Source organism: Tubulanus polymorphus, chromosome 6, assembly GCF_964204645.1.
Source record: "Tubulanus polymorphus chromosome 6, tnTubPoly1.2, whole genome shotgun sequence".
NCBI classification, from domain to species: Eukaryota; Metazoa; Nemertea; class Palaeonemertea; order Tubulaniformes; family Tubulanidae; genus Tubulanus; species Tubulanus polymorphus.
The window spans coordinates 14721896-14866074 of NC_134030.1; the positions used below are offsets into that span (position 1 = coordinate 14721896).

General features: G+C 35.3%; 2 protein-coding genes and 1 pseudogene across 6 annotated transcripts; 2 read left to right on the plus strand and 1 right to left on the minus strand.

Moving 5' to 3' along the window:
• The first annotated feature begins 9126 nt into the window (after positions 1–9126).
• Positions 9127–86491, plus strand: LOC141907588 (peptidyl-prolyl cis-trans isomerase G-like). 5 transcript variants are annotated; one of them, XM_074797273.1, is made up of 14 exons: positions 9127–9395; positions 11384–11501; positions 22448–22522; positions 22614–22721; positions 52322–52366; positions 52452–52539; positions 54461–54490; positions 59347–59492; positions 59571–59706; positions 66048–66267; positions 69648–69850; positions 80831–81011; positions 81091–81165; positions 83449–86491. In XM_074797273.1, exons 2-14 carry the CDS (start codon positions 11441–11443, stop codon positions 83482–83484), a joined length of 1404 nt encoding a protein of 467 aa, XP_074653374.1. In that variant the 5' UTR covers positions 9127–9395; positions 11384–11440; the 3' UTR covers positions 83485–86491. The 5 variants fall into 5 exon arrangements, with proteins under 5 accessions (XP_074653374.1, XP_074653372.1, XP_074653375.1 ...); XM_074797271.1 differs by having other exon boundaries at positions 9127–9320; XM_074797274.1 differs by lacking the exon at positions 11384–11501 and adding an exon at positions 9760–9904 and having other exon boundaries at positions 9139–9270.
• On the plus strand, positions 16512–18114 carry LOC141907090 (uncharacterized; annotated as a pseudogene).
• A 51222-nt stretch (positions 86492–137713) lies between the features above and the next one.
• LOC141907767 (uncharacterized) lies at positions 137714–138366 on the minus strand. Its single transcript, XM_074797509.1, has 2 exons — positions 138092–138366; positions 137714–138008 (listed from the first exon to the last, which is right to left on the minus strand). The coding sequence occupies exons 1-2, from the start codon at positions 138364–138366 to the stop codon at positions 137714–137716; spliced, it is 570 nt and encodes a 189-aa protein (XP_074653610.1).
• Between the last annotated feature and the right edge of the window lie 5813 nt (positions 138367–144179).

A 144179-nucleotide genomic window follows, 5' to 3' on the forward strand; every position in this document is an offset into this window, starting at 1 on the left:
GAGCATTACTATCAGTTGGAACTGTTGGTTATTCAATGGTATTAAAAAAAGTATTTAAAATGGGAAGTGTTAATGTTGATAGATTTGATATAAATGATATCTTAAAATTAACATTAGCAGTTACTTTATCTAATTTAACTATTGATTATTTGGAAAAACAAAAATATATTCCTCCTATATAAATACATAATTATTTTACTAAATAAATGGCTTCTGCAGTTATAACTATTATAGGATCGGCAATTGTTAACGCTTTAGCATTTACTGGTGGCACTTATTTATTTAAACATATAAACCTAAATTATCAGATTATTATACTCCAAGTAAAGAACAACAGAAATATGAAATAATATGGATTCTAGGTGGAACAGTTATTGTTATATTTGTAGCATACAAATTTACTTATTAATTATTTATTATTTTTTTCTAAATAAATGGAAGATAAAGTTGATAATATTGATATTATTCCTCATGATATAAATAAAACTAAATTAAAAACATATTTAGAAAAACAAATATTAGAATTTGAAAGTGACTTAAAATTAAAAAGAAAAAATATTTAAAAAGTAAAATTATATATTATCTTATTATTAGTGGTTCGGTTACAATTAGTTCTGTAATAACATTTTCAGCAATATTCAGCCCATTAACACCTTTAGCTATATCAATTGGTGTGTTAGGATTATCATCAAGTGTTTTAACTGGTATAAGTTCAAAATATAAAAAGTAATAAAGAAAAGATTAAAACTAATATAAAAGAAATTAATAAATTGAAGAATACACTAGATAATATAATAAGTTTAAATGGTCATTTAACAGTTGAAGAACAAGATAAATTATTAAAAGAATTAATAAATTATTAATTTTTTTATTATATAAATGGTAGATAGTTTTCCAAAAAGCTTTCCAATATAATAAATCAATTAAATATAATATTCCAGCAATAGATTTTAATAATATTCCAGTAATAGATATTACATATAGAAATGAAGTTTTAATTTCATAAATTGATTTATATATTTATGTTACTGAAAGTAATAATTTTCATGTAAAGATGAAAAATATATTTCATGTGTATACAATTCAAATGAGGCAAAACAATGGTTATTAAAATCTAATATGAAGTATAGGCAGAACCAATTAAATTTTGCTGTTTATTGCGCAACAACAGGATGTGGAATAAGTTGGAATGATCATTTAAACAAACCAAGTTTACCATTGATGTTATCACTCTTTAGATTTCATACTTATTCTCAAATAAAATTAATATTAGATGAATTAGAATGTCATTTACCAGGTTCAAAATATTTTAAAGAATTGAATAATAATATTAATTTGTCTAAGTTTTATGAAATATGTAATGAATTAAATATTAATTCAAATAAAGATTTTAGAGCAAAAATTGGAACAATGGGTGGATTAGGAATATTATATACTAAAGAATTTGGAAAAATAATGACAAATTCAGATATAACAACACTAAATTGGAATGAATTACCAAAATATTATAATAATATACAACAACAAAACAATAATGGTTGGGTTAATTTCTTTTTTGAAAATAGTGAAGGTTTTACAAAATCAGGTATACAAAGAATAAATCAATCTATTAGAACTTATTTGATATGTATTTTAGGTGCGCAAGTTAAAACAAGATCACCAATAGTTGGAAATGATAAAACTTCATTCGATGCGCAGAAACAATTCAAAGTATTATTTGAAGATTCAATTCATAATGATAAAAATAGATCGATTCCAGAAAACATCGTAATATATCAAAATTATTTAGATAAATCACATATTAGATTAAATTATTGTATAGGCCCTAATCTATTAATTATTTCTAATGATTTAGTATTAAAGATGGGAAATATAATTGGTTATAATAATCTAATTAAAACTGCAACAATAAATAATTCATTTGGATTAAATGATATTAATAAAAAGATTATTACTGCTCCAAAATTAATGGAAGGTGAAAAAAATAAAAAACATATTCAATCAACAGAAACTAAAACTAAGAATATCAAATTAAATAATGATTCTAAACCGGATTATAATACATCAGAAAATATTAAAACTGATAATATTCAACATGATATACTTAAACTAAATGATGATAATAAATCCCATGAAAATACTTAATTAGCTATAACTTGTATAGGAATTGTAATAGGAGGAATATTATATTTTAAATTCTAATTTTTTTATTATGTAAATGGCAGAAGGAGGTGGAGAAGATTATGAAATGGAAAACAAGGGAAATAATGATGATGCCAATACTACCGATGATGATTATGTGTCTGCTGATACTAATATTGATAATGATGATGAATCAGCATATAATTCTAATTCTAATTTAGCAGATAGTGGTTCTAAAGCCCCATCAACAGAGGAACATGATAGAAGAACTAGATCGAGAATAGCTCCTGAAAATTTAAATCCAGATTTAGAAAAAGAAAATATAGAAAATAATGAATTTATATATAATTTCCAACCTGTATTTGAAGATTCTGGATATAATATAAATGCCAGAGGCGCCAGACTTTTAGTACAAGATTTGAAATATTTAGATGGTGAATATCATTATCATTTGAAAGATGATTATTATATCAATATCACTTATAAAAATCAAAATATAATATTAGCAGAATCAACTTTGAGAAAATTAGAAACATTTAGAATTAAAAGAATAAGTAATAGTAATGAACTAGAAGATGTAACAAAAGAAGAAATAAATCAAAATAAAAGAGTATTTAAACAAAGAATTAATAAATTATTTGAAACAATCGATAATAATTTAGAACCAGAATCAACTTCTGAACAGAATAAAACTTCCAAAACTAGTAAAATTAAATCAAACGGAGTTCAAACTGAAAAACTTTTACCGAATGGACTACTTGATGCAACAGATCAAGAAATAGAAGCTTTTAGTATGTTTTCTAAAAAAGCAATTAGAGAAATAATAAGTATACGAAATGAAGCTGATAAAATTGCGCGCGAAAAAAATATTAGATATAATAAAATTAAACCTTTAGAAAATAAATTATTTGACACCAGAAAAGAATTAGAACAATTAAAATTAGATAGAGAATTTAAAGTTATTGAAGAAATTGAATTTAAAAAAAGAAATTCATATTTAGAAAAAGAAATTGATGATTTAGAATATAACATAGAATTTCAGAAAGAAAAAATGAAATTATTATTAAAATCATATGATTATTGTATTAATAGATTAAAAGTTGTTGTTAAAGAGTAAATACTAAAACCAAATTCTGACATATCACTAAAAGATAGAATAAAATTATTATTTAAGTTTGAAGGGATAACAATTCTTTCAAATCTAACAGCCGTAACTATGTTATTTACAACAATTGGTTTAGCTGTATCAAATGCTTTAAAATCTACTCCTACTCCCAATAAACCAAATAAACCCCCGAATGATAATAATTCTATACAAGATAAAGTTAAAGATGGTTTAAAGAAATTAGCAAAATATTTATGGGAACTATCTAAAAAATCTGCTGCAGCATTACCAGGAATTATTGCATCAATTGTTGGTTTTATATTGAAATCTGCAGGAAACATTATCAACTTTGCTGCTGAACATATTATTTTATTTTTAATTACAGTTGTAAGTGCTATTATTTTTGGGTAAGTAAACATAATCAAAAATAAATAATTAATTTTTTTGTTAAATAAATGAGTGGGAGTTATATAAGTCCTTCTAAGATTTCTAGAATATCTAATGCTATTAAAGCAGAAAGATCACGCCATCTAATAATTACTCATAACCCTTCAAATATTAATCCCGATGAAACTTTATATGTTAGAATTCCTCGATTAACACAAAATACTTTTTACGTTCCAAATAGTATTTATGGAGGGAAAAAAGTATTCTTTGGTGAAATATAAAGGATATGATGATAAATTTAATGAATGGATTTTATCTAGTAAAATTAAAAGTATAAATGAATAAAGATTTATTTATATTTGAACCGCATAATATGTTAGTTACTGGGGTAACAAACTGTGGTAAAACACAATTCATAGTAGATTTGTTAGAAACTGTATATAAGAATTATTTTGATAATATAATATTATTCTGCCCCACTTATGAAATGAATAAAACATATAATAGAGATATAGCTAAGATAAAAAAGTTTATTACAATAGATCCTAAAGCAGTAAAAGAAAATTTAGATAATTGTATAAAAATAGCAATTGATACTTATAAAGGATCAAATACATTATTCATTATAGATGATTGCGCTAATTTACACAATTCAAAAGTCAGAGAAACTGAGTTATGTTACCTAGCTTTCTCTGGGAGACATTTTGGGATAACAACATGGGTTTTAAATCAAAAATATAATTCAATTGTTAAAGACTTTAGGGAAAATATAAGATTTCTAGTTTTATTTTATAACAAAGATAGAAAATCTATGCAACAATCATTGGAAGAAAATCAAATTATACCTACTGAGTTACATGATGAATATATGAATAAATTAAAGAATAATAAAGGTTCAAAATTATTACTGAGACTACAATTTCCATATGAATATAAATTTATAAAATAACTATTTATATACCTATGTATTAGATACCCTAATACCTGATACCCTATTGTATACCCTAATACCTACCTATGTATTAGATACCCTATTAGATACCTTAATACTTAAAACCCCATTTTTTATTTACTATTATTTTATACAATTTTCAACCAATATTATTATTTGAGTTAAATATAATTAATATCTTAATCACTTTCACTATCAGACCCTAACAATTTATTCAAACTCTCTACCGTATCATCATCAATAGTTGTTTTATTGAACTTATTCATCCTTTCTACCGCATCATCAATAGTTTCTTCTTTATCTTTCACCAAAAGTGTGTCCACATAATCTTTAATATCAATATGCTTATCTGTAACTATATTTTCATTATCATCTTTCTTAGTGTTTGCTCCTAATATTTCATTTACAATGTTTGATCCTAATATTTTATTAGCATCGGTTAAATCTAATTCATCTTTATTAGGTGTTGCTAATAATCTTCATATAATTCTTTACCATTTACTTTTTTATTTGAAACAAACTTTGTAACATATTTAAATGGGTAATGGGTCTCATGCCCTGCGCCTCTAAACTTCCCATTCAAATGATCATGGTCTCTTACTTTTTTATCTTTATAATAAAATATCTTTTCACAATAATAACATTTATCTGCAAACTCTAATGCTTCTTTATCTTCTTCTGTCATTATGATTTCTTTATTTGTATTCAATAATTTACTAAATCTTATTTCATATTCAATTAATAAGTCACAAAAATGATTGATAACATTTTCATTTCTATAATGATAATATTCACTTACAATTAGTTCTGGATAATCAGATTTAATATATAATCCGAAAGCAGCAGCTGATTGATGAATCTTTTTAATAGTATTTGTTTTTGGTGGTTCATCTGAAAAATCATTTTCATTAGAATTTAATTTCTTTCTTTTATAATATATTTCTTTTCTATCTTGATCAGTTAATTCTTTATTTAATGATTCAAAATATCCATATATAACAAATGGTACTTTATTTTTGTAATCACATTTTTTGAATTCTTATATTTTATCCTTTTCATTTGGTAAAACTAATTTACAATAATCATGATTATCACATAATTGTTTATGATTTAATAATGTACTTTCATTACTGAATCTATGTAAACATTTTCTACATAGATATATTTGATGGTGATCATTTTCTGATTTAAAAAATAAATCGATTTGTTTAATCCACATATAATGATTTTCATAATATAGTATATCTATAACATCATTTGAATCATAATCTTTTGATAGGTATAAAGGTCCTAATGTATAATGTTTTATATTGTTACCTTTTGTATTTGGCAATTTGATTAAATCAAATACATTTATTCTTAAATTATTATCTCTTTCTATTTTTGGGATATTTTTTAATTCTAACAGGATAATTATATATCTTATAATTATTTTCAAATGGTTTATAATGTGTTAATCTAAAACTATGTTGTTTATAATCTTCAACTGGGTGTAAGCAACTTATCATAGCCCATAGAAAACATTTATCATCAAAATTTTGTACATTTATTACAGCATTAGTTTTAAATGGTAGTTTAATATAACTCGATGCTTCAATATCTGGTTCTTTATAATATGATACATTATTTTAATCAATTGGTTTTGATTTAGTTAACTTATTATATTTTGTGTTATAAACATGTTAAGTCATAAATATTATTTCATCAAATATTAAACCAGATCCTTCAAAATATTTCTCTTCTATTTTAGTTTTTACTTCATTATAACATTTATTTAATTTATCATCTATATGTTGTTTTGAAATAATATGTTGCGAATGAGAATTTATATTATATATTGGTTTATCTTCAGATTTTATAAATTTAACTTTTGATGAAATACTTATTTTAGGATATTCAACATCAGTAATTATTCTTATAATATTTTTCATATTTTCTAAATGTTTTTTATTTTCTTCTAATGTTTTTCCTTTATGAAATTTAAACTCGATAGCAGCTGGACCAATATCACTTTTAAATGCTTCGGTTATCTCTATATCTTTTTTATTATCTAATGAATTAATATAATTTCTTACATCTTCCATGTATGGTCTTTTATTGTTTAATTTATTTCTTATTCTTTTAATTGTCTTATGTTTCTTATCATTGTCATTATCAAAATAATCTTCACCTTAAATATCATTATTCATATTTCTAATATGACTTTTAGATTTTAAATGTTCATTATAATATCTTTTATCACTGAATGATTGATTACATGTATCACATTTGTATGTTTCTTTTTCATTCTTTAATTCATCTAATTTAGTTTCTAATAAATCATCTTCATATTCTAATTTCAATTTATTCTCTAAATGTGTTTTAGTTTTATTGTGTCTTGCTTTTTGGGATTTATCTATATTGATTCTACATGTTGAACAGTAGTACTTATTTGCTTCCATTTTAATACTAATTTTTTTTTTTAATTGATTTTAAAAGTTCAATGATTTAAATATGAATTATTTCAATCACACTTTACTAACACTTTTAATGTTTAAAAATCTAACTCATACAAATATAAATATTGAAATAATGTTTAAAATATATCTATATATCTATTCTATAAGAGCTTGTACTCTCGTACTCTGGCTTGAAAGCCTACTTTTCTAATTACTTATATATGTTATTCATTTATATTTTATTCACGTATATGATTATTTTAAGAGTAATAGGGGTAATGGGCTTTCAGGTTAAAGGTTGAGGGGTTGGGAAATTTTACAAATATGAAAATAATAATAATTTCTAGTTGAATTAGGAGTGTGCGCGACTAATTCAATTAGAAATTATTGTTATTTTTACATTTAAAAAATTTCTCGACCTCTCGACCTTTGGCTTGAAAGCCCATTACCCCTATTACTGCCATGAGGCAGAGTAGATCACCTCAGAATAAAAGAAAAACTTTCGTAAACCAGACCAAGGTAAACGAAACAACCAAATCGGAAGAGATGCAAATGATCCTTAACAAACTTCGGAAGATGGAAGGAGAAATGAACAAAATGAGACTGGAACTAGAGCAACGGACCTGGAGACCATCGAGGTGGAGGAATAGTGGTCCACAGAACCGACCTCCCACGGTTCCGGTGGAAGAGAGAACATGTTATAGGTGTGGAGTAACATGAAAGCTCAGTGTCCGGAAAACGCAGAGGAACCTGGTCAGGGAGGCGGGGCCAGGCGGAAAATGGAGACAGCCTCCCAGAAACCCAAGACGCAACTAGTAGGTCCACGCCGCGAAATGCTCGTGTACATACAGAACCAACCAAGAATAATATTTTGAAGGATCTGGTTTAATATTGTTGAAATAATATTTATGACTTTACATGTTTATAACACAAAATATAATAAGTTAACTAAATCAAAACCAATTGATGAAAATAATTTATCATATTATAAAGATGATAATATAAATGAATCAAGTTATATTAAACTACCATTTAAAACTAATGCTGTTAAAATTTACAAAATTTTGATGATAAATGTTTTTTTATGGACAATTATTAGTTGCTTACATCCAACAGAAGATACTATACATAGTTTTAGATTTATAAATTATAAAAAATTTGAAAATAATTATAAGATAGATAATTATCCAGTTAGAATGAAAGATATTCCAAAAATAGAAAGAGATAATAATCTAAAAAAAATGTATTTGATTTAATCAAATTACCAAATACAAAAGGTAACAATATAAAACATTATACATTTGAACCTTTGTATTTATCAAAAGATTATGATTCAAATGGTGTTATAGATATATGATATTATGAAAATCATTATATGTGGATAAAACAAATCGATTTATTTTTAGAACAGAAAATGATCACCATAAAATATATCTATGTAGAAAATGTATAACTAAATTCAGTAATGAAAGTACATTATTAAATCATAATCAATTATGTGAAAATTATGATTATTGTAAAATGATTTTACCAAGTGAAAAGGATAAGATATTAGAATCTAAAAAATATGATTACAAAATAAAGTACCATTTGTAATATATGGAGATTTTGAATCACTCAATAAAGAACTAACTAATCAAGATAGAAAAGAAATATATTGTAAAAGAAAGAAATTAAATTCTAATGAAAATGATTTTTCAGAAGAACCACCAAAAACAAATACTATTAAAAAGATTCATCAATCAGCTGCAGCTTTTGGATTATATATAAAATCAGACTATCCAGAACTAATTGAAAGTGAATATTATAATTATAGAAATGAAAATGTTATCAATCATTGAATGAAATAAAATTGAAATATCGATGTGCGGTCTTCTCTGGTTCCGATCTTCATTGCATTTAATGTTTCGCTTTGATGATATCATTGACCTGAAATAATCAAATTACGAAAAAATCTAGCTGTTCTAACATTATTTTGCGTGTATGTAGTAAACAATCGAGTTCAGTTACTTTCGGCATTTCGTTTAAGAAAGGCCAAGTTTTCATTTTCAATCGGGACCCGTGACGAGACAAGGATGTCTCGTCACAGGCCCGAGGTTCTCTCACGGGACACGCTGCATTGCTGCAGTTTAGCCTGTATCGACACCGGCTGAAAACCCACATTCTGCTTTCAAAAAACGTTTTTTTATGTGAAATTTATTTCCAGTCCTATTTTAGTCGTTATTATACCCTTGAAAATCATTGCCGTAAGTCCGTAAGCTTCTGTTATTTGAGACAACCCTTGAAAATCATTGCCGTAAGTCCGTAAGCTTCTGTTATTTGAGACAACACAGCTCAAAGAAGTCGGTAGAGTTAAATTCAAACTGAATCGGTGAATAAAATTTAAACAAAATTTAAATTTAAAACTAAATTCACTCAGTCAAATCCATGCCTTGTGGAAGAACAGGAGTTGTTGGATTTATTTTCTTCCCTGAGTTTTGTTGCTTTGACCCTTTTAGGCCTATTTTTACAAAAAGTCAAGAAAAGAAAAAGCATAGGCACAGGTTGAATAAAGCCTATAAAAAGCCTAAGTTGATAAAATAATAGACAAACGCTACCTACAAGCAGTTAGTAGGAACACTTTCCAAAAACAGCTTATTCTGCCAATTTCGGCGTTTTCCGCCAATTACGGCAGAATTAGCCGTTTATGGATCACTCAGTTTTAAAACTTTCACAGTCGTTTATGGCTTAATCAGCCAGTTTCAGCTCACTAAGTTTCGAGTTTTGCTTTAAAGTGTTTTGCGCACTTCTGGTCCAATTAGCGCATGTTGCCGTTTACGTCATAATCTCGAGCAGACGATAAGCTTTCATGTGACGTTAGGATGGAAATTTTTGAGCTAGGTAAAGTGGTCAAATTTATGTTTTTCTAAATGATTACGTCATATGAAGTCCAAAAACTCCGGGAAAACTCTCAAAACTACTACAGCATGAAAAAAGTTTATTAATCATGATTTTTGTTACAAATAAATGTGGGAACTAGTTTTAAAAACTATTATAAAGTTTTCAAGTAAACGTTGCCATGGGTACACATAAAAAGATTCGCCATTTCTGGCGTATTCCGCCGTTTTTGGCGTAGTTAGTTTTATAACCATAAACTAATAAGCCATTATTGGCAGTCCACTTGTTATATATGAGGATTCCCCCACCCACTTAGACGTTTTCCCTAGTGTCTACGCGGTACTTTTTTTAAAGGAATTTTTGAAATAATTAATTTGCTGAGGTGAACGTGTGTAAATATTATATGTTAAATATAAAAATAAAATTATTATCATTATTATCATTCTCATAAGACAAATCAATCATGGACGTATAAACTAGTGTATCAAAAATCTAGTTTATAGGCCTAAGTGTTGCCCAAGGTCTTATCTTGCCTTATAAAGCATAGAATGGTTGAGGGATATATATATATATATATCTTTATTAACGTGTCATCTCAATAAACAAGCCAGCCTATAATAAGGCTTACAAGACACATTGACATTCACAAGTAGGCCTACAACAAACATGTGACATTGGATTAAGAATTAAGAATTTCGAAGTTTCATTGCGGCTGATATGAATCCGCAAACACTACTTACGATACGACTATTACTTAGTAGAATTTTAGTTTTTACGGCATTAGACAAAAGATTGATATCTATACTGGACTGCATATGATGTTGGTTAATTGAAGGTAATTAAGATCTTCGATGCCTCCCAGCTAATTGGACTTGTGATGGATAGTGATTGAATGAATTGGTTGCCCATGACGTTACAACACTCAAAATCAATATACAGCTGTAGGCCTAGACTCATTTCAAAATACAACAAACATTTTCGAAACAATTTGGGATACAAGTATATATAAATTTATTACATAGAATACAGGTATACAGAAAGAACAGAATTTTAATACAGTTGCCATCGAAAATTCTGTACATTTGTATTTAATTCTTTCTTGAAGCCTGGAATGGATCAATGAGATTAATTTTTCGGCGCAAATATACAAATTTATGCCAGCAGAAAAGCGATGATGTCATAATAGGGACTCCAATTGATCTAAGCACTATAAATAGCACCTGTATAACTATCTAAGCTAAAAACGCTGTTTCTAGCGATGTAGTTTTTAAAACTGTATCAGCAGAAAACGGCGGAAATGGCGTTTTTTAAGAACAAGCCAAAAATGGCAGAAAACGCCGATTTCGCCTAAATTGGCAGAGGCAGTTTAAAACTGAGTAATCCATAAACGGCTGATTCTGCCGTTATTGGCGGAAAACGCCGAAATTGGCAGAATAAGTCATTTTTGGAAAGTGTTCCTGACTGACAAGTCAACGTCAATAGGTTAATTGAACGGATTCCAAGAATAAGATTGCCGGATCATAAGTAAAGAATTCAAGTATGTCTCATGTGAAGGATCGTCCAAGGTGCTTTTTCGACATTGAAATAGACAGCCAACCTAGTAAGTTACCTCGTTTACCTACCTGTTCAGACTGTGACACTAAGATTGATTAGAGGGGGCTAAGTAGCCTGAATACCTATCATTTGTTGTTAGCCCACTTGGGACTTTAGTCCCAGCGGGCTATTGCGTTCACTTTTCGTCCGTCGTCCGTCCGTCCGTCCGTCAGTAGACGGAATCCAGTTGTTTAGGGAAGTTTTGAAGACGCTTCAAGGTAATGTCTTGATATTTGGTTTTTACATGTATCTACCCTAGACACATCTTCAGCCCAAAAACTGGCCCTGTCAGATTCAAGATGGCCGGCTGGCAGCCATTGTTGTTCGCCAAAATCAGCACTTTTTACACATTTTTGAAGTTTTTGAGGGAAATTTTGAAGACGCTTTGATCAATTACCTTGGTCTTTCGGATATATGTGAATCTCCCCAGGGCCCATCAACATAACAAAAATTGGGTCGGTCGGACTCAAGATGGCCGTCCTATGACCTTTTTAGTGCCCAAAAATGTTAATTTTGGCCCGAATTCTGAGTCCTGTAGCTTCCTACTGGTTTGCCATTTCTCATTGCAATTTGTGATGGGTATTCTATGGAAAGGGATGTTTTATACCTGAGACAGGTATTTTTCATCAGCCAATTATGACGCGATTGGCGGCCATCTTTGTGTCACCAGTACTCATTCGTAAGTGGGAAAAAGTTTTTCCACATTAAATTTATACCTAAGCGTATTTTGCTACCACAATCAATTAGAAAGTTGTAGCTAATAACGTGTTCTATGATTGTGGTGAGTTTCAAGGTAATTGGAATTCGTATATGGCCACCAGGGGGCGTTGAATAATACAATATCTTAGCATTTCTTTATTATATTCGTACCTATGCATATTTTGTAACCACAATCAATTGGAAAGTTGTAGCTCATGACATCACCTATGATTGTTGCGAGTTTTAAGGACATTAGTTTTTCTATATGGTCACCAGGGGGCGTTGAATAGTAGAATAACTTAGTATTTCCTTATTATATTGGTACCTAGGCATATTTTGTTACCATGATCAATTGCAAAGTTGTAGTTCATGACATGTTCTATGATTGTGGTGAGTTTCGAGGTCATTGGGTTTTGAATATGGTCACCAGGGGGCGTTGAATAGTAGAATGACTTAGTATTTCCTTATTAAATTGGCATATTTTGTTATCACAATCAATTACAAAATCGTAGCTGCTGACATGTTCTATGATTGTGGTGAGTTTCAAGGTCGTTGGTTTTTGTAAATGGTCACCAGGGGGCGTTGAATATTGAAATTGTTAGATTGTTGAGCATTTGAAACCACTTCCCAAGTGGGCATGGTGTCCCTGGACCCCTAGTTACAGTTCCATACAACGTCTGACACCAACCTGACAAATAGAGGTTAACTCCTGTTTATCTCAATGCAACAACTGATATTAGTGCCAAATCAAACCTTTGTACTCAAATAAATAAATTAGTTACCATGTTGGCTTTGAAAACGTGTTTTATGATAATATTATTATGACGATGCCTGGAAATCGGTTGTGTATGTTGCTTGTCATGCGAAGCACACGGAGGTGTATGCATGCGCGCTGAACAAATTGTTCCATAATTTTATGGCTAATAGCCTATACATTTTGGTAGGCCTACTTATGATTCCGGAGTGATTACGATGTATTATGAATAGCCTAAATGAATTGTCATGATTAAACTATTTTTAGCCCACTTGGGACTTAAGTCCCAGCGGGCTATTGCGTTCAGTTTTCGCCGTCCGTCCGTAGACGGAATCCAGTTATTTGGGAAGTTTTGATGACACTTCAAGGAAATGTCTTGATATTTGGTTTATACATGTATCTACCCTAGACACATCTTCAGCCCCCCAGGGCCCATCAGCATAACAAAAATTGGGTCGATTGGACTCAAGATGGCCGTGATATGACCTTTTTAGTGCCCAAAAATGTTAATTTTGGCCCGAATTCTGAGTCCTGTAGCTTCCTACTGGTTTGCCATTTCCCATTGCATGTGATGGGTATTCTTTGGAAAGGGATGTTTTATACCTGAGACAGGTATTTTTCATCACCCAATTATGACGCAATTGGCGGCCATCTTGGTGTCACCAGTACTATTCGTAAGTGGGAAAATTTTTCCACATTATATTGATACCTAAGCGTATTTTACTACCACAATCAATTAGAAAGTTGTAGCTCATGAGGTGTTCTATGATTGTGGTGAGTTTCAAGGTCATTGGATTTTGTATTTGGCCACCAGGGGGCGTCGAATAATACAATATCTTAGCATTTCTTTATTATATTCGTACATATGCTATTGCATATTTTGTAACCACAATCAATTGGAAAGTTGTAGCTTATGACACCATCTATGATTGTTGCGAGTTTTAAATCAATAAGCCGCAGAGCGGTGTACTAGCAAAATCCATCACTGATTCGTACACCGCACTGCGGTGTAGACGCACTGAAAGGGTTAAGGCCATTAGTTATTCTATATGGTCACCAGGGGGGGTTGAATAGTAGAATAACTTAGTATTTCCTTATTATATTGGTACCTAGGCATATTTTGTTACCATGATCAATTACAAAGTTATAGTTCGTGACATGTTCTATGATTGTGGTGAGTTTCAAGGTCATTGGTGTTTGCATATGGTCACCAGGGGGCGTTGAATATTGAAATTGTTTGATTGTTGAGCATTTGGAACCACTTCCCAAGTGGGCATGGTGTCCCTGGACCCCTAATTCGATTAGTGAGTTGTAAATGCATTCATCTCTGTGCGGATGAATAAAACGACAATGTAGTGAGCCGTCAGCATTGCGCTTTTTTTACTGTGTGGATGATACCGCACATGTCGCCAGTAAGTGATTGTTTTTAGCTCTACTTAGAGGCACAAAAACAGCAAAATCGTTTCCCGAGAAAAAACATTGTAAATACTTGATTGAGTCCTTATACTGACTTATATAGCTAAATACCATAAGCGCGAGGCTAATTTGACAGAAATTTAGTCCTCGTGGAAAAAATAAGTGTAAAGAGCCAATCAGAGCCAAGCAGCAGCTGTATAATAAGCATTTCAAGATTTTTGTAAAATCTTGAATTGTTTAAGGAAGGACTTTGCAAAAAAAACAACAGAAAATTTATCGTTGACAATTGTGTAAGGGTTGGGTAAAATAGCGTTTTATCAAGTCGCTGCCGTAGGCGTGAATGTTGTGATATGCTAATTAGCCATGTGTTTACGAACAAATCCAATTTGATTTTATTCAGCAAAAAAATATCAATCTAATTTAAGCTTTGTTCAGTATAAATCAATCTTTGAGAGGAAAAATAATTAAATTAAAGCATATGCTACTTCCTGGGTTACTTAAAAAATCAAAATTGTACTGTGTTAATAAAACAGGAGCTCGAGAGCACTGGACCTTTGGTCCTCTAGTTGATGATTATAATCAGGAACCGGAGAATTTATTGATTTGATTTGAATTGAATTGTTTGCCAGAATCGAGATTTCCAATAGGCCTACGGACTAAATTAATAAAATGTGAAAATTCAATATGTCTCTCTAAAATTAGACTGTTTGAGGTAAGTTGATGGTGTTTTAATTGGTGAAATAGACGCTCAAAGCCTCGTCCCCCAAAATTAGGGACGAAAATTAACCTTATATGTGCACTTTGGCCCTAGACATTGTTTGGGGAACAATGGCTAGGTACTAGACTAGGGGCTAAGTAGCCTAAAAGAAGGCTATTTCAACAAAGGGGCTTGTAAACTGGCTTGGATTTTATTTCCGGGTTGTTGATTATTTAAAAAGAAAAATCGTGGCTCCTATCTATTTTGGTATTCTCTTCTCTTCACCTGAAGTCACTCAAGTTAGTCAGGTTTTTGCATTCACTTTTCGTCCGTACGTTCGTCCGTCCATAGACGGAATCCAGTTATTCTGGGAAGTTTTTAAGACGATTCAATGTAATGCCCTTGATATTTGGTTTATACATGTATCTAGCCTAGACACTTCTTCAGCCCAAAATCTGGCCCTGTCATAATCAAGTCGGCCGACTGGCAGCCATTGGTGTTCGCCAAAATCAGCACTTTTTACACATTTTGAAGTTTTTGAGGGAAATTTTGAAGACGCTTCAATCAATTACTTTGATCTTATATATAATTTTGAATCTACCAAGGGTTCATCAATGTAACAAAAATTGGGTCGATCGGACTCAAGATAGCCGTCCTATGACCTTTTTAGTTCCCAAAAATGTCAATTTTGGACGGAATTCTGGGTCCTGTAGCTCCCTACTGGTTTGCCAGTTCTCATTGCAATTTGTGATGGGTATTCTTTGGTAAAGGATGTTTTATACCTGTGACAGGTATTTTTGATCAGCCAATTATGACACAATTGGCGACCATCTTGGTGTCATCAGTTCTTATTCGTCGGTGGGAAAAAGTTTTTCCACATTAGATTGTGTTGAGAAGCGAACAAGTGTAATGCGTAAAACTTTCATTGATTAAGCTAATGACATTTTAATGCCTGCGCTACACTTAAGACTTTCTGACGAATTCACATGATGATGAATGTTTAATATAATTAGTGATAATAGGTTTTTGAAGATAAAATGATAAGAATTTAGTATATTAGAGCAGTTCAAGTAGTCGAAATTTATACACATCCGCAGCAGTAATAAAGCAGTACAGCAGATTTTAAGCAGAAAACAGAAATCTTGTTGTGGTTAGTTTGTCGCATAGCCATAAGAAACTGGTAGCAGAGCGTAGTTGAACCGAAGTACAGAAGACAAAGAAGAAAATGATGTCAAGTCAATACAGAAAATACAGTAGCAAAAACAAGTGAAGTGAACGAAACTTTACTACTAGAGATCGAACTTCTGAAGCAGAAGAAATCAAGAGGAAAGGCTGCCGTAACACGGATTCGGCACAACATTGAAGAGGCTGTCCATAACAACAGAAAGCGGACCAGAATACGAGAATTCCTCCACAAATATGACGAGAAGCGGGAAGATGTTCTAGGAGTTATGATAGAGTTAAGTGAAAAATATTTGGTCAGCAGAGATCAACAAAGTGTGATGAAAATGTCGAAAGAAATAGAAGTCTACGCAGAAGAAATGTTAGATATGGAAACACGTCATCTACATCAGAGAGAAAATGAGCCATCGAGTATGATAGCCCTGAGCCGAGAAGAGGTTATGGATGGGGATGATGATGAAGTTTTAAGCCAGCATACCACGGCGAGCGAGATTCAATCCGTTGCCGCAGAGCAAGTAGTTACTTTGGCTCATGATATGTGGAAGCAACTCGAGCGAGTTTCTATCCTGATATTCAATGGCGATAGAAAAACATATGCTAATTGGAAAGCGGCATTTATGGCGTGTATTGACAGCGCACCTGCCACAGCTGAGTATAAGTTACTACAGCTGCGTCAGTACTTATCAGGAGATGCATTGAAATGCATAGAAAGTTTAGGACATTCAGCAGCAGCTTACCAGACAGCGAAAGAACGTCTGAAAGAAAGTTTGGAGGAAAAAGGCGGCAGGTAGCAATATACATCGAAGAACTCAATAACTTCTGTCCAATCAGGTACGGAAATGCCCGGGATCTAGAGAAGCTCGCGGACTTACTAGATGTTGCCGTGGTAAACCTAAAAGAAGCCGGAAAAGAATCAGATTTGGGCAAAGGTTCTCTGTACCACAGTCTCCAAAGAAAATTACCAAAACAAATGGTATCGAGATACCATAGATGGGTGGTCGAGAAGTCTAAACCAGAGTCAGTAGAAACGCTGCGAACATGGATCAACCAAGAAGCGGACTTTCAAACAATAGCACATGAAACTGTCAAAGGTGTGACTGCGGAAAATCAGTACAACTCAAATGTCAGCAGAAAGCCGCGCACGATGCTTATTGGTAACAGTGGTCCAGGAAGAGGATGCAGTGTTTGTGGGACGAATCATCCCATATGGCAATGTGAAGATTTCAAAAAGATGAATATTGATGATAGATGGAACCATGCGAAGAAAAGCAGATTATTTTTCAGATGTCTTGTAGAAGGTCACCGGGGAACAAGTTGTAAAGCGACCCAGATTTGCAGAGTAAACAAATGTAAAGAAACACACAATCGATTGTTGCATAGAGAAAAGCTAATAAACGTCGACGCACCTAGAGCGAGCTACTACCAGAGCGCTGCCACGGAAGGGGAGCATTGCAACACAGATAGAGTAACAGGCCAGATGAAAGCAGTTGACTGGAACGGCTATAGAGATAAGTGGAATCATCTAAAAGGCATACAGTTCCCACGTTTAGGAAAACGACCTATTGTAGACATGTTAATAGGTATAGACAACATTGAACTACATTATTCGTATAGAGATATACGCGGAAGACCGAAAGAGCCAGTGGCAAGATTAACACCACTTGGGTGGACTTTGCTCAATAGTACTTCAATCCGCCACTCGCACCACATTTTGGAGGAGTCCACGAGACGATGATCAAGTCAGCGAAACGTGCTATATACGCTATACTGGGGAATGCAGACGTGAACGATGTAGAGTTATTGTTGGCATTTACTGGAGCTGAAGCAATGATTAACTCCAGGCCGTTAACATACCAATCGGCTAACCCAGATGATGACGTTCCGTTGACACCAAATCATTTCTTGTTCGGTCAAATGGGAGGTCAGTTCGCACCAGATACCGTAGATGAAACGGATTTCAGTCCATGAAGAAGATGGCGACGTGTCCAAGAACTCATGAAACATTTTTGGCAAAGATGGATGAGAGAATGGTTACCACAGTTGAATTCGCGCAAAAAATGGACAGATACTTAACAAGATTTTTAAGTCGGGGATGTCGTTTTAGTAATATCGTCAGATACACCAAGGGGTAAATGGCCTTAAAGGCGCGTTTCCAGGGAAAGACGGGCACGTTCGAGTAGTTAAGTTACAAGTGGGTAAAACAACATTACTTAGACCAATTGCAAAATTATGTCCGATGGAAACTACCGATTAGCAATTGTACATTATTATTGATTCATTTAAAAGGATTTAAATTACATGTATATTAATAACTAGAATTTAAAATTTGTATAACATGTGTAGAATTTATTTCATAGATATGTATATAATTGTATTTTAGCTTAATTGATTGTTGAAATTGTAGAATTAAAACCATGATAATCCTTAAGATTATCAGGAATAGAAGGGGAGAATGTTGAGAAGCGAACAAGTGTAATATGTAAAACTTTCATTGATTAAACTAATGACATTTTAATGCCTGCGCTACACTTCATCTAGACTTTCTGACGAATTCACATGATGATGAATGTTTAATATAATTATTGGTAGTAGGTTTTGAAGATAAAATGATAAGAATTTAGTATATTAGAGCAGTTCAAGAAGTCGAAATTTATACACATCCGCAGCAGTAATAAAGCAGTACAGCAGATTTTAAGCAGAAAAAAGAAATCTTCTTGTGGTTAGTTTGTCGCATAGCCAAATTGATACCTAAGCATATTGTGTTACTATAAAAATTGGAAAGTTGTAGCCCATAACGTGTTCTATGATTTTCGTGAGTTTCAAGGTCATTGGTTTTTGTATATGGCCACCAGGGGCGTTGAATGATACAATAACTTAGTATTTCTATAATTATATTTGTACCTATGCATATTTTGTTACCACAATCAATTGCAAAGTTGTAGCTCATGACATCATCCTATGATATTGGTGAGTTTTAAGGACATTAGTTATTTCATGTCACCAGGGTGCGTTGAATAGTAGAATAAATTAGTATTTCCTCATTAGATTGATACCTGTTTTGTGACCATGATCAATTGCAAAGTTGTAGTTCATGACATGTACTATGATTGTGGTGAGTTTCAAGGTCATTGGGTTTTGCATATGGTTACCAGGGGGCATCGGATAGTAGGGTTACTTTTCCATATTAAATTGGCATATTTTGTTATCACAATCAATTACAAAATTGTAGCTGCTGCCGTGTTTTATGATTGTGGTGAGTTTCAAGGTCATTAGATTTTTTCAAGGTCATTGGATGGGGCATTGAATATTAAAATTGTAAATTGTTGTGCATCTGAAACCACTAACCATTCGGGCATGGTGTCCCTGGACCCCTAGTTTGAATTTCTTGAGGGAAATTTTAAAGACGCTTTGATCAATTACCTTGATCTTTCATATAAATTTGAATCCCCCAAGGGCCCATCAGCATGAGAAAAATTGGGTCAATCGGACTCAAGATGGCTGTCGTCCTATGACCTTTTTTGTGCCAAAAAATGTCAATTTTGTTCCGAATCTTGAGTCCTGTAGCTTCCTACTGGTTTGCCAGTTTTCATTACAATTTGTGATGGCTATTTGGAAAAGGATCTTTTATACCTGAGAAAGGTATTTTTGATCAGCCAAAAATCATGCAATTGGCGGCCATCTTGGTGTCATTAGTGGTGTCATTTGTAGGTGGAAAAATTTTCCACATTGTATGGATACCTAAGTATATTTTGTTACCACAGTTAATTGGAAACTTGTAGGTCATGAAGTGTTCTATGATTGTGGTGAGTTTCAAGGTCATCAATTTTAGCCCACTTGGGACTTTAGTCTCAGCGGGCTATTGCGTTCACTTTTCGTCCTGGATCCGTCTGCAGACGGAATCCAGTTATTATGGGAATGTATCTACCCTAGACACACCTTCAGCTCAAAAACTGGCCCTGTCAGATTCAAATGGCTGACTGGCAGCCATTGTTGTTCGCCAAATTCAGCACTTTTTCACATTTTTGAAATTTCCGAGGGAAATTTTGAAGAACGCTTCTATCAATTACCTTGATCTTTCAGATATATTTGTATCGCACTCAAGATGGCTGTCCTGTGACCTTTTGGTGCCCAAAAATGGCCTGAATTCGGAGTCTTGTAATTTCCTAATGGTTTGCTATTTTTCATTGCAATTCGTGATGGGTATTCTTTGAAGAGAGATCTTTTATTCCTGAGACAGGTATTTTTGATCAGCCAATTATGACGCAATTGGCAGCCATCTTGGTGTCATCAGTACTCATTCGTAGGTGGAAAAAAGTTTTCCAAATTACATTGATACCTGAGCATATTTTGTCACCACAATCAATTGGAAAGTTGTAGCTCATAACTTGTTCTATGATTGTGGTGAGTTTTTCAAGGTCATTAGTTTTTGTATATGGCCAGCAGGGGGCATTGAACAATGCAATAACTTAGTATTTCCATATTATAATTGTATCTATGCATATTTTGTAACCACAGTCAATTGAAAAAGTTGTAGCTTATGACATGTTCAATAATTGTGGTGAGTTTCAAGGTCATTAGTTATTCTATGTAGTCACCAGGGGGCGTCGAAAAGTAGAATAGCTTAGTATTTCTTCATTATATTGGTACCTAGACATATTTTGTTACCATGATCAAATGATAATTTATCATTGATAATCATTTAAACTATTATAGCTGAAGATGAGCACTGTATTTTTTGTTTGGTAGAACTTGTAATGAAACAGCGTCAATTCTTATAACCCGAAAATGCTAATGAGCAACCTATTTTCGCTTAAGTATAAGTCTAGGTCAATATTTTAGTTGAAATGTGGGGTTTAAAATGATCACTTAGGCCTATAGGTAGGCCTATAGGCTACACCGATTTTTTACGGTACCGGTATGTAAGCTTCCGTGGCCCTACCAGTGCTTCATCTAGCCAAAAATAGAGGGGCGGTTCGTCCCGCCCCAGAAAATAGCCGCCCTTGTGCCCTTCAGATGTGTCCCATGCTCGCTCTTGTGCCCTCATCACTTGCCTTAGGTTCGCCCTCCTGCCCTCGTCAGTCACGAGTAATGAGTCAGGGCTTTCAAAATAGGCTGTCGGCCATCGCATCCGAGTGTTAGTTAGAATCCTGCAACGGCTATGAAATAACTCGTATGATATCAATGATAGTAGCTCATGTGATTAATGATTATATTTAAATATACTGCAGTCAGTCTGCATCTTGTGAAAACGTGTCTCAGACCTAGTTTTAGTTTCCAGGAAACTGGCTGCCTTCCAAACTGCCAATCATTCTAGCGACTGCCGTTGAAAGCTGGTAGTGTATATTCGATGGATTGTTTCGTTTAGAACACATCGTGATGCTCTGGATCTTGTTATCTAGACTATTAGACAAATTTTATATACACAAGGTGAAAAACTTTGTTTGACGGACTCACAGAGAGACTCGCAGAGACAATTAGTTTGAGTAGTCTAATAGCAATAATGTGTTCTTAAGCTGGCTGCTTACCAATTTTCAACAGTTACTTGCCAATCACTAGCACTTTCAATTTAAATCAATTAATTTGATATTTCTAAGATTAAAAATATGCAATTTCATGTATACACTATTGCTGGCATTTTTCGCTGTATCATTTGCTTTTTGAGATTTCAAATCATTTTGAAAGCCATGAGTCTATCATATTATTGAGTAACTTTTGTTCATTGACAGACATAGGTGTAAGGATGTACTGTGGTCAAGTGTTTCATGGCAAAATTAGAGTTAAACATAATTCCCAGTCCTCAATCGTAGTAGGGGGGCTACCTCGATTCTATGCCATAGGGAACATTGCAGGTTGCCCCTAAAACAGATGTGAGTGCGTTTTATGTGCCCTTGGTCCAATGGAATCACGAAAAAAATGCCCTTATTTGAAATCAGCACCCTGCCCTTTTCACTGCCCTACAAAGGAAGACGTTGTCAAGACTTATGAAAGTATTCACATGTAAGTTTTATGGTGCAAATTTAGAGTTTGTCTACTTGGTAATCACATGTTACTTTGCATGGTAAATTCTTCTGTTACTTAGCTTTACTAGGCCTATAGGCCTACGTGACACCTTGACTGACCCTGGGGCCCTCTTTCATTTTCCCCAACTGTCCTATTTTTCTCGATGTGTTAAGGTCCATGGACCTCTTGGTATTTTATTCTGCAGTTGGTCGAATCATATTTGAACTATTCTCTGAAGCTTGTCCACGAACATGTGATAATTTTCGAGCTCTCTGCACTGGTAAGTCGTACAATCTTATTATTGCAACAAATCAACAAAATGACAGCAGTTAGAGGCAGGGTGACTTTTAAATGTTTGTATTGTTATATAGGTGAACGCGGTTGCAGTACTTTAAGTGGTAAACCTCTGCATTATAAAGATGCACCATTTCACAGGATTGTGAAGAATTTTATGATACAAGGAGGTGACTTCACAAATGGTAAGAGTTCTGTCAGTGCTATTTCTTAGCCAACTTTGTGCAAAATCTCTGCAGGCTCTTGCATTCAATTTTCATCTGTCTCTCCGTCTGTTTGTAGACAACATCTAGTTTCATTGGGAAGTTTTCAACATGCTTGGTTGTTTGGTCTTGCTAATTGGTTCATGTATATACCTTGATGGTTGGAATCAAGATGGCCGATTCATTTCTGTTTTCCTAGTTAGATTATTTGAACCCTACAATAGGCCTATAACACCATGCAACTTCAGAGTGAATAGTGCTGTTTGCTGATGCTTCTGTGAACCTGACTCGGTTGTCCAGCCTCATATGCTATTATTCCAATTATTCCATTAATATTGGTAGGCCTATATAATTATAAATTCATTGATCCAGATATAGAGTCTTGTGTAAATTTTGCTATCAGCCTTTTTGCTCAATTGCTGAACATGATTACGTCATTTTGGTTACTCTAACCCTTTATGACAAAATTTTTTAAATTTCCAAGGAAAATATTTCCAACCAAATTTCCATCACTGAAGCCACCCAGCTAACAGTCCAACTTACAATTTTTCTTTGCCTGAAATTATTAGAAATATTAATTTGATGATAGAAATTGGCATCATTGGGTTCATAATTCAGCTGATGTTATCGTTAAATTGATTTTGTTATTTATTTGATTTTGGAACTACATTTCGTTTCGGAAGAATGCATATGCGCCGTCATTTATATTCATGCTTCACACACGTGTGCGTCACACAGACTCGCTGCTATGAGGTTTATCGCTCTGTGCGTGTATATGAAAAATGCGCCTCGCGCTTGGCCTAGTTAAAGTTTTCCATGAAATTGCTTATGATTCAACTGCCAGGGTTCGTGGCGGCCAGCCGTGTAAAGCAGTGAATTTTATAGAATGGCAGGGCAATTGAGGAATGTGGAAGTGAATCTTGGAAATTTTTTCAATATATGAAAACAAATTGTCTAACAAACTACATACACAGTGTATGTAATGAATAAAACCGATCAGCATCCAGGCTCGTGGGTGGGTCTGGGTGCACTCCCCCAGAAAAATTTTGAACTCTAGGGGCTTGGAAACGCTATTTCCAAGGATTTTTCATCTTTGAATGCTGGATACTTATACTTACTTTCTATTTTACAAGTTATTGGGAAATCAATAAACTTTCTACAATTTTGCGAGTGCTATTGAATAAGACTTAGGTGCGCTGTGAGTAGCGCTTCTACGAGATATTTTACGTGCGCGTAGTCGCGCCTCAAAATCTAACCCCTGCATGCGGCGCTGTTGTCATCACATTCCATTGTTGTTACGGTTTCTGCATTTAGCTGCCAAAACATCTGCATTCGATCCGATGAAAATAGATAATATATTATGTCTGAATTCGCATCATTTCATCAACGACGTTGAAGGAACTGCAAGATGAGCTTCGATTATTTGGAGCGAAGGTATCTGGTGGAAAGCAAGAGCTTTGTGAGAGGTAAAACTCGAAAAATCTCAATCGCATATTACTTCCGGGTTTGTCCTGGCCGATTTCATCCTAATAGCCTGAATCAAATTAACGTGCATCTGATATTCTATACCCATCTATGGTTCATGTGTCATAGTATGACCATCTATAGTCAACTCTTGATTTTTTAAGAGTGGCCTCTGTATGAAATAGCTTATTAGAGGGTAAAACCAAGGTTGTACAACTATTAACCACACTCACAGTCTACTCTTAATACATAATCATGAATGGTAGGCCTATAGGCCTACAGGCTGTGTGATAGAATCAATGATGGTGCAGAAGTAAAAGTCATTGTAATCACTTGCGGCCACATCGGAAAGATATTTGAAGATATTTAGGCTAATTCATTCTTTAAGTCTCATATTATTCTGAAATGACTGATCTGGTACCGATGATCAAAATGGAACGGATTAGAGAGTAACTAGGGCAGTTCAACAAGGAATTTGATGAAAAAATAAAGGATTTATATTTTCAAAGGTAAAAATAATCTTCCTAGTTTTTCTGTAGGTGGTTTTCAAAATTTTCGATTGAGAGTATGATGGAATGTGTATGAATTATTATGTGTATGATGTTTTAAAATATCAATTTCTATACGGAAAAGAACTTCGATGTATTTTTTGTCGGTAATGTGGACTGAAATGAAAAAGGTTTCCTACAAAATAGATGTTCTGGTAGATGACTGCGGTGTGGTAGATGAAGCGCAATGTGAATGTGGAGCTGGCAAGGGCCCGAATGCCCATTGCAAGCATGTGACTACTGTACTTTATGCGGTATACAAATTGAAACAAGACAAGAAAATAGTAACTGAAATGACACGCACTCAGGTAAAGTTGCAAAAAATATTTGATTTGGTTCTAACTAGACCAGTACATTTGAGTTTTCATCATGTAGAAAAAATTTCTAACAAAATTGTTAAAATTAAAATAAACCATGGGAAACCTATAAATGGCAAACGTTTGATTGGACTAGGTGCCATAAACGTGCAAATTCCAAATGCTCATTGCTGGTGAGAATATAATTATTTCACATATACGCCATAGGTATTGTTTCATTTTTGGCGAACCGTAGGTTGGCCTATGCAAACGGTCTGATGAAGCAGTTTTCATTGAAAATGAATAGATTAGCGGTGTGTCAACAAGGCACAAACATTGGCCATTGAACAAATAGTGTTGATTTTTGGCTTAATGAGTTCTCAAGCCCAAAAAAATTTCATAGTGATCGAGTTATTTTTAGGGGACTTATTCTTGAAAAACATGCAAAAACCCTACTTTTTAGCACGAAGTAATGGCACGTCTTTACATATGACAATTTGCATGCTTGGAATTGAAATATATAAAAGTTCAATCCTTCCTGGAAGTGTTGCCGTTTTAGCCCACTTGGGACTTTAGTCCCAGCGGGCTATTGCGTTCACTTTTCGTTCGTCCGTCCGTCTGTGTTTAGACAGAATCCAGTTATTTTGGGAAGTTCTAAAGACGCTTTAAGGTAATGTCTTGATATTTGGTTTATACATGTATCTACCCTAGACACATCTTCAGCCCAAATAGTGGCCCTGTCAGAATCAAGATGGCTGACTGGCAGCCATTGTTGTTCGTCAAAATCAGCACTTCTTACACTTTTTGAACTTTTTGAGGGAAATTTTGAAGACGCCTAAATCAATTACCTTGATCTTTCGTATATATTTGAATCCCCCAAGGGACCATCACCATAAGAAAAATTGGGTCGATTGGACTCAATGTGGCCGTCCTATGACCTTTTTAGTGCCCAAAAATGTCAATTTTGGCCCAAATTCTGAGTCCTGTAGCTTCCTACTGGATTGCCATTTCTCATTGCAATTTGTGAAGGGTATTCTTTGGATAGGGATGTTTTATACCTGAGCCAGGTATTTTTGATCGGCCAATTATGACGCAATTGGCGGCCATCTTGGTATCATCAGTACTCATTTGTAGGTGGGAAAAAGTTTTTCCACATTATATTGATACCTAAGCATATTTTGTTACCACCATCGATTGCAAAGTTGTAGCTCATGACATTGTCTATGATTGTGGTGAGTTTTAAGGACATTAGTTATTTTATATGGTCACCAGGGGGCGTTGAATAGTAGAATAACTTAGTATTTCCATATCAAATTGGTAACGAGGCATATTTTGTTATCACGATCAATTACTAAATTGTAGCTGCTGACATGTTCTATGATTGAAGTGAGTTTGAAGGTCATTAGTTTTTGTATATGGTCACCAGGGGGCATTGAATATTGAAATTGTTAGATTCAACTAGGTATCGTACCTTTGCTTATAATTTGTTCGTTGTCACGATTATAAGGGAGTAGGCTATTTAATTCAGTATATGAACTAGCAAGTATGACGATACCAATGGCAGGGTTCCTAGCGGATCTTATTTGTATATTTAGGAAAAAGATCATAGCCGGTATTTGTTTGATTTCTAGAAAAAAAGTCTGTATATGTTTGTATTTTTTGACATTTTGTTGATGGAAGTATTCTGGCTTGTGAAATTGCGGTCAATCTAATACTGCGTCGCTAGTACATTTATATATACGCGCATCAGCAGTCAGCCGCATGTGTGGGAATATAGGTTACAGTATATGGATGTGTGTGTTAGTAATCACCTGAGCGAGTCTATATATAGCACAGTGACTCGGCAATGATAGTATACACAGCACTCTCACACATCCGCAGGCGCATATTGTCAGCCTCATACATCTTCAATCGAAATTTTAATTTATATTTAGTATAATATTTTTGACAATATATACACTCAATGATTTAATTGTGAGCCACAGGGCCATTGGACCGTTATAATCCCTGGGGATTGTTTTGATTGTCATTGAAGTGTAAGAGAACATTCACTTACAGATAAGGCCTCCATGTGCACTCAGAGTGCTCGCACACTTGTACAGTATACACTACTAGTGATACTGTAACGCTGCTTGCTGGCGCGTGCACGTTTGACATGAAAATACGCTTTAGGCCATCCCAAACTAATTGTCTGTTTGCCTTAACACCGACTCAAGTTTTCAGGATGAGTCGGTAGGTAGGTAGAAATTTTTTTTTGCAAAACTTTTGAGCAAAAAAAACAAATTTATCACCTTTTCTTACATGGAAACAATATCACAAACTTGCGTTTTGCACGGGAAATTTGTGTTTAGCCTAGATTTCAAGAAAAATTCTAAAATTATAACTTCGTCCAGAGCGTCATCTCTGTGTTCAATGAAATAGTACATTGAAATAGTACATTGAATATATGCGCGCTGTTACGTTACCAGCTTAAATGTAGTCATCAAGAATGAGTGGCAGCTTATTGGAACACTGCCAGTTTCCTGAAAAACTTTAACTAGGCCACACGTCAAGGCATGTTTTCACACTTCAAACATACATAGCTCAAACATTGGCAGTGGGTCGACCGTTTTTATTTGAAAAAAATTGATTTCAATGATACCCAGAAAAAAGTTTTTGAAGTCGAGTCAGTCGGGTTACGGCAAACAGACCATTATTTTGGGATGGCCTTATGAATAATCATTTAAACTTTTATAGCAGAAGATGAGCGCTGTGTTTCCTGTTTTATAGAATTTGTAATAAATTGTAATTTCTTGTGACCTGAAAATACTAAGCAGCAAACTAGGTCTAGGTCTGAATATTAAAATCCAGGATTTATAACGATCTACTTACATACGCCAATTTTTTAAGGTACCGGTATTTTAGCTTCCGCAGCCATACATTGGAAGAGATTTCCAAGACTCAATATTCAGTCACCCTCTGATTGGTTACCCCTGCCGCGCCTATATGTACCCTATGAAATGTTGTATGTGGACCGTAAACAATGTATATCTTTGGTCTTATTTGACGACAAAATAATTCTTTGAGAAAGATAAAATACAATATAAACTTATAGAACTTTGAAGCACGAACGAGATTTTTCATAAGTAATGCCCTTGCTGTAAACAACCTCTAGCTTTTTCAAGGTAAACCACACTTTGCCCATGGGCAATTTGTTTATTTTGTATTTTAGATTCTTCAGACATTTCACCTTGCAAAACCCCACTTAGAAAGTCATGTTACACTTAGAAGTCTACATCTACTGCTAAAACCAAAATCGCCAGCTGCTATAGATTATGACCTGCGGAAAGAGAGAGACAGAAATTTGGAAGGATACTATACTCATTTGAGGAATATATGCGTTAAGCATCAGGATGACAAAGGAGCAAACCGTATATTGCCTAGGTGGGCTTTATTATTAATTAAGTCAGGAGGTTTACGTAAGTAGGGTCTAGAATTCATTTTCTTAAGAAAAACTTGGCCAATTACAATTTGTATCATTTCATTTTTAACAGGCTTCTTATGGAGGTAATATACCAATCATGCATCTCAACCTGAAAATCCTCATGCTATACTACTCGACCACGACTACTTGAAATTAAGTCCCATTGACAAGTTCTTTGCAGATCAAAAGGTAACTGTATTTTCATGGGCTTGCATGCTTGCGAGCCCATATTGCTATCACACAGATTGATAACTTGCTTGGGGAGTCGATTTCGTTCGTTAGAACCTTTCTTGGGCTCAGATATTTACACACATTTAATGCAGTAACAAAATCTAGGTTCCTTTCGTGTATTGGCTATAACGGTTGTCGTTTTCATTGTTTTATGATTTTGTTTAATTAGGGTTTTCTGTTACATCACAGATGTGAGATTCGCGGGTTTCTTATTAGGGTTTCTGCTGCCTCGGCAGAAACCCTATTGGATTCCTGCTGATTATTATTAGGGTTTTCTGTTACATCACAGAAAACCCTATTGAGATTCGCGTGTTTCTTATTATTATTATTATTAGGGTTTTCTGTTACATCACAGAAAACCCTATTGAGATTCGCGTGTTTCTTCTTATTATTATTTTATGTCACACTATTTTCACTAAAAGAACTAAGGCTTTGTTACCTTGCCGCTGTTGTCGATACAATCCGCATGATATCGTTCAGCTCACTGAGATCTACAAATACTCATGATGTCTGAAAAACATGACTAGCAACTCCGCTTTCAGGTTTAAAGTTTTTTACATCTAATTTATGCTCTTTTATGCGTTAACTTTAAATACAATAATAAACTTAGTAACACATTGATTAATAACAAACCGAAAACCGAATCCCTAAACTGTGGAATTTATAAAATACCTTGTAAAGTTTGCGACAAAGTATATATAGGAGAAACAGGTCGGAACCTTAATCAACGCATAAAAGAGCATAAATTAGATGCTAGTCATGTTTTTCAGACTTCACACAATTTTGATTTTGCTAATGCTGAATTAATTTACCCTTGCAGCGATAAAACTAGAAGACATATTTTGGAATCTGCATTAATTATTGAAAATTCGAACAACGTTGTAAACCTTAACAATGGTTTTTCACCCCATAATAAACTTATATCAAAATTCCTCTGTAAACTGGTTAAACTCAACACTTGATTTCCCCTTTGATTATTTGTTATTTGTTCTCTCATCAATTTCGTCTCTGACTTAACTTGTATTCACCTTTGTTTTAATTTAAGTGCCCCCTAGTTTGTCTTTCTTTTTACTACTGACTTTAAGTTTCATTTATATTTATACTCACTATTGTTGTTTATAATTACCCCTTAGTTTGCTTCCCTTTAATCTATTTTAGCGTGTTACTGTTTCTACGTTAATTTTCCTTTAGTTTGTATCATCTCTGATTACTTGAATTAGTTTCTTTGTCTCTGGATTGTATATATATATCTCATAATTTCTGTAGTATCTCATTATTCCTGAAGATGACTATTAGGATATAGTCGAAACGTTGAAATAAACTACTATCTCGAAGTTAACCATTTTCAGACTTTTTATTATCATTGTGGGATTCTCTCCTCATCGCGTCAACACGGATATAGTGTTCTACCAATCGTGATCAGTCCGGATGTTAGGCCTACGCATATACATAGGCCTACATAGGCTAGTAGCCACTACTAGGTTAAAGCTAAGTTCACTGTATAGGAGGAACCAGATTTATTAAAATGCATGTTAATTAGTGATTTACTGGTTCTGACTTGCGACGATCAATCACAATTATCTATTTTATTGGCAAAAATGAAGATTTTTTTGAAAATTTCGTCTGAGCAGACAGCTTTATAAGCCAGACTTTTCATTTGAGTTTTTTCATCATAAATGAAACTGGTATTTCTTTAATTCCTATGACTTACGCCGGGGGTGGGTCGGCCTTGCAGCGGCTTGTGACTCACTGCGAGGCCATTCACTGCGACCGCCAGCGACGATTGTGTCGCAACGACTCATCGCCCAAAGCTCCCTTGCGACTACTTTCTGTGATGCGACGCGACACGACTGTCACAACCGACCTACGTGCTCTTGCAACTGGCAGAAACTAGTCGCACACAGTCGCTGACAATTGTATCGCAACCGAAACTTGCGATGCAACGCAAGGATCGCATCTCGTCGCAAGGCCGACCTACGTCCGACTTTAAGTTACTGCGGAGCCCCAGAAATATCTTTTTTTTCGTTCAAAAGACCTTTCGCTTGAAAATTCTTTCGTCGGAACAAAATTTATTTCGTTCGAACCAATAATATTCTGTTCGATTGAACTAATTTGAAAAAAATCGTCAGAACAAAGTTGAAGAAACTTTTTTTGTCCAAACGAAAGGTTTTTCGTTCCAACAATTGTTCGATCGAACAGAATCTTTTTAATTTGGACTGAATATTCTTGTCAGAACATTAAGTTTTTCGTTCGAACAAGTATATTGTAAAAAGTTTTTTCTCCGAACCAAAAGTATTAGGTATTTCGTTCAATCGAACAGAATTGTTTTCATTCAAACAATCGTTCGAAAAAATTGTTTTCGCTCAACCCAACTTTTTTGCCGGGACGAAAAGTTTTTCATTTCAACAGTAACATAGGTTTTTATTCGAACACATCTTTAGGCCACTTGGGACTTTAGTCCTAGCGGGCTATTGCGTTCACTTTTCGTCCGTCCTCCGTCCGTCCGTAGTCTGAATCCAGTTATTTTTGGAAGTTTTGAAGACGCTTCAATGTAATGTCTTGATATTTAGGTTACACATGTATCTACCCTAGACACATCTTCAGCCCACAAACTGGCCCTGTCAGAATCAAGATGGCTGACTGGCAGCCATTGATGTTTGCCAAAATCAGAACTTTTTATACGTTTTTGAACTTTTTTGAGGGAAATTTTGAAGAAGCTTTGATCACTTAACTTGATCTTTTGTATATATTTGAATCCCCCAGGGCCCATGAGCATAACAAAAATTGGGTCGATCGAACTTAAGATGGCCGTCCTGTGACCTTTTTAGTGCCCGAAAATGTCAATTTTGGCCCGAATTCTGAGTCCTGTAGCTTCCTACTGGTCTGCCATTTCTCATTGCAATTGCTGATGGGTATTTTTGGAAAGAGATGTTTTATAGCTGAGATAGGCATTTTTGATCAACCAATTATGACGCAATTGGCGGCCATCTTGGTGTTATCGGTACTCATTCGTAGGTGGGAATAAGTTTGTCGACATTATATTGATACCTAAGCATATTTTGTTACCGCAATGAATGAGAAAGTTGTAGCTTATAAGGTGTTCTATGATTGTAGTGAGTTTCAAGGTCATTAGTTTTTGTATATGGCCACAAGGGGGCGTTGAATAAGATAATATATTAGTATTTCTATATTATATTTGTACCAATGCATATTTTGTTACTACAATCAATTGCAAAGTTGTAGCTCATGACATCGCCTATGATTGTTGTCCGTTTTAAGGACATTAGTTATTCTATATGGTCACCAGGGGCATTGAATAGTAGAATAACTTAGTATTTCCTTATTATATTGGTGCCTAGGCATATTTTGTTAACGTGATCAATTGCAAAGTTGTAGTTCATGACATGTTCTATGATTGTGGCGAGTTTCAAGGTCAATGGGTCTGAATATGGTCACTAGGGGGTGTTGAATTGTAGAATAACTTAGTATTTCCATATTAAATTGGTAACGAGGCATATTTTGTTGTCACAATCAATTACAAAATCGTAGCAAATGACGTGTTCTATGATTGCGGTGAGTTTCAAGGTCATTGGATTTTGTATATGGTCACCAGGGGACGTTGAATATTGAAATTGTTGAGCATTCGCAACCACTTCCCAAGTGGGCATGGTGTCTCTGGACCCCTAGTTTTATCAGAATGAAGAAAGGTTTTGGTTCAAACAAAAAGCTTATTGTTCCATCAAACATAATAGTTTTCATTCCATAAGATTTTCTTGTGGGAACATTAAAGTTTTTGGTCAAACGGCGTGTTAAGGTCGTTTCGGAAATTTACTCGGTGTGGTATATCTTGGATTACTGTGTATGTCATTTGTCAGGACATTAAACAGAAGACGACTTAGGATACTACCTTGCGTGACTCCACTGCGTGACCGACTTATTCCAAGGCGTTCCGTTGATTTCGGCTACAAGTTTTCGTTCAGAGATAACTTCTGAGCCATTTGAGCGACCTATCATTGATACTGTTTCCTAATAGCCTGTTTAGTAATGGCTGATGTTGTGCCTTATCAAATGCTTTGTCGAAATCCACCGTTGAACAGGGTTTTAAGACACTAGTTAGACCAACTTATTCCAAGATGAGGCGTTCCGTTGATTTCGGCTACAAGATTTCGTTCAGAGATAACTTCTGAGCCATTTGAGCGACCTATCATTGATACTGTTTCCTAATAGCCTGTTTAGTAATGGCTGATGTTGTGCCTTATCAAATGCTTTGTCGAAATCCACCGTTGAACAGGATTCTAAGACTGTGCAGAAAACCCGTTATCGCTGCCTTGCAGCTATATTCGTGTTTGTTATTTCAGCAGCGCATACCAACCTTAATTACTTGTTGTTATAGAAAAATATGTGATGAAATAGACTATAGGAGATATTTAATAAATAACTAATAAACAACATGAAGGATGTGATATTAACTGAAACAAATTACTAATATCGTAAGCTAAAAATATAATCACAGGGTTACAATACCATACCGGTTGTAATTTACTCCTCCGACTTATTTCAGCTGACACAAATATCTGACGATGAGATTGCATTGATTGAATCTGCTACCAGAGGACAAGCTACTAACACAACTTTCGAGACAGGAGAGGAAGATGCGGCTGACTGCTTCAAAATTTGGCAAAACTGTGAAAGCTACAGACCGCCGAAATAAACCCAAATTGGCGCAAGACTGATGGCAACATCAAACGTGAAATCAAACGCTATACTGCACAGACTTAAGTATGAGAGGATTGCAGTTGAAAAATATGAAAATCTCACAGGAATGAAAACATATGAATGCAAAACCTTTATTAGCAAAACCTCCCCGTGTTAGCTGCCTCACCAGATAGAATTGTCGATAATACCCTCATTGGTTCGAAGAATGAGAACCTAAGCTATAGTGAAGTTGCAGTCATGAAGTCACATGACAGGATCCGAAGATTTTTTTTTTCAGATTGCGTGATACGCCTCAATAAAATAGGTCCACAGACGTAATTCGCTTGTCTTAAGAATATTATACTTATCATGATTAAGATATCTAAATAAATATTAAATAATATCATTTTTTGAAAGCATGCGTAATGAACGCTGATTTAGCGGTTAAACAATTCATAACTTCTACTCGCGCATGAATACAATATCAATGCTGCGCCTGTTGTAAGTGCCAGTACCCGGCACGTACAGCCTACACACGACACCGACACCGGCCTCCACTTCAAAAGTTATTAAGAAAATATTTGAAACATTTTTCATCCGAATTACACCAAATAAACCTTTAAAGTAAGGTATTTAGCATCGGATATTGTGCCGAAAATTCCAGATTGATACACAACATAGTTTTTCAAGTAAGCGCATCTTAAACCAATAATGTTGATTGACAGGCAGGATCAGCTGCGTGCCTCATTTTATCGATGACGTCAGATGTAAACAATAACATTACCACGTGCGTAATGCAAACGGCAAACAAATTGAATTTTTTAGGCAAATTTCTCTAATGGAATGTTAATTTCTTTTTCATAATTTGCCTTTCTTTTAAGGTTCGTGAAGTTCAATTGAGGAGTGACGAATTGACGAGTGACGAAATTCGTCAATATTAAGGAGAAGTTAGTTTGACGAATTGACGAAATTGACGAAATCGTATTCTGGGGTTTTTAAGGCACTACAGGGTCCCAGGGGCCTATAACAATATAAGATATGTGATTTAAACGGGTGACCGGGCACGGGCCCGATGGTGATATGACTAGCAATAACAAAGCTTACGGCAAAGTCGATAGAATCAAAACATATAAAGGCGTCGGCTGACTTCAAATTCATGTATAGGGCCCGGTCCTACTGGTGCTATGACCTATTTTTACCAATCAGTTCGCCGAATATTGTTGGTCAGTCATTCACAACGCTCTTGCGAGTGATCTTATTTCGTCACAACGTATAAACAAATTTCGTCAATTTTTTCGTCAATTCGTCAATGCTGCTTGATGAATTGACGAAATCATATTGCGGCATTTTTTGGGCACTACAGGATCCCCAGGGGCCTTATAGGATATAGAATACGTGATTTAAACAGGTGACCGGGTGTGGGCCCAATGGTGATATGGAAATCAATAACAAAGGTTACAGCAAAATCTATAGAATCAGATGATATAAAGGCGTCCGTTGACTTCAAATTCGTTGAAAAATCAATCCAAGTCATATAGGGCCCGGTCCTACTGGTGCTATGACCTATTTAAAAGAATCATGACGTGGAGAATTGTTGGTCAGCCATTCACAACGCTCTTGCGAGTGATCGTATTTCGTCACAACGTATAAACAAATTTCGCCAATTTTTTCGTCAATTCGTCAATGCTGCTTGCAAATTGACGAAATCGACGAAATTGACGAAATCGTAATGTGGCATTTTTGGGCTCTACAGGGTCCCCAGGGGCTGTTTAGGTCAAAATATACGCGAGCTAAACAGGTGACCGGGCACGGGCCCAATGGTGATATGGCAATCAATAACAATGGTTGGCAAAATCTATAGAATCAGAATATATAAAGGTGTCCGTTGACTTCAAATTCGTTGCAAAATCAATCCATGTCATATAGGGTCCTATTGGTGCTATGACCTTTCATCGAATCAGTTCGCCGAAAATTGTTTGGCAGTCATCCACAACGCTCTTACGAGTGATTTTATTTGGTCGAACCGTTGAAAAGAAAATTCGCCAATTCGTCAAGCTGAATTGACGAATTTGACGATCGATGAAACCGTTAAAAAATATTTGCGCGATTTGGCTCATGATAAACCCTCCGAAACATATCACCACATTTGCTGCAATGACATAACATTATACAGTATTAGTCGCGGTAATTTAGGGAATATATTTTTCTCACACTGATCGTCATATTTTTGCTAAAGTTTGGTCAGATGTGGCCTTCACGGGTGCAGGACATCTTCGGTAGGTGAAGTACCGGTTTTCAAACACCAGTGAAGGACCTGGCCTCCATGGGCACATGTTATCCAAGATCTGCACGGGAGATCAGATACCGTATAATATTTTAACACAATACCAAAGAACCGAAAAGTTTTTCCTATCATTTATCAAACAAACATGATATAAGTAAATTCAACCGACCAGCCAAATCCAAGTCAAGTTAAATAAGAGGCTACAATGTTGGTTTTCACACGAGCAGCAAAATAATCAACTCAAATTCAGTCACGATAAATCCCGTCCTTTGACGGGTTCTTTGCTAGTTTATCATACATATTTTACTTTATACTTTTACATTGAATCAAGTTATTCTCTTTTCGTTGCATCTCCATTTGATACTGCAGTATCAACAGCACGAATGTCGTAAAATGGAAATGGTTAAAATAGACAGTGTAGTGTTTATGTGCCTGTTTATGCATATCACCAATACAATACAATACAATACAATAAACTTTATAATCAAAAATACAGAGAAATTATGGCATTATTTCGGTAGTATACCAAACAATTTCAAGTTCCTAGTAAAAAAGCAGTCAGAAATAAACTGTTGAACATAACACCGATATGGACTGATATTACATGCGTGTATCAATTCATTCAATTACTTCATATAAACCCATATATATATCTGCGGTTAACTTTTCTTGTTTTTACCCCGGAATGATAAAATGAAGCATTTTCGAAGTCAGAATTCTATTTAAATATATAAATCATATATAAATGTGTTCGTTATCTTGGTGGCGAGGATTTCGAGGACGACGCACTAGCTCATCAACACTCGCTGACATGTATCGCTACTATTTTATGGGCTTTTTTGGCATAGCGTTACATCTTCCCCTGACCTAGCGACCTTTTAACATGGATCATCTATGCAGTGTCCTCTGATCTTCCTCTGCGGCACATGCGTGATTATCTCATTTTGTATCACATGGGAAGATATATTTTACTCTAGATTTTTACATTGAACAAATAGTTCTCTTTTCTTTCGAAAGATAATTATGACCGATAGTAATTTTTAACTTTTTCACTCGAAATATGCTCTTATAAAGTTATATGCGTCTAACCGTATGATCGATAAGTTTAGTCGTCACAAGCATTGTTTTGGTTCTTGGGACAACTCCAAGGCGAAGAGTGTTTGGGTGCAAGTTGCATTTAATACAGGTAAGTAAAATCATGCATTTTCAATATCAATGTCCATTTATTGATTGTAACCTTTTTAAACATTAGGTAAATTAACAGGAAATTAAACATTTGAAATACCGATATGCATACCTGGCTATGGATGTCAAATAGGAAGTTTCTTTTAAAAAACCAATGTCTTCTTGATTTCGTAAAAAATGTATCGATTATTCTGATTTCGTAACCCTTTCAAGTCAGAGAAAATTTGCAGTCCCACCTTTTCTATGAATAACTGATAACAATCCTCTAATCAGTTCTTGATTTTTACTGCAATTCATAGAAAAATTTTTGAAGTAAGAATAAATCATTAAATTTTGTATGTTCGTTTCTCCAGGTCGCTAATTACCCGCCAACTATGATTTTCGTGAAACTATCAGCGCATTCATGTTCACAAACCGTATGAAAAATATCGAGAATTGCATGGAGAAAATAGTTCCGGAAAAAGTAAGGTTTGAAGCAAATAATATAATATCTTCTTAATATAATCTCTTGATCTATAATATCTAATACTAGCTGAATACCCATCCAGTGGACGGCTTTCTCGTTGCGCACATGGGTGCATTTTCCGCTCATCTCCTCCGCATAATCCAGAGTTCTGCTATTTTTGTATACAAAATACATTCACTTTAATTGGCTGGGAACCGTAGTGCATGCTTCAAATGTTCAGAATTTTTGAACCAATCGACCAATAGACCTGTCTGTGGTCTAACCTGTGGTGTAAATTCAACACGGGACATCCGAGAAGATGTATACCAGTGAATGAATGTCTTAACCAAAAAACCCGCAAATCACAACTGAAGTACAAATCAGTGTGACAGAACTGTGACATGTACTGTTTTGTTGTGTATCCTAAATCGGTCAGTAAATTACTATAGTATTACTTCATCAGTATAGTACGGTACTTAACTGTTAGATGGCGAACACATCTTTTTAACCAAATTTTAGCCTGTATTCGGGCTTTAAATGGATATTGTGACTCCCTCGGACCACCAATCTGTTTAAAACATGAAACATCAAATTTGGACACAACACTGAAGATAAATAGTTCATCAAGTGAATAAGAGTTCAGATTGATCCATTGATCAGGGAAAAAGTTTTAAGTTTTAAGTTTTGGTACTATGAATTAGCGCATATTTTTTTAATGTGCACTGATGACTTAGGGTATCGTGTTACTGTTACTGTGCCTTGCAAGCTACATTGATTCACTTGAAAACTCCTCCCTTTATGTCATTCAAAGATTCAGCGTTTGAAGTTAATAGCAATCAAATAGCTGCATTAATCAAAGAGGAGAGCCTTAAACTCATTTTTGACCACAGAAATGAATATATTAGACTGTCTGACAAAAAGGTTGATCCAAATCGGTAGAAAATACGGAAATCCAGAGTTGGCGCTCCTCACTGCTCTAGACTGCTCCATGGGTTCAGAGATTACTGCCATATCTGATAGATGATAGTCTAGTTTTCAGTTATGTAAAATTCATTTCTCACATTTGCAACAATGAATGCGACACGAGAATGATACATAAAAAGGCTACATATGTAGAAACTGGCCAATTTTCGCCTCGCATTAAAATTCCTCCTGATAAACAGCCACCGTCACAGTCACAGTTTACTGCCAGTATTGCATGCGAAACAAATCATTTGTATCCGAAAATGTAATATCCTCAAAATTTTGAAATTTTCTCCTTTAAAAACTCTTTAAAAACTCATATCTGGAATGACCGATTTTCTGTCATAGGTTAGAAACACCCAGAACATCAGATTTGATGTTCCGAAGAGTAGGCCTAGTAGAACATCCACAATCAAACACGGAGAACAGATTTGTACATAGACCAATTAAGGGTTTGTGTTGGCAGCGGGCAGCAATCAAACTCTGTCGAAACCGGACAACCAGTGAATGTGTTTCCATTCCTATACATACCACAATTTGAAAAACATCAGTTATAAGATAAATGAAGAAATCCCACACTTCGAACTAAATTATACTGATAGAATTCATGATTATGAAACCACAACGTTTCGGCTGTTGACTAGCAGCCATCATCATTCCACCTGATGATGGCTGGTAGTCAACAGCCGAAACAGTGTGGTCATAATAATAAATTCTATCAGTATAATTAATTTCGAAGTGTAAGTATAAACCACTGCAGACTAAAATCAGCATAAATAGAATGCGTCCATTTGTAATGTCCTCGTCCAACGAATAACGCAACACATGAAAATCGACGTAACTGAATTCATGGTGTATGATATCTCTTTAATGAGGTCTCAAAGACGATAACGACGATTCACTACAAAAATACAACAAGTCAAACTTATTTCAAAACATGACAAAATTTGAATACAATAGTTATTAATTCTTCGTGAAATAACGACTTAGAATAACATTATATTAATGTAAGGATTTTCTTACCGAATTTATGCCCACATGAAATGTGTCTATATCATGACCACACACAAGCTAAACTAGCTCAGAACCTCACCTACACAGATATATAAGCTAACCTATACAAAAACTGACCAAGTGTATCCTTATCCTAACAAAATCAGTGAAGCTTACGTAAATACCATACACACAAAACAGGTAGAATCACCAGTCCTTAATAAAAGAAACTACACAACCTAACATACCCGGCCCCTATATCGGGCACCGAAATAATACTAAACTAATAATAATACTATACTAATGAGATATACAATTACAGTAGCATATTAAAGATTATGAATCAAGAAAACTGTTTTACTTGTATTACATCTAACAACCTTACATATTATCTCATGTATCAATATCCATCTCCAAAATGGAAGATAACTTGTGTATCGGTCTTCTCAACACATTACTTTTAGTTTTCACATCCAAGAATCGAACATGCCCATGCGCATCAGGAAACGTTTTTACCACTCTGCCAAGTAACCAAGACCCTCGAATGTTGCTTTCAATTAATATAACTATGTCTCCGACGGCTACATTAGTACGCTGTTTACACCATTTTGCACGACGTTGCACGACGTTTTCAGAGGTGAGCACTGGTGGCAAAGAATCAGCAGAAGGGAACAACAAAACGTCATTAGGTGTAAGAGGACGTAACTCACATGGATCATTTGAAGTTCGAGTCAGTGGTAGTGAATTCAAAATGTTCTCCACTTCGCACAATAACGTGCACAAACCTTCGTCATCTAAGTGGAACACTTGCTCCTTTAGTAAAGAATACATCACTTTTCGCACGGATCTAATGAGCCTTTCCCAAGAACTACCAAATTGAGACGAGGAGGGAGGGTTGAAACGCCAATCAATTCCTTCTTGAGCCAATCTTTCAATCAAGATGCTGCGATTCCACTTATCTAACTCATTACGAAGTTCTTTCTCGGCCGCAACGAGATTGGTTCCATTATCTGATCGCATTGTTTTGACCTTACCACGCCTAGCCCTAAACCGACGAATGGCATTGATGCATGAATCCATATCAAGCGACGACGCGACCTCTAGATGGATAGCTCTACTAGACAGACATGTAAAGATTACACCATAACGTTTAACTCTTGATCTGCCACGCCTGACTTCAAAGGGACCAAAATAGTCAACCCCTGTATGTGAAAAAGGGGGATCAGTAGAAACGCGATCTGCAGGGAGGTTCACCATCTTTTGGCTATCCAACAGACCACTATATTTGCGACAATTCACACATGAAATGAGCATCTTCACTATCCGATTTGCGCTGATTACCCAATAATCTTCATTCAGTTTAGAAAGTATTGAATTCTTTCCAAGATGTCCAATCAAATTCACGTGAACATGTCTGATAATCTTTTCAGCGATACAAGACTTCTTAGGTATGATAACGGGATGCTTCATATTGAACGAGACACGAGCGTTGCGAAGTCTGCCGCCAACTCTCAATAGACCACTTCCCGAGTCGATGAACGGATCAATTTTGTACAGGGCGCTGGACTTTTTTTCTGGTTTACCGGCCTTCACCAATACCAACTCATCGTGGAAGAATTTGCTTTGTTCAGAATTGATAATGATGCTTTCTGCTTCATCCAACGTTGACTTGTCAAGCGTAATGAAGTCCTTATTCTTCAGAGACTTCCGCAAAACCCTACCTATCTCGATTTTCCGCTTAGCAGTACTTCCAGCATACTTAAGAGTTGTTGATAATCCAGTTTCTATTATCCTTTACGCTCCATAACCTTGAACCGTAAGTAATCTCGAACTTTAAGCAACCGACCAGTGAGACGTTTGGTTTTACTCCAATCCGAACAATGGTTTAGCAAGTTATCGACTACCTTGCTGGTCGAACTGCAACCCTCCCCCACGCACGAAGACGACACCGCTTTGTTCACCTCTGGTCCATCTTCACACTGTATAGGTGTATCATGAGGCTCTCATGTTTCAAGAAACCCAGGCCATAAAACCACGTTTCACCATCACATGAGGGATCCATGCTCCTGGAGGCTATATCCACCGGATTGAGGTTTGTACTGACGAACCTCCAAACATGCGGATTTGAGATCGCGTGAATGACCGACACGCGATTAGCGACATACGTTTTGAACTGGGTTGAATCGTTCCTTATGTAGCGCAAAACCGCCATGCTATCGGTCCAAAAAAACACGATCGTGGCTTCCAAGTTGAGCTCTCTCTTAAGCATCGCATGAGTTCGAACACTCATAGTGGCAGCAGCTAGCTCCAGACGCGGAATCGTTAATTTTTTCAATGGGGCTACTCGAGACTATCCGTATAACAACTGACAATGAGTCTCTCCTTTGTCGTTCGTTAAACGCATATAAACTGCAACCCCGAATCCGGACTCAAGCATCACTGAAATAATGTACCTGTTCGTCTACAATTTCACCAAAATTAGCGGGCTTAATGCATCGGGATACGGACATTGATTCAAATCTCGGTATTCCAGCTTTCCATTGCAACCATCTTAGGTAATCGCCAGTTAGCTCAATGTCCCAGTCCATGCCATTTCTACAAACATCCTGAAGTAGAATTTTTTCAGGTAAGACGTAAGGAGATATGAGGCCAAGCGGATCAAACACTGAACTGATAACAGACAGAACGCCGCGGCGCGTAGGCGGCTTATCCTTTATCGATACAGTAAAGCCAAAACTATCGGAATCCAACTGCCACAACACCCCTAACGCACGTTCCTGTGCTGTAGCTGTATTTGCAACTTTCAGGAATGGCATGAATTACTGACTGATTGTTGCTGACCCATCCAGTAATCCGGAAACCGCCACGCGCGCAAATAGATATTACTTGACGAACGATACGAACCCCATCGTTTACTGAGTCAATACTCTTTAAGCAATCGTCCACGTAGAAGTTCCTTTTCCAGCATCCAGAACATCCTCATCGAAACTACTTGCGAAATCTTCTGCAGTCTGGCGTAAAGCTGTGTTTGCACAACTACCTGAACTTACGGCGCCAAGCAGGTGTACAGTCATACGGTACATCTTGGGTTCGATACTAGTATCACCACCAGGCCACCATATAAAACGTAGATAATCTCTGTCTTTTTCAGGAACGCGAACCTGATAATACATCTCAATATCTCCCATCACGGCTATGCTACCCATACGAAACCGTAACAACATGCCAAGTAAGTTGCTGGTAAGATCGGGACCCTTAAGCAATAGATCGTTTAATGACACACCCTTCCATTAAGCTCCACAGTCAAAGACTACTCGCAACTTGGACATCCTGGGATGATACACGCCATGATGGGGAATGTACCACACATGGCCGTCATCACGATTAAGTAAATTCTCCGGTACCAATTCTGCGTAGCCGCGTCCTATTATGGTTGCCATGAAATTATTATAATCTGTTCTAAATTTGTCATCTTTGACGAACCTAGCTTGAAGATTTTTTCAATCTTGATGTAGCCAATTGCTTATTATCAGGCAGTTGAACATCTTGATCACGAAATGGCAAGTCGACCACGTAATGCCCTTCTTCTAGCAACATGGAGCTTTTAACCTTCTTTGTGAACAACATATCGTCTTGCGAATATTCCTTTTTTTCATCAACGAAGCCAGACGAGAGACGGCAACCAATTTAGAAGTCATCGAAGATTCATAACTCTTAATTCCCCAAGGAATCCAACCTAGGGAAGTACGCGTGACGTGAGGGCTCCCAACAGGCCCTGTAATACTCTCCAAAGGTGTGTATGCTTCTGTCACATCATTACCAATTAACAATTCCACCTCCGAATCAATGGAAGGCAAGACAATTTCTTGGAGATGCGACCAGCAATTCAAATCGTCTTGGGTAGGAATGTGCTCACGTAACACAGGAATCTTATCTTTAGTATATATAACGGGGAAGTCAATGAACGATTTGGCTTCAATGTCCCCTACTTGAATTCCTTTCAAGCAGAAAGTCTCCAATGATACGACATCACCCATGGTGTTGAGTCTAAACGATTTTTTTCTACCAGTATGACGCAATTTACGCATAAGTGAATCGGAGCAAAAGGTCCATAAAAGCATATGTATTTACTACGTTCGAGCATCCCATAACACGCACAGAAACCGGTATCATCGAACACTGCATCCGTTGCTGTATCTTTGCTTTCAGCCTTAACATCTGCAACATCTGTTTTGAACCTTTGAATATGCAACACTGTAGGATGTGCCTTATGACATTTGTTGCACACCGCTCGATTCGAACACACGACTTATATGACCAGGTTGCAAGCACCCAAAACATAGCAACTGCTTACGGATGAAATCCTTTCGCTCTCTAAATGGCTTACTTTCAAAGCTACGACAAGATCGCAAACGATGGTTAACCTTTTTACAAAATATACAAATTTCAACTGATTTCGCGTTATCAACGTTGCCTGAAACTGGTGTAGTATCCGAATTTTCCACGATAGAAACGCTCGCGTGACTTAACCAGCTTTTACGCGCGGGAGACGAAATACTCTGAGCAGATGACTTTTTTCGATTGTTGAATAGTGTTTCTCTTCCGTAGATCACATCATTAGCTTTTCTAGCTTCTCTACGCACGAAATTTACCAAGTCCTTGAAACATACTAACAACTTCTGATCTCTCTTTTGTACGACTATATTACGCCACTTATCATGCATTGAAAACGGAAGCTTCCCCACCAAATGCTTAATATTTTCTGGATACTCTAAAACCTTCAACGCATCGCTGTAATTCACTGCATTCTCACATTCTGAGAGTAGAATCGCAAATTCATCCAACGATTTCGGTTTATCCAATCGTATTTCGTGCCAACTAAACGCCTTTTGTATGAAAGCATGCGCTACAGTGTGCGGGTCACCATAACGTTCCTTTAATTCACGCATGGCCGCTTCATATCCTTTCCATATATCGCTTTCGAGATAACTGTAACCAGTAACAATACGGTACGCTTTACCTTGGGTAAACTGCTCCAAGTAACTCATCCGTTCATCGTAATCCGCGCAAACTTGTTCAACTTTCATACGAAACTGCCTCATAAAACGATTGTACTCAAGGGGGTCGCCTGCGAACCTTTTAATGTCAACGACTGCTTTCTTGAGCTGATTTATCATCATAGCAACAGGATCAATGCCGACAGTTCCCCCTTGAAATGAACGACCGACATCATTATTTTCTTGACTCTTTTCGCATGAACGAATAACATTACTATTTCTGTGATAATCGACATTTGGTACGAACGGTGGTGAAAACGGATTAAGTTTTGGAGTATCATCTTCGGGATATGCGATAGAATCAATAGCTTTAGAACATGCACCGGCCACACGTAATTCGGTTTCTAATTTTAAGGCTTCTTCTTGCTTCAGACGAAACATGCTTTCCTCTATTTGTTGTTCTTTTTTGAGCGCCTCTTGGCGTTCCTGTATCTCCGCTACCCTCTGCGCTTCTTTAATTCTCGCTGATATAATCGAACTAGACCGACTCGACACTGAACTTCTGCAAGAACGACTTTCTCCTTTTGCACTCAGCTTACTGACTTCCATAGCACCTCTCTCCTTAAACCATAGTTCAATTAACAACTTAAACGCACGCATATACTTATCACGTTCATCGTATGACGACTGAAAATATTTTTCCTTTTCTCTGTCATCGAAAATACCACATAACTCGTCATGCTAGACAAAGAACGATTCATACAACGTCAACCACTCTTTGTAATCCTCGCACACATTTGCAACTGCCACATTTTCGTCCTGGATTTTGATACGCAGAAAATCACTTTTTGACGCAGTTCATCATAAACCGAAGTATTACGTTTTTTCAGCGAACTTATTTGAAATTCTCGTCCCTTTTCGGTAAATGTCTTCTTACTAGCACCACGACCCATTTGGATACCATCAGACAATCTTTCTTCACTCTCATCCATGGCATTCGTGAATGATATAAACCACTGCAGACTAAAATCAGCATTAATAGAATGCGTCCATTTGTAATGTCCTCATCCAACGAATAACGCAACACATGAAAATCGACGTAACTGAATTCATGGTGTATGATATCTCTTTAATGAGGACTCAAAGACGACGATAACGACGATTCACTACAAAAATACAACAAGTCAAACTTATTTCAAAACATGACAAAATTTGAATACAGTAATTAATAATTCTTCGTGAAATAACAACTTAGAATAACATTATATTAATGTAAGGATTTTCTTACCGAATTTATGCCCACATGAAATGTGTCTATATCATGACCACACACAAGCTAAACTAGCACAGAACCTCACCTACACAGATATATAAGCTAACCTATACAAAAACTGACCAAGTGTATCCTTATCCTAACAAAATCAGTGAAGCTTACGTAAATACCATACACACAAAACAGGTAGAATCACCAGTCCTTAATAAAAGAAACTACACAACCTAACAGTAAGATTTCTTCATTTATCTACAGTTTACACGGATTATAGTGTTTATTCGACTACTATCAGTTAACAGGCATGGAAACACATTGTTAAATCTTATTTATTCAAGAAAAATGGTGTCTATTTTCTCTGAGACAACCCTTTCGTTGAAGACTTTAAGGCAATCTTTCAATAAAGTGTAAAATGTATCAAAAATCAATGTTTTAGATCAACTGCCAGTCCAGGGGTCCCATTAAGACTTATATCAGGTATGTGCCAACATAACTGACTGCGCTAGGCCACCTGATGTCCTCCCAAGTCAAGTAGAACCAAACTTTAGCAATAATTCCATATTTCTTGTCATGACGTGACATCTCATCCGGACTGATAATCCAATCTGCAGCTTTTTTGGACCAAATTTGATAATGTTTTTTTGAACTAGTAAAATCTAATAATGAAAATGATATCTTCTTGATTTCAGCTTGTAACAGTTGAAGATGAGTAAATGTCAAATAAAACGTCCAGCAAGATACAACAGTAATGAATTTCTGATCCCAAAAAAAGTATACAAAGTTAAAAGTTAAAAAGGAAGAAAATGAATGGGATAAAAAAAAGGCAAAAGCTTGAGGAAATTGTTCAAAATATAAGGTTTGCTTTTGAAAATCAATGCAACCGGAATCCTGTAAAAAGCATTAATGAAGTAGTGGATAATGATGACTGCTCGAGTGAAAATCGTGTTGATGATGGACTGAATTCAGAAAGCGACCATGAATATTTTGTTCAAAGTGAAAAAAATGGTTCTAATGATTGGGAACAGTATTTTTATGATGGTGATGATGGTGATAGCGACGATGGCAGAGATAATTACAGTGGGGATGATGGTGACAATGGCGGTGATGATGAAAGTGGTGATGATGATAATGAAGATGATGACGATGAGGATAACGACGGCGACGGCAACAACAATGACGATTATGGTGACAATGGCAGAGATCATGGCGGTGATGATGAAAGTGATGATGATGATGATGATGACGACGATGACAACAACGATGACGATGGCAGAGATCATGGCGGTGATGATGAAAGTGGTGATGATGATCATGGAGATGGGGGTGATGATAATTATGGTGACGATGGCAGAGATCATGGCGATGATGATGAAAGTGATGATGATGATTATGAAGATGGTGATGATGATAATGATAATGGTGATGACGATGACGGTGACGACGATGATGATGGTGACGATGACAGAGATCATGGCGGTGATGATGAAAGTTGGTGATCATGATCATGGAGATAGTGGTGATGATAATTATGGTGACGATGGCAGAGATCATGGCGATGATGATTATGAAGATGGTGATGATGATAATGATAATGATGATGACAGTGACGATGATGGTGACGATGACAGAGATCATGGCGGTGATGATGAAAGTGGTGATCATGATCATGGAGATAGTTGTGATGATGAGCAAGAAAACGCCGAGGATAATGATGACGAAGATGATTCGAAATGAAATACAAATATTTGTGCCATGGGAAGAGTACAAGAATATCCGCCCAGTAACTAGCGGCAACAACCATCGACTCTTGAATAATTGGTCTGATACCATCTACAACAATTTTCGCAAACACTTTCATGGTTGTGTTCTCCGTTTCACCTATAACCGGGTTATAAAGACTAACAGCAGTCGGCAGGAATCAGAGAACTTCTTTTCTGGGAGAGCATATTGTAAAGGAGACAAATACTCAGCTCAATTTCAATTCAAAATAAAAAACGAACCTCCACCCAATAAACCGGTTTGTTTCAAGTGACGAGGACTGGAATCATCGAGCATACCTCTAATGAACATAACAAGAGACAAATTCGTGGTAAAAGAAGAGAAGAGATAGCTAAGAGAGTTTCAGTTGAAGGCGCATTGAATGTTTTCAACAAAGAACTAGTGAAGACGCCTACGACCGAACTCGAAAGTGGCAATTGGACACAGCCACAAACCTTAAAAGTGTTGAGAAAAGTTGCCTCTGAAGCACTGGAGAAAGAGATGTATCACAGGGTCTATATTCGTGATTTGATGCTTCTCTGGGAAGCTTTCACTGCGAATGGGGATAGCTATTTTATAAATCTAGGAGTCTGTCCGTTTAACATCATATGCATGGCTGACGAGCAGATACGTCTGATCAACGAAAGTAACTTCTGTTTGCACTTCAACTCCCCCGGTTCAACCATCAATGCAATCAAAGGACAAAAACGACCTTATCTTTACTCGCTTGTTCTCAATAAACCCAACATTTGCAAAATATGACTTCAATTACGCATTAATACAAAGCATACTGATTGCTTTCAACCGTATGAGTGTGAAAGGGTAAATAAACCTTACCTGGAAAAATCATCCGAGGAACGTCAAGTCAAAGTGCAATGCAACATATAACAATCGTTCACCTGTGTTGTGCTCATATGCTTAAGCTTTATTCAGTCAACATGGTCGAAATATTAGGGAAGAAAAAGCTGAAGAAATTTTGTATGTTTGTCTTTGCCTTGTTCCAGAATGTGACCTCCCTGAAGGCAGCGGCAAATATTTTCAAAAAATTTGTTATCGTCTGTATGACTGAATTCAAGTCGGCTCCTGTTGAGAAAAGTATAGCCGATATTGCCAAATTTGTCGAAAAAAATAATGTCAAGATCCCTAAAAAAGAACAGGCAGCCAAAGTTGAGATGGATTTCTTCATTGAAGATAGGACGACGATAAAAAATGCCTCTCCATATTTCAGATATTTCACAGATATGAAATCTGAAGTAAATATCTCAAATGGCGGATGTGAACTAAACAAACTATATTGGCAACGGACACCAATAACAATAATGAAGAACTAGAAACTGTCCATCCTCGAGGTCACATATATCCAAATAATTTGCCTTATTTGTAATCCCAATGGTTATCAACACCATGGTATACAATGTATCAGTGTCAAATACATAGGTAACAATTTTCTGAGGCCTGAAATTATACCCCAATGAAACCCCTTACATCCGGCCTTCCGACATATCGGTGGAGAAGTTGGTAAATGAGTGGAAAAATGAATTTTTTTGTTCTATTGCTTTGTAATTTTTACTACATTAAGTAAGGATATATGGCGTACAATTTCAGTTGGAATTGAATAGATCAGTGCATTTAGCTTGGAGACAGAGCAGTTTATCTGAAACTTTTTTATGAATTTTTTTCATGGCGGCCATCTTGGAGTATGTGACCTTGACCTCAAGTTCACTTATTTCCAAATTATTTATGTCTACATTGTTGGCCCAAAAGTTATCAACAACATGCTATATAAATTTTCTGTGTCAGATACCTTGGTAACTATTCTATGAAGTTTCAAATATACCCCTATAAACCCCTAAATTCCCTCCGGTACAGCAGCGGAGACACTATGTGGTATTGAAAGGGTTAAATGACGTATTATCGATGCGATTGAAGACATGGCGAATGTCCGTCGATGTAATGGTCAACTGAATTAAAATTCTATGAAAAATTGTTTTTGGCGGGAAAATTCTTAGCTCTCGCGTATAAAATTGCAATGACCTCGATTGGGGGGCGTCGTCTCTACGAGTGAATGGGATTGGCTGATTTTGGGATATACGGGGAATTCCGGCGCAACTAAAATAATTATGGGAAAGCCATAGAATGGCGTATGTTTCATTGGACTATGTGCCGCATATGTGCGAATTTCAAATGCTCATTGCTGGTGAGGATGTAATTATTTCACACATCCGCCATAGGTATTGTTTAATTTTAATACCCGGTGATTGATTTGATTGACATTGAGGTGTAAGTGAATATTCACTTACACAAGGCCTCCATGTGCGCGCGGAGTGCTACACGACACACAAGCTCGTACACTACACTACTTATAAAGGTGATGCTGTAACGCGTGCACGTTTGACATGAAAATAGGCTGAATAATCGTAGCAGAAGATGAGCGCTGTGTTTTCTGTTTGATAGAATTTGTAATAAATTGTAATTTCTTGTGACTGAAAATACTAAGCAGCAAACGAATATGGTCTGTCGAGGTCTGAATATTGTAGTGGTAAATTCCAGGATTTAAAATGATCTAAAATAGCCGATTTCTTCTTCGTATATTAGCTTCCGCGGCCAACATTGGAAGAGGTTTCCAAGACCTAATATTCAGCCACCCTCTGATATGTGACATCATATGAATCTTAGACCATCCCAAAATAATGGTCTGTTTGCCGTAACCCAACCAACCCGACTTCAAAGGTACCGAGTGAAAACGTTTTTCTGGGATTCATTGAAATTAATTTTATTTTTGATAAAAACACCGACCGACCCACTGCCGGCGTATGAGCATCGTGTGAAAACATGCCTTGACATGTGGCTTAGTTTAAGTTTTCCAGGAAACTGGCAGTATTCCAATAAGCTGCCATTCATTCTAATAGTGACTATATTAAAGCTGGTTACGTAAAAGCGTGCACATATTCAATGTAGTTTCATTTTTAACACAGAGATGATGCTCTGGACAAAGTTAAAATTTTAGAATAATTCTTCAAATCTACGCTATTAGACAAATTCCCCGTGCACAACGTAGATGATTTTTTGCGATATTGTTTCCATGTAGAAAAGGCCAAACGTGAAGAATTTGTTTTTTTTTGCCCAAAAATTTTGCCAAAAAAAAAAATTTCTACTTACCTACCAACTCATCCGTAAAAGTTGAGTCGGTGTTACGGCAAACAGACAATTATTTTGGGATGGCCTTATTTTAATATTTTGTCATATTTTGAAACATATTTTTTTGAAAATATAAAATAGTTTTACTGCCGCGCCTACCTGTACCCTACAAAATTTTGGACGTTGACCGTAAACAAATGTATATCTTTGGTCTTATTTGACTACAAAATGATTCTTTAAGAAAGATAAAATACAATGTAAACTTGTGGAATTTTGAAGTCACGAATTAAAAAGATTTTTCAAGCGATGCCCTTATTCCAAACAACCTCTAGCTTTCAATGTAAACCACACTTTGCCCATGGGCAATTTATTTCCATTCATAATTTGAAAAAAAATGGATTTTTTTCCTGATATTTTCTGTCCTTATTTTCGATCAAATTATCCATCAAAAGTTAGGTTTCTCCCATCATTTGAATCCAATCTAATAGAGTTTTCACTCTCATCCATTTGTTCTGCTTGACCTTTAGAGTATATATCTAGCGTCTCTTTTAAGCCTCTCCAGTCCTATTGGGCCAACCAATAAAAATATTGTTCTAAACATTTGGTTACTGTTCTTAAACGAAGCAAAAAGAATTTTCCTGAGAATGGTGATGTCGCCTGGATATATATGTATCGATGCATAACATTATCACCTAAGCTTCAATGCGGGCATAGGCCTCTTGTCAAGTTTTGATATTTTGAGCCTAAGGACCCTTGATCCTCTAGCAGGGATGCGAATTCCCCGTGGATTTCGGTATTGAAAAATATCAATTTTCCAAATAGTCCAAAAATGATGTGATAGTATGGGGGGGTAATGATCTCACTCGATTGGTCCGGCGCAATCGGTAATCAGGTGAACCGTAAAAGCATTCAGTGCCTGTTTTACTTATCGTCGCGTAAAAGTATCGCATTTCAATGCATATTCATTGCAACACAGTGATTTTGTATCTACATTTGTACTACGATGAGTGTGTATGTATTCTATCGATCGGTTGCAGACACGCGCGCGCGGCAACAGAAGTAATGTATATAGGCCTACTTACTGTTGCCGCGCGTGTGTGGCGAACGCCTTCGGATATTATACACTACAAGGTGATGATTTTTAGTGAGCATTCATCGGCGAATTTTTACTACGATAATTCAGGGCTCGACCCGTAATGCATCAGATGCTGAATGTCATCGAATGAGGATGTACCACATTGGAACTAGCCATTACCTTCCAAAATATAATTGTCATTCATGGGTTCAAGATCGCTCTAAGTGGTCGGAAAACGCTTTTAATTTCTAAAATTTATGTGTCGTATTATATATTTATCGTATAATACGTCGCGAAACATCGGTGTTGCCTAGACCCACTGTCTGTGCATGTTCAACAATTCAATGATATATGCACATGTAAAAAACGCTGCGCTGGAATTCTGTATTTAGAATCGTGCATATCAGTTCATTCAACAAAGCATAGCCTACATGCTCATGGAATTATTCATTATTTTAATTTAGGCACTGTGTGCTTGTCTCGAGTGATAGATTGGAAGATTATAAGAGGCTTCTCTTAGGACTCTCAACTATTTATTGACAAGTGCATTGAAGTATGAACATGCCCTGGTGATTTCGATATTGTTGGAGCCATCCTTTTCACTGACTCAAGACATAAACAACGAATCTTCAACTGCATGGCAGTAGTCCTATTTTGTCATTAGTAATAATTAGTCATAAGCCTTCCTATACTGACTGGTCAAACTTAGATCTTAGATTTAGTAACATTATTTAGAATCTGGGAAAGTTCAATATCACTTCTCTATCCTGTTTACAGGGGACGGAACAGGTGGCGAGTCCATATATGGAAGAACATTCATTGGTAAGTGTTTTTCAATTCAAACAAGAAACAGTTTGTGTCTTTGTCTGAGGGGTATTCTATGATGATGTATTTCCCATACTTTTAGATGAAAGTTTTGAGTTCAAGCATGACCGAGAATTTTTACTTTCAATGGCTAATCGTGGCAAAGATACAAATGGCTCACAGTTTTTTATGTAAGTAAATTGTATGCATTCTACCCTGTTTTTCCAAGATTTTGCATAATATCTCCTACGTGCATATTAATGTTTGTTCCTCTCAAACTTAAGAACAAAACTAAAAGAACTAAAGTGTCCTTGATGGTGGGTCCAAAATGAACCTGTCGAAGTTCAGGGTGCTATTGTAATCCCAATATTTGCACCTTAAAAACTTCTAATTTTTGGCTGATTTATGGTGAGATTTTTGTCGTAGACCTATATTCATTGTACACAGGTATTGTGTATCTTGGCGACTAAAATTTCAACGGATTATCCCCCATTTAGCTAATTGATGCTTGACCTTGTTTCCATTGCCAGGTATATCATCATATTGACATATTTATAAAGTGGTGTGCCGCCATCATCTCACCTTATTGCAAATTCCAGAACATCTCACTTTTTGTGCTCATAAGCAAAATGTGCTCAGTTGATCCTCTTTATTTTCTAAAACCCGGGTGTGCGGAAATCTCTTCATCGAACCCGATGTTTCGAGTGTAGTGCAGACGCAGAACCTGGGTACAAAATGCTAGTGTAGACATAGCTTAGATGAACTATGGAGCAGCAGTACAGTGCTGTGAGCCTAGCTTAGTGTACTTTAATAGCTTCATAGCAGCGGATGACCTTTTATGACGTTGCAGCGCGTACCTGCTGGTTTGGCTGACGCTGAGCAGTAGGCGATGTAAACAATGAGGTCAAATCGAAAAAATGAGGTTCGAAGTCACGTTACAAAATCACAAATTGTGCGTAAACTGATTATTTTTTAACAGAATGGTTGATGATTAGTGGATAGATCAATAGAATACATCAAATTTTGAAATAAAAAAAGTGTCAGTTACGCTTTAAGAGCTGAGTGAAAAAACTATGAAGTGAAAGTGCCAAAAAATTTTTTTTCAGCAACAGCTTAAGTACCAAGAAAAGCGCAAATAAAGCTCACCTCTTGTGATTGTACTCCACGTGTTTGTCCTCTCTGTGTTCCTGTTGTTTGAAGTGAAGATGAGGTCTCGCAATCCCATCCTCGGGAGGGAGTTGAACCCGATGGCATCGCTACACTCAGCCACGGCACGAACCCCTGCCACAGTAGATCAGGTGTGCACGTACATGCGCAGCTTTGCGGCATGAATGCTTGCGGCACCGATCACATTGCTTGTATAATCGCTGCGGCAAATTTCACAGAAGAACTATAAACGAGAAAACCCAGGCTAAAATAAAACAGGATTTCTGATTGGCTAATAATAACATCAAAATTTTCTTGGGGGAGGTCAACCCCCCTTAGGAGCTTAGCACCTCGGTTCGCAACTGCTGGCTTTAGAAGCCTGTATTTAGAAGCTACGGTCACGTGCTTCAATCAATTAAACAAAGCATATCTTACGTGCTCGACAGTGAGCTTGTATTGAGTGATAGGCCTTGATAGGAAGATTATAGATAGGGGTTCCTCTTGGGACTCAACTATTCATTGACCAGTGCATTTTAGTATGAACATGTGGTTTGTATATTGTCGGAGCCATCCTTTTCATTTACTCAAGACATAAACAACGAACGATCAACCCCGCGGCAGTAGTCTTATTTTTCATTGGAAAATGGGCCTCATTCTCCTTGAAATTGCTAAATTTTTGTGGGGGAGGTCAACCCCCCTTAGGGGCTTTGCACCTTCGGTTTGCAACTGCTGGCTTTGCCAACACTAGTTAGCTTAATACTTTTATTTTTAATACTTCCGCGTTTTTCAAATGCCTCTGTATTCAGGCAGGAACACAGATCCGTGCCGGTCAACACACTGATTTAACAACAAAAGTCGTACCTGCTAATAACACTCGTCTTGTGCTCAGCAAGAACTTTAGAAAAAATCATCTTTGTAAATGAATGATACTTTTGTTTCATTTCATCTGATGTACCTAAATTATAGAACCACTAAACCAGCTCCGCATTTAGATGGGTAAGTGCATTTCTATTTATGTTGATTGATAAAGTAATTAAAGCAAGTTCCTATTGACAGTAATAATCCACTACTTATATTTCTTGCGTAGAATTGCGTACAGGAGTGCAATTAACTGGTTAATGTAAAACACAGAAGTTATCCTTGCGTTAGCACTATATCATTGTATCTGTTATAGCCTAGTTCACTGTAAGTAATACCTATAGTGCTTCAAAATAACACTTTGGATTGATATCTTCGAAGATATAAGCGCCATATTTGCAGGACCTTTAGCCCTTCAGTGTGAAAACTTTTCTCAATTTGTTTTCAGTTTCAATCCTGATTCATAAATTAAGCTTTTAATAGATTACTGATCATTAGATTTTCTTCAATGCCTTTGGTATTTGTTATCCTATCAATCAAGTGTTTTGATTTTTTATAGGAAAACCCCTATGTGCTGTTTTTAGGCTGGTCGTAAGCTGAGCCTATTACTATGCAAATGGAGCGAATTTAAATGACATGGTTTCCAGAGCTAAGGCCCTTTGACTGTGCTACTGAGTATATATTCATACAAATCATTCATTAAAGCATTATCCATTCTCCAAATTGTAGCGAGCTGAATTTTGAAAAAGGGCCTTGTTAAAATTAATATGAGCTTTTTCATGAAAATCTGAATGTGAAAATATCGGTTTTAAATAGCCAATCAGAAAGCCAAGACTCCACTATGATTGGCTTGGCTGCAGAAATCAGCAGTGAACCCGTGGTATCGTCTACTGTTTTACTTTCAGGTTTTATTTTAAGATTTAAAATTGTATTTCAAGTTAGATTTCTGTGAAATTTTTAGTTGATTTGGTTTTTGGAAGGAATATTTCTATTTCACTACAAAAAATATCATTGACAATTTTGCAAAGTCCAGGAAAACTAGCTTGTAGTGTAGTGTAGTTTGTGTAGTTTGACAAATATAACCCACAGAATGCATCATTCGCCGTTTTATGAAAAGCTGACAGGTTGGCCATAGTGCCCCCTGGAGGCTCTTGTTTCAGGGCATGTTCTTTTACATAAGTTCTCCCATTTAAGGCACTGATTCAATGGTGCAAAGCACATACGGTAAAGAAATTAAATTGACATCGTTTAAAACAGAAATTGATTGATTGAAAGGAATTAAACGCGTACTGTAGATCGTTATATCGGTTTTCATTGTTAAAAAGTGTTCAAATCGCGTGTATAACGCGTTTTAATCGGACCGATAAATGAAAACGCGATGTGTTCAACAAGCAAACACTGAGACTTTTTTTATTACTTAACCCTTTCAGTGCATCTACACCGAATTGCAGTGTATAAAGCAGTGATAGAGTTTGATAGATTACTCAACAAAGTAGGAAAGCATGTGAATGTGAAATTTGAGCCTTGCATTCTTTTACTTAGTCCAGAAGAGGTTTTTTTTATCAAATTGGAATAACTGTTTTCAAAATTAGGTGAACAGCTCAACTGAATTTATTTCAGTATTTATTCTATCAATAATGATAATTGTTAGGCTTATTCTCACTAGCATATGCTCAGTGAGTAATGGGTATTAGATTATAATATAATGCACTATTATTTTGATCTTTTGACGTGATATTAGAAGTTGTAATATCATGAAATTTCGGTTAAGGTATCATTTCTAACAAGCGATAAAAGGGTTCAATATTCGTAAACAAACAAGCAGAGAACAGCGTGACAAAGTGAACATCACATGGATTACTTAAAAATTGATTGTATCGAAATAAACAATAATTGTAGGTTAATTCTAAGTATTTTAGATACATTTTTTGGGAAAATTTTTTGGGGTCTTTCATCCAGGTAATGAGATGTAAAGATATAATCCATTTCATGAACATATGATTTTATTTGTATTTTCGTCTCTCATATATCCTTGAAGACAAATTAAGCCTAAGCGACAAATTGATTTCTACAGAATCAAAGATTTATGACAGTTGATTGCCCCAGTAAGTTTTATAATTGCAAATATAAAACAAAAATCATTAAATTCTAAATTAGATCTGGCACAATACTAGTTTTAACCGTTTTAATCCATAATGATGTTATTTAAATCAATAGTTTTCCTATTGGATATTTCCATTTTGTTGAGGGTGATATAATTTAGGGGGTTCTTAGCAACTCAGAAACTAGGATTTCTATTCACAGAACAGCATTCAAAGCATACAGAGTTCTGTATACAAAGCATATGGGGTTTAACAGTACCTTTGACCTTGTCACGTATCACTGCAAATCTTTAAAAGATGTGGCTATTTTGAACAGGAAATTACCATGCCATCTCAAAAAGATCACTTTTCACTAGTTGACTTTTAGAAATGATGTGTTTTGAGAGTAGCTATTGTGGCAGGAGTTACTATCTATCACTAAGTCGCTGTTTACAATCGGTTGGTTACAGTCACCTCTACTGCCTGTGTGCACTAATAAAATGCTAGCACATCTGATTTTTACATAAGTCACTTTTCAGCAGTAGACTCTTTCAAACAGCTACTATGGAAAACCAACTGAATTGACAGGTAGACTATTTCAGAGTGACTGGTGTTAAATGTATACTACTGGGAAAGTAGCCGATATTGTTAATTGCTAAATGGCTACCAAGTAAAAGTAGACATTTGGGCTCAAAAGTGCGATATAGACATGTTCTTTGATTCAGCCTTTCGTTTGAACTCAAAACTGGGATAGACATTTCTTGGATTCAGCCTTTCGATTTCTGTATCACTCTCCATCCAAAACAAGGGTATTCGAACTTCGCTATTTTCGAGTCACTGAATTGCTGACATGCTGAATGCTGTGTTAATAACTATAATTGTTTTCATTTCACACGCTGAATGCTGTGTTAATAACTATAATTGTTTTCATTTCACAAATTTTTCAAATAATTGTAAAATAAACAATGTATACTAAATGATAGATCATACAAGTGACCGCATATATTACGACAGTATCACCTTTAGAGCAAGATTAACGTTGTTAACAGCGCTCTAACATTTTGGTATTTAAAGCGGCCCGGTTAGGCCTAACAGGCGTTAGTTTCTTTGATATTTCTGATAACATCCAGCAGTCAAATGATTTCATTTCAATCGTTGCCTCAACTAATCGTCACGATTTTTTGTATATTTTTCTGTCATATCTGAAACTCGAGTCCCCATGGCGAATCCCCATTAAAGCAGTAAGACTACATTGAAGTACCGATGACGTAAGTACCGATGTCGTAAGCCGAAAGCCGTTACCGCTCTGCGCAAAATACATTCGTTACCGTAATCCAACTGAATTTTTATAGGATATATGTAACGAAATTTATCAATGAATCGGTCAAATGAAACAGTTTCTTTAGAATATATGTAAAATATGCATGGATTCAGCGTAAATTCAAAACAGCGAAATTAATATAATAATCAATGATTCAGTGATTCAGCGAAGTTCGAACACCCCCAAAACAATGCAGATCTGACTCCAATTCTATATAAATTGTCATCCGATTCTGGAAACGTTTTCTTATCAATCATGGCAATTGCGCAATTGTAAGTATTAGGCTCGCACTTAAACTTCTTTTAAACCCTTTAACCCTTTAACTGGCAAATATTTTTCGGCCTATTTTTCGGAAAACTTAATTACTCAGTAGATATGAGGGATAACCCCATATTGTATGTTTTTTATGAAAGCTATTTTCATAAGCTTTCAAATGATACCATGTTTGCGAACTTTGAGGGTTATCTTCAGGGTCTGATCCCAAGGTCACAGATCCCAAGGTCATTCAGATTTTTGGGCCACCCATAATAAAAAACTGTCATCAGATTCATCCCAATATGAATTATCAGAATCTTTCATTACTTTGTCCAAAATATCAGCCAAACTCACTAAAGAATGTCTTTAGTGCATTGGCCATTACTACTAACGATATTCTCAATTTTGGAAATCTGACCCACGTGACACGTGGTTTCCATACCCCCTTCTACATGCCAAATGTATGATATATCACTTTCCAACCTTGTTAGACATTGTAGGCCGTCTGGTGTCGCCATCTGCTGATAGGAAAATGAGTAAGAATGCTTCACTGAAATCAATACTTGACTATTCTATTCACTATAGCTGGTCTATTCAAATCGGTCGCTAGCGACCGATTGCCAGTTAAAGGGTTAATTTGGAATGTGTACGATGTACATTCTTAACTGTTCATGTCATTCCTCAATGATAGGAGACGTTTGACTGAAACACTTTTGGATTCCACGTTAGTCAAAACTACAAATCAACCAACTGATATCGGACCAGCAATAACTTCAAAAACTGATCAAGTTAACTGACTGATCTTGATCTTTGATTAGTGAATACTGCAAATATAATGCAGTAAACCGACCGTGGTTACAATATTGTAGCCTCGGTCAGTGTATGCAGATAAATCCGCGCAAGTCAACCGACCTAGGTTACAATATTGTAGCCTCGGTCAGTGTATGCAGATAAATCCGCGCAAGTCAACGGACCTAGGTTACAATATTGTAGCCTCGGTCAGTGTATGCAGATAAAGCCGCGCAAGTCAACCGACATAGGTTACAATATTGTAGCCTCAGTCAGTGTTCCACTGATATATCATACATTTGCCTCAACCTAGTCTGCCAGGTTACTTATTGCTTTGTCTTTATCCTGGCCCAATCATAATCGTATTTCTTTTTTTCAGCTTTACAACTGATTCCACGAAATTTATAATTCCATTTGCGAATAATATTGTGTTTTCAACTAAAATCCCTGTGTATGCTTAACTGATGTGACAGATTTTAGTCTATTGCAAGCCAACTACAGGACCAATGGGCCTTTATGATTGTTTTTCTCTGTGTTCCTTATTGTAGTATCCATGTTGTGTTTGGTCAAGTGATTCAAGGACAGGACATAGCAAGACAAATTGAAAATTTAAAAACTGATGCCAACAGTTCGCCATTCAATAATGTTGCAATAGCTAACTGTGGGGAGTTAGTCTTGCAGCTTAAATCAAGAGGTCACTAATCATTTGTTATATTCATTTTGATTCATTTCATTCAATTTGGTTGATTTTGTTTGTTTTATGAATTGACAGCTAAAAAACGAAAAAGTGAAAAGAAATTCGAATCAGATGAATGTACAGATGAATCAGAGAAGCATCAAAAACGCAAGAAAAAGAAAATGAAAAAACTGAAAAAAGGAAAGAAAGGCCATTCTATTAGAACTAAAAGGTATGTACGTAATCAATTACCCATGAGACTTACATGAAGACCATTGAGGACGCACGTGCTCATTACACAATCGTGTTGCTGACGGCATCGCAAGGGACTAATATGCTGATGAATGTGGCTCAGGAGCATGCGACATACTCTGACAACGATGATGGATCTGTATGCTCGGATGCCGGTCATGATTGTGGTACCGATAATGTTACTACTGGTTATGAATCCCATCTGGGATCGTCAGTCCTTGAAAACTCGAGAAAAAGTATGGATTCTGAAGAGTTAGATGGTCCCCACGAGTTCAGCGGAGATAACTACAACAATTCATCAGTATCCACTGAAACTGAAGATGTTATGGTACCAGGACCACAAGTTCAAGGCAGAGGAGGAGCCCCTTCAAGAGGTGGAGGTGTCTCTACAAGAGAAGGAACATCACAACCCCGTGGGCGCCGAGGGGTTGAGTAAGAGGTGCTGTGAGAGGTGGGACAGTTTCCCCGTACCATTTCCCTATATTTTCCTCTATATCTATTTAACCTTCAGGCAATAAGCATTACCCCACTCCCAGTTGTCATGTCAGCTATAATAACAAAATTTGATAAGAATCACAATGCATGTGTAACGCATGTCCCACTAACCCAGCATTATCTGAAACCTGCTTAACTATGCAGTTCTAGTATATAACCTCATTGAAATTGATGAAATTGCGTTAGATTACATCCCTTCTGAAAAAAAATGTGAAAAGCTGGTGTGAAGCTTAGAAATGTTAAAAAGTCGAAAATGCCAATGTGAAAAAATGTAAAAATTAATGAAACTTGCATTTCATCCTGACCAAACCCTAGTAGAATATCTTGTGACTGAAAATCCCATATCTTGACAATGATCGCTTTTTATTTTGACATGCCAGAATTGGTGACAACTTCCCTCTAATTATGTTTCTAACCTTTAGATACTCCTCTACAAGGATTTATTTCTGCTCATAGCTCCAGTTAGGCAACATTTTCTTGTGTGCCATGATTACAATCTATTAACTACAGGCAAGTTTCATGGAATGATGGCTATTTGCTAAACTAAGGTTGTAACAGCATGTTTCATTGGCTAAAACATTTTGCCACGAGTAGGCCAAGAACAAGAATTATCCCAAGAGGTTAACAAGTTCGCTGCCACCTAGCGGTTAAGGTCCGGTCGCCATTGCCAATGGCAATTTTTTTACATCATACACTTATATGCTGCCAGCACTATTTTTAGCTCTCGAGGAACGAGAGAGCTATTACGACGATGCCTGGAAATCGGTCATGTATGTTGCCTGTCGTTCTACGCACATACGTGTATGCATGCAAGCTGAACAAATAGTTCCATAATTTTAAGGCTAATATACATTTTGGTACTTATGATTCCGGTGTGATTACAATGTATTACGAATAAATGAATTGTCATGATTAAACTGATTAAAGCTGAATAGTTATTAATGAGCTAATCCATTAATTAATGTACTGTAATTCTCCTTGTCTATTACTAATATACTAGTACATTTACTATTATTATTACTATTATTATTGTTATCATTGCCTTTATTCCTATTGATCTTTATCTGTTTTTTAACATTATTATTATTATCATTATTATTACTATTATTATTATTATTATTGATATTATTATTATTATTATCATTAAGTATTATAATCCTTCCTATTATTATGAATATGGATGAATATTATAATGTTATTGATATTAATATGTTATAAAGTAACATTTATGTCTATTTGTATTGCACCTTGCACATAATGCGCGTGGGCACAGTGCCTTAGTAATTATAAGTACAGCCCTAGGCTCGCACTGTGTCCCTCATCTTATGTCTGTAAGAAATATGTTTAACTCCTATATTGTATCTTGCATGACATAATGATGAAAAATAAATTATATATATATATATATATGTAAACTATTTTTCGATTGTGAGTTGTTTAAACATTCGTGTCTGTGTTGATGAATATAGCAACAATGTAGTCAGCCGTCAGCATTGCGCTTTTTTGCTTTGTGGACGATACTGCACGTGTCGCCGGTAAGCGATAGTTTTTAACTTTACATCACTTAGAGGCACGAAAACAGCAACATCGTTTCCAGAGAAATAATGTTGTGAATACTTGATTGAGTCCTTATACTGATTAATACAGCTAAATACCATAATTGCGAAGCCAATTTGACAGAAATCAAGTCCTTATGGAAAAAATAAGTGTAAAGAGCCAAGCAGCAGCTGTTCACGTGAAACCGGCGGTGGCGGTATCATCGTCTTAATATAATACACTATTTTACTTCCGGGTTGGTTTTACGACTAAAATAAGCATTTCAAGTTTGATTTTTGTAAAATCCTGAATTGTTTATGGAAGGACTTTTCAAATGCACAACAGAAAATTTATCTTTGACAATTGTGTAAGGGTTGGGTAAAATAGCGTTTTCTCTTGCTGCCGTAGGCGTGGATGTTGTGAAATGCTAATTAGCCATGTGCTTATGAACAAATCCAATTTGATCTTATTCAGCAAAAATATATCAAACTAATTTGAGCTTTGTTCAGTATAAATCAATCTTTGAGAGAAAAAAATGATTAATTTAACGCATATGCTACTTCCTGTGTTACTTAAAAAATCAAAATTGTACTGTGTTAATAAAACAGGAGCTGAGAGCACTGGACCTTAGGTCCTCTAGTTACATTGATAAATCAATCACTGACCTTTTTCAGTTTAAGCCAATGACAAGATGACTCGTCACTGGCAATGGTGAAGAGGTTCTCTATTTTTTCTTTCTCCCCATTGCCAATGAGAAGTGTGTAAAATCAATCTAAAGAATAAAAATTTCATTTTTTAAATGATATAGAATGATTTTAGTCATTATATTCTCTCTAGATTTTGGCCGGAAAAGAAGCTAAATTTCTTTTCTTCCTGAAGATTTCATAAAACAATTTCAAAGTGTACACCAGACTTGAGTTACCCCCATAAATATTAGCTTTCTGCGAGGTCATTCATTATGTTATAAAATGACATTGAATTGATGACGATGTAACTTATCATGGCAAACTGTGGTACACCCACTATGACGATTTATCTCGTCAGCGGCAACGATATGCTTAGCTAAGGAAATTATTATGATCCTTATGCATCATACTTAAACCCTTAACCTGCCAGCAGCTTTAATGTTAAGGGCTTCGTGTGCCAGATGATTTGCATGTTAATGAAATTAACTCATTAAATCCTCATAACTTCCAAACTATTGTATATAGGGCATTGAAACTCCACAAAGCAGTAGTTTATAATCATAGCTATGGACTAGTGCTAAAAGATCAAACTTCTGAGTTTTGAAAGAGGGGGTCCACTGGGTGGGATCACTACCTACTGCTTCTAACTACCCAGGAAGAAAGACATTAAGTATTTGGATGGATATATGAAAGCTGTGGGTACTCGAGTGTGTAATGGGTAGTATTTGTGGCTAGCACACAGATCACATTGTTCATTGGGGTTTGGTCCAGGACTCGCGAGATTTTCAACAACACGGAAGTAACGTGTAATAAATGATGACTTGAATTGCATGACTACCCACCACCCCTCATTATTATTGGAAAACTAAACGTTCTGCACGGACTAAAAATTAGTAATAACATTTTAGAGATGGCCAGGATTTTAACTTAGGTTGTATCTCATTTTTAGGCCAGCCGTAGGCGGAGCCTATTACTATACAAATGGAGCGAATTTAAATGACATGGTTTCCACACAAAAGGCTCTTTTGCTTGCCAAGTGAGGGCATATTCGAACAAATCACGTATTTAAGCGTAATCCATTCTCGGAATCGTAGCGAGCAAAATTTTGAAATAGGGTTTCATAAAAATGTTTTCTACATTTTTCACGAAAATTAAATCGGGAAAATTTCAATCTTTATCAGCCAATCAGGAAGTTGTGTTTTCCCTGTGATTGGTTTATCTGAAAATAAACGGAAGCTGTTCAAGTGAATTATCGTGATTTCATTACTGGCGCTTTTGAGCATGACGTCATGTATCAACATGCGACAATACTTCCGCATTCGCTACGTGTTTGCTGATTGGCCCATTTACTGGGAAATTCTACAGAAGCCTAATGTGGTTTGTTACAAGCACTGTGATTGGCCCGACCCGATTCTGGCGCGGCTTTAGCTTAGTGGGTTCGAATCCCTTGACGGGTGAAGATGATGGATCCTATCAATATCTATTGAAACAAATAAGTTTCCCGGTTGGGCAGTCGCACATATCTACCGGAAGTGTTCCGGTTCCATATTTCGAGGCTTCTTTGAATTTTTGAGTGATATTGAAATCGGTAGATTTTGAAAACCCATTGCATGATATTTGTATAACTTAATCAACGAAAAGCGTCGGGGCCGCGCCAGGAGTTTTCGCGATTCAGGTGGCGCAATAGCCTACTTCTTCGTGTTCGTCCACCTCAATTTTCACTCCGCCGATCTCTGACACGGCTCTGTCGCCGTCGGCGCTGTGACTGATTGCACTTTCGTACCACCAAAATTTTTTATTTCTATATCAGGGAGGTCTGGAGAATAAAAAGGTCAAAATTTGGATATCACATAGGCCTGATTTCATCGAATAAGTCGACCATGGTCGTTACGTTTCCGTACTAATTACCACCTAAAACGTCTGAACAATTTTGTCACAACCAACATTTCGTTTACAGAAATCAGGTGTTCACGTGAACCCGCGGTATCGTCTACTGTTTTACTTCTGGGTTTTATTTTAAGATTAAAAATTGTATTTCGAGATCGATTTCTATGAAATCTTTAGTTGATTTGGTGTTTGGGAGGAATTTTTATTTGCTCTATTGCCATATCACATCATCAACTTATATTGTGCCTTAAAACCCTAACAGCCGAAATAATTGAAATGCACACACGATTTCTAACATTAGAAATTGAGAGAGTGGCCATGTTTGTCTTCTGCTGCTTCGCGTAAATACCGCGCAGTGGCGCAACTGCGCGGAGTGGGGCCGATACATCCAGTGTATGGACTAGTCGCCTGCAGCAATTTTAGGGTTAAAGTGATAAGCTAAGGAATTCCTTTCTATTTAAGGTCAAAATTTTGCTAAGGAAGTTTTATACATGCCAGGCCAGGGCCTTACAAGTGTCACGGTGACTTTTGTACCACAGCTTCACAACGTGGTACACGGTCAACAGTGACCCACATTTTCATAAAGAATGTTCATGATTCCCATGCGTCGACTATCACAAAACCTTCAAATTACTTCAGCTACTTTGCACCTCCAATCATCATCTATTTAGGACTATTTTGTTACTTTGTTTCATTCATCACCTAACAGCAGCAATCTAATAGCGCAGCGCTAGTACATTTGTATATACGCGCATCAGCAGTCAGCCATGTGTGAATATTGGTTACAATATATGGCTCTGTGTGTTAGTAATCACCCGAGTGAGTCTATCTATAGCAGTGACACGGCGATGATAGAATACACAGCACTCTCACACATCAGCAGGCATAGTGGGCCTCATACATCGTCAATTAAGACAAACTAATAGACAAATCAGTGAATTAAAATCTGATGAAGGACCTCGGCTTATTGGGCGAAGCATTAAGATATCCATGTATTTTAGGTTAAAATACTGCCCTCGGCTTATCGGCCGAGTCGGCTTAATGGCTGGAAAATACAGTATATGAATTATGCTTATTAGGTCACGTGATGCTTGTAATTAGTATGAAAATTAATTTTTTATCACCAAAATGTTTGGCCATTACGTTGCCCTCTGTGGGTACAGTACCCCTTTCATAACAGTTACGGTATCTTTATATCACACAAAATCTCGATATCTGGCTCATTACAGTGGCTGGGTATGGCTAGTACTGAAAGGATTAAATTGACATCTGAATTCATTAACACTTGTTATACTGCACTGTTGCTGACTTCTTTATATTCATGATAACTAACAGTACCTGTCCTGAGCTAGACCTGGTGTTTGACCCCCACAAGGGTTTACCCTTTTTGGGTACAGATTTTAATCTATATTTGTATTTATCAAAATAGTTATGCTCTTGTTGCACCATATATATGATATCACCAGTCATACCCATACACCATCTAGCCATATTGGCTGTCATTAACGTTGTATCAGATGTGCTACCGAGGGCGCTGAAGGGTTGAGTTGAACATGATGTTAGGTCGCTGAAGTTTCAACTGTGGCCACAAGGGGGTCTTTTGGAAATCAACAGGGGCCATTTACTCAAAAGTTCATTGAAGTTAACCAGTGGATAGTTTATATAGTGACAATTGAGTGTTCATTGTTACTTGGTAAAGAATACTTTATTTTTGTAGTAATGATGATGAAGAGCACACGCAAATGACGTCAGATAAAATTGAAATTCGAGCAGATGAAATTCCGGATGTACCAAAACAGAATTTTCTTTATCGAGGCAGTCCTGCTAAAATGGAGTTAACAAAAGTCAAAAGAAGTAACAGACGTCGAAGTCCTACTTATCACTCACGCAACTTTGTTTCACAGTCAGGTCGTAAAGTGAAAGGTCGCGGCAATATGGTGAGTACAATGCATACATCGTTTCAGTACATCCAAATTAGCATTTTAGTATTCTACGCTGCTTAACATGCCTAAGAAGATCATGTTAGTACCTAATGCAGTTGCTAAGATAGTAATGTTGCAATTCGAGAATTTTGGGAAAACCCAGTATGAATCGACATGGAGCTAACAGATTTGTTTTATAGAGTTAAGTATTTCTCACTACAGTCAAGCTTTTTGAAAACTTTTTTGCTGTTTTATTGATTGAAATGGCTGTTAGGTGTAGTAAAAACTAACTGAGATAAGAGACGTCTTTGCATATTTTTTTCCAATGATAGTCAGTTTACATGTTCGCTGCCACCTTGCAGTTAAGGTCCGGTCACTATTGCCAACACTTTTTTATAACACCATTTTATTGGTTCGAAGAATGAGAAACTAAGCTATCGTCAAGTTTCAGTCATGAAGTCACGTGACAGGATCGGAAGATTTTTTTTTCAGATTGAGTGATACACATACATAATTCACTTGTCTTAAGAATATTATAATTATCATGATAGATATATTCAAATACTCAGAATAATATCATTTTCTAAAATCATGCGTAATGAATGCCGATTTAGCGGTTGATTAAAACAAATCATTACATCTACTCGCGCATAAATACACCATCAATGCTGTGCCTGTTAAAGCGCCTGTACCCATACGTACAGCCATACACACGTTGATGCCGACACCGGCTTCCACTTCAAAAGTTAAGAACAAAATATTAGAAATATTTGTGATCCGATTTACACCAAATAAACCTTTAAAGTAAGGTATTTAGCATCGGATATTGTGCCGAAAATTCTAGATTGATACACTTCATAGTTTTTCAAGGAAGCGCATTTTTAGTGTAAACCAATTATGTTGATTGACAGGCAGGCTCAGCTGCGCGCCTCATTTTATCGATGACGTCAGATGTAAACAATAACATTACCACGTGCACAATGCAAATGGAAAACAAATTGAATTTTTTTTAAACAAACTTCTCTGATGGAATATCAATTTCTTTTCATGAGTTGCCTTTCTTTTATGTGATTTATAATTTGTTATTCGAATCTTATTAAAATTTAAAGTATTCTCTTTTTGAAAAGAAAATATTAGATTTTGAAAAAAAATAAAATAGAAATAATGGTTAGTTGAAGTTATGTAATTTTTATTATATTTTATTTGAATTCTATCTAATATCTTCTTTGAAAAGAAATATTAGAATATGATTTTAATATCTCACTACTTTTGTCTATGTATAGGAGCAGTTACTATAACTATCCAGTCATTTCGGATCCTCGATATTAAATTCCTCAAACTGAAAATTAACTTCAACGTATTGTTCATTATTTGGATCATTGTTCCATAATTCAATAAATTTCTTTGCTTTATCTAACTGATCTAAATATAATTTCATATCTAGTTTGTTAGACTTAATTATATTTTCTTTCTGTTCTAGTAGTCTTAGATTCTTCAAATTCCAAATTAACTTCTGATTGTATTCATCATTCATGTTAAATTTCGATGTTGGTAAAATATGATCTATATGAAAATATTCACCACGATTATTCATATTCATTTTATCATCGAACTGATATAAAATCCATGATTTAAAAAATTTATCTGAACAATCCAATAAATTTGTAAGTGAAACTGAGTGATTATCTTTACTGAATAACGTGATAAGACTACGCAATAAATCTCGAGGGACGAATGAAATATGAGTCCCACAATCACAAGTTCGAAAAAGGTTTTGAAATATCGAAACTATAAAGAATTTATTAAAAACTCGAATTTTCGGTTTTATCCTAAAAACCTTTCTCAAGAGTGACTAAAATTATGAAATTTCACAGTATATTTACCAGTAAGAACGACACACACTATTGCACATGAAAACTAGGTAATATTAACCAGAGAGGAAATGTATAGGGATAATAAACTGTTGTCCCTATACATTTCCTCTGTTATTATACACTTTAACATGTTCTGGATTATTTGCCCGAAATTTTTTCATATGTTCTGGGTTATTTTTATAATATTGTTTATTATATAGTTTAATTACAAGTTTTACAAATATTTCGTAAACCATCTTTGTAAAACTTATGTTTATAATATTCTGAAGATTGTTTACTTAATTCACATTTTGAACATATTTTATAGTATATATTAACAACAATTATTATTGTTTATATTTATAGTTTGTGATTGTTCCTCCATTTATTATAGATATTTTTATTAAAATTGATTTTCATATTTACTCGTAAATTACTCGTTACTTTTTAGTTGTCCATTTATTTCACTTTTCATATTAAAAAATCTAAATTGTTTTATTCACACTTTAGTCACACTTTTACTATTAAAATTGGTTACTGAATGATTGATTACATGTATCGCATTTATATATTTCTTTTACATTCTTTAATTCTTCTTATTTAGTGTGTAATATATCATCTATTCTAATTTCAATTTATTCTCTAAGTGAGATTTAGTTCTATTATGTCTTGCTTTTTGAGATTTATCTATATTGATTTTACATGTTGGACTGTAGTACTTCTTATTTGCTTCCATTTTGATATCAAATTTTTTATTAAAATTGATTTTTGAAGTTATTCATATATAAAATTTTCATTTATATATGTTATTCATTTATATGTTATTCATATATATGGAATTATTAGAGTAATTGTATATATAAGGGTTCAGATCAGAGGTTGAAGGGGCGAGTGAGTAAAAAATGAAAAATAAATTGGAGCGTGCGAGAATTTTTTTTTAAAATTTTTTACTCGCCCCCATTTTTCATTTTTTATATCAATTACGAATATCCGTTCCTGAATTTCAACCACAGACAGGTTACTGACGGGGTAGGCTCGTATACAACTGCTCGGAATGGCTCTTAGCTCTATACTATGCATTGTTCATGGTACGCACAGATCGGGAAGATCAGGGTTTTTCCCTGCAGGAATTTGAAACTATCTTATTGTCACCTGTTTCTTTTCTATCCATTTAATCAACAATAACACTGTTATAACATGTAACTCTCAACGTTTATCATGAGAATTTCTCCATACCCTTGCTGCCACCTCGACAATCTAGGGGTATTTGTGGCATCACACTAGTTCATACTCATTGCAAAGGTGTACTCCATGATATGTTCTTTGATTGAGACGAGATTCAACGTCTTTAGCTTTTCTATATACATTGACCAGGTGTCAGGGCAATAGACCCTGAGATGGTTAAGCAGCGGTGCTGAATAATGCTTTTGTCAGATTGTCAAGTATTCCAGTACCACTTGCATAGTTGGTGATGTCCCTGACCTGATACCATACTGTATATTTACAATATCTGATACAATTTCAAATTTTATTTTTAATCAGAGATTTCATACTCCTACTCGTTCGGTGAGTCGGGAACGAAGTATGACGCCACCTCATTGGAAACAAGAACTGCAGAAAGTTCATCCATTATCTGAGGAGCAACCAATAATGAAAGACCGTTGGATAAAAGGAGATAAATTGAACGTACATAAAGAAAAGTCGAGAAAAATGAGAGAGAATCGTCACAAAGAATATCGTAGAAGGTATTTAATTCATACTGTATGACAAAATTTAAGGAAAGTCATTCCTGTGACTTCACACAGGTTGTTCCAGTATGCGCTTTGGTAAAAAATATATTGAGTAGAAATAACTACAAAGCAAGGCTAAAGAGTTTTCAGCAGCCTGAATCAAAGAAAATTGCTGCTATTTCTACACTGCAGGGAAAAATATGCAAAATGTGTGCACGGATATATTGAAATCTAATAAACACATTCAGTTTTTAACCATTAAATACATGCGTGAATTGTAAATTGCTTGTAATACAATAAATAAGAAATACAATCGGGGTTGCACTTAAAAATCCAGGTTTTTCAAAAACCACAAATTCTCTAGAATTGTCTTATCAGCTGCTGGGTTTCTGTGAAAAACATGGAATTGCAGATTTGGGCACCCAAATGGAGCTCCATCTAGGGTACCATCATATGTATTAAACCAGGGTGTTTTGATATCAAATATTGACGCCGATAAACCTGGACCTATTTTTATCAATTGATATAGAAGAGCCGGCTAAAAAATTGCTTTAAATGCTGAGATATTGGTAATTTAAGTTTTGAAGTGGGCCGCTGGATCATGCGCATGGACACATGAAAAAATATTTTTCACATCACCAATCAAGGGTAGCTAGGCCTATGAAAGTAATGTTTCAGCTTACTGTCACCTCAAGTCAACAGTTGTTAGGTTTTTTATGCCCCCAGCTCAACTTAAGTTCAGAGGGGGCATATAGATTTACCCCAGTCTGAATACGCTGCCGCCACAAGTGACGTTAACAGCCTAGAGGCCACAATTGTTGAGCGATTGTTTTCAAACTTCGTTTACAATTAGGATATAACTTGGGCCAGAACTCTATGTAAAATTGGGTAGATTAAATTCAAATTATGGCTACCAGGGGGCCAACCTAAAAAACAACGTTGACAGCCTAGAGGCCACATTTGTTGACCGATTCAAATTATGGCCATCAGGGCCTAGAGGCTGCAACTGTTGATCAATTTTCGGCTCGAGTTAGCCTATGTCAACGGTCTGGCCGATCGATAATCATTTGTATGCTTAATACACTACGCTTGAAGCTATTTTTAGCATTGGTTGACGTCTATGACGTCATGCCAATGCTAGTAAAATGGATCAAAAATACTAGTACGAAAAAATAGCGCCGACTCTTCTCATTTTCATAGTAACTTCAAATTGTCACTCTGTTCACGTAAAACATAAGAAACAGCTGAAAATGACTAAAAAAAATGTGTCAATTATTCCCCACAACGTAGCGTCGCCAGATTTCTGATTTAATGGTCCAAAAAATTATTCGATCGCATTTTTCTTGTTCATTATCTGGTAGATGAGAGTGGGTTAAACAATCGCGTAGCGATATGTCCGCGTTGACATTGGCAGTAAAGAATGGGGAACAGCCTCTTCTGAATAGAAAAACATAAAATTATTTACCTCCGGTTTATAAGTATCACAGTGTTTGGATATCACTGTTATTCCAACTATCAGTATCAATGGGATTATTTGGGATTCATTCTCAGCGTCAGAATACGTATTTCTAGAGCAGTGGAACGGCAGACTACTCGTGACTGAAACCCGTATGTGATTGTGCGGGAACGCCTTTACTAAAGTTAAAACCATTTCATGATGACACGAAACATCAAACGGTAAACAGTAGGCTAGCACCATGATACGATATCACCACTAAAGATCAGAGATGCTAGTTTTCCGGAAATATCCGGAATTCCGGAAATTTAGGATCGCCGATGTCAATTCCGGAAATTTGGTGAGAATTCCTCGCTGCGACCAGTAATGGCACGGACCGTAAAAGCATTCGTTTGTTTGTACTCGTCGTCGCTTCTGTGTTATTTTATCTTGGTCTCTGTCCGAGGACGTTCTGCTACAATGTATATATGTCTGCTTGTTGTGGTATCTGTGCGTGCGTAGGCGGAGCGCCACTGTTGTGACGCCATTTCCAATTAAAAGTCAATTATCTTTACGCGCCGTTGTACATCGTCCCGCTGACGGCCAACAATGTGAAGATGCACGTGGTAATGATTAAGATAATATTTAATAAATATCATCTTAATTATTACCACGCGCGTGCTATGTCCTGAGGCACGCAGCTTTGTAACTTTCTTTTTGCGGGACGGTCTGCAAAATGAGCACGCACGGAAAGATTGTCAGTCGGGAGTCGGCCGATATAAAGGCAATTGACAGCGGTATAAAAAATAAATTTAACTGGCAATGGCTAGAGTGTAAGGACAGTAACGGGGACTACTTATCGAACTACATTCGTAAGATAGACTTAGCTGGCGTGGGGTACTGCGTCGTTTGTAAAGACCATGTCAAATACGGTAGTGGCGGGAAAAAAGATATTCTTCGTCACCCGGATAGCGCGCGGCATAAGAAGGCAGCGAGGGATGTGAAGCACAACGAATGCCTTGGATAGTTCATTTAACCTCAAGACAGTACGGCCTTTGAAGTGTTGCCCGCACACTGTTCGCAGCCAGCAGGACTTTAACCCACTTGTCACACAGCATTGATAGTGGATTCAACAGCATCACGCCTTATCTCACTGAGCTACCGAGGCCGTTCGATTCAATTCCAAAAAACTACAGCAGCGACAAATAACCATCGCAATATTGCAATTTACGACAAACAACATATGACGTCTTTGACAAACTCGTCTTGGAACTAATGACGACCCCTTGGTAGCTCAGTGAGATAAGGCGTGATGCTGTTGAATCCACTATCAATGCTGAGTGACAAGTGGGTTCGAGTCCTGTTGGCTGCGAACAGTGTGCGGGCAACACTTCAAAGGCCGTACCGTCGTGAGGTTAAATGAACAATCCAATAGGAATAGTCTTGGGAAACCAAGATCCAAACGACGTTTGTAAAGCCAAACAAACAAAAAGACAAACAAACCATCATCAGCCGGACTCAGTGACACCAACGCCGGCATCGCTCTCTGCGACGTTTTCAATGCGTACATGCATCAGAGCTTGGAGCTCTAAGATCAGATGGTCTTGCAATTGCATTCAGAAAAATCGTTCTGGTTTTGTTTTCATTATTCAGTGGGGCCTAACAGTTCATGCGTAAAAATGGGTTTTTGTATCCAAATCTTGATTGATATAAATATCTTGGCTGGGTCATGATGGAAAACATAAGAATAAACTAGTTTCGTCTTTTTAACAGAATCGCATTAATGATGTTTAACAGTACAAATAGCCTAGGCTAAATCGTTCGGCAGAAAATAAATTCATTTTCAGGAATAAAATCATACTAGACACATAGACATAATGTACCAATGCTTCAAGGCCCATGGGCATCTTGTTAGCACTCTCAAACGCAATTTCATTAGCCTGTAATTTCACTACTAATGGACGAATTGAACGGATTAACCCTTACAATACCACATAGTGTCTCTGCTGCTGTACCGGAGGGAATTTAGGGGTTTATAGGGGTATATTTGAAACTTCATAGAATAGTTACCAAGGTATCTGACACAGAAAATTTATATAGCATGTTGTTGTTAACTTTTGGGCCAACAATATAGACATAAATAATTTGGATATAAGTGAACTTGAGGTCAAGGTCACATACTCCAAAATGGCCACCATGAAAAAAATTCACAAAAAAAGTTTCAGTTAAACTGCTCTGTCTCCCAGCAAAATGCACTGGTCTATTCAATTCCAACTGAAATTGTATGCCATATATCCTGACTTTATATACTAAAAATTTCAAAGCAATAGAACAACTAAAAAATTTATTTTTCCACTCTTTTACCAACTTCTCCACCGATATGTCGGAAGGTCGGATATAAGGGGTTTCATTGTGGTATAATTTCAGGCCTCAGAAAATTGTTACCTATGTATTTGACACTGATACATTGTATACCATGGTGCTGGTAACCATTGGGCTTACAAATAAGACGTATTATTTGGATTTATGTGACCTTAAGGATGGCTTGTTTCTTGTTCTTCATTATTGTTATTGGTGTCCGTTGCCATGACAAGCATATCAACAGGGTCTAAAAAATTGTCACTGATTTCATTTTCATCATCAAAATCATTGCCGGCACTATAAACCTATTTTCTGACTTAGTCTCATCATCTGAACTGCTGTTGTCATATTCGTTGTCAGTCTCAATTTGTTCACTACCAAATTCCAAGTCACCAGCATCACTGTCAGCATCATATATGAGATGCTGAACCGTTTCATCCAGCCAAATTGTTTTTTCCTGGCGGTTGCCATCTTGGATTTTATGCACATGGCAGCACCGGCTGATACTGATAGTTATGCCCTTCTATAAGAAGGGTTAAGTGATACCGTATCACATACAGTACGGGTATGCTAGCTTGCCAATTTGTACCGTATGCCATACGGTAGTGGTATTGTAAGGGTTAAACAAAAATATATTTTGTAATTGGTTTTTTGACGCCTTATAAAACGTTACCATTATGAAACCTAAACAATGCTAACCATTCAGCGTCATTTTACAAATGACAGCCGTAAATCGATGTGCAAAACGTCACAGGTTTATGTGTACACAAACAAGCTATCTGGCAAAATATTATTGACATAGATGTAGAATGGCTTCCTGTGATTATATAATGACCTATATTTGAACGTCGAAATGTTATATTGCATTGAATATCATTAGAAGACGTATTGTAATAGTAAAGGATGTATGATTATATCAGAAGCGGCAGGCATAATTAGAAATGATAAGTAAATCGAATTATTCGGTTAAATGGCGGATGTATACACGATGCGGAAGTCTGATATAAAAGTCAGACCCTGACGTGGGCATGCCGGTGGAATGACGAAGCTATCTACGATGTGTGTAGGGCCGGCGTGAATTTCATCAGCGGCTACAAGCAGTCAATATGAAAATGTGTAAACATATAATTTCAATATTCAATCGTTTGTGAAAATATGTTTGATATTAGGAGTATGCAAGTTTCGTGAGATTAGCAATTTATAATAGCATAGCTGTCATATACGGCTCCGTGTCCTCTGATGGCATGTGTATTAGGTGACAATTCAATTCCTTATTGATCCTTATTACATTGAAATTCCGGGATAAAATTCCCAAATTCAATAAATACAAATTTTAAAATAAATTAATACAACATACATGACACAAGGGTAATTCATACAGAACAACATAAGCATGTTATTTTAAATGACAATGTCTACTTCAACCCACCCAGACTCAAGACTCTAGGATATCGAGTGACAGCCAAACCCGTGGCCCGGGACCGGGCCGGCTGGCTAGGCCACACGATATGCTCGAAGTCATGATGAAGCAGACATCAGAAGAGCTCTTTCTTCATCCATGGAGGCAATGAAGTTGCAGACCAGCTTAGAGGCATAAGTAAATGAAGTCGGTCGCAAGTTCGCGATCAATTATTGAGAATTTTCAATAAAAAAATTTAAACCACTACTAGAGTCGAAGACCTGTATCATCTACCCAATCGCCAAATCTCATCATTCCCCAAATTTCTTAAAACTTCGATTTCAAATTTGCAATTCCACATTAGCTTAGCCCAGAAATTCTTTATTTTTTTCCCAGGCATCAAATAATTTTCTAAAATTAATTTTCTTGTTTTTTATGGTGCGCAAAGTTGAAAGCCCTGGGTTTCATATTTTTTGAGAAATTTACCAAAAAGTTTCTAAAATTCGATTTATTTGAGCACGTTTTTTTATAAAGAATCGTTAACTGTCCAAAATAACACATGTGAAATTTCGATGCTTGGTTCGGTAGTTATTGTCTTTCAAAGATGAAACCCCTCAAAATCTTGGTTCTATAAAATTTGTGTTGACCCAGTTTTGACTTCCAACCTGACGTCATTACATTGAACGAGGAGGATCAGCTGGTGCGCGATATTGCACTAACAAAATGGCAGCACGATTGAATATGTCGATATTCATCATTTCTAGCGTGAATACTGATATTCAAGGTGTATGACATACCGATTTAATGTGTGCGATGTGTTCAATGATTCATCTAGTTTTGATATATCGTGCGTAAGGTAATGTTGCATCAAGATATCTGAGGAAAATGTGGTCTCAAAATGCGGAAATTTACTTCTGTGTTCGCCACACGGCTGATTCACTGATAGCATCGAATTTTTAGAGATGAGTCTGATATTTACACGACTGGAATACCTGTTTTATCATCATTAATTGAAGTCATTTTATTAACGTTCGCATTAGCGATCCGTTTTGGAGCCTGATTATTTGTATTAGTTTGTTAAGTGGGGCACAGTGGAGCGTTTGCGTTGAAAACAGTCGTGTAATCTACATTACATTGAGTTCTATCATATTATAGCTTTATGACTGGCTGAGTGAATAAACCCGATTGCGCAGCGGGCAACGTGCTGTTTTGACGTGCAGTAGTTTGCGTGATCCAAATTGCAAATTGATGTAGTTCGCGTGATTTTACATTCCTTTTTTTGGTTTGTTTTGTTTGGTATTGGCTTATGGACATTTTATTCATAGTTTTCAATAGTGTTGACCATACGGTCATATTAGATATGGATTGTCTTACAGCCCGGATTTTTATTGTAAGCAAGTAACTCAGGTATATAATAGTCACTAAATTGACAAGTTACTCGGGCATTTGCTCAGCCGAGCATAATTTAAGAAGGTATTTGCTCGGCCGAGTGAGTGGTTAAATTCGGCGGTCTACTCGGCCGAGTACACCGTATTATATAGCTCAGTAATTCTCAACATGGTAGATGTTATCACAACCCTCTATTTACTAAACAGCTTAGCCGTGCAATATTATACACGGTTTTGAGTCAATCCAACGTCTCTCTATGTCTATCTGTCTTTCAGCTGCTGAGCTTCATTAATGGTTTTGTAATCTTACCCAAGCACGGAAATTCATTTCAAAGATTATGTCAATTGTATATTCAATGAAGGAGTTAGAAAACACAAGATGAAATGTTTAAGATCAGAAGATCATGAAATGTTTATTGAAGAGATAGAGAAGATAAGTTTGAATCCTTTCGATGGTAAAAGATATATTTTAGATGATGGAATTCATACAGTCGCTTATGGTTGCAATTTAGATGAATATCTAAAATTTAAAAGAGAAGAAACAAAAGAGAATGAGATTATGAAAAGGATTCTTACATGTTAATCAAATTTCAATAAAACTATGTATAATAAATGGAGAGTAAACAAGCACACAGTGAGAACAACAAATCATTCTTAAATAGAATAAAAGATACTACAAATGTAAAATCTGTAGATTATAAATTTAGGAAGTTAACAGAATTAACAATTCATAAGAAATATTTAATTACAAATATTGATACAGTTACTAATAATTATGGAGATAAATTAGTTATTCATTTAAAATATGAAGGGTTAAAAGGAAATAAATATAAATTCAGAACATATTTACCAGATAGATTTCATAGATTATCTAGTGAAGATCTAGAAGAATTATGTTCAGGTGATTTCTATTTCATATACAAAGGTAAGAATGAAAAGGGGCACCATGAAATAGATTTTGAATAAAATACGTAAAATAAATGGTAGAATTGAAAGAATATAGAATATATGTTGATTCTAGAAAACTGTTAAATTCTAAATTGCATAATTTACTAGTACAATTAGATAGAGAATTTACGAATTGCGTAGATTTGAAATTAGTAAATGTAAGTTTATGTAATTCTTTTTATAATATAACGGATAAAACTATTGAGGATAATACTTTTTCAATTCATATTAGAAATATAAATAAATGGTTTCATCTAATTTTAAAACCAGGATTATATAATTTAGAAACATTAGCTCAAGAAATTAATCGAAGAGCACGGTTGAAAATTAGAAGAGATGATAAATTTGTAATTAGATTTATAAAAAGTGATAGCACAAATAAAGATAAAATAAAGGTATATGATGAAAGTCAAAATGCATTTATGGCAAAAAAACCATTAGCTAAATTGCTAGGAATTGCACCAGATACTGTTACAGGAAACATAGACGGTAATTCAAATATAATGCCTTTTACACACTTTGATATTTATTGCAATTTAATTGACCCTGTAAAAACTTTCGAAGCAACTAAAGATACAATTTGTAATTCTAGTATATTAAATATTATACCATTAAAAAATGTTAAACAATTTGGAACGCAAATAAATTATAATTTAGCTGAGTGTGATTTCAAACCATGTATTCCAAAATTTAATAATTTTAAGTTAGAAATAAGAAATCATAATGGGTACTTAATTGATTTAAATAATTTTCCTGTAATTTATGAATTATTTATAAGATGTAAAGAGTAATTTTTTTTTATATATAAATATGAATATAACAGTAGGACCGAGTACATGTTTTGGATTTGATTTTAAATGTGAGAAAGAAATGAAATTTAACATTGATGATGTAATAACTCATATCAAAAATATAACATTTTTTAATGAATTAACATTTGAATATGAAACAACAATAAATAAAGAAACTTCTAATGTAGAAAAGATAACCGATTTAATAAGAGAGTCTTTAGGATTTTATGAATTAGATGAAGATTTTATCATTGATGATATTAGAAAATTAATAACTGAAATATATGATAATCATAAAAGTAGTAATGAAATAAATGTTGAAATAATTATAACTAAGTTAACTAAATATTTTGAAGAAGGTGATTTTTTTTATTAATAAATGAGTGATAATAAGTGGATAATAAATGGTTTATATAATGGAGGATTATTATCAGTTAGAACTGTTGGATATAGAATTGTATTAAAAAAGTATTTAGAATTTAGAATGATAGATTTGATATCATTGATATTTTAAAATTAACGTTAGCAGTTACTTTATCTAATTTAACAATTGATTATTTAGAAAAATAAAAATGTATTCCTCCTATATAAATGTGTAATTTTTTTACTAAATAAATGGCATCTGCAATTATAACTATTATAGGGTCAGCAATTGTTAACGCCTTAGGATTTACTAGTGGTGGTTATTAATTTAAGCATATTGATAAAAATAGTTCAATAGCAGAACAAAGAAGACATAACTTAGCATTAGAAAAATATAATAAAGCTGCAGAAGAATATAGAGAATAGAGACAAAACTATATGGATTATATTAACAAAGAATTATATGATCAGAAAATTTCACATAGAGATTTTCAATCAGTCGATGATGCAATGAGTTTATATAACACAGTAACAAATAAAGAAAAATTATATCTACATAAACATACAATATCAGATTATTATACCCCAAGTAATGAACAGAAGAAATATGAAATAATTTGGATTTTAGGTAGAACAGTTATTGTATTATTTGTTGCTTATAAATTTACTAATAAGTAATTTCTTTTCTAAATAAATGGATGATAAAGTTGATAATATTGATATTATTCCTCATGATATAAATAAAACTAAATTAAAATTATATTTGGAAAAACAAATATTAGAATTTGAAAGTGACTTAAAGATAAAAAAGAAAAAATATTTAAAAAGTAAAATTATATATTATTTTATTATTAGTGGTTCAGTTACAATTAGTTCGGTGATAACATTTCTAGCAATATTTTCACCATTAACACCTTTAGCTATATCAATTGGTGTGTTAGGATTAAGTTCAAGTGTTTTAACCGGAATAAGTTCAAAATTAAATATAAAAAGTAATAAAGAAAAAATGATATATGATATACACTTTTCAACGTACAGCTAGTAGTACATACTTAACAGCCTTGTTGCACCCATCTGCCATCTATTTGATTAAAGCAGGGATAAAGTTTGAGCCGGCACACTGCAGGAGTTGAAAGTCGACGCCACAAGATGAACGCAAAATACAGTCCTCGTTTACTATCAGCTATGGATGGAAATTTAACCTTATAATCTTTACGAAATTTTTGCTTCCGCTTCTTCTTTTTCAATGTCGAACCAACGGTCTCGATGAAAGATTCATCGGCGGATTCTGAATCAGTCATCGGCCAAGCGTCTGCCATTTTGTTTTAACCGACTGACACTGATATTTCCCATTTCAATTCAATTCGAAAGTGAATACAGCTAATGTTAAACAAAGGCCAATTCATGTCACTTCTTTTCATTTCTTTTCATGCTTTTACCATAACAAATTTATTTAATTTTGTGTATATCATAGGAAGGAGACATGAGGAAGTTTTATAATGAAAGTTGTATTTTGAAAACATTTTCAACATCGCGACATTTGCGATGAAATTCGTATTTTCTTCAACCTTGTCAGAACGGCGTATTTTCATAGGCCAAATTGGAACAATTCCGCCAAAATTGGAACACTTTGCAGTTTTTGCTGTTATAAACGACTTTTGTGCTAGCCCAAATCTGGAAAATCAACGATAACAAATTTTAACGGTACTTCTTCGATGTCAGAATTTTCAGAAATTAGATATCCCCTAGTGAGTCAATGCAATCCTCAATAGAAAATCCTTTGGACTTACCTTTACACTTTTGTTACTGATCTCGCAATTTTGGGAAGACTGAATACACATCACTCAGACCCGATGTCGCAAATATGCCAGCACTCCAAAAATCAGGAGAGTTAAGCATTTTTGGTCTCCTCGATCGAAGGTGCAGACAGTCCTGTCTGTGCCCAAGTGCTCTTGAAATGTGCGGCTTTGTGCTAGATTTCGGAACCACTATTTAGCTATACTACCACTCCTAAAAAGCCTTTTTTGGGCAAAATCAAAATATATAATGTTATTTTGTTTACATGAAAATGTATTTTTAATGGTGTGAATATTCAAAGATTAAACTTGTGAATATTCAAAGAATTGAGTAGCTCACTCAAAAAAGACTGCCTTCTATATCCCGTGCGACAATTGCCTCTAGTGACTATACCTACGTGCCAGCTGTCCGAGATCCAATCACCTGACAGCAATTGGATGATATCATGTAGGAGGCAGACACTTAAATTGTACATTCTTTACTAATGAAAAATATGTGTACAAATTTATGTAGACAAAGATCATCACCTCAATCTTGGCGTAAAAGGTCAATGAGAAAACGGTCGTCCTCATCATCATCATCATCATCCGGTCAGTTTAGATCATCAGATTGCAGATCTCGAAGGTCACAAACCTCCGGATCGGAGTCATGTAGAAGTGGCAGAGAACAAAAAGAGAGGAAATTACAAGGAGAGGTACGTTCTTGGATTTGGCGTACTTGCGACTAAAAATTTGGAATTTTCTTTTGTATGATTCAATAAAATTAACTTGTAGCATATCCAAAGCCATTCTGGAGGTAAAGAAGTCAGTGGTTTGGTGGATGTCATAAACGCTATACATAAACCTCAGGTATGAAACCCTACAAAGTTGTTACATTTCATTTGTATTTTTCATTTTTTAGCCATTATTTACCACTCTTCAGGTATATGTATTGAACGTAGAGCATTGATATTTTACGTGTGTCTGTTTATTAATCTTAAGTAATGATATCATCCAAGTTGGCTTACTGGTGGCCATCTGGTTTCCAAAAATACCAGGGCTTCCAATTATCCGCCAATTTAAAATCCACAATTTTTAAGTCAAAAGGTTTATAGCCAAGGTCTTCCAAGTCGGTATTTATTAATATCAAAAAAAGAAAATCATAGTTAGTATTTGTTTTTCTTTCTATGATATAAACAAAAAGTCTGTATAATTTTGTATTTTTTGACATTTTGTGGATGAATGGATGGATTCTGACTTGTGAAATTGCGGTCAATCTAATACCGCGTCGCTAATACATTTGTTTATATAGCCGAGTGTATGCGAACATCATGACGGTACGGAGCCGCAATTTTCAGCGACCTTGGCTGTGAAGACGTGCACTTGCTCCCTGTCAATTATGCGTATGACGTCACAATGTTCTAGAAAACAAAACGGCTTTGTCGCGTGATCTGCCTCTTAAAATCTTAAAATTTAACGCTGATGTCTTAATAAATTTTATAAAAATGAAGTGAGTTCTTTAGATTTATAGCCAGATATTGTAAAAGTAATTGAATTTGATGTTTATTTAAAAAACTAATTAAAAACTTGGCCATTCATGTCTCAGGAATTATCATCTCTATGTTTGTTGATACGGGATGTGTTTGTTTGATGGAATATAATGCCTGGAAATGTGTAATCTGTACGCTATTCAGCTGAGCCACCGCGAAATGGAATCAATTCAATTCAAATTTTAGTCAACTCATCTCAACAATAGACTCAGAAAGGAAAACTCAGATCTTAAATTCTGTTTAATGCGCAAAAATATGCTGATATGTAATATGACCGAAAATCAAAATGAAAATTGAGCTAAGTAGGCTAAGAGTGGATCTATAGTGCCAAAATTGGGAGCTACCATTCTATATGTTGGGAGCCAGTTTTACCCACCCCTAGTTGAGAGGTTAGATGTCACATCTCAAGTTAGGCCTACCATGTGCAGCAAAGATTTACACACAGTTCAAAATATTCAATACTATTTGAGAAGTGACATTGAAATAAGTGACATTTTGGTTAGTTTGTTGGAATTTCTACTGATGGCTATCAGATCCTGACCCAGATAGCTCATCCTCCCAAGCAGGAATTCGAACCTGATGGCATCGTTACACTCAGGCACGTCATGAACCCCTGCCACACTAGACCGGGTGCGCAGGTACATGTGCAGCTTTGCCGCACGAAAACTTGTGGCACCAATCAGATTGCTTGTTGTATAATCGCTGAGGTAAATTTCACGGAAGAACTATCAATGGGAAAACCCGGGCTAAAATAAAATGGGATATCTGATTGGCTAATAATTATCATCTAAGCTGCGCGTGCAGCTGCGCACTCGATCTATTGTGGCAGGGTTCGTACCATGGCAATCTCGATGGCATCAGGTTCGAATCCCTGCCGTGGAGGATGGGGTAGCTTAGCGGTTCCACAAAAATATTGGATATTGAGAAAAAATCAGCCGCCTGCCCTATTGCCTTATTTTTGAATATGGTTGCTTCCCCATCTTAAATGTGTTGCGATGCCTACAGATATACAGACAGATAGACAGACCATAAACATTGACATAAAGACAGATAGACAGACCATGAACATTGATATTGAATTATCTGACAGTAGAGTGAGCAGGAGGGATTAAACCCGAACATAACAATGGTTTAGTACCATCGAATTGCCCAATTCCCATCCACTTCTCTACTGTCAGAAATACATATAGACATTCAGACAGATATAGACAGACCATAAACATTGACATACACACAAATAGACAGACCATAAACATTGATATACAGACAGATAGACAGACCATAAACATATATATTGAATTATCTGACAGTAGAGCAAGCGGGAGGGATTAAACCCGAACATAACTCTATGGTTTAGTACCATTGAATTGCCCAATTCCCATCCACTTCTCTAGTATCAGAAATACATATAGACATACAGACAGATATAGACAGACCATAAACATTGATATTGAATTATCTGACAGTAGAGCGAGAGGGAGGGATTAAACCCGAACATAACTCTATGGTTTAGTACCATAGAATTGCCCAATTCTCATCCACTTCTCTACTGTCAGAAATACATATTTAAGATGTTTTCTAAACATTAATTCTATCATTTCAGATGACAGCCGTGTTGCCATGCTTACCACATTTCTGACAGATTCGTGAATTGTCTTTCACACATACTTCCGGATTACAATTGGTGCATCAATATGGTTTCGACTAGAATAAAGACCATGATAAATGAACATTAATTTTGTTCTGTGGACTTGATTACGGATGTTGCAGTACACACGAGCATCTTCATTCATGACGGCATGTTTACTTTCGAGACCTTGTTCACTAAATAATTCAAGGGATTCCTAGGTTTTCACGAAATCAGGGATGTGGTAGATAAGAATATGCATCTTAGGAGTTATAGTCGAATTGGGAAATGTTATGGGAAACCAATAACTGAATTTGTGACAAAGACTCTCGAGTTTCTCGATTTCATCTTGTGACAAAAATCTGTGAGCCGTATATAAACGATAAATAACACTGAATTTTTCAAATAATGTAAGAAATTTTGCTTTGTCTGTTGGATGGTCATTCAATGTACTAAGTAGTTGTAAGGGATTGTTAGTAATGTTGTCAATTTGCAATAACTTATGAATATGGTTCCCTATAAAACTGTTGGAGTGGTATGCTTGACGAGCAATGCCTATTTCATGACCTTGAAGTGCTTTGACTTGGCTATGGATTGCTTTTAAATTTGATCTCGCTGGAATCAAATGAATTTTAACTGCCTCTATGTCGAATTTCAAATTGTCCTGTATTTCGTTCTGAGTTTTCAAAATCGTATTGGCAGATACTTCCTTGCCAGCTGTGCACTGGTGGCAGTGAAACGCAGTTGGAAGACTACCTTGGTGAATTTCAATGCACTGCTCATGGTGAGGTGCATCACATTTTACACAGTAGGCATATAGATTCGGTCAAGGGTTGTCAATTACACGAAAAATGCATATAGTTGCAGAACAGTTAGAAACAGTTAAGTGGGCTCGAACCATTTTTTTTGGCATTGATTAGCATCTTAGTGAATTTCAATGATGATGTAAGATTCTCATTGAGATCCTTGAGATGTTCATCGAGCTGTCTCACTTTATTGGAGGCATCCTTCCATTTCTCATTGAGGAGGGGGTCCCGCTCACCAAGCATTGCGTTGTCGAGCTCAATTGTTCCACAATTTCAAATATTTGCAGACCCACCTCAAGAGACACATGTAATGGTGGGGGAACTAGATACATAATGTCTAATGGTCGGAACAGCATGGGACCGTTAATGCTGTGACTGGTTGGTCCAGGTCTTTCATGCCGAGACGTACTCAGATCCTCTAGATAATTATTGATATCCCGCTGAGGATATACCGTTATCAGTGCGGTTGCCCTTTCTTGTTTCGTAAGTCATCTTAAGGGTCAAAACACCAGAGAGAGGGGTATGATGCCGAACATCATTGATGTCCCATCATGCTACACAGGTAGTGAATGTCCCCTATTAAGAAAATGCGCACAGAATATATTGTGTCATTGATTGTGATAGGCGTTACTTTTTCAAATTCGGTTCTACATCTACCGAAGAGAAATTCGAGATTTTCAATATCGTCAATGGCTTCAAAGTAGCCAAGAAGGTGGGAAGAATCGGGACTGTTTGGAGAGTTGCTGTTGATAATTGAAAATACCATTTTGGTACTTACCCCACCTTTATCAACACCAACTTTTATCCATATTTCTCTATGGAATTGGTCGAAAAGATTAAGCTTATTCTTGTCACACAAAATCTGTACAGCTCTTTGAAAATAGTTCCTAATTTCATTCAGCACGACTTAAGGTGCAAGCTGTTTTTCATGTGTTCGACTGTTTACTTCCATGATCATTTCTCCAGCATGGAGGTATGGGACTAAGTCCTCACTTCAAGAAACTAATTCATTGCGTATTGACGCCACATATGGAAAAATAGGTTGATCCATTGATTCGAGAATTGATTTCATACGTAGCAATCTCTTTGTGGGAAGGCGAAGATGAAGTTTCAAGTCAATGGATTGGCTCGGAGACAAAGATGTAGCCATAAAATGGGATTTAGCTAGAGTTGCGAAGAGTGATATTGCTTTAATAGTTGGCATAAAGTTGATGCAGCATCGTCAAGACATGGTTGATCTTTAGTTGAAACATAATCCAAGATACATTTCAATTTTGATGCTCGGTCTTCTAGGGTACGGGCGCTAGTAGATGCTGAATCCATACTGGGAGTTTCAAGTTTCACGTATTTAGATGGTCTGACAGCGTTAATAGGCATAGCTGTAAAAACGTTTCAACTGATCCATCTAAAACTTGCAATAGATTTGCATTTAGAAATGCCTGTAATTTTGTATTCAAATATTCAGAGTTAGATTTGACTAATGAATTTTCTGTTATTATCTTTGCTATGAATTCTTTTTGCTCCTTTGCTCCTTGTTCAAATCTTAACATACTGGATTTTAACTCCTTTATTTCGGTATCTTTATCAGTAACAAGTTTCTGTAACAGCTGCATGCGAGATCCATCTGAAGATAATGAGCAAATCGGAGTTGAAACATTTTGGTCAATCGGTAGAAAATGGGTTTCGGTATCGGTATTCTCATCAGAGGTTTCTTGGGTTTCCTCTAATGTCTCTTTTGATGAAAGACGTCCTAATAGCAATTGAAAGAAAAGTCTAAATGAATTCTAGGTACAGTTTGAAATCAACTTGGTTTAAATTTATAGCCTCGGGAATTTATTTTTTTCACCCTGAGGTGACTTTACCCTGGAAATTTTAAAAAATATTACTTTTTAGGTCTCCGTCTTTTCCATTGCGAAATATGTGTAGAACCAATGTCAGATTACAAACAGCTAGTGCAGATTTGGAGGCTTAGGCTAATTTGCATATTTCATAATTACTATTTTTAGAAGTGTATAAGCTTTCATCCATGTATAGTTTGAATGAATCCAGTAAGAAATAAGAAATCTAGTATTTCCAGGGTTAAGTTACCTTCAATTCGAAATTTACTTTTGAGTCAGTTTAGGAATAATGTAGGCTAATAAATGTACTATGTAATTACTGATCATAACTATTGGTTATCCAGGTAACATTAATTTCATACTCACATATTTAATCCATTGTATGCTTGCTGAACATTAAAATTGTGTTAAACACAATAAATACGGTACTGGTATGTAAGTCATTAACTCACATCTCACCTTTGATAGAGACTATTAACAATGAAAAATGAATAGATGCATCCCAAAAACACCCAGAATCATACTGGTATTTATGGCATATTTTCTCAAAATAACCAATCGATAAAAAGAACGAAAAACTCGAAAAATTAAAAACACAAAAGATCGAATTTATTTTCTAATTCAATAACACAGATTGGAAGAAAACTTACTGGCAGACAGCATTTTTGCCATTTTAGATTTGAATTTATTTGACTTTTTCCAGATCGGAAATATAATTTTCTCTTGCCAGAACGAGCCTTAACTGTCCTACTTCCAGATTCTTTATCAGCCATCTAAAGTGAGAAGACAAAAGAAAATTGGGCACATTAAAAAAGTTGACTTTTGATAGGGAAAAGTTAATAGTACATGTAACTAGGGGTTCAGCTGCATCATGCCCACTTGGAAAGTGGTTAAGAATGCTAAAAAATCTGTCAAATTCAATATTCAATGCCCTATTGAACAGATATGAAAACCAATGACCTTGCCATATTTCAAACTTCAATTCAGTGTTTCAAAATTTAAAAAAAGAATTAAATACTATTGAATTCGAATTGGCAATATCAACGGATTCCACAGGACTCAACGTCGCAGCACACAAACTGATGATAAAATCATCAGATAACTTACATCGAACGCTAGAATTCACAAATATCAACGGATTGCTTGAATATTAAACATGTATCGCCACACACTAAATGTTGACGGATTCCTTGGAGGACTCGACGTCGCTGCACACAAACTTAACCGGACCTGTTAAAAAAAAGAATTAAATATGGATGAAATCATCAGATAACTTACATCGCCGGGAACGCTAGAATTAATAAATATCGATGGATTCCTTGAATATTCAACATGTATCGCCACACACTAAATGTTGACGGATTCCTAGAGGGACTCGACGTCGCCGCACAAACCGGAACTGTTAAAAACAAGTATGAAATACCATTGAATTTGAATTACATCATGGCCTGATTGAAAGAATCAACAGATTGCTCGTGGTACATTGATTAAGTAATTATCATACATTAAGTAGGCCCTAGTCACCATTGAGTGATATGTAATGAAATAAAGTAGATTGAATTGGATTGATTTCAATGTTGGCCAAGGACTCATTAATTACATAGGATTTTCCTTAAATCTCAAAGAACTAGATTATTTCATGAAATAACATGGTTTTCATTATTCTTAATAGGCTCATGTAATTAGGCCTAGGGAATATCATATTCAAGCAAACTTAGTTGATGTGGCCATATTCAATGGTGCAGACCATCGAAGTATAGCAACCAGCCCAGCAGTAATGTCATTAATGAGACAAATTATCAGGCGCGGATTTAAGTGAAGATCGCTTTTTTTCGACCGACCTCCCGCCACTCGCTTAATATTAATGTTGTTGTACATAGAACACTCTGAACTTCTCTCAAACTTTTCTAGAATGATTAGTTATGAAGTATATAAACCTTGAATTTTATGATGTTTTTGAAAAAAAGAACATTTTGTTATTAAAATAATGCAATTTGTTTTGTGCAATTTTGTATTGAAATAATCTGCTGACTCCTGATGTGTTTTTTCCTTTGCGCGATCCGTGTGAGGTCTGACGTAGTGGTGGGATATACCACGGCTGGTCCCGAGCCTCAGAGTCCACTACGGGAAAACAGCTGATTTCAAAGAAGAATGTAAACTAATAATAAAAGAGTTTATTACACGAACGTCGAGAATGCCTCTTCTTTCAAAGAGGACATCTTACAGAGTGGCCCCCAAGGCTGTTTCAGGATATAGGTTACATTTCTCATTTTACACCATCGTACTAATCATGAGACATTAATCACATTAATTCCTAGACTTAACGTATATAAGCTTAACGTATATAAGCTTATATTATTGACACATAAAGCGCATACACCAAGCCACAATAAGCGTAAACATATAAAGCCAACAGCTAAGCTAAAACTACATACCTCTAACTGACCTATATTAACTTGGACATTAACATAACTGACCAATGCCAAGGTCAAGATCTACACGTGTGAAATACTTATTTCTTTATTCAATGCCAACATGAGTATTCTATGACCCAACAAACTACACGGGAGTAAAACAACAATGCTTTACCAAATAGAGGTACACTTACCTAAAAGACAGAGGGAATGTTAACTAATAATAAAAGAGTTTATTACACGAACGTCGAGAATGCCCCTTCTTTCAAAGAAATGAAATTGAAATGAAATTTATTTACACTCATCACCTCAACGAGAGGTATACAGAGGGACATCAAGAAGTATTTACAATTGTATAACATAACGTAAAATATAGAATAATCAATAAAATTTGACAGAGAAAAAAGGAACACAACAGCTGTACACAGAATACATGTTGTATACACTATACAAAGAAAAATGAAGTTGTTATGTACAGCTACTTATCTATTTACAATGGACCTGAAGGCTGAATGGTAAAGAAGTGGGTTTCTAGATCCTTAAATGACGACGAGGGTTGATAAGTTTCACAATCGTTTTACAAAAACTTCCTAATCTTCTAGATTTGTTGTTACACCTACTTAATAGGGTTCCAAATTTAGATAAGTTTAAAGAGATGGGGCCGTTCCAAACTAGTTGTCTATACTCGTCTAAAATTGAACATTCTGCAAATAGATGATACTCGTCGAAGATAGTTATATTATGACATAAAGAGCAAGAACGAAGGCAATCGGGTAAATCAAAAAGTCTACAGTTAATTGAATCCATACAGAGATTTGATGTTCTGAAAAAACAAATAGGAAGAGCTAAATCGGCTGGCAAGTTTAGATACGTTTCAAAACAAAATTCTTTTTTGGCAAGATTATAAAAGCAACACCTTTTATCATGATGCAGTTCGTTCCAAAAGTAATTAATGTACGCAGTTTTGAGGACACTTTGAACAGTTCTTTTAATAAAACTTTCCGATACATTTAGTTGATTGAACGCGTGAAGGAGGTTGCATTGGGAAATAATACCTTTAACTTTTAAAAACCACGGTGATTGTAAATCCCATTTCTCAGTAAGTTCAGCTAAAATCATATAAAAAATAACATTCCATTTGTTCTTCGTAATTTCGTTTTTCATTTTAGTCCAATAACAAACCATACGACAGTGGATAGACACTGACAAAGGGAGCTCACCGACTTCACCTAATACCATAACTGATGGAGTAGAATTTTTCATCTTTAATAGATATTTGTAAAATTTGGTTTGCACAGCATCAATCTCATCTAAGTCTTCAAACCCCCAGACTTCACATCCGTACATCATAACTGGCACGACCAAACAATTGAATAAGTGTATAAGTGTTGGGATAGACAAACTTAGTTTTCTACCTTGCCGTAACAAAGAAAACATCGCTTTCCTTCCTTTGTTTGCCGCCCACTTAATATGGCCTTTGAAACTACCGTATGAAGAAAAAAGTACACCCAAGTAACAATATTCGGGCACTGTATCAACTGTCTGATTACATAATTTAAATAAAGGTACTGGGTTTCTCTTTCTTCCGCGACTGAATACCATAATGTTGCATTTCTTGACATTTATTGATAGTTTAAAATCAATACAATACTGAGACATGGCATCGAGACCTAATTGTAGTTGCTCTTTCGAATCCGCTAATATAATGGTGTCATCAGCATACAGGAGTAGAAACATTTTGATTTTCTGACCCAACCCCCGCACAAACTCTGAGGTAGATAGTAAGTGTAAGTTATCTAATCCTAGAAAACCGTGGTCTTGCAAATGTTTCTCAAGATCTTGTAAGAAGATTGCAAAGAGGAAAGGGGAGAGGTTCTCGCCTTGACGAACGCCTGATTCACATGAGAATTTCGCCGAGAACCCGTTTTTTGTTTTGACACAGGATTCGGCTAAAGAATACATGTTCCTAATAATTCTAATAATTTTGCCATCTATCCCGTTATTAAGTAATTTACGCCATAGGGCTGCTCGCATTACATTGTCGAATGCTTTAGAATAATCCACAAAACACGCATAAAAACTTTGCCCTTTGCTTAGATATATGTCGATCAGGCTTCTGAGGGCAAATAGATGATCTACGGTTGAAAATTTCTTTCGGAAGGCCGCTTGGTTTACCCCTAGGAGATCAAGTTCATCAGAAAAACTGTTCAGACGATTATTCAGAACTAGTGTAAAAAGTTTACCTAAACATGATAAAATTGTGATGCCGCGGTAATTACTTGGGTCACCTTGGTCGCCTTTGCCTTTATACAAAGGAATGATATAACCCTGAACCCATGCTGACGGAACTACTCCAGAATCTAGAATGATATTAAATATTCTGACATATATCCTCATCATGTCATCGTTCGAGTTTTTGATGTGTTCATTCAAAATACCATCAAAACCAGGGGCTTTGTTATTCTTCAATGACTTAATTGCTAGTCGAATCTCTTCCTCTGTAATTGGACTGTTTAGGCTAGAATTATCGTCGATGTTAATCGGGCTATCAAAATCAAACTCGTTTATATCAGCTGGTAATTGGTTAAGCTTCCTAAAGTGTTCACTCAGGCGATTTGGGTCAATTTTTTTAATTGGTGCCGGTTTGCTAGGCATGACCTTTTTCCAAAATTTCCTACTATTGTGAATTCTATCCCCATCAATCTCTTGAGCTAACTTCAAATTCTGACTTTTTCTTGTTCAACAGATGCTTATACGTTTTACTGGCTAATTTGAGATGGACCTTATTGTCGGCAATCGAGTCTTTATCGAATATTTTTTTCCTAGCGTAGTAACATTCGTTATCAAACCACGGTTGCGAATTTTTCATGACTCTGCCGTTATTGTTGGCGGGTCTCCAGGATTTACCAAAAGTAGTTTTCGCGCTTGAAGCGAATATGTCACCAATTTTCTGAATACTCGTATCAATGATGTTTTGGTCAAGAGAAGAAGGATCTAAGGAAGTGAGTTCATCTAATAAAGAGTTTACCTCAAGCTGGGATATATTTTCTCTGAACTGGTCACTAGAGTCACAAACCCAAAAAGGTCTTTTCAGCGAGATATCCGAATTAGACATATCATCGTTACGTGCTTCTGTTTGATTATCTTTTTTCTTACGTAAAAACGCAGAAAATTCAACAGGACAGTGCCTGTCCGAAAACAAAGGGTTAAAATTACAGACTTCAAAGCTATTCCAGTAAGGTATGAAATGAGGCGACATGATCACATAATCATCCACAGCACGGTCACTGCAGGTATTCCGCCCGATATATCTATCTTTACCAGATCTACCGTTAAGGATCACGAGATTTAAATCCCGAACCAGGTCTATGAGTCTTTTCCCGAAGGGATTGATAGGAGTAGTTTCTTGAGATGACCGTTCAATTGTCATCTTACAGAGTGGCACCCTCTATAATCGAAAACAGGCTAAGTATCAACCGAAACCGACATGAACCCACTTTGCCACACTGTCCTCATCCTCGCTTGCCAGGGGTCCAGTATCACTCCCGAACTCGCTTCCACCAGCCCCCTGGCCTCACGAAGCGTGATTTCATTACTGGCGCTGTTGCGCATGACGTCATATATCGATTTGCGAAATACTTCCTTGTTCGGTAAAACGTTCGCTGATTGGTCCATTTAACGGGAAGACCAACAGAAGTCTACTGTCGGTTTGTTACAAGCGCTGTGATTGGTACGACCGGATTCTGGTCGCCTAGTAACGACTCCAACGACTCGTGAGGTCAAGGGGTTCGGGGAACAGCTTTAGCGTAGTGGGTTCGAATCCCTTGACGGGTGAAGATGCACTCTCCTCTGACTTAAAAAAACATAGTCCCAATGTTTTCGCAATGTTCACTATCTAGAAGACAAAAAACCAAATATCCTAACCACAATACCAAAGGATATCAAAATACATCCCATGTAAACAGACTACTTAATGTACATATGCCACTCATACTTTAAGTCAACCGCTTATTACCTAGACGTATACTCACAACCAGTCATAAGTCAACTTGCTGCAGATTAATTCCTAACGTGTCATCATCTCAATCGTCTTCTCAGATGCCTCAGAAATGTCAATACTCGTTTTATTTTCATTTTTTTTCTTTTTTTGGTTTACCTTTGTCAGCGATATGAGGTTGGCATTGAGCCAATTCATGTAAAATTGCGGTACGTTTTTGTATGTGAGCATTTGATTCATTGGTTTTCGGCTTAAACGACGTAGAATCGATGCGATTGAAGACACAGGCGAACTTCCGTCGATGACATGGTCAACTGAATTAAAATTCTACGAAAAACTGTTTTTGGCGGGAAAATTCTTAGCTCTCGCGTATAAAATTGCAATGATCTCGATTGGGGGGCGTCGTCTCTACGAGCGAATGGGATTGGCTGTTTTGGAAGATACCGGGAATTCCGGCGCTACTAAAATAATTATGGGAAAGCCAGAGAATGGCGTACGTTTCAGTGGACTAGGTACCGTATACGTGCCGATTTCAAATGCTCATTGCTGGTGAGGATGTAATTATTTCACTCATCTGCCATAGGTATTTGTTTCATTTTAATACCCGGTGATTGTTTTGATTGACATTGAGGTGTAAGCGAATATTCACTTACAGGAGGCCTCCCATGCACGCGGAGTGCCACATCGCACACACACGAGCTCGCATCACCCCTACTACTAAGGGTGATGCTGTAACGCGTGTACGTTTGACATGAAAATAGGCTGAATAATCGTAGCAGAAGATGAGCGCTGTGTTTTCTGTTCGATAGAATTTGTAATAAATTGTAATTTCTTGTGACCTGAAAATACTAAGCAGCAAACTATAGGTCGAGGTCTGAATATTGTAGGGATAAATTCCAGGATTTAAAACGATCTTATAGCCGATTTCTTCTGTACCGGTATTTTAGCTTCCGTGGCCAACATTGGAAGAGGTTTCCAAGACCCAATATTCAGCAACACCCTCTGATATGTGACATCATATGAATTTTAGGCCATCCCAAAATAATGGTCTGTTTGCCGTAACCCGACCGACCCGACTTCAAAGGTACCGAGTGAAAACTTTTTTCTGGGATTCATTGAAATAAATTTTACGTTTGATAAAAACGGCCGACCGACCGACCCACTGCCGACGTATGAGCTACGTATGTTTGAATTCAAGTGTGCATCATGTGAAAACATGCCTTGAGATGTGGCCTAGTTTAAGTTTTCCAGGAAAATGGCAGTGTTCCAATAAGCTGCCATTCATTCTAATAGTGACAATATTAAAGTTGGTAACGTAAAAGCGCGCACATATTCAATGTACTGTTTCATTTCAGATATGACGCTCTGGACGAAGTTATAATTTTAGAATAATTCTTGAAATCTACGCTATTAGACAAATTTCCCGTCCACAACGTAGATGATTTTTTGCGATATTGTTTCCATGTAAAAAAGCCCAAAGGTGAAACATTTGTTTTTTTTTGCCCAAAAATTTTGCAAAAGAAATTTCTACCTACCTACCGACTCATTCTGAAAAGTTGAGTCGGTGTTGCGGCAAACAGACAATTATTTTGGGATGGCCTTATTTGAATATTTTTTCATATTGTGAAACACATTTTTTGGAAATTATAAAATAGTATCCCTGCCGCGCCTACCTGTACCCTACACAATTTTGGACGTGGACCGTAAACAAATGTATATCTTTGGTCTTATTTGACTACAAAATAATTCTTTAAGAAAGATAAAATACAAAATAAACTTGTGGAACTTTGAAGTCACGAATTAAAAAGATTTTTCAAGCAATGCCCTTATTCCAGGTAAGCGATTTTTTCTACCGGCCACAGTTAGGTTTCGCACTGCGCATGTTCTGAATATACCGGAAGTAAACAAACCGTGACGTACGCGGAAGTAAAGCACATGGCTTGTCAAAAGTCAATTACAGTGTCAATAGGTATACGTTATTCTGCGATGATAAAATCGAAATTTTAAGGTTAAAATCTGAAAAGATTTCCGATCCGTTTCCTTCCATGACAGGTTGTAAATATTGAGACAAAAAATAAAATGGAATTCAGCATATAGAATGAATTTAATGTGTTTATTTCTTTACTTAGTACAGTACTGCTTGCAGAAAATACATTTCCAATCAAAATTTAGAATTATCTTTCGGTTTAAAGTATGAGGTAGATACACCACATGGTACCATCGATAGCAATAGTTGCATTCCTCCTAGAAAAGAAATAACAGAACTGTATATTGATATTGATTAATGTTCATTTATACTGGCACTAAAATTAAAAAGGATTGCATTATAATGAACTTTGAATTTAATAACTATAAGGTCGAGGGCCTACCTGATTCATTAACTAGTGCAGCGGCTGAGGTCCAACGATGTGAATTTGCATTTACTGTTGAAATATAGGTCGTGTCAGTACCTTGAAGAACACTGCCAGCATACTGTTGAATACACTTATGTAATTGAATGAGATTTGTTAAACAATAATCAATAATATTGAAATTAAACAAATCAATCCTACCAAAATAGTTAGCACGCCACAACTATGCCCATCAAGTTGTTTCTGGTGAGGCGGTTCGATTATGGACCATTCAATATCATCAATGACATGTTTACCAAGGGCTGTGGCTCAGTAAGTCAAGTAAGACCTTACATTGAGATGAGAAATAGTTTGGAAATTATACATAATACATTGACATCGATAGAGAATAACGCAGTTTTCATAATGATTTCTTACTTAATATTCTAAAATCAGAAAATCAGATGCTCCAAACGGATCAAGGTAGACGATTTCATAGTTTTTGGGCTTGATCATCTAATATGAATAAAAAAATGCATTATTTCTAAATACTTAATATTTGACAAATAAATACCGAAATTATCAAATAATTATAATTCTACTTACAACCAGAACCCAATGATTACTATCCTTGTTGTAGCCGCCAATGATCATATATTTGTTATCAAAATTTATCTAGTAATCAAATAGATTTTATGAGGAGTCTCAAGAGTAAATGAAAAACGAGAAAAGTTATCAAAGTAAGTAATAGGGGTTTAGTAGTTCTATACCATAGGTCGAAAGGTCGAGGTCGAGAAATTTTCCAAATGTGAAAATAACAATAATTTCTACTTGAATTAGTCGCGTACACTCCTAATTCAAGTAGAAATTATTATTATTTTAACATTTGGAAAATTTATCAACCTCAACCTCTCAACCTTTGATATAGAACAACTAAACCCCTATTACTCTATCTAATCACAAGTCTCATAATTTACAAGCCTCAACACGTTGAGTATTGCGTATTACATGTTGATTCTAGATCCATCCATCTAGGAAAACTACATTAGCCAATCACAGTTGAGTATTACTCTAGCCAATCACAGTTGAGTATTTCCAGCCAATCACAGTTGAATATTCCCTATTACTCTATCCAATCACAGTTGAGTATTTCCAGCCAATCACAGTTGAGTATTTTACTATTATTCTAGCCAATCACAAGCCTCATAATTTACAAGTCTCAACACGTTGAGTATTCCCTATTACACGAGCCAATCACAAGCCTCATAATTTAAAAGTCTCAACACGCAGCTGGGTTTTCCCCACTGTTGAGTAGTATAAATAGGCGGGACTCACACATGGTTGGACTCACACGTGGCGGGACGCGTTGAGAGGTAAGTGTTATGTTCAATTTTAATAAAAAATTTAGTATTAAAATGGAAGCAAATAAGTACTACTGTCCAACATGTAATATCAATATAGATAAATCCCAAAAATCAAGACACAATAAAACTAAAACACATTTAGATAATAAATTGAAACTAGAATATAAAGATGATATATTAGAAACTAAATTAGATGAATTAAAGAATGAAAAAGAAACATATAAATGTGATACATGTAATCAATCATTCAGTGATAAAAGATATTATAAAGAACATTTAAAATCTAAAAGTCATATTAGAAATATGAATAATGATATTTTAGGTGAAGATTATTTTGATAATGATAATGATAAGAAACAGAAGACAATTAAAAGCATAAAAAATAAATTAAACAATAAAAGACCATACATGGAAGATGTAAGAAATTATATTAATTCATTAGATAATAAAAAAAGATATAGAGATAACCGAAGCATTTAAAAGTGATATTGGCCCAGCAGCTATCGAGTTTAAATTTCATAAAGGAAAAACATTAGAAGAAAATAAAAAACATTTAGAAAATATGAAAAATATTATAAAAATAATTACTGATGTTGAATATCCTAAAATAAGTATTTCATCAAAAGTAAAGTTTATAAAATCTGAAGATAAACCAATATATAATATAAATTCTCATTCACAACATATTATTTCAAAACAACATATAGATGATAAATTAGATAAATGTTATAATGAAGTAAAAACTAAAATAGAAGAGAAATATTTTGAAGGATCTGGTTTAATATTTGATGAGATAATATTTATGACTTTACATGTTTATAACACAAAATATAATAAGTTAACTAAATCAAAACCAATTGATGAAAATAATATATCATATTTATAAAGAACCAGATATTGAAGCATCGAGTTATATCAAACTACCATTTAAAACCAATGCTGTAATAAATGTACAAAATGAAGATGATAAATGTTTTCTATGGGCTATAATAAGTTGTTTACATCCAACAGAAGATATTACACATAGTTTTAGATTAACTCATTATAAACAATTTGAAAAAAATTATAAGATAGATAAGTATCCTGTTATAATTAAAAACATCCCAAAAATAGAAAGAGATAATAATATAAAGATAAATGTATTTGATTTAATCAAATTACCAAATACAAAAGGTAACAATATAAAACATTATACATTAGAACCTCTATACTTATCAAAAGATTATGATTCAAATGATGTGATAGATATATTATATTATGAGAAACATTATATGTGGATTAAAAGAATTGATTTATTTTTCAAATCAGAAAATGATTTTGATAATAAAATATATGTATGTAGAAAATGTATAACTAAATTCAGAACTGAAAGGGTATTATTAAATCATAAACAATTATGTGAAAATCATGATTATTGTAAATTAGTTTTACCAAATGAAAAAGATAAAATATTAGAATTCAAAAAATGTGATTACAAAAATAAAGTACCATTTGTAATATATGGAGATTTTGAATCATTAAATAAAGAATTAACTGATCAAGATAGAAAAGAAATATATTATAAAAGAAAGAAACAAAATTCTAATGAAAATGATTTTTCAGATGAACCACCAAAAACAAATACTATTAAAAAGATTCATCAATCAGCTGCTGCTTTCGGGTTATATATAAAATCTGATTATCCAGAACTAATTAAAAGTGAATATTATCATTATAGAAATGAAAATGTTATCAATCATTTTTGTGACTTATTAATTGAATATGAAATAAGATTTAGTAAATTATTGAATACAAATATAGAAATTATAATGACAGAAAAAGATAAAGAAGAATTTGTGTTTGCAGGTAAATGTTATTATTGTGAAAAGATATTTAATTATAAAGATAAAAAAGTAAGAGACCATGATCATTTGAATGGAAAGTTTAGAGGCGCTGCACATGAGAATTGTAACTTACAAGCTAAGAAAATTAACTTTGTACCAGTTATATTTCATAATCTATCAGGATATGATGCACATTTATTCATCAAGCAGTTATGTCATAAAATAGAAGAAATCAATAATGAAATAGAAATATTAAATTCAAATAGATCAAAAGATAAAATACCAACTTATAGATTTAGAATGTTAGCTAAAACATCTGAGAATTATATATCATTCCAATTTGGTTGCCTAAGATTTATAGATTCATATAGATTTTTAAATAGTTCATTAGATAACTTATCAAAATCATTAGTTGATGATGAATTAAAGATATTAAAAGAATATTACCCAAATATTGATGATTTTAAATTAATGAGATATAAAGGAGCAATTCCATATTCATTTTATAAATCACATAATGATTTTAAAATAACTGAATTATTGAAAGAACAATTCTGTAATTCAATGATGAATTAATAAATGAATATGTTAAAGATGAAGTCTATAATAGAACATTGAATATTTGGAATCATTTCAAAATAGAAAATCATGGGCAATTAGTAGATTTATATCTAAAATCAGATGTATTATTATTAACCGATATATTCGAAAGGTTTAGAGATGTAAACCTAAAATATTTCAATATTGATCCTTGTCATTGTTATTCAAGTCCAGGATTAACATGGGATTGTGGATTAAAATTTACAGATATAAAAATGGATTTGTTAACAAATATAGATCAATTATTATTATTTGAAAAATCTATAAGAGGAGGAGTTTCAGGTGTATTAGGTGATAGATATTTCAATGTAAATGATAACCCTGGATATAAGTTATTATATATAGATGCAAATAATTTGTATGGTTGGGCAATGATGGAACCACAACCTTATGGAGTATTTGAAATAAGTGAAGTTTTACAGAATGAAAATAATGATAAATTTGATTGGAAGAAAAGAATTCTAGATATTGCAGATGATTCAGATACTGGTTACTTCTTTGTTGTAGATTTAGAATATCCTGAACATATTAAATTTAAATCTAGAAATCTAGCTTACTGTCCCGAACATAAAACTGTAACTCATGAAGAATTATCAAATTACCAAAAAAGAATTAAACCCGAAAATCATATTCATACAGAAAAGTTAATGGTAACTCAAGAAGATAAATATAATTATGTAGTCCATTATAGAATGTTAAAGTTTTATCTAAATCAAGGAATGATAGATATGAGTACATACATATATTTCATTTAGTCAATCTAAGTGGTTAGAAAAATATATAGATTTTAACACTAAACAGAGAACTAAAGCTAAAACTGATTTCGAAAAAGATTTCTTCAAGTTAATGAATAATGCATTCTATGGTAAGACTTGTGAAAATATTAGAAATAGAAATGATATTGAGTTAGTTAGTAATGGTAAAAGAATTAGACATTTACAAACATATCCTAAGTTCATTGGTAACAGAATATTTGATGAAAATTTAGCCGCAGTTAAGATGAGAAGAACTTCAATGAAATTTAATAAACCAATCTATGTTGGCGCCTCAGTTTTAGAATTATCAAAATTACTAATGTATGAATTCTATTATAATGTATTACAACCACTTTTTGGAGAAAACCATATAGAAATATTATATTTTGATACTGATAGTTACATATTAAAGATAAAAACTGATAACATAACTGATGATTTAAAAACATTAAAACATCATTTTGATTTTAGTAACTATCCTAAAGATCATGAATTGTTTAGCAATGATAATAAAAAAGTTCCAGGGAAGTTTAAGGATGAATTAGGCGGTGAAGAACTGATAGAGTTCATAGGTATTAGATCTAAAATGTATTCATATAAAACTAAAGAACATGAAGCTAAAAAGTTAAAAGGAATAACCAAAAGTGTAGTAGAAAAGAATATTCATTTCAAAGATTACATCAATTGTATATTCAATGAAGAAGATAGAAAACATTAGATGAGATGTTTAAGATCTGAAGATCATGAAATGTTTATTGAAGAAATTGAAAAGATAAGTCTAAACCCATTTGATGATAAAACATATATTTTAGATGATGGAATTCATACAGTTGCTTATGGTTGCAATTTAGATGAATACTTAAAATTTAAAAGAGAAGAAACAAAAGAGAACGAGATAATGAAATGAATTCTAACGTGTTAATCAAATTTTAATAAAAATAAGTTATTAAAATGGAGAGTAAACAAGCACACAGTGAGAACAACAAATTATTTCTAGATAGAATTAAAGATACTACAAATGTAAAATCTGTAGAATATAAATTCAAAAAGTTAACAGAATTAACAATCCATAAGAAATATCTAATTACAAATATTGTTACAGTTACTAATAACTATGGAGATAAATTAGTTATACACTTAGAATATGAAGGATTAAAAGGAAATACATATAAATTCAGAACATATTTACCGGATAGATTTCATAGATTATCAAGTGAAGATTTAGAAGAATTATGTTCTGGAGATTTCTATTTCGTATACAAAGGTAAGAATGAAAAAGGGCACCATGAAATAGATTTCGAATGAGAAAATATGTAAAATAAATGGTAGAATTAAAAGAATACAGAATATTTGTAGATTCTATAAAACTTACAAATTATAAATCTCATAATTTACTAGTACAATTAGATAGAGAATTCAAGAATTGTGTAGATTTAAAATTAGTTAATATAAGTTTATGTAATTCTTTTTACAATATATCGAATAAAACTATTGAACATAGAGCTTTTTTAATTTTTAATAAAAATAAAAATGAATGGGTCTATATATATTTAAAACCAGGGTTATATAATTTAGATACATTAGCACAAATAATTAATAGAAAAGCCTGGCACAAATTAGGTAGTAGTTCTGGGTTTAGTATTAGATTTTTAAAAAGTGAGAGTTCTGATAGAATAAAGATAAGGTTGTCTAATAGTGAAAAACATAAATTTATGGTAAAAAAACCTATAGCTAAACTGTTAGGAATTCTTCCAGATAGAACTTTTACAAATATTGACGCTACTACACCAAACTTAATACCTTACACACATTTTTATATTTATTGCAATTTAATCGATCCTACAAAAACATTCGAAGCAACTAAAGATATAACTTGTAATTCTGGTTTACTAAACATTTTACCATTGAAGAATGTTAAAGAATTTGGAACGCAAATAAATTATAATTTAACAGAATGTGATTTCAAACCATGCATTCCTCGTTTTAATAATTTTAGATTAGAAATTAGAAATCATGATGGATACTTAATTGATTTAAATAATTTCCCTGTAATTTATGAATTAGTTATAAGATGTAGAGAGTAATTTTTTTCAACTAATATATGAATAAGTTTTAAAATAATAAAGGTTATTTATTGTTACTGAGGTTTCAATATAAATTTAAAAAAGAAATATAATTTAAGGTATTTTCAAATAATATGTATTAAATACGTATTAGATACGTATTAGATACGTATTAGAAACGTATTAGATATGTATTAGATATGTATTAGATACCTTAATACTTAAAACCCCCTTTTTTATTTACTATTATTTTATACAATTTTCAACTAATATTATTATTTGAGTTAAATATAATTACTTTCTGAATCACTTTCATCATCACTCTCCAATTCATCATCAGACCCTAACAATCTATTCAAATAATCTACCGAATCTACATCAATAATTGGTTTATTGATATACTTATTAGTCATCTCATTTATATCATCAATAGTTGTTTCATTGTTATACTTATTCACTCAATCAAATTTATCATTATTTTCTACTTTATGTTTCATAGAATCTTTATTATCAATATGCTTATCTGTAACTATATCACCATGTGGGTGCCGTATGGCACCATTTTCATTGTCATCTTTCTTAGTGTTTGACCTTTATATTGTATTTACAATGCTTGATTCTAATATTTTTTTAGCAGCAGATAAATCTAATTCATCATTACTAGGTTCCTTAGATAAGAATTCACCTAATAAATCTTTATATAAATCTTTACCATCTACTTTTTTATTTGAAACAAACTTTGTAACATAATTAAATGGGTGTTCTATAAATTCTCTTATACCAACACGATCTATTACATTAGTAATATGTGAATTTGTATTCATATGATTATTCCAATTTGATGGAGCGTTTGAAAATTCACCTTTACAATAATCACAATAATTTCTATTTTCACTAACATTTAATATTATTTCATTATTAGATGTAGTAGGTATTATATTATTAGATGGAGTAGGTATTATATTATTAGATGTAGTAGGTATTATATTATTATCAATTACATTACTTAAATTATCAACAACTTCACTTTTATTATTATCGATTTCTATTAGTTTAGTTTTATAAATTTTGAAAACAGGATCAAATATCAAAGCTATATTACAAGGTTTTACATAATATAAACCATCATTATTTTCATGTGTATCGATGTATGGAATATGTTTATATACTTTACCTCTTTCCATTTATATAATATATTTTTATTAAAGTTAGCATTTTAATACATAACACTATCTAATTGTGAATTTACAATATTTAATTGCGCGTCAGATACAATATAAATGTGCATTTTAAAATTTTTGATTCCTTTATTCTTTGTCATGAATAATTGTATTCCATCTTTAGTGTTTTGTAATTTTTTTCCAGAACAATGTAATGAATTATCCTCTGTTGTTCTAAAATCTAACCATAATGCATATTTATTGCCGGTTATTACAATTTTCAGATGATTTTACTTTTTCATTCATAAAATGTTTTCAAATTTCTGGCCATTGATCAATCATTCTCATTCCTTGACAAAATATTTTATTTGCTATTCCTTCGATAGTTATTTCTACTTTTGTTATTTCAGGATTATAATAATTATCAACATTTATTGCGCCATTAGTATATGTTGCAATGGTAAAAAATATTAATATACCTTTAATAGATCTTCTTGGGAAGTTAATATTCTCATTAATTATTTCATCATTTGCATTAATAGTTACGGTTTTAAATTTATCAATATAATCATATAATAATGAAAATCCTTGATGGTATTGAGTTTGAATTATACTTGAAATATTTTCATCAGTTACTGTATCATATTCTAAACATATATTCGATAATTTATAACTCATATCTTTATTAACGCTAGATAATACAATTTCATTTACAGGAGCAAATGTTATCTCAAATATAATATCTTCTTGAATTGCGTATTTATATAAAGGTGCATTATTATTTATCAATTCAAAGTCTAATGGAATTTTATATTTGCTTCCATATATACTTTTTATCAATTTATCTACAGCATTAGTTAATATTACGCTATTTTAGCTTCTGATCTAAATTTATTTTGGTTTTCTGATTGGATGCCTTGAAATATCATATTATTTCTATTTTCTTTAGTTAACCATAAATCTTTATAATGCATAAATAAATTATAATCATCTAATGAGAAAACTGTTTCTGGACCAATCTTTATTGTTAACTTTTTAATCAAATATCTTCCAACATTATCAACAACATAATTATTATTATTACCGATTACTTTTATATCGGCCGATAAATAAATACTATTTGGAACGTAAAAAGTATTTTGTGTTAATCTAGGAATTCTAACGTATAAAGTTTCATCGGGATTAATATTAGAAGGGTTATGAGTAATTATATGATGTGATCTTTCTGCTTTAATAGCATTAGATATTCTATGATTCTTAGAAGGATTGATATAACTCCCACTCATTTATTTAACAAAAAATTTAATTATTTATTTTTAATCATGGTTACTTGATATTTTTTGATATCATATTCACTTAACCAAAAATAATTGCACTTACAACTGTAATTAAAAATAAAATAATATGTTCAGCAGCAAAGTTAATAATGTTTCCTGCAGATTTCAATATAAAACCAACAATTGATGCAATAATTCCTGGTAAAGCTGCAGCAGATTTTTTAGATAGTTCCCATAAATATTTTGCTAATTTCTTTAAACCATCTTTAACTTTATCTTGTATAGAATTATTATCTGGGGGTTTATCTGGTTTATTGGGAGTGGGAGTAGGAGTAGATTTTAAAGCATTTGATATTGCTAAACCAATTGTTGTAAATAACATAGTTACAGCTGTTAGAATTGAAAGAATTGTTATTCCTTCTAATTTAAATAACAATTTTATTCTATCTTTCAATGATATTTCAGAATCTGGTTTCATCAACAAATCTTTAAAAATAACTTTTAATCTATTTATATTATAATCATATGATTTTAATAATAATTTAATTTCTTCTTTTTGTAATTCTATGTTATATTCTAAATCATCTTTTTCTTTTTCTAAACTCAATTTCTTCAATAACTTTATTATCTCTATCTAATTTTAATTGTTCTATTTCTTTATTTTTATCAGTTAATTCTTTTTCTAAAGTTCTAATTTTAAAATCTCATACTTTTATCATGCGCAATTTTATCAGATGCATTTCTTATACTAATAATCTCTCTAATTGCTTTATCAGAAAATATATCTAAATCTTCTAATTCTTGATCTGTTGCATCAAGTAATCCATTCGGTAAAAGTTTTTCAATTGGAACTTTATTTGATTTAAGTTTACTAGTTTTGGAAGTTTTATTCTGTTCAGAACTTGTTTCTGGTTCTAAATTATTATCGATTGTTTCAAATAATTTATTGATTCTTTGTTTAAATACTCTTTCATTTTTAATAATTTCTTCTTGTGTTACATCTTCTGGTTCATTACTATTTCTTATTATTTTAATTTTAGATAGTAATGAGTCAGACTTAAGCAAAGTTAATTCTGCTAATATTTTTTGTTTGTTTTTTATAAGAGATATCAATATAATAATCATCTTTCAAACGATAATAATATTCACCATCTAAAAACTTTAATTCTTGTACTAAAAGTCTAGCGCCTCTATCATTTATATTATATCCAGATTCTTTAAATACATGTTGAAATTCATACATAAATTCATAATTTTCTAAATTTTCTCTTTCTAAACCTGGGTCTAAATTTTCAGTAGGTATTCTCGATCTAATTCTTCTATCATTTTCTTCTGTTGATGGGACTTTAGAACCACTATCTGCTAAATTAGAATTATATGCTGATTCATCATCATTATCAATATCAGTTTCATTAAGATTAGCACCTGCATCATTATAATCATCATCAATATATCCTTCATTATTATTTCCCATTTCTCCAATTTCATAATCTTCTCCACCTTCTACATCCATTTACATAATAAAAAAATTAAAATTTAAAATATAATATTCCTCCGATTACAATTCCTATACAAGTTATAGCTAATTTAGTATTTTCATGGGATTTATTATCATCATTTAGTTTAATTATATCATGTTGAATATTATCAGTTTTTATATTTTCTGATGTATTGTAATCTTTTATTTTAGAATCATTATTTGATTTAATATTTTTAGTTTTAGTTTCCGTTGATTGAATATGTTTTTTATTTTTTTCACCTTCCATTAATTTTGGAGCAGTAATAATCTTTTTATTTATATCATTCAATCCAAATGAATTATTTATTGTTGCAGTTTTAATTAGATTATTATAACCAATTATGTTTCCCATCTTTAATAATAAATCATTAGAAATAATTAATAGATTAGGGCCTATACAATAATTAAGTCTTACATGAGATTTATCTAAATAATTTTGATATCTTATAATGTTTTCTGGAATCGATCTATTTTTAGGCCAGCCGTAGGCTGAGCCTATTACTATACAAATGGAGCGAATTTAAATGACATGGTTTCCACACAAAAGGCTCTTTTGCTTGCCAAGTGAGGGCATATTCGAACAAATCACGTATTTAAGCGTAATCCATTCTCGGAATCGTAGCGAGCAGAATTTTGAAATAGGGTCTCATAAAAATGTTTTCTGCATTTTTCACGAAAGTTAAATCGGGAAAATTTCAATTTTTATCAGCCAATCAGGAAGTTGTGTCTTCCCCGTTATTGGTTTATCTGAAAATATCAGCAGCTGTTCACGTGAATTATCGCGATTTCATTACTGGCGCTTTTGCGCATGACGTCATGTATCAACACGCGACAATACTTCCGCGTTCGCTACGTGTTCGCTGATTGGCCCATTTACTGGGAAATTCCACAGAAGCCTAATGTGGTTTGTTACAAGCGCTGTGATTGGCCCGACCTGATTCTGGCATGGCTTTAGCTTAGTGGGTTCGAATCCCTTGACGGGTGAAGATGATGGATCCTATCAATATCTATTGAAACAAATAAGTTTCCCGGTTCGATATTTCGAGGTTTCTTTGAATTTTGGAGTGATATTGAAATCCGGTAAATACCAGCGGTAGATTGTGAAAACCCATTGCATGATATTTGTATTACTTAATCAACGAAAAGCGTCGGGGCCGCGCCAGGAGTTTTCGTGATTCAAGTAGCGCAATAGCCTACTTCTTCGTGTTCGTCCACCTCAATTTTCACTCCGCCGATCTCTGACACGGCTCTGTCCCCGTCGGCGCTGTGATTGCACTTTCGTACCACCAACATTTTTTATTTCTATATCAGGGAGGTCTGGAGAATAAAAAAGTCAAAATTTGGATATCACATAGGCCTGATTTCATCGAATAAGTCGACCATGGTCGTTACGTTTCCGTACTTATTACCACCTAAAATCGTCTGAACAATTTTGTCACAACCAACATTTCGTTTACAGAAATCAGGTGTTCACGTGAATCCGCGGTATCGTCTACTGTTTTACTTCCGGGTTTTATTTTAAGATTTAAAATTGTATTTCAAGATCGATTTCTATGAAATCTTTAGTTGATTTGGTGTTTGGGAGGAATTTTTATTTGCTCTACAGAAAATTCATCCTTGACAATTGCGCAAGGTTCGCGAAAAAAAGGTTTTACCAAATCGGGTGTATGACCTTGATATGCTAATTAGCCATGTGCCCGAATTGCAAATTCAATCAAATTTTATTCTGCCAAAAAATGTTAAATACAATTCGCTTTCCGAGAGTTAATGGTATGCTGCATGGAACAAAGTTGTTTTGAGATGGGTCTTGAAGCTATTGAGGTCGAGAGATAACCATCTAGATAGTTCGTGAGAGTTCCAAAGTTTTGAAGACGCTTCAACGTAATTTCTTGATATTTGTTTTATACGTGTAACTACCCTAGACACATCTTCAGGCCAAAAACTGGCCCTGTCAGATTCAAGATGGCCGACTGGCAGCCATTGTTGTTCGCCAAAATCAGCACTTTTTACACATTTTTGAAGTTTTCGAGGGAAATTTTGAAGACACTTTTATCAATAACCTTGATCATTCGTATATATTTGTATCCCCCGAGGGCCCATCGGCATGAGAAAAATTGAGTCGATCGGACTCAAGATGGCCGTACTGTGACCTTTTTTGTTCCCAAAAATGTCAATTTTGGCCTGAATTCTGAGTACTGTAGCTTTCTAATGGTGCGCCATGTTTCATTGCAATTTGTAATGGGTATTCTTTGGAAAGGGATCTTTTGTATCTGAGAGGGTATTTTTGACCAGGCAATTATGACGCACTTGGCAGCCATCTTGGGGTCATCAGTACTCATTCGTAGGTGGAAAAAAAGTTTTTCCACATCATAATTGATACTTAAGCACATTTTGCTACTATAATCAATTGGAAAGTTGTAGCTCATGACATGTTCTATGATCGAGGTGAGTTTCAAGCTCATTGGTTTTTTTTATGGCCACCAGGGGGCGTTGAACAATACAATAACTTAGTATTTCTATATTACATTCGTTCCTGCTGTCTGTGTTAACACACGATTTTACTATGTAAATGATATTGAGCAGGGAGTGTATATTGATAAATATAACCCACAGATTACATCATTTATAAAAAGCAAATCTGACAGGCTGGCCATTGTGCCCCTTGGGGCTCTTGTTATCATTATGAATTGAATCTTCAAATAAAACTTTAAATTGTTTCTGTGTATCAAATGATGTATTCAAATTTCCAATTATCGGTGATCTTGTTTCAACTTGTGCGCCTAAAATACAAATTAAATAAGTTCTAATAGATTGATTTATTCTTTATACCTGATTTTGTAAAACCTTCACTATTTTCTAAAATGAAATAAACCCAACCATGATAGTTTTCTTGTTTTAAATGATCATAAAATTTCGGTAATTTATTGAAATTTAATGTTTCTAAATCCTTAGTTTCTATTTTACCACAACCTAATTTATTATTTTAGATATTATAAAAGCTATTAGATGGTATGGGAAGTGCACAATATTCTGCAATCTTTTTAGGGCAAGGAAGTGATCTTATTGTTCCAATTTTTGTTCTAAAATCAGAATTATTTATATCTATATCAAATTCATTGCAAATTTTATAAAACTTAGATAAATTAATATTATTATCTAATTCTTTAAAATACCTAGATCCTGGTAAAGCGCACTCTAATTCATTTAATATTATTCTGATTTGAAAGTATGTATGAAATCTAAATAAACTTTGAATTGATTTATATTTAGAATTATTCAAATGATCATTCCAACTTATTCCACATCCTGTTGTTGCACAATAAACAGCAAAATTTAATTGGTTCTGCCAATACTTCATATTAGATTTTAATAACCATTGTTTTTCATCTTTCAATTTTTTAAAATTAATTAAATATACATGAAATATATTTTCCATCTTTGCATTAAAATTATTAGTTTCAGTAACATAAATTTCTAAATTAGTTAATGAATCTAAAACTTTATTTCTATATGTAATATCTTTATTAAAATCTATTGCTGGAATATTATATTTAATTTATTTTTATTATATTGGAAAGCTTTTGGAAAACTATCTACCATTTATATAATTAAAAAATTAATAATTTATTAATTCTTTTAATAATTTATCTTGTTCTTCAACTGTTTTATGACCATTTAAACTTATGATATAATCTAGTGTGTTCTTTAATTTATTAATTTCTTTTATATTAGTTTTAATTATTTCTTTATTACTTTTTATATTTAATTTTGAACTTATACCAGTTAAAACACTTGAACTTAATCCTAACACACCAATTGATATAGCTAAAGGTGTTAATGGACTGAATATTGCTAGAAATGTTATTACAGAACTTATTGTAACCGAACCACTTATAATCAAATAATATATAATTTTACTTTTTAAATATTTTTTCTTTTTTATCTTTAAGTCACTTTCAAATTCTAATATTTGTTTTTCTAAATATATTTTTAATTTAGTTTTATTTATATCATGAGGAATAATATCAATACTATCAACTTTATCTTCCATTTATTTAGAAAAAAAATACTAATTAGTAAATTTATAAGCAACAAATATAACAATAACAGTTCCACCTAAAATCCATATTATTTCATATTTCTGTTGTTCTTTACTCGGGGTATAATAATCTGATAATTTAGGTTTGTATAGATGTAATTTTTCTTTATTGGTTACCGCGTTATATAAACTCATTGCATCATCAACTGATTGAAAATATCTATGTGAAATCTTCTGATCATATAATTCTTTATTGATGTAATACATATAGTTTTGTCGTTTTTCTCTATATTCTTCTGCAGCTTTATTGTATTTCTCTAACGCTAAGTTATGTCTTCTTTGTTCTCCTAATGAACTATTTTTATCAATATGCTTGAATAAATATCCACCAGCAGTAAATGCCAAAGCGTTAACAATTGCCGATCCTATAATAGTTATAATTGCAGAAGCCATTTATTTAGCAAAAATAATTATGCATTTTTATGGGAGAAATAACCTAATATTTCTTCATCTTTTAAATCTTCAAATTTATAAACAAATGGTTTAGTTAATATTATCTTTTTAATCTTGAATATTTCTTCAGTAAAATTTGGGGTATAACCTTTATAAAATGTTTTTCTATATTTAGATATTCTAACGTGTTGTCCTATTTTAAATTTAGGTTCACCGAAATCATGTGTAACAAACGCACCATATAAATTATTCCAAACTATTTCCGAATTATCTTCTTTTCTAGCTTGTATAGGTTTCATATTTATAGAACTATGTTTAGAATTATTATAACCTTTCAGCAAATCATCTAACACATCGATATATTTATATGTTTCATTAGCAGTAAAATATTTCCACATTCTAGTTTTCAATGTTTTATTAAATCTTTCTATAATAGATGCTTTTTTATCTGAGTGTGTTGAAAAATATTTTACATCGTTATCAGATAATAGTTTTTCAAAATGTTTTGTTATAGAATTCCTTACCTTCATCAAATTGTATCTTATCTGGAATAGCTTCTTTAAATATTGATTTAAAAGCATTTGTTACTTCTATACCAGTTTTATTTTTGATTGGAATTGACCATGCGTATCTACTGAATATGTCTATAACATTCAGTATCCAGAAATATCCTTTGTTGTATTCCTCTAAGTTCTTCATATCAATTAAATCTGCTTGCCACTGTTGATCGATATATGAAACCATAACTTTCCTTGTTAAATAAGTTTTATCCATTTTCTTGTGGATTTGATATGTTGGTTGATTTTGTAACCATAATCTTAATTCACTATATTTTATATCACAATTATCAGATTTAATTTTATTCCATAATTCTGAAACGTTAGAATATGATACTTCACTCTCTGGGTTATAATATAAATCTCTTAAATATTGTTCTTTTTTCATCTTATTTTAATCCATTAATAATAATTTAGATTTAGTTTCAATGACTTTATGATTTGACTTATTTTCTGGTATGACAGGTTTATCATCGGAATCATCTTTATCATCAGATTTGAATTTTGATTTATATATTACACCGGATAATATAATAACTGTTACTAATCCAATTGTAATATATAGTTTATAATTACTTCCAGCATTAGAAGAATCAGATGGATTATTATTTGAATCAATATCAGATAATTTCTGTGATTCATTTATATAAGTAAATTTCTTTTTCTTAGCTTTTTTTAATTCTGAAGATCTTTTGCCTAATTCTCTTGCCCATTTAATTTGTTTCTCAGATCTAGCCTTTTTCTTAACTCCATCACTCATTTATTTTAGTTAATTTTTGTTCTGATTCATTTTCTGTTTCGACGTTGGGTTGTAGTACATCTGTTTCGTTCTTACCTGATTTATATTCCATAGGCTTGATATTCGAAAATGTTATGACAGGTTTCATTATCTCTCTTCTCCACGATTTTCATTATAACGTTATGCGTTCCCCTTTCAAACAAACCAAACACCCAAGTATCTTGGTGTCCGCTGCCTTTGTTGTATTTTCTTCTCTTCCCAAACAACGATTCATCTATCTCGGTAATTGTTTCGTCAACATCGCCTCTAACTTGTATCGGAGATTTCTCCACAGATCTGTGGCATATTTCCCTGTATTTGTCGAACCATTCCATTATGGTTTTCTGATTGATATGTGGTAATAATTTCTCTGCTTGGTAAACTTGGAGGTCTATTGCAAATGTGTATAGTATCATCATTAGATCCTTAAGAGGAAGTTTGGAGCCCTGAAAAAAGGCAATACATTTCTTTAGAAAAAGTGTTTTATATGGCCCGAAAATGATATTGCCATCTTTTTACATACAATTGGCTGACGCGCATTTTCATTGAGTTAAAATAGCCGGCTTGGCTTAAATGATGGTAAAATGTGTCGCAAAATGTTTCTGCGTTACAAAAAGACGTAAGTAACCAGTAGACTCACCTTGAAAATCGATTCGTGGCGAACAGATTTCACGGAATAACACAAGCCACATCTTCATACAAAACCATCGAGACAATCATTCTTTACTTTCAATTCCATTTGAACTTTACTACAGTTAATACACTCGAAGTTGTAACTTATAAGACCAAGAGACTTCATATAGCCAATTGCATCCATTTCAAGTGACCGAATTACTTCATAAATGCCAGGATTTTCGTCCATCTCTCTGTACTTTTGGCACTTTTTTACCCAGATAGGCCTCTGATGTCTCGATCTTATCTTCATAGATCTTACCAATAATAATGACCGCGTTGCCATTAACAGCCATGTATTAATTAATTTTGAAAGAGCCAGTTCAAGTCCCGTAGCATTGGATATAGTGTTCCGCCCAAAATTACATTATAAAAAATGAATATTTAAGTTACATAGACTTTTTAAACCAATTTGGTTTATAATAAAAGTGGCCATAAAAATCAGACGCCCACACCTAGTCCCTCAATTCCAGCCACTTTAAATAAGGGTAATCCCCTTAGACAAACAGTCCATCGATTCTCACGAGAGCGTATTTTCTCGCCCGATCGTGACGATCTCTCGGGTTAGACAAAATTTATACCCCGATAAGAGCGGGCACGCGTAGCGATCAAACCGAAACTCTGACAACGTACGCCGGTTCAATAAAAGTGATATCAACAATGCATCCTATTGGTTGATAAAATGGATCGCGGGCGGACGAGCGAATTAAAATAATCGGCCGAAAATATCAAACAATCGCCGGGCGATTGAGTCGGCCGACGACAAAGCTCTCCATTCTCATAAATATGTTTGCTTTTTTATCAAATCGTGAATTCGGCACTGAGATCAACATCATGAATTCTGTAAATGGTACAGACATTGATGGAATTCCGTATAAAATACATTATAGGCCTATTCAAAATTTTGATGTTTTCTTTCCATAGTTTCCAAGTGTGTGATATATGTCCGAAATATAGTTGTTTTTTATATAGTTTATTGTACAAAAACCTCAACTTTTTTATTATTATTATTATTATTATCTTTATTTCCTGTAAATTATAACAAGATATACAAAGTAAATGCAATGTAAACTTTGATTTATTATTGTGGTCTTCTAGCTGCTAATCACATTTTTAACTGGAAATTTGGTACTGTAAAAATTATTTGGGCGAAAAATACCCTAACTTCCTATTTTGTGATTGCCCCGCCCGGGAAACCGGATGTTTTTTTGGTGTGGCCTAATTTTGCAGTGGTTTTCATTTCATTTCAAATATGAAAGCCCAAGGCAATTTGCATGCCGTCGTTAAGGTTAAACGATCACTGTCTGAGAGAGATGCTGAACTGTTTTCCATAGCAACGAAACAACGGTTACAACAATTGTTAGTCATCGGCTCATTACTTGTCAAGTTTTCGTCTTCTCTGCTGTCAAGATGAGAGAAATCGTCCGTATTTGTCAGTCTGATGTGCAGCGAGTGTATCGCAAGTGTTGGAAAGAGAAGGTACCATGGAAAGATATTCTGCATCCTGATGTTTTTGAGTGGATCGAATGTTTCGCAATAGCCAAAAGTGCACCGATCAACATCACCGTGGGCGGAATTTTATCCGTGGTATCGAGTTTAGCTGGACCAAAATGTCGAATAGTGACTGCAGATATTACAACGCCTCTAAATACGTATATAATGAATATCTGCGAGGTTGGAGGGGGTAAATCGCGTGTTTACGACGAAGTGTTGTACGCTGCTGACCAGGAGCTGCAGCAAAAAGGTGAAAAAATTTCACTTCTTCTAGAAAAATATACAACCGCTGGAATTCACACGCACCAAAGTAAAAATAAAGGATACGGGATCATTGCTGGCGATGAAGGCATTCGAATCTTACAAGATATTAATTCAAAGCAACAACGTGGCGAGTCGGAACGTGCCTTACTCAACAAACTTTGGGGGGGGGGGGGCCATGGCGATACAGCCTGTCTCTCATCAGGCAAGAGAGGTTTTGAAAATACGTGTATTTGCATGAATATATTGATACAGCCTGGACCACTTCTTGATGAATTATCTATTGGTGCTGATGGCTTCTGGGACAGATTCCTGTTTTTGTGCTCGAAGCCACACATATTTACCGCGGAGGAAACAAAAGAATTCTTCGACCGTCTTAAAAGATCAAGCGCCAGCTTTAAAGATTTTGTGAGGTCAGTGTATGATACGTTTAGACAAGGACAGACAATGAAGCTTAGTCCAGATGCTGAGATAATCTTTGGTGCCATCAGGAACGACTACGCCTCTTATGTAAATCAGTTATACGCAACTGAATCCGATGATGATGGTAAGTTAAATATTAAAATTCTTCAGAAATTTTGCTAAATTGATACTATTGAGGGGGTTTCTCATAAATCTAATACTAATGTTTTGTCTTATTACAGATGAAAAAGAAAACTCGGCTGAAAGCATTCCAATTGTTACCAGCAAAGATACAATCCACATACTAAGATTATCTGGAATAATAAATGTATTGGAGAAAACTTTGGTGAGTCTACTAGACAAAGAAAATCAAATTTCGACGGACAGTCTTATCACAATTGAAGCTCGGCACGTCAGGGCTGCACGGCAACTGTACCACTCAATGTCAATCGTACGACAAATTATGCTTCAAGTAAGTATAGATAATCGTGTGCTTTCAATTTCTAGTAAACAATAGGACCTTCATCAAATTTTTTCCATAGGACAGGTGGTATCACGTTCGTGTGGTGTTGACAATCGACAATCGAAATGACCATTATTGTCGATGATATTTATCGTAACTTCGACAAATACAGTACAGGGTTTTGGCTTTTAACAATTATGTTATCTTTTCAGGCTGCTAAAAGATGCGAGACACAGGTTGCTAGAAAAGGTCCTTCACCAAAGACGTTTGGAGAAAAGGTGATCGCATTAGTTTGTCGCTCAAATGGACCTGTGATATCAGTCAGGACTATACAAAAGAGCATCGGACATGGGTGCACAACATTGCACATTCAAAGTAAGGTTGTTCAGAATCGAATGTTTCATAAGTCTATTTGATTCTTACAAGTATCCCGGTCCCTACGGCTAAAAAGAAATAGTTTGATTTAAAATTTGTGGTAAAATTTGTAATCAGTGCATTCTATATTGTTGGCTTGATCGTGATTTTTAAAATAATGTACAGGGTAGATAGGGTCAACTTATAATCTCAGCAGAAATGAGAAACAAGCGGCCAAACAAGCGGTTTGGCTATCAATCTTTTAGCCTCGCTATAATGCATCGATGAGTGGTGATGAAAGAGCCAGAGTATCTATCAATATTTCATCTCAAAATCATTAATTTTAAATAAACACCTCTAGCTTTTAAAAAAAACTCTAAGTTTGATTATTTGATAAATGTAGCTTATCAGTTGGTGTCAATGTATTTGTGTGATTTTATATCAGGGTAATCCACGCACACACACAGCCCCTCGATCCCAGCCACTTTATATCAGGGGTAATCCACGCAAAAACACAGCCCCTCAATCCCAGCCACCTTATTCAAGGGTAATCCATGCAAACACGCAGCCCCTCGATCCCAGCCACTTTATTCAAGGGTAATCCACGCAAATACACAGCCCTCGATCCCAGCCACATTATATCAGGGTAATCCACGCACACACACAGCCCCTCGATCCCAGCCACATTATATCAGGGTAATCCACGCACACACGCAGCCCCTCGATCCCAGCCACATTATATCAGGGTAATCCACGCACACACGCAGCCCCTCGACCCCAGCCACATTATATTAGGGTAATCCACGCACACACGCAGCCCCTCGATCCCAGCCACATTATATCAGGGTAATCCACGCACACACCCAGCCCCTCGATCCCAGCCACCTTATTCAAGGGTAATCCACGCAAACACGCAGCCCCTCGATCCCAGCCACATTATATAAGGATAATCCACGCACACACACAGCCCCTCGATCCCAGCCACATTATATCAGGGTAATCCGCGCAAACACACAGCCCCTCGATCCCAGCCACTTTATATCAGGGTAATCCGCGCAAACACGCAGCCCCTCGATCCCAGCCACTTTATATCAGGGGTAATCCACGCACACACACAGCCCCTCGATCCCAGCCACTTTATATCAGGGTAATCCACGCACACACCCAGCCCCTCGATCGCAGCCACTATCCACGCACACACACAGCCCCTCGATCCCAGCCACTTTATATCAGGGTAATCCGCGCAAAAACACAGCCCCTCGATCCCAGCCACCTTATTCAAGGGTAATCCACGCACACACGCGGCCCCTCGATCCCAGCCACATTATATCAGGGTAATCCACGCACACACACAGCCCCTCGATCCCAGCCACATTATATCAGGGTAATCCGCGCAAACACACAGCCCCTCGATCCCAGCCACTTTATATCAGGGTAATCCGCGCAAACACGCAGCCCCTCGATCCCAGCCACTTTATATCAGGGGTAATCCACGCACACACACAGCCCCTCGATCCCAGCCACTTTATATCAGGGTAATCCACGCACACACCCAGCCCCTCGATCGCAGCCACTATCCACGCACACACACAGCCCCTCGATCCCAGCCACTTTATATCAGGGTAATCCGCGCAAAAACACAGCCCCTCGATCCCAGCCACCTTATTCAAGGGTAATCCACGCACACACGCGGCCCCTCGATCCGAGCCACTTTATATAATCCACGCACATACCCAAATTTTAAAATGCTGAGGTTAACGCTTCAACTGCTTTTCTGACAATTTTATCCTCTTCTCTCAGCCATGATCAGATGGATATGAAGTTTGAAACGTCGGACACAAACAGTTTTTATTAAATGAGACTCAAAGTAGTTAATTTAATTACAATTAGAAAATTGAGATTACATCTCATACATTATCGGTTACTATCCGTTGAATTTTAATCACCAATGTACATTTTGAAAATGATATATTTATAGTCTCAATGCCGCACAATGTCTTTCATAATCGGCCAAAAAATATCCCCATTCGGTCTACCAAACCTATACCGATACACAAACTCATCCAAGTAGATACCAATTCTACCATGAAGAACTCCTTTCATCTTCTTGATTCTGCCTTTAGCAATCCCCCATAGGCCTTCAATGCCGTTTGTGCAGACTCCATCACTCGACTTGAATTCCAAAGAATGATTTACTACACCATGCTGATAATTATCACGGAGACTCCTGTAAGCAGCCCACCCATCACTATATATGGTTGAACCATCCATCACATGTTTATGAATGATTGGCAAAAGGGTTTCATTATCTCTCTTCTCCACGATTTTCATTAAAACGTTACGCGTTCCCCTTTCAAACAAACCAAACACCCAAGTATCTTGGTGTCCGCTGCCTTTGTTGTATTTTCTTCTTTTCCCAAACAACGATTCATCTATCTCGGTAATTGTTTCGTCAACATCGCCTCTAACTTGTATCGGAGATTTCTCCACAGATCTGTGGCATATTTCCCTGTATTTGTCGAACCATTCCATTCACAGGGGTTTGGCGATGGGCTTGGATCGTGTTTTCTATGTGGTTGCTTGGATCGAGAAATCGAAAAAATTGAATATTTCCTTTACTCACGAACGCTGCTCATCACAAACCCGGAAATGATTAGCGGAAGTATGTGGCAGTGTTGCGTCGAAATTTTACCGCAGGTGCTGTAACATAATTTTCGTTTTTCATGAGTTGATCGCTGATAATCGTAATATACATTGAGAAAAATATGAAATGTTTTTCTAAAATACTACCTATCCAGTATCAAACATTCATATATTATCAGTCGCGTCTGACTATATAAAATCACAAGGGATGAAACGCCTTCAGAGTTGTGCCAGCCAGAAAGTTGGGACAGTCACGTGACTAACGCTTCTAATTTGCATATCACTGACTGAATGCGAACCTTTTGTCATCACCGTCGGCGAGATGATGCTCAAGAATTCTGGGGTTTTCAATAGGAATTCAACGGGTGACCAGGCTCGCTGCTGTAAGCTGACCAAAATGTAGCTGTTTGAAGGAGGGGATTTCAAGGAAAATATCGGTGTTTTACCCTACCATCTGTTTATTAAACTCGAAATTTGCATTGAGATAAGCACGTAAATAATCCGTGGGTATATTTAATCACTTCATTTTAGGCCGTTTTGATGTGATATTTGCATTTTTTTTGCGCTTTTGTACAGCGCGGCATGACGGCATGGCGCCGGTCATTTTCCTTTTCAAAAGTTTCAATGTGTCTGGCCGGGATGCATGAGTGCTCATTTGTTCTGTGCTGATTGTTATCTGCATTTGCAATCTCACTGACTGACTCCGAATCAAAGTTTACTTTCCATTTTTGCCTGGTTTTAAACACCACTGACCCTTAAAACCACCCCTGTGCTTTTTAGCTAGGTTGTTCATTGCATCATTCATCTAGAACTCAAGTTTGATTCCATCAAGCAATTGAGCTGAAACTCCAATTTGATTCCATTGCACTATTTTGATCCGAAACCGCAATTTGATTCCATCACACAATTGAGCTGAAACCCCAATTTGATTCCATCACACAATTGATCTGAAACTCCAATTTGATTCCATCACACAATTGAGTTGAAACTCCAATTTGATTCCATCAAGCAATTGAGCTGAAACTCCAATTTGATTCCATCACACAATTGCTCTGAAACTCCAATTTGATTCCATTGCACTATTTTGATCCGAAACCGCAATTTGATTCCATCACACAATTGATCTGAAACTCCAATTTGAGTCCATTGCACTATTTTGATCTGAAACCGCAAATTGATTCCATCACACAATTGATCTGAAACTCCAATTTGATTCCATTGCACTATTTTGATCTGAAACCGCAATTTGATTCCATCACACAATTGAGCTGAAACCCCAATTTGTGGACAGAATGTTAAATCCTGAGCAACAAAAAGCAGTAGACCTTATTGCAGCAGGTCATTCTATTTGTATTTTGGGTCAAGCAGGTTCTGGAAAAAGTTTTTGTATACGTAAAGCCGTGACGAAATTGAAAAAACAGTCAAAGAAAGTTGCAGTTTGTGCAACTACTGGTATTGCTTGTTGTCAATTGACAGACCTTGATGCAGTCACTATACATAGCTGGTCAGGTATCTTAGATGGACGTTTTTCTAAATCTGAGATGAAGAAGAGGCTCATGACAGACGCCCAACTTATCGATGTTAAAAATTACATTTCATCAACAGATATTTTGTTCATTTACGAAATTTCAATGCTCAGCGCATATATTTTTGAACTCATCGAGTTCACTTGTCGTACAGTGCGAGGTTCATCACAGTGGTTTGGTGGTATGCAAGTAGTAGTGAGCGGTGATTTTTTTCAATTACCACCAGTACCAAATCTGGAATACGAAGATGATGGCCATTATTGCTTTGAAAGTAGTATATTTAATTTTAGTCATGTGATGATTTTGAGTAAGGTTGTTCGTCAAGCTGATGAAGAGTTTATTAATATCATCAATGAGGTAACTCGTGGTATTACATCGAAGGAAAGTAATTCCTTTTTAGCAAGTTTAACGCGTCCTTTACCAGAAAATCTAACTGTAACTCATCTATTTGCAAACAATTTTAATGTAGAAGTTACAAACCAAATGGAGTTAAGTAAACTTGCCGGTATTGGGAAAATATATGTAGCTACTAGTGAGGAAGGGACATCTGATTCCCTTAACTCTTTGCCAGCAGTTCATAAGTTACACTTGAAGATCGGTGCGCCAGTTATTTTGATAAGAAATATCAACAAATTTCTTGTCAATGGTTTACAAGGCTATGTAAAGAGTATGCACCCAGATTTTGTAACAATATTTTTTCCGTCTGTCCATAAAACTGTTGACATCAAACCAGCGGTGTTTTCTGTATTTTCAAAAAGAAAGCGTGTAAATATTTGCAAGCGATCGCAACTGCCTTTGCGTCTAGCATTTTCATTGACGATACATCGTTGCCAAGGTATGACTTTAGAAGCAGTTTCTGTTGATTGTCGCAACATACGAACAGCTGGTCAGTTTGGTGTAGCAATCAGTCGTGTAAGAACACCAGATAATCTGCGTGTCCTACATTACGAGCCCAAAATATGCATCAAACCCCCATCAAGCGTTATAGTTTTTTATGAGGAGCACATAATGGCTTCTGCAGATTTTGTTCATGATCTGTCGTGCTGTGTTTTTGGTGAAGGTATATGCCCTATTGATGCAATTAGCTTTGATTCGGAATGTCAGTCAGATGAAGATAGTCAATTCGACGAATCCGATTTGCGAGCTATAGATTATTTTTTATCAGGTCAAACTGATTGTTTCGATAGCAGTCGATCCTCAACTTACCCTTCTACAATCGACCCTTGTCATGTTGTAAAACAATTGAAATTTTCGGACGCAGTTGTTGATAATCAGATCGACCAAAATAGAGTTCTCGATGATATCTCATCGTCTATCGATTTGAATCTTTACATCTCACATATCTGGTCGAAATTGGATTACTTATATGAGTTACATGTATCTTCAACCATGATCCAGCAACCAAAAAACCAGGTGCAATACATATCAGCATTTCATTCATTTGTGACTAGTCAAGAATTCCTGACTTACTCCGAGCAATTGTTGAAGCGAAAACCCTTAACTCCGATTGAGATTAAAGTGTGTTCAAGAATCTGTTTCAAACTATTATCCAAGTATCTGGAATTTCGTACTTCAAGCATAGATAGAATTGTGATTGTAAATAGTTCAGCAACTGTTGAGTCTAGTGCCCACGGAAAAGTTCGTTACGTGGGTGGTTATTGTATTTTTTCCGTTTCTCGCTATTTCCAAAAACTCGTCCGTTTTCATTTAGCAAAGTTGGACGAATGTTTTTATGTAGCAAAGTTGAAATTTGATTTGTTACAATCACTCAGAGTCGCTCAGGCTATGCTTGAAGAGAGTGTTTATCAAGAAACACTTGTTGAAACTTTGCGTCGGCAAAATTCGTTTGAAGGTCTAACGAATATATCAGATAAAGCTTTCGAATTTTTCCTCGAACTGGAGAAACTTCGTATTCGATATCATAATGTAAATAATCAGGCATATGAGACTCTGTTGGAAGATGCTCTCAATTATGTTGTGAGGGACTCTGGTATCAAGGCGAAGTGGTTTAGTTTGTTTGAGATAACTAGTCATATTCCTGAAGTTACGGAATCATCTGGAATTCGTGATTTGGTCGATAAACTTTTTCTTATTTCCACTGCAATTTTAGATATTTTTCGAGATGTCTGTGTGAAGTATATGAAAGTTGGGAATGCTCAATTCCGTAAAGATCTGTTACAGTATATCGGCCAAAAAAAGACTCAAGCCCATAGACGTCAAATTCTTATAAGAAAAGAGAAGCAATCGCAGCAGCAGTCCGGTATTATTACTATGACTACTATCAGAAATAATCCCACTACCATACATTCAATCATTCAGTATGCATTATCTAATCAATCATTTAAATTTGATGGTTTCTGCAAAGCTGACCTAATGATATTATGTCGCTGCTACGGTATAAAATCAGTTTCTAAACTGAATAAGGTTGGCCTTGTAAACGCGCTGTTGGAAACCCTGTGTGAACTAGAATCCATGCCGAACCCCGAATTTCTCGTCCAACGTAGTATCTCTAGCAGCAAGGTGGTATTACAGCAACAGCAACACAGCATTGTTGCTGTTGCTGCTGATACTGCTGCTGATGGTATTGAAGGTGCTTCTAGTTCGAAGGATTCTTCGGGATCAGAACAGAGAGGTCTATTAGCTCTGCCCATTGCAACATCTGCAGACTGCCATAGCTCTATAAAGACTTCTTCAGGGAAGCGAAGTGTTCGTAGTGGAACGCGGGGTAAATCCGTGACCCGGAAAAAACCAAAAACAGAACCTGTTTATACGTGCCCTATCTGTAAATTGGAATGGTCACTTTCTAGAGAGTTCAGTGATTACTGGCTGGAATGTGGAAACTGTTTGAAATGGATAGATCCTAAATGTACTGGCCTTATTGTAGGCAGCCCTGAATGGTTACATATTACATCCGATCCTAACATTGAATGGCATTGTCAGTTATGTAAACCATCGACTTCATAGATAGAAATTCATTTTTGAGTCCATGGTTGAATTTCATAAGACTTGGCTCTAAGCCAGTTTTATTGTACACAAATACTAGTGTTGCATAGCAACACTGAATGTATTGATTTTATCTCAGTGCAAATGTAAGACATTATTGGACAGCTGTTGGTGCAAGGGGGGCTTTGCACAAGATCATATAAGATCATTGATGATATCAGTGTATGAAAAAAAACAGATCAAACAGTTCTCTACCACAAACACTGGTATCATCAATGATCCTCTGTCATCTTGTGACAGGCCCCAGGTGCTGGTTGCATAGTCACGGTATAGATACCCGACAAGTAAGACTTAGTTCTAGGGGATCATTTATTTATTACGTACGCATAAAATATGAATTTTTTAACCCAAGGCCCTCCCCTCCGCCATGCAAAATCGGCTATTTTTTCATATACATTAAGCATTACAGTGACATGCAAATTTGCACTTACCCCTTCCCCTCCCCTAATGCGTACGTAATAAATGAATTAACCCTATAGCCAATCTACTTAAGACCACTTATGCACTTTTGGGTTTAAGCCATGACTGCAACTGGCTCCTCGTACGATTAATATTTATATTTACACTGAACCTCATTCGTACGACTAATTATCTGAACCTCATTCATACGACTAATAATCTGAACCTCATTCGTACGATTAATATTTATATTTACACTGAACCTCATTCGTACGGCTAATAATCTGAACCTCATTCGTACGACTAATATTTATATTTACACTGAACTACAGTCACTAGATCTTAAATTCTGCATCCAACACGCCTAGGATTCAATGCTGAATCTTTTCGAACGATAGGGTAATCAGTGCCCGCTGCATCAGCATTCGCTTTTCTTGAAATGCACGGATTACACAGGATGATTGATGTGGTAGACGCACAATACTGACCATAGTTTGGGTTATCGTTTGCGCCATTAAACTTTGCTCTTTGTTGGCAAAACCAATTTTCCGCTACGTCACTATTTATTATATTGTGGTTTATAAACCCACCAGCCTCTGTTTCTAGACGACAAATATCAATGAATCCGAGACAGCAGCTGTCCAAATCGTAGCGCGTTTGTTGTGACATAACATTGGTCTTGATGGATTTTGCCTTGCGCGGTTTTATTTCTGCTGATTCCCATTTTTTTAAAAATGCATGGGCTTCCAACATTTTACACAATCTGTTGTCGGATGTACTCCTAATCGGACGTGGATCGCGAAATAATGATACCAGTTTGCTGGTAGCGTTAAGAAATTCGATGGTGCCCAACAATTTCTCGCTTTCAATCTGATCGAGGGTTTTTTGGAACATCTGCAATGCAAGAAGTAGTTTTATTAAAGTGGGAATAAACTTGATCAAATTTTTTTGATGTGTCATTCACAAACGGATCTATTTGAAAATGTAAAGATCAGTTTATAATGACATCAACAAAATATGAGTTTTTCCCATGATAAGCGATCATTCACTTAATAAACACACATAAAATTTGAATTTTCCCACGACGCAAATTCAGAAATTTTGTACTATTGTTTGAGCATTATACACAATTGCACTGAAGGGGTCATAAATTTATTACGTACGCATTAGGGGAGGGGAGGGGAGGGAAGGGGAGGGTAAGTGCAATTGTGTATTATTGCTTTAAGTACAGAAAAAATGGCAGATTTTGCGTTGCTGGGAGTTAATATTTTATGCGTGCTTGATGTGACAGATCCTTAGCCCCTTCCCTCCCCTCCCCTCCCCTCCCCTAATGCGTACGTATTAAAGTAATGACCCCTAATGAGATGTTGCATCAAAGTTGGTTGAAGAATTTCATGTATCATTGTCATCATATTTTTTGGATTTTATTCTATGTACATGAATCACAAAATAAGAAGCATGGCGCCTTACTCCGGTTCCTGAACTTCGCTGAAAAAGCTGAAACACTGAAACGCTGAATCGCTGAAATAAAAACGCTGAAATTTCAGGGAATTTCCGAAAAACGCCGAAATTTCAGGGAATTCCCGAAAAACGCTGAAATCGTGCTAGGTACCGACAATACACGTTTTGAAATAATATCCGGGCCGGTATCCGCTGCCGAGTCCTGAACCGTCTTTTAGTCTCCACCTTCGGTTACAGAGACATGCATGGGCAGTATGTGTGGAGTATACTTCTAGAGGGCCACTTGTTGAACAAATTAATTCGCTTGAAATCCGGATTTTTAATGCATACAGGCAGCATGATGAGGAAAACCCTTTCACAAACCGTGCAAGCCAACTTAAACACTATGCTCAATATTCCAAGAACATGGTTTACTTCTATCGTTCATGTATAAAACAGGATTATAAGCAACTTTTCTTTTGTCAACACGTTGATGGGCGACGGACTATGGTATTCTCTGAAGGAGGTAAATTAAATTTGACAGCTAGTTATATAAATGATGCAGCTTTTGGACAAAAGGGATCTAACTAAATGTCTTTTTAATTCACCGTGGAATGGAATGGATTGACGCCAATGACATGCAGTAGGCCCCTACTTATAGGTCATACTAATTAGCGTCAACCAATTAATCTAAATCGGGCAAACCATTCAACAACTGTAATTTATTTGCTGTGTTGTGATAATAATAGGTTTTTTTTTTTTTAATGACATACCAACTGTTAGAAAAATGTACCGATTCTTATTTTTAGACTACTACGGTATCTATAAAAGGAGGAGTCATAGATAAAGTTGATTTGCTCAGCTGGACACACTTCTTGTCAAGTACATCATCTCAAGTATTGGGTGTTTTGTAAGTTTGATTTCAGTATTTATTTACTAAGTGCTGTTCCCTCGGGCCTCAGTGCTTTCAAACTAGGCCCACCCCATAGGCTATATCTCCAGAGTGTGTTAGCCACTATTCTTTTATTTCCTACTTTAAATGCACTTTTTTCTATTTTTAGACTCGGGCTAAGAATGTGCAAATTTGAGATACTGAGAAATCAGATGGCACTAGTTAACTTGAACTGCGAAATTTGCAGCAGGATAGCTGAACGACACAATTTTTAAAAACAAAATGGCTATTCGAATGCTATTTCAGTGATAACTTGATTCAACCAGAGAGAAATAAGTCAATTGGGGATGTACAGTACACCCACTTTACTTCCCCGTTTTCCTGGTACCAAATATTTTATCTTAAGCTAAGCAATATTCTAAGGTATGCTAGTGAATTTCATTAGAATATAAAGCAATGGAACCAGAATTCAAGCCCGAGTTAAGCGAACTATTGATTCTGATATAATGTAAGAACTGATTTCTTTTGTGTATTCTTATAATGTGTTAAGTATTATTTTAAGCTGTTAAATAATATAATTAGACAAACGTCAAATTATTGGATCTTTCTTGTTGACTCGTTTAATTTTGTGAGTTTAGAGTTCCAGTCAATCCACATTGTGCAGTGCCTAGCCTTCATCTAGTACTAAAGCCAAGCCTGTGTATGGGAAAACGTTGTTCGACTCTCATAAGCCAGACAAATAAAAACTTGCAATACATTGCAGATAGAAGTCTCCAGCAAGTAGACAGAGAAAGTAAACCAGGTTTTACCCCGTACCCTACCCGGCATCTTCACCTGTCAAGGGATTCGAACCCACTACACTAAAGCTGTTCTCCGAACCGCTTGACCTCGAGTCGTTACTAGCCGACCAGAATCAGGTCGGGCCAATCACAGCGCTTGTTACAAACGACATTTGGCATCTATGGAATTTCCCGGTAAATGGACCAATCAGCGAACACGTAGCGAAAACGGAAGTATTGTCGCGTGTTGATATATGACGTCATTCGCAAAAACGCCGGTAATGAAATCGCGCGTCGTGAGGCCAGGGGGCAGGTGGAAGCGAGTTTGGGAGCGATACTGGTCTCCTGGCAAGCGAGGATGCCTACCCGGGAACGAAAGACACTCCAAGACTCCTTCCTTGAAGAGATTGTAGAAATATGGCACCCAATCGTAGTAATGCTAAGTACAGTATACTATGACGGTTGAACCTTTATTCACACCAAAATAGAATCAAAGTAGTCATAAGTTCCATGATAGCACTTAATTTGGGTTATCAGGTTCAGCCTTACTAGCTGTACTTTCATTCAGCTACTACTTTTGTATGAGACTTGGCAATGATAAGTTGGAAGAAATCACCAAATATAAGAAAAAATATTGAGAATTAATATTACTGTAATTAAGAATTTATTCAAATGAAGTGATAATTTCATTGTTAGATCGTACCGGTATATGCGCATAAAACAAAAAACACATCTAACAATCCACGCAATCCGCAATCGATCAAGTCGAACATGACGACGACCTCAAGGCATGTCTCTGTAACCGAAGGTAGAGTCTAAAAGACGGTTCAGGACTCGGCAGCGGACACCGGCCCGGAAAGAATTTCAAAACGTGTATTGTCGGTACCTAGCACGATTTCAGCGTTTTTCGGGAATTCCCTGAAATTTCGGCGTTTTTCGGAAATTCCCTGAAATTTCAGCGTTTTTATTTCAGCGTTTCAGCTTTTCAGTGTTTCAGCTTTTTCAGCGAAGTTCAGGAACCGGCCTTACTCGGACATGGCCAACTTGGACAAAAAAAGAAATTTTCCAATTCCTTACTCGGACTTCGCTTACCTCGAACTAAATTTGCCAATCCCAGTTTGTGCGTGTTAGACAAGGTTTTACTGTACATTGTATGTATTTTTCCATGATGATGATCCATGAAATTATACGGCCAAGATTACCAGTACTCACTTTCATCAGATGTAACATATCGGAATCCAGAACTTGTTCCGCAAGGTAGTTCCTCATTTTTTCATTTTGATCTGGATTGATGTGTTTTTCTGTCAGTTTTCGGTGGATCCGTAGGGAATTGTTGTTAGTATCCCACTCATGGGCTGCTGCCCAGTGTTTCCATAGTATATCTCGATTGCCGACGTTCAGAAGTCTAGTGTGGAATTTTTGATGACCACTTTTCAGAACATTGTTGCGGATCTTTTTAAACAGATGCTAGGATAGATAAATAACACCGTTATTAGTACTTGAAATCCCCTCAGGTGAGAGAGCAGTGAAAACTGGTAAGTACCCTAGTAAATAACTTGTTTCATTTATCCAGATAAAAGTTAATTTGTTTTGTTTTTTCTTTAATTTACAGCTCTTACCGATGGGTCCATTAGAAGAGGAAGTGGCTTATGTCCGAAAGGATTTAAAGTCGTAAACTTTCCCTCGATAGGGAGCATCATTTTCATCAATGTGCGATTACATTGCGCTCCATCCATACACATGTATGTCACCTGAAAAGTTACCATACAGCTTTTCAATATTTTTATACATTTACCGGGTGATATTTTAGGATGTATTATAATCTACCTCGAAACCCCAATTCCCTAGTTCGCAAATCATTTCAGATAAGATCATATAGAGTTCAGCAGCACTAGCTTGATCAGTTGGATAACTAGCAATTGGAAATCGGAAGCCAGTGTTTCCCATGAATGTGAGCTGCAGGACGTGGTTTGCAATTTTAGGCTCGTACTTTCCTACAATGGTAAAAAACTATATTTTACAGAATATGGTGGTGGATTGGACACGCAGCAGTTGGTGTGTTTGAGGATTTAAGCAGAAGAAATTTTAATGGGAAACATTTCAGGGAATTACCTGCCAGGAGCGCCCTTAAATGATTTCCAGCATCGCCCATATCAACGAACCCTTGAAGTATAGCGCGGCCATTTTTGTAAGTAATTTGTAGGTCTTCCTATTTAAAAAAAATGAAATGTAAACAAGTGGTATCATTTTTAACCCATTAGCACTCAGGAATTGCACTATGTTCTGTCTATAACTCCTCAGAAAATTCAAGGGAAAATCCAAATTCATCACGATACAGAATAGCTCATTATGACATTGATTGAATATTCCTGTGGTATTTCTTTTGATAGATTTTGTCTATTCAATATTTTTGTCAATGTTTCATTTTAGGCGTGGATCTTGATTCAGTACCTGTATTGACATTTCATCGAAGATGAGACCGCCACGTTTTGCTTCATCCGGTAGACGTAATCGTTCGCTTTCTTGAGAAAGCCCCATCAACAGAACGGTGTTGTATCCAGTGCCATGGCTAACTTGGCTTTTATAATAATGTAACAGCCGTCCGGATGGCAGTCGGAACATGCTACTTGCTTTCATGTCGGCAAACGCTTTAGGCGACTGACACCAAAGTCTGAGACAAAACGCGATAAGTCTGAAATGTAAACAAGATTGATTGTAAATAGAAATAAGTTTCGCTTTGGGATCATTCATTTATTACGTAAACATAAAATTTGACTTTTTCAACCCCCTCTGTACACAAATCGGCCATTTTTTCATGTATATTTAGCATTGCAGTACGCAATTGCACTTACCCCTCCCCCTCCTCTAGTGCGTACGTAATAAATGAATGACCACTATTGCAGCTATCAATCTTGATCTATGTAGTCCCACAGTAGTCGATTAAAGTCATACTTAAAACATTGACAAAATTAGTTTCAAACTGTTTTAAGAATCTAATTTGACCGGCTACTGCGGCACTGCACCGATTTTGTCTACGCACTGTACCTTAGACAGTCAAATAGATTACAAAATCAGATCGTCTAGGCATATATAAAAAATGATTGTCTAAGGTACAGGCAGCAGATTGGTACCTGCATATATGCTATCCTTGCTTGCCAGGGTTTAATTGCCTGCTGATCAAGATCATGCCCACACTAACTGTGGCCGCAGATCATTCATCAGTCTATTACACAGTCCAAGATTTCTTAGGGAGACAAATTGCCGCTGAGCGGCCACCAGTCTATATACTTAGTCAGTCGAATGCATCCTGCAACTGACGTTTATGGCAAACTGGCTTCTGATTTCAAATTGCTAATTTAGGGTTAATTCATTTATTACGTACGCATTAGGGGAGGGGAAGGGGTAAGTGCAAATTTGCATGTCACTGTAATGCTCAATGTATATGTAAAAATAGCCGATTTTGCATACATGGGGGGGTGGGGTTGAAAAATTCAAATTTTATGCGTACGTAATAAATGAATGATCCCCAACTAATCAAGCTAGTGCGGAACTTTATATGATCTTATGAGAGGGATAATTTGCAAACTATCAAATTGGCACAATACAAACAATGTATCTGATTGGCTAGATATATAGACTTGTGGTAGTCAAGTGGCAACTTTTCCGCTCAAGAAATCGGTGCCATGTAAAAGATTTATGAAGGAACTATGGCCACGGTTAATGTTGGCATGAATGAGCTTTGGCGGGAGGTAATCAAACCCTGGCAAGTGAGGATTTTTAGGTCATTATTGAGAAAGGATACTAATTTTTTAAAGCCCACTTAGGGCTAGGGGTCATTCATTATTACGTACACATTAGGGGAGGGGGAGGGGTCAGTGCAATTGCGTACTGTAATGCTTAATTTATATGAATCAATGGCCGATTTTGCGTACAGAGGGGGAAGGGGGTTGAAGAATGTAAATTGTATGCGTACGTAATAAATGAATGATCTCTAGCGGTTGAATGAACTTACTTCGGGTGCCATTTCATCTGTCTCTTGTCTTGGCATGATAAACTGTCATTTTGGACACGTAAGAACAATTTCAGTGCTTCATTGTCAGGAACTTTTTCCAAATAGTCGTCCAGCAACTTGATCAGGTCATCGCTATCTTTTTCGCTTAATTCCAGTAAGTCTTTTTTTAAGCATTTTGAGTGTTCGTAGTATTTACAATATTTACACGTTGAACATTTTGTTCCGACGTCCGAATGAATTATGCGACAATTAATTGATCTTAATCTGGTTTTATCAATCATGCTTTTATAAGAAGTGTCAGTCGATGTACATTTTTTACAAGAAGGTAGAAATCCATTACAAATTTTCAAAAGTTTTATTTGATTTAAAATCAAATCTAACGAATTTTCAGTGTCAACCTGATCATTGATTTTGAACTCTATTAGATTGATAGTCCGATGCAAAACCGTCAAAGTTACTTTGAAATCCGACTGAATGTTGATTTCTTTGCAGACTTTGGCTGCATTCGTTGAATTTCCGCAACAAAAAGTTCCGATTTTCATATTGGTGACATTTTTCTCGAAGAGAAAATATCCATCAGGGAGCTCCACTGATTGCATTCGAAAATCACGTTTCTCATTTATCAAAAGCGATGGCGATTGTGTCTGCATCGTCAGACCAAGAAGATATTTGTACCTTTTTCCATTTTCTCTTAAACGCGCGATTTTAACTTGAGGATAAAGTTCCTTGACTTTTTTCGTTAACTTTACTGATGAACATGGAATTAGTTTTAAAATATCTTCGTATTTCAACTTCAAAAAATTGCTTTCTTTACAATTTTTCAGCAACCCGTAAATTGTAAATACAGAGAAATGGGAAAATGCACAACTATGTATAAATGGGTTCATCATTTATTACGTATGTGTGAGAGCATATTTTGTTACCACAATCAATTGCAAAGTTGTAGCTCATAGTGAATATTGAATTTGTAAGATTGTTGAGCATTTCAACCCCTTTCCAAGTGACCCCTAGTTTACATAATGATAAATGAATGATCCCCAACTGATCAAGCTAGTGCAGCGGAACTTTATATGATCTTTTGCGTGCGAAATAAATGAATGAACCCAAATCATACGCCTACTTGGTTCCACAGTTGTGAGATTGACTGAATTGATTGAATGGATATTCATATTTTCGAACAACAATGGAATCCGAGTCGTGTATTATTTGAACCTGCAATAATTTTAAAAGTATTCGTGCAGGAAAGGAAACCAGCTGAGATAAAACCTGGTATAACAATACGCCCTCACTTGCCAGGGTTAGATTACCTGCTGATGAAGATCATGTGAACAGAAACGTGGCAAACACTGGTTTTCGATTTCGAATTGCTAGTTATCCAACTGATAAAACTAATTGGAAATTGGCTCGATGCCTGGTGGCTGCAAAGCGCTAACTTTTCCTTACAACTTAGGCCGTATAGTGGATTAATGAATGAACTGCAGCCACGGTTTGTGTTGGCATGAGCTTTAACAGCAGCAGGTGATCAAATCCTGGTAAGTGAGGATGTGGCATTGTTCTTATTGTCACTGGCTTTATAGAATTTATAATTAGTTTTTATTTTAGCTCTGATGCATATGAAAATGTTACCATTCCAGGGGCAGGGTTAACAAATTTATAGAGTAATCTTTTTCAATTCTTGAATCTTTTCCAACTGATTTCGATTTAAGTTTAGCCCTCAATTTGTAAAACCTGAGCCCCAGGCATAGGTCTATTTAATCATCAGACAGGTGGATGCGAAATCTTACCATTTCACGATTTGTGAATCACTAATGCAATTGCTGTTCTCCTTATTGTCCATTTTTAACCGTGGTGATCATTGATGGTACCTGATGATGAATGGATCATGTCAAAATAAGCTGTGATCATATAGAATTTGGTCATTGAGATTGATGGCCTGTCTTCTTTATAGATTACATTACATTACAAACTTGTGTCTTACAATAAAAATGAAAATAAAGATATGAGAATTCTTGTGTTAAATCTTTTGATAAAACTTCAATGTATATAGGCCTACAGATCAAATGAGGATGCTGAAAGGTTGAGGAGTGGATTTCTCCATATCAAAGTTCAGGCCTACACGCTTGGTAGCATGCTAATGTAATGCCCATGTGCTGAAACTTGGTAAAGTTGACTCGTCGTTTTCAAATGTTCATGGACTTGCCTCGGACACCGATTACTAGTGAAGTTTGAACTTGTTGGATACAACCGACCACCTCGTGCGCTGCGTCATTCCAAAATCCCGTTTCGAATCCAACGGATTATTCAAAAGTGGCGCATGCGCAAAAATAAAAATTAAAATCCCGAAATAGATAAAATAGACCGTCAGGTAGCGACTCCTGGCGTTACAATTGTAGTTACGTGTTCTCGAACGTAGGAGAGATCGTCTGAAGTATCAACGATGAAAACTATAACACGGAAAATATTTGAGAATAACTTTCATTCAAATGCAATTCTAAATCTATGAATTATACAATTGATCATAATTTATTCTTATTAAGTTATTAATTTCATATGAATCATAATTTGACAATGAATATCGGTCTGTGAATGTGTTGACTTTTCATGTTGAAGTTTTAAACATGATGACGTCATCAGGATGTCACGTGACTGTCCCAACTTTCTGGCTGAAAATTTAAGTACGGCGGAGGCCTGGCGTTACATCCCTTGTGATTTTATATATAGTAAAGCGTGACGACCGTCTGATACTGACCCTTATCAGCCAATTGTTTATCGGAACTTAATAGCGGATAAATATACAACATTAACACAAGGTATTTCTGTGATATTTTGAATTTATTTGCAGTTCATATTTAGCGCCATTCTCGCGAGATTATTAACAACCCGGAAGTAAAATCCAAGCAACCACATAGAAAACACGATCCAAGCCCATCGCCAACCCCTGTGATTCCATTATGGTTTTCTGATTGATATGTGGTAATAATTTCTCTGCTTGGTAAACTTGGAGGTCTGTTGCAAATGTGTATAGTATCATCATTAGATCCTTAAGAGGAAGTTTGGAGCCCTGAAAAAAGGCAATACATTTCTTTAGAAAAAGTGTTTTATATGGCCCGAAAATGATATTGCCATCTTTTTACATACAATTGGCTGACGCGCATTTTCATTGAGTTAAAATAGCCGGCTTGGCTTAAATGATTGTAAAATGTGTCGCAAAATGTCTCTGCGTTACAAAAAGACGTAAGTAACCAGTAGACTCACCTTGAAAATCGATTCGTGGCGAACAGATTTCACGGAATAACACAAGCCACATCTCCATACAAAACCATCGAGACAATCATTCTTTACTTTCAATTCCATTTGAACTTTACTACAGTTAATACACTCGAAGTTGTAACTTATAAGACCAAGAGACTTCATATAGCCAATTGCATCCATTTCAAGTGACCGAATTACTTCATAAATGCCAGGATTTTCGTCCATCTCTCTGTACTTTTGGCACTTTTTTACCCAGATAGGCCTCTGATGTCTCGATCTTATCTTCATAGATCTTACCAATAATAATGACCGCGTTGCCATTAACAGCCATGTATTAATTAATTTTGAAAGAGCCAGTTCAAGTCCCGTAGCATTGGATATAGTGTTCCGCCCAAAATTACATTATAAAAAATGAATATTTAAGTTACATAGACTTTTTAAACCAATTTGGTTTATAATAAAAGTGGCCATAAAATCAGACGCCCACACCTAGTCCCTCAATTCCAGCCACTTTAAATAAGGGTAATCCCCTTAGACAAACAGTCCATCGATTCTCACGAGAGCGTATTTTCTCGCCCGATCGTGACGATCTCTCGGGTTAGACAAAATTTATACCCCGATAAGAGCGGGCACGCGTAGCGATCAAACCGTAACTCTGACAACGTACGCCGGTTCAATAAAAGTGATATCAACAATGCATCCTATTGGTTGATAAAATGGATCGCGGGCGGACGAGCGAATTAAAATAATCGGCCGAAAATATCAAACAATCGCCGGGCGATTGAGTCGGCCGACGACAAAGCTCTCCATTCTCATAAATATGTTTGCTTTTTTATCAAATCGTGAATTCGGCACTGAGATCAACATCATGAATTCTGTAAATGGTACAGACATTGATGGAATTCCGTATAAAATACATTATAGGCCTATTCAAAATTTTGATGTTTTCTTTCCATAGTTTCCAAGTGTGTGATATATGTCCGAAATATAGTTGTTTTTTATATAGTTTATTGTACAAAAACCTCAACTTTTTTATTATTATTATTATTATTATCTTTATTTCCTGTAAATTATAACAAGATATACAAAGTAAATGCAATGTAAACTTTGATTTATTATTGTGGTCTTCTAGCTGCTAATCACATTTTTAACTGGAAATTTGGTACTGTAAAAATTATTTGGGCGAAAAATACCCTAACTTCCTATTTTGTGATTGCCCCGCCCGGGAAACCGGATGTTTTTTGGTGTGGCCTAATTTTGCAGTGGTTTTCATTTCATTTCAAATATGAAAGCCCAAGGCAATTTGCATGCCGTCGTTAAGGTTAAACGATCACTGTCTGAGAGAGATGCTGAACTGTTTTCCATAGCAACGAAACAACGGTTACAACAATTGTTAGTCATCGGCTCATTACTTGTCAAGTTTTCGTCTTCTCTGCTGTCAAGATGAGAGAAATCGTCCGTATTTGTCAGTCTGATGTGCAGCGAGTGTATCGCAAGTGTTGGAAAGAGAAGGTACCATGGAAAGATATTCTGCATCCTGATGTTTTTGAGTGGATCGAATGTTTCGCAATAGCCAAAAGTGCACCGATCAACATCACCGTGGGCGGAATTTTATCCGTGGTATCGAGTTTAGCTGGACCAAAATGTCGAATAGTGACTGCAGATATTACAACGCCTCTAAATACGTATATAATGAATATCTGCGAGGTTGGAGGGGGTAAATCGCGTGTTTACGACGAAGTGTTGTACGCTGCTGACCAGGAGCTGCAGCAAAAAGGTGAAAAAATTTCACTTCTTCTAGAAAAATATACAACCGCTGGAATTCACACGCACCAAAGTAAAAATAAAGGATACGGGATCATTGCTGGCGATGAAGGCATTCGAATCTTACAAGATATTAATTCAAAGCAACAACGTGGCGAGTCGGAACGTGCCTTACTCAACAAACTTTGGGGGGGGGGGGGGCCATGGCGATACAGCCTGTCTCTCATCAGGCAAGAGAGGTTTTGAAAATACGTGTATTTGCATGAATATATTGATACAGCCTGGACCACTTCTTGATGAATTATCTATTGGTGCTGATGGCTTCTGGGACAGATTCCTGTTTTTGTGCTCGAAGCCACACATATTTACCGCGGAGGAAACAAAAGAATTCTTCGACCGTCTTAAAAGATCAAGCGCCAGCTTTAAAGATTTTGTGAGGTCAGTGTATGATACGTTTAGACAAGGACAGACAATGAAGCTTAGTCCAGATGCTGAGATAATCTTTGGTGCCATCAGGAACGACTACGCCTCTTATGTAAATCAGTTATACGCAACTGAATCCGATGATGATGGTAAGTTAAATATTAAAATTCTTCAGAAATTTTGCTAAATTGATACTATTGAGGGGGTTTCTCATAAATCTAATACTAATGTTTTGTCTTATTACAGATGAAAAAGAAAACTCGGCTGAAAGCATTCCAATTGTTACCAGCAAAGATACAATCCACATACTAAGATTATCTGGAATAATAAATGTATTGGAGAAAACTTTGGTGAGTCTACTAGACAAAGAAAATCAAATTTCGACGGACAGTCTTATCACAATTGAAGCTCGGCACGTCAGGGCTGCACGGCAACTGTACCACTCAATGTCAATCGTACGACAAATTATGCTTCAAGTAAGTATAGATAATCGTGTGCTTTCAATTTCTAGTAAACAATAGGACCTTCATCAAATTTTTTCCATAGGACAGGTGGTATCACGTTCGTGTGGTGTTGACAATCGACAATCGAAATGACCATTATTGTCGATGATATTTATCGTAACTTCGACAAATACAGTACAGGGTTTTGGCTTTTAACAATTATGTTATCTTTTCAGGCTGCTAAAAGATGCGAGACACAGGTTGCTAGAAAAGGTCCTTCACCAAAGACGTTTGGAGAAAAGGTGATCGCATTAGTTTGTCGCTCAAATGGACCTGTGATATCAGTCAGGACTATACAAAAGAGCATCGGACATGGGTGCACAACATTGCACATTCAAAGTAAGGTTGTTCAGAATCGAATGTTTCATAAGTCTATTTGATTCTTACAAGTATCCCGGTCCCTACGGCTAAAAAGAAATAGTTTGATTTAAAATTTGTGGTAAAATTTGTAATCAGTGCATTCTATATTGTTGGCTTGATCGTGATTTTTAAAATAATGTACAGGGTAGATAGGGTCAACTTATAATCTCAGCAGAAATGAGAAACAAGCGGCCAAACAAGCGGTTTGGCTATCAATCTTTTAGCCTCGCTATAATGCATCGATGAGTGGTGATGAAAGAGCCAGAGTATCTATCAATATTTCATCTCAAAATCATTAATTTGAAATAAACACCTCTAGCTTTTAAAAAAAACTCTAAGTTTGATTATTTGATAAATGTAGCTTATCAGTTGGTGTCAATGTATTTGTGTGATTTTAATTGTAGGTTCTTTGGAGGAATTGGAGAGAAACGGTTTCGGTGCAATGAAAACGCTGAAAGCAGCCTCGGCCGTCGGAAGAAAGTCTACCTACTTCTTTAAACCGCACCCATCAACACTTGTCGAGAATAATCGACAAATAAAAAGATCAGAATGCGCTTTCGACCGATATACCGCCAACTTTTATTCAGTCAATGATATGACTGATACATCAAAGTTGATGTGCAGAATGCACCATCCTGACAACGAATTACTTCAGGATCTTCTAACCCAAGCGGACGTTTCTGAAAGCCAATCTGAGTAGTTTCTGTGAGTAATCTTGTAGTGCAATCTATCAAACAATTGGTAATTCATAACTGTGTGGGTGATTAAACTTTAATAGTTATCAATCAAGAACAATCTCTGAGTTGTGCTTCTCTAAAGCGTGATGCACACGGCATAGGAAAAAACATGGAAACACAGCATAATCAAGCATGTTTGATCTTGAAACAATGTTTCTCGTAAACGCACGGAAAAATATTTATGTCTTCTTTGTCCTTGTTTTCCTGTGCCCTGTGCGTCGGACTTGCAATTTTTAACTCGTCTAGTGACGACAAATGAAACAGGCCGGCAATTCTAAATCGTCGGAATTGTCGACGAGTAAAATAGGTCGGCAATTTAAAATCGTCGGAATTGTCGACGAGTAAAATAGGTCGGCAATTCTAAATCGTCGGAATTGTCTACGAGTAATATAGGTTGGCAATTCTAAATCGTCGGAATTGTCGACGAGTAAAATAGGTGGGCAATTCTAAATCGTCGGAATTATCGACGAGTATAATAGGTGGGCAATTCTAAATCGTCGGAATTGTCGACGAGTAAAACAGGTCGGCTACCTGGCTCGCGGAAGAATACGTGCTATGTACTCAGCCTGGGCAGATCTACTTTTACCTGTTCTGGAGTTGAGCCGACTACGGTTAGTGTTATCCTCGAGGACTGGTGATTCGAGTAAATTCTCAGAAGTTAAGATCTTATGACCTTTATTCTGTGTAGACAACTCCGGATGATCTTTCGAAATGGTGGTCAGAACACGTGATCGTCTGAACTGTTATCAGAGGGACTGTAAAAATCATTGGTTTCATCTACAGTTTCTTCCTCAATTGATTTACTCTCGACCGTCCTTTTCATAACTTTTTCTTTTACAGGTTTAGGCTGTTTCAATTCAAAAGTCTCTCTTGCCGGAAATACCAGGGGGGAATAGCATATTTCGATGCAATATCCGTTTTTTTTCTGCCTTCTCCACCCTGTACAACGAATACTGGAAAATCCTCATCAGCTAGTTTCTGTCTACCTTTCAGGCCGACATTTCGAACTAGAACAGTATCACCTACTGCTAGTGCGCAACCATGAACCTTTTTATCGTAATAATATGCCGATTGGTCTGATTTCTCTCGTCACTTTTCGTACGCTTCCAACCAAACTTTCTGAAGGTTCTGCTGTAATTCTTCGCTGAATTTGGTTCTGAAACGGTGAAGGCCAAACACTTGATCGACTGGAATAATTGGTTCCCTGCCAAATAATAGCGTGTACGGTGCATAACCGGTAGATTCATGTGGAGTACAATTGTACTGCCAGACAACGGTTTTTAGATGATCTTTCCACTTAATCTCTGAATCAAGGTCGAATTCATTCTCTCCACCACTCCATTTCTCTGAGGGTGATACGGTGTTGTTTGACTGCGTTGCATTCCTAGAAGTTGACATAATTCTCGAATTGTTTCACCCTCGAAGTTTAATCCTTGATCACTGTGGATCCTAAGTGGAATGCCGTACTTCACTATAAACTCATCGTACAAAGCCCGTGCTGTAGTCTTGGCTAATTGGTTCTTTGTTGGTATTACGACGGAAAACTTTGTAAAGTGGTAGGTGATGACTAACAGGTTCTCAAATCCTTTCGACGGTTCAACAGTGAGAAAGTCTATACACACAAGTTCTAGCGCTTGGTGTGTTAGAATTGGCTGTATTGGAGCTCGCTGAATTGGTTTCGGTGTCTTGTGAATAACACAACGATGCCAAGATTTCAGGTAATGATCTACATCCGAGTACATATTCGGCCATACAAATCGCGATCGTAGTGTCTCTAACGTTTTGTCTCGCCCAACGTGACCAAAGTTATCATGCACCAATTCCAAAACTTGATTCCGGTGTGTACTTGGTAGGACTACTTGTTTCGTCCCACGCGTATCACTAATTCGTAGTCTCAAGTGAACTCCATTTTCCAAAAAACAGACTAGAAACAAATCGACGGTACTTTTGTTCGTCACGATTCCTCGGGAAAAAATTCACCTTATCTCGTACACAACGCCGTATCTCCCGTAGGATTGGATCATTCTGCTGAAATGAACCAATCGATGGATTTTTCGATGTCCGCAGTTGCGATCTCATCACCAAACCAATCTACCTTCGGACTAGTTAATGGGATGGGTGCATAATTGATTAAACGCACATCGCTCGAATAACTTGACAAGAGACATGTTTTCGACTGAGTCCGTCAGCATCGCCGTGACGTTTTCCGGGTTTATATTCAAATTCCAAATTGAAGACCGACAAATTCTGGAGCCAACGATGGCTGGTGGCGTCTAACTTGGCTTTTCTGAGTACATATGTCAACGGGTTGGGTTGTTGTCTGTTCGCACTGTACAAGACGCTCCGTACAAGTAGTCATAGTAGATGTCCGTCGCCCACTTTAATGCTAGAAATTCTAATTTGTGAATTTCATATTTCGATTCGGAATTCTTCAAAGCCCTGCTGGCATAAGCAATTACGCGTTCTTTCCCTTCTTGTACTTGGTAAGTAATAGGGAATGTGTTGTTCTAGATCAAAGGTCGAAAGGTCGAGTGAGTAAAAAATGAAAAATAAATTCTCGCACACTCGAATTTATTTTTCAGTTTTTAATCACTCGACCTCTCAACCTTTAATCTAGAACAACACATTCCCTTTTATTCTTAAAATATTAATCTAATAATTTCTAAAATCAATTTTAATAAGAAATATGTTATTAAAATGGAGAGTAGTAAACAAGTACACAGTGAGAACAACAAATCATTTCTAGATAGAATAAAAGACATCACAAATGCTAAAACAGTAGATTATGAATTTAAGAAGTTAACAGAATTAACAATTCATAAGAAATATCTAATTAAAAAGATTGATACAGTTTCTCACATATATGGAGATAAATTAGTTATCCACTTAGAATATGAAGGATTAAAGGGAAATACATATAAATTCAGAGCATATTTACCAGATAGATTTAATAGATTATCAAGTGAAAATTTAGAAGAAATATGTTCAGGTGATTTCTATTTCATATATAAAGGTAAGAATGAAAAAGGGCACCATGAAATAGATTACGAATAAAATAGAATCAGTTTTGACAAAAATTTGATATTAAAATGGAAGCAAATAAGTACTACTGTTCAAGATGTAAAATTGATATAGATAAATCTCAAAAAGCAAGACATAATAAAACTAAAACACATTGAGAAAATAAATTAAAGTTAAAATATAAAGATGACATATTAGAAACTAAATTAGATGAATTAAAGAATGAAAAAGAAATATATAAATGTGACACATGTAATCAATTATTCAGTAAAAAAAGATATTATAAAGAACATTTAAAATCTAAAAGTCACATAAGAAATATGAATAATGATATTTTAGGTGAAGATTATTTTGATAATGATAATGATAAGAAACAGAAGACAATTAAAAGAATAAAAAATAGAATACACAATGAAAAGGCCATACATGGAAGATGTAAGAAATTATATTAATTCATTAGAAATAGAAATAACCGAAGCATTCAAAAGTGATGTTGGACCAGCTGCTATCGAGTTTAAATTTCATAAAGGCAAAACATTTGAAGAAAATAAAAAACATTTAGAAAATATGAAAAATATTATAAAAATAATTACAGACGTAGAATATCCTGAAATTAGTATATCTTCTAAAGTTAAATTTATAAAATCTGAAGATAAACCAATTTATAATATAAATTATCATTCACAACATATTATTTCAAAACAACATATAGATGATAGATTAGATAAATGTTATAATGAAATAAAAAGTAAAATAGGAGAGAAATATTTTGAAGGATCTGGTTTAATATTCGATAAAATAATATTTATGACTTTACATGTTTATAACACAAAATATAATAAGTTAACTAAATCAAAACCAATTGATGAAAATAATTTATCATATTATAAAGATGATAATATTAATGGATCAAGTTATATTAAACTACCATTTAAAACTAATGCTGTTATAAATGTACAAAATTCTGATGATAAATGTTTTCTATGGTCAATTTTAAGTTGCTCACATCCTGCAACTGATAATATTTGTAGAGTATCAAATTATAAACCATTTGAAAATAATATGTTACCACTGTGTAAACGTCAAATATGATTCAGCTTTGAAACCGAACATACGCGGACGTACAATCAACAAATATTAATTCATTTGGCCAGGCATTTATTTTGGCATTCAAACATCATGATACTGTATTATCACCATGCTTAAAAATGGATCTGTCCTATTAGGAACTCATTTGAAGCACCTGCCGAGTCGATAGATTGAGTGAATTTACAGATAAGAACGTATTATGATTTAGAATAGATTTAAGAAGTTAATGTTTTTATTGAAATATTTGAATAAATACATATATTTTAGTGTAGATTCAATCAATAAATTATGAATTGATCTGGTCTGGGTTTCCGGCTGATGTTGATTTTGGCTTTTATGGATTACAAATTCTATAGTGATAAACAATTGATACCTGCAACATGTGTGTAAATCAAACCTATTCCACTAGTTGCGTGTGTTTCCTAATAAACGGGAGAGTCACTCTTGATCTGAGTTATGGTCCAGGGACACCATGCCCACTTGGGAAGTGGTTCCAAATGCTCAACAATCTAACGATTCAGGTATCAAAGGTATAAAACATCTCTTTTCAAAGAATACCCATCACAAATTGCAATGAGAAATGGCAAACTCAGAATTCGGGCCAAAATTGACATTTTTGGGCACTAAAAAAGGTCATAGGACGGCCATATTGAGTCCGTATCCCAATTTTTGTTATGCTGATGGGCCCAGGGGGCATACACATATATCCGAAAGATCAAGGTAATTGATCAAAGCATCTTTTAAATTTCCCTCAAAAAGTTCAAAAATGTGTAAAACGTGTTGATTTTGGCGAACAACAATGGCTGCCAGTCGGCCATCTTGATTCTGACAGGGCCAGTTTTTGGGCTGAAGATGTGTCTAGGGTAGATACATGTGTAACCCAAATATCAAGACATTACATTGAAGCGTCTTCAAAACTTCCTAAAATAACTGATTTCCGTCTACGGACGGACGAAAAGTGAACGCAATAGCCCGCTGGGACTAAAGTCCCAAGTGGGCTAAAAATAATGTTCATTTAGTTATAGAAATTCATTGCCTTTTTGGAGTTTCTGTAATAATATTTGTTCTGCCCTAATTTTTATTACTGTATGAACCAATAATATGCTTTGTAAATATGATGTAATAAAATAAATTTGAATCAAATTTGAACATGAGAATCAAGCATAACTTGTGTTTTTTCAACTTGTCTTTTGTTAACAGTTTCAGAGTTTCAATTACAATCAAATCCAAATTGGCTAAAAAGTACATAGGACTAAATGAAATGAACCGTTAGTTACTGCAAACCTATTCCAGTGTTATGTCGATCGTGTTGAATCACTTTCCCTGAGTTAAAAGAATCAGATCTTCTATGGTACAACATCGGCCGAAGAGAGATATCTTGGTGTTGACGGTCCTTGACCATCTAACTTCATGCGTTTGACATTGGAATCAGCATCATACCCATTTGAACAGCAAAATATTCATACAACATGAAAATCTACAGTACATGTATACAGTAATCAAACTTTCACCGATGTTGGATATTTGAATGAACATTAGGTTTATTTCAGTATTCTAAAGCAGGGAATAATAAGCCCAATCAATAGGCCCTATTCTCATTGGAACAATTGTATAATGCGTACGCTATACTGTACACAAATCAGTCAAGAATGGAGAAATCGGTACGGTATACCAAACCTACGAACAGCAAAATGTACAGGCCTACAATAATTCGTAATACGAGCCGTGACCACATGAACGTTTTGGTTTGACTAATAATGTCAGCAGGTCAGAGAAGGCCTGGCCAAACTTAATCACATGGCTCAAATCAATTAGCCTTTCTGCGTGTGAATATTTCACTGTATTGTTTTAAAAATAGGCCTATCGAGTGAATTAGTACATAGACTGATTTAGACTTTAGGCTAGTCCTGACCAAATCCTATCCATGTTATAATGGCACCAGTTAGGCCCTATAGTAACATCACTGGAGGGCCGACGAGAGGGAAAAAGTTGTGTTTGTAGTACATAGGCATGGTAGGCTTGAGGTACTCACTTAATACTTCAAACGCTGTTGTTACCTGTACGTGACTGTACGGTGATTTCTACAGGTTAGCCGTATGTGAGTACGTTGACGCTCAGACTTGCAATATTGGGATTCGAAACCAAACGAAAAAAAATCCAGTTGAAGTCCGGTGATTTACCCACTGTGCCACAGAACGTAACTGCAGGGTGGATGAAATTTAATTTACAAATAGCCTAGCCACCCAAACTCTATTCTTTCACGCATGCGCGTTTGCAGATTATAGAAACTCACGTACAGCGTTTTTAGGGAACTCACGAACGGTTAACCTGTGGATATCACCGTACAGTCACGTACGGGTAACAACTTCGTACTTAAAAAATGGTAATTGGCGGCTTAAAATGCTATTGGGTACTATATAATGGTATGACTGCAGTTTAGGTGGCCCTAATGGTTATATACCTAACCTTACCATAACACTATTCTTTAATAACACTAGCGCCACCCAGTGGATAGGTGACCCAAACTGCAGTTAGACTACTGTGGGTACCGTAGTAGGCTATCGATAATCACCTGATACTTTTCTGTCGTTTGTTTTCTCTCTGAGACGAACGTAATTCTAGTAGCCCTCCGCGACTCAACGACCTTGATTTAAACTTGATCAATTCAAAATCTGTTTATTGACGCTTTTGGTTACATGAACTGATCAGCAATATACTTAAATGAAATAACCGGAATAACAAGAAATCAAAAATATTAAAGCGGTAACAAACAAATGCCCGTAAACCTGTCAGACACGCGAACGCCGGACTCGTAAACTCTTGGACTGGGACCCGCTGAGCAATAAATTCATAAAATTGACTTTGAAATTGATTGTGGAGAAGAGAGGGAATTGTTCAATAGCTTTTCTTTAGCTCTTCCTCGAAAAGAAGAGAGAAATTTCGGAAAGAAAACACAACATGGCTACTAATTGAACGGAGCTAAATTTCCGATGTTTACGGCTCGACAGTGCCTTTATAACGTGGATTTATCAAAATTCCCATGCAGTATCTGGAGATTGAAGTGAGCTGAAGGATATCATACGGATTGTATCGGCGACAGCGGTAAGGTAAGGAAGCCTTTACACTTTTAACAAAAACTGTGTGGAAAAGGGAAAAAAATAATAATAATCACGCGAATTTCAATAGGGTTTTCTGTGAAGAAACTGAAAACCCTAATGAAAATGATATAATTGATTATTCAGATCCTCTAATAACAATTACAATTAAAAAGATTCATCAAAGTGCTGCAGCTTTTCGATTGTATATAAAATCTTATTATCCAGAACTAATTAAAAGTGAATATTATCATTATAGAAATGAAAATGTTATAAATCATTTTTGTGAAATCAAATTTAGTAAACTATTAGATACAAATAATGAAATAATCATGACAGAAGAAGATAAA

Bases quoted from the DNA above. Each gene is read 5' to 3' on its own strand.
- LOC141907767 (XM_074797509.1), bottom strand. From the start codon at position 138,366: ATGTACTCGGATGTAGATCATTACCTGAAATCTTGGCATCGTTGTGTT. The intron at 138,009-138,091 runs GTACGGCATTCC...GTCAACTTCTAG, and splicing joins TACGATGAGTTTATAGTGAA to GAATGCAACGCAGTCAAACA.
- LOC141907588 (XM_074797273.1), top strand. From the start codon at position 11,441: ATGTCTCATGTGAAGGATCGTCCAAGGTGCTTTTTCGACATTGAAATA. The intron at 11,502-22,447 runs GTAAGTTACCTC...TTTATTCTGCAG, and splicing joins TGAAATAGACAGCCAACCTA to TTGGTCGAATCATATTTGAA. The intron at 22,523-22,613 runs GTAAGTCGTACA...ATTGTTATATAG, and splicing joins TTTTCGAGCTCTCTGCACTG to GTGAACGCGGTTGCAGTACT.